Raw genomic sequence first — 104,043 nt, 5'->3', positions numbered from 1 at the left:
CCCTGTTGAAAAGAATGGTGCGTCGGGCTCATTATATTATTCTGTTTATGGGGCGCCTGGGTGGCGCAGTCGGTTGAGCGTCCGACTTCAGCCAGGTCACGATCTCGCGGTCCGTGAGTTCGAGCCCCGCGTCGGGCTCTGGGCTGATGGCTCGGAGCCTGGAGCCTGTTTCCGATTCTGTGTCTCCCTCTCTCTCTGCCCCTCCCCCGTTCATGCTCTGTCTCTCTCCGTCCCAAAAATAAATAAACGTTGAAAAAAAAAAAAAATTTATTCTGTTTGTGTGTGTTTGAAATTTCCCAGCATAAGGAAGCTTTCTAAAAGCATATAGTCAATGCATTCCAGAATTTTTAAAGAATAGTTTTCTGAACACGGTTCTCTTTATGAGAAGAGTAGATTAATGAACTAATACCCTCAGCCTTCCCCACCCCTGTCTCTCTCACTCCCCGTTCCTCTCTCTCTCTCTCTCTCTCTCTCTCTCTCGTCCAGGAGTCAGCAGCCAAGGTTAGCAGCTGCATACTGACATACTGATTCCCCTCTGTCTTTCCTCCAAAACATTTGTTAAAATACTGGCACAAAGGAAAAATAATTATTGGTCAACAAAAACGTCACAGAAACCTTCCAAATCCATCCCATCCTGCACAATTTGCTCTAAACGTTAGAAGTTTGACAACTTGGCCATTTGTCCAGTGGGCTTTGCCTGGTCCCCTCTGACCACACTGGTCATCTCCGCCCTGGTCCTCACGGTAGAGACGGGGTTAACACCCAGCTCTTCTCTGGACATCTGTGCTATCCTGATACCCGTAAAGCTGAGTTGGCATTGTTATTATTTGGGAAAGCCTCCCCTTCCCGGCTCGGTTTCCCCATCTATAAGAGAAGTGGAAAGATGAGACGCTCACTAAGGTCCTCCCAGCACCAGGACGTGAGATGCTCAGCACTGACCTTGGGGCAGGGACAGCGGCGTTACCGGGCTGGGGTCCGTTCTGGGAGGCAGAGAGGGCTCAGGTCTCCCACTCCAGCCACGACCAAACCTTCCCACCCGGCCCTCCCGTCTGGGTCTCCCCGTTCCCCCCGTCTGCAGCCAACCCCAGGAGTAGCCGAACATCCCCAAGTGGGAGCCTCCCAGTTGAGATGAGCAGCTGTCCCAGTTAGCCCGGTCTGAGGGGTTCCCACAATACCGGGCTTTTCGGTACTAAGCCTGGGATAGTCCCTGTCGACCTGATCAGGCCGGTCGCCCTGCTCCCAGGCAAGCTGGCTGCATATATTGTTAGCAGAGAGGGGTATCGGATCGGAAGCAAGTTAAAGCTGTGTCGTGATTACCCAGTTTGGGGAGATGAGGGGAGCAGAGGCTGTTTGTGAACTGCAAGCCTCGCGATTAAAAGACAGCAAAACACCAGGCCTGTGCTGATCAGGGAGACCCAACCGCAAGAACATCTGCGTTCCTGGCATCACTGAACTTGGCCTCGCTTAGGAAAGGCAGGAAAGGCAGAAGAGCCTGTTTGAAGAGTCCCGCCTTCTCCGAGTCCACCAGCCAATGAGAAACAGAGCCCGCTCTGCCTGCGGAACAAGGAAAGTGACTTAACCAGGGAGCGGCTGGGGCAAGGCCCAGGGGGGACCTGGGAGGTCAGTCGATGGTGCCTTCACCCCACCGGCCTTCCAGAGGCCATAGTCCGAGGCCACGTCCGCCCCGAGGGCACCTGCCAGGACCTGACAGGCTCGGGCCCAGCCGCGGCACGAGAAGGTGGTGGGGACCTCCCCGCTTCTGAGACGGCCTGCATCTGAGCGGGTTCTGTGACAGTGTAGACGTGCGTCACGAAGTAAAGAGCAGGTAATGCAGACAGTTCCCCTCCCCTTGCTCATCACCCCTTTGCTTCCCCTGGAAAACGGGGAAAGTGTGAGCGGCGGAACGCTCAAGCCTCTCTGATTAGGTGGTGCCCGGTCAGAATATATGACCAGCAGGGGCGTCTGGTGGCTCAGTCTGTTGAGCGTCCGACTCTTGGTTTCGGCTCAGGCCATGATCTCACGGTTCGTGGGTTCAAGCCCTCTGTTGGGCTTAGGGCTGACAGTGCGGAGCCTGCTTGGGATTCTCTCTCTCTCTCTTTGCCCCTCCCCTGCTCCATCTCAAAAATAAATAAGCTTAAATAGATAGAGAGATATATATCTTTCCAAATAATAATGACTGAAGCACCAAACTTATGAATTGCTTATCTTTATTTCACCCCTGTAGTAACACTGCCTTCTCCCCGCTGTGGTCCAAACTCGGGCCGAACTCTAACCTGGCCAAGCCTACAGGGGTGAGCCAGGCAACCGCCCGGCTGTGGGGCTGGGGAAACCTGAACCAGGATCCCGAGGGAGGGGTGGGTGTGAACTCGGGTCGTTCTGTGCCAAAACAAATCCTAAAACACAAGCACTAGAACCCGTCAGGTGTCAGTGTGCCTGTAGCCCGAGATCATGATGAAAACTGGAAAACACTTTTTTTAAATTGTTTTAACATGTATTTATTTTTGAGAGGCAGAGAGAGACAGAGCATGAACGGGGGAGGGGTAGAGAGAGAGGGAGACACAGAATCTGAAACAGGCTCCAGGTTCTGAGCTGTCAGCACAGAGCCGGACGCGGGGCTTGAACCCACGGACCGTGAGATCCTGACCTGAGCTGAAGTCACACGCTCAACCGACTGGGCCACCCAGGGGCCCCCAAACCAGAAAACATTTTGAGTGGAATCATGAACGGGGCAAACCACGTGGAGTGCACGCGCAGCCGTGCTTACCGGGAAATTGGTGGCCTTCTGTGCGGAAAGGAAGGACGGGGAAGCCATGCGCTCGTGGTGACGACGGGTGACCACGCTTGCCTGGTGTGCACTGAGAAACGGACGCGATTTCCCAATCGCTGTGTCGCACCCCTGAATCTAACATGACGTCATACATCAACTCTAGTAAAAAAAAAAAAAAAGATAAAAATTTTTTTTTTTTTTCAACGTTTATTTATTTTTGGGACAGAGAGACACAGAGCATGAACGGGGGAGGGGCAGAGAGAGAGGGAGACACAGAATTGGAAACAGGCTCCAGGCTCTGAGCCATCCGCCCAGAGCCTGACGCGGGGCTCGAACTCACGGACCGCGAGATCGTGACCTGGCTGAAGTCAGACGCTTAACTGACTGCGCCACCCAGGCGCCCCAAAAGATAAAAATTTTAAAAAAGCAGCAAACTCAGGTCCATCTCAAAGAGTTACAAAAGAAACCGTGAAATAAATCCAAAGAGCGTAGAAGGCAGGAATAAAAATAAGAACACCAATTGGTGAACTGAGAAACAAACAGAAGCAGCAAAACCTACAGTTGGTTTCTGGAAAAGACAGGTACCTTCTAGAGAGCGGGCAGAGGAGGAGTTCTGACAGCTACGGATATCCTGCGGGCAGCTCGGAGCTGAGGCTCTCACCAGCGGCGTGTCCCTGGGGGGCTTGAGCGACCTGCCTACGTCTGCTTCTTTGCCTCAAAGTCAAGAAATACAACGTTGGGGCGCCTGCGGGGCGGGGGGTGGGGGGTCAGTTGGTTAAGCGTCCGACCTCGGCTCAGGTCATGATCTCACAGTTCGTGAGTTGGAGCCCCGTGTCAGGCTCTGTGCTGACAGATTCTGTGTCTCCGTTTCTCTCTGCCCCTCCCCTGCTCATGCTCTGTCTTTTAAAAAATATAAAAAAAGAGCTGTAAAAAAATTATCTAATTAAATGGTTAAGATAGTAAATTAAAGAAAGAAAGAAAGAAAGAAAGAAAGAAAGAAAGAAAGACAATGTCTACGCCATCAGCTAATATGAGAATCTAATGTGGCAATTGTGCACGATGTGTCCAGCAGGTAATAGAAACCGAGTGCCTCATAGTGGCTATTGTCACGGTGCTGATGGGGGTTGTGAATGTTCTGTCAGAGCTTTGGAAGGCTGCGGGGGGGGGGGGGGGGGGCACGGGGGGAGGGGGGACTAATCCCCTTCTGGGAAGGGTCAGGGAGGACTGCCTTCCAGGCTAAGCACTGGAGAAGGAGGCCTGGGAAGCGGTAGACAATCCAGGCTGGGAGCCTAGTGAGCTTGGAGGCCTGAGGCTCGGCCTTTCCCCGTGAAACATGGCCGGAGGGGCGATGGGCCTCCCAGAGCCCCGCATCCCGAATCCCTTGGGCCAGCTGCCAAGCAGCGGGCTGACATTTGAGGCCAAGGTGGAGAATACAAAAGGGCCGGGCTGTGGGCTTCGGGCTCCTGCATTATGCAGCAGGGGTAAATAATGGATAACTTGGAACGGGGTTTTTTTTTGTAACCATTTCGTTCCTGATTTTTGCCCAGGGTGTGGAAGACACAATGACCTGGACTCAGCCTGTCTCTAGAGTGAAGAGAACGATTGAATGCTGATGCTCGCCCCAGGCTGACACGTTTCCTGGAGCTGGAAACAAGGGAGCAAGTCTGCAGCAGACGAAGTCAGCTTGTCTCCGAAGAAAGGAGTTCCCGCGGGGCTCTGCGCACTTTCCCAGAGGCCTCAGTCTACCCGACAGGCGACACACACGCGACATTTTCCCAGGTAAAGAGAACGGATGTGTCTGGAGCTGGATGCCTCTAGTCTGTAAGCTCGTGGGCCCTGCCTCTGGGGAGAAGGCGACGCGACCCAGAGTATCCTCTGCCCAAGTCCGTGGGCCCCACCACCCCACGGGAGGGCCTCAGTGGGGCCCCTCTCACGGGGAGGCTGAGCGGGGTGAAGTGTCGTCCTCCCCTGAGGAAATGGGTCTAGACCTAGGTTAGAAGAAGGGAAGCTCTAATCCCTAAAAACGAGGGATGGGGCCCCGAGAGGCCATAATCAAAGACTTCAGGGTCGCAGAAAGAGCTGGCATTGGAATATGTCACCGACAGAATAGCCTATGAACTCGGGCTCCTGCAAATATAGTCATGAGGCAACCGCCCCATGATCCCGCAATTGCGGGTTTATGATCACACGGAAATCGGTCCACAGATGTTCACAGCAGCTCTACGTGTAACTGGCAAAACCTGGAAACAACCGGAGCCCTTGAAAGGGTTCACGGTAAACACGCTGTGGCACGTCCATGCCAGGGAACGCCAGTCAGCGACAAAGAAACACCGTATTGATTCACCCAACGACCTGGTTCGTAAAGAACTGCGCTCGGTATGAACAGCCAATCCCCAAAGGCCTACGTGCTGTTTGAGTTCATTTACAGCACGCTTTTGTGAAGACAAGAGTATGGAGATGGAGTACAGGTGAGTGGTGTGCCGGGAGGTGACTGGGAGCAGAATGGTGGCAGGGAGGGACCTGCAGTTACAGAGAACAGCCAGAGGGACCCTGCGATGTCGGAACTGTCCACGGTCTGCTGTGATGGTGGACCCACACACCTGCGCAGGTGACAAAAGCGCATAAAACAGGGGCTCCTGGGTGGCTCAGTTGGTTGAGCGTCCGACTTTGGCTTAGGTCATGATCTCGCGGTCTGTACGTTCGGGCCCCACGTCAGGCTTTGTGCGGACAGCTCCGAGCCTGAAGCCTGCTTCGGGTTCTGTGTCTCCCTCTCTCTCCGCCCCTCCCCTGCTCACGCTCTGTCTCCCTCTCTCAAAAATAAACAAACATTTTTTTAAAAGTGCATAAAACTAAGTGAACACCCACACAAGTGGGTGCAAATAAAACTGGGGAGGTCTGAGCGAGACGGGTGGATTGTATGGGTGTCCACATACTGAGAGTCATGTTATACTAGCGTTTGCCAAGATGTGACATCGGAGAAAAGTGGATAAAAGGCACACTGGGTGTCTCTGGCTTGCTTCTTACCCCTGCCCGGGAGTCTACAATTATCTAGAAATAAAAGCTTTAGCTTAAAGAAATAGTTATGGGATATTGCTCGGTGCAAAGGACAAACCACAAAACCCAGTGTGTATTATGATCCGTACACTTTAAGCCCTCAAAATGGACACCCATCTACTAAAGCCAACCCCCCCCCATGACCATGCAATCCCCCTCCTAAAAGCATTCCCGAGAGAAATGCAGGCATGTGACCACCAGAAAATACGTACAAGGTTAATAACGGCTTTATTCACGGTAGCCAACGGTTGGAAACAATCCAGATGCCCATCAATAGTAGAACTAATCGACTGTTATGTTCACCCAACGGAATCCTTAACTAAAAAGCGCGATCCAGAGCCTTACACATGGAGGAGTGTCCCTGATAGGATGATAAACAAAAGGAGCCAGACACAAAGACCACAGACTGTGGGGTTCATTTATACGAAGTTCGAGAACAAGCAAAACCATTCTGTAGCGACAACAACCGTTACCCAAGGAAGCAGAAGGACTGCCTGCGGAGGGGGCCCCCGGGGCCTCGGGGCGCGGGCAATGTGCCGCGTCCTCATCAGGGTGTATATATGTGTGAAATGAATCAAACCACACGCTTAGGACCTGTGCACTCTGCCATGTGTGTTATACCTCGATATACTTTTTTAAACAAGAGAAGAAACACGCACGCCTAGATTAGAGCGCAGAAAGCGACGCGGAGCGGAGGGGGCACCTGGAGGGACCCGCATCTCCCCCGTCCTGGCTCTCCGTCTCTATCTGCGGCATGACAGCCGATTCCGGGTGAAGCTCCAAAGGGCACAGAGGGCCCCGGGGGTGGGTGGGAGGGGCTACTCCATTCCAGCAAGGGGGTAGCTGGGGGAGGCCTCTGCCCAAGGGAGGAGGGGATGGCGGGGGTGCTTCAGAATAGAAAGCTGCAGCCGGGCCCCTCGGGGGCCCAGCCTGCTCCCGGGACACCTGCTGACCCCAAGTGTGAGCTCTGTGGCAGCACTGGCCGCTACCATGTACATTGGGAGCGTGGTGGAGGAGAAAGGGGACCCCAGGAAGAGGGAAGAAAGAAAGAAAGGAGCTCAGAGGAGAGAAGAAAGAGGAGAAACAGACACGACCACAGCCAGCGGCCCCAGAGCACTGCCTTGTGACCCACGCCTGCCAGGCAGCTGGAGGTGGCGGGCTGTCGCCACCCATATTCTCGTTTGCAAATGAGGAAGCTGAGCACAGGGTTTGTCACTTGGCCCGGGACTTCACACGAGTAAGTGACAGCTGCGTTGGAGCCCAGGCAGCCAGAGCGCGTGCTGGAGAGCACGGGGAGGAGGAGAGAGCAAAGCAGAACGGGGCTCCAGAGGGGTGGTCAAGGGAGAGGGGGAAGGACACTCAGTCTTCTGTCCAACAGGTGTTTCCTGAGCACCTCCTACCTGCGGGCACTCCAGGACAGCGCCCCGGTGTATAATCAGGGTGGCTCCACGGGCAGTGACCCCTGCTGTCACCCAGGCCCGGTGCTTGGTTCTAAGGGTCTCCACGTTTTATTCCCCAAGTTTTCTCTCCAGTCCTGAGTACAAAAATGAAGCGGTCACCCCCAATCCCTCCTCCCCTTCCCAGGATGACGGTCCAGAGGCTGCACCGGCAGGTCAGAAGAAAGAGGGACGGGGGCCCTGGCCAAAGCAGAGAAGCCGAGCGTCTGCTGCTATCACGGGGAGGGTTGGGGAAAGGGCACGGATTGTCCTTTAAAGCTGGAGAGGCATAACTCAATTCTTTTTACAATTTCATTACTGGAAAAATCTATCGGCCCCAGGAGCATTCTGCTCACAAAATTGAACAAAAAACAAAAGGGCATTCGCTGTGTCTTCCCTGAGCTCCGAGTTGAGCTGGATACCCATAAATCACTGTCAAGGAGAGAAGTCCCCACCCGCCCAGGTTCCCCCAGCGCAGGAGGCAGCAGAAGCCACAGGAAAGCAGTGTACCCTCCCCACAATGGTGTGAGGGAGGGATCGGCGCCCCCCTTTAGAGTCGAGACACTGTAACTTGTCCGGGGTCACGCAGTGACCGTGTCCCCCTCTCAATATATTCATGCTACGACACATTTTGATCTCCCAAAGGAGCTGTGCTGCTACGTTTTTGCTCCTGGCCGACGGGGGAGCCCTGCGCCCGGAGGAGCAGCCCCCCAACCTTTAGACATCACCGAAGCAGAACCTTCTCCCACATCCTTCCAGATCCCGGCCGGGTTTGGGAAGCATTCACAGTCCCTCCCGGACGCCACAAGGCCAGAGTTTCCGTCTGTTTTGTTTGCCACAAAGACCCTGTATCCAGACAGCACCTGACACACAGCGACACTCAATAATTTTTAATGAGATAAACTATTCAGGGGATGTTAGCTCCGGAGAAGTGTCCATGACTGTTCCTGCCTCCGCCCGGCTGACCGGCTGACCTGCCCCGTTCCCCAGGCGAGGACGACGTCGTCCGGGGAGCTGGGGCATCACTGGTCCTGACCCAATACCCAGGGCAGCTCCTCTGTGGCTCCTGAATCGTGCCTCCCCCCCCAGACTCTGACAAGTTCACGGGTCCCCTCTGGAGCGCTTCAGAGCACCGCCTAACACCTTACTCAGTCCCTGTGCAGTTCCCTCACAGGCCCCTTCTCGGAATAACTGTAGGATCGCGGGGAGGCGGGGGGGACACAGAGCCTTGGGGGCTGGAGTGGGGGCGAGACTCAGGAGGCCTGAAGGCCCTCAGGAAACGCAGACAAGCAGACACATCCTGGCTTCTCCGTTCAGAGTTGCCCACACCAGCCGGTTTCCTTCTCTCCCTGTGCCGCGTCTTCCCTATAAACTGCGTGAAGATCCACAGAGGGTCTTTTTTTTCCCTCTCTTCCCAAAACTCTGTTGTGCCTTATGTAATCCCTTCAACAGCCCAGGGAGATAGGGGAGAGGGGACCAGGGTGAGGAAGCTGGGTCAAGCTGCAGGCAAGCGGCCAAGAGTTGGCCGTTGAGGCCAGGTAGAGCCCTGCTTCCGACCCGCTGCCTGAGGTCTGTGCTGACTCGCTGCCTGAGGTCTGTGGGGGCCCCGCTGCCTGAGGTCTGTGCTGACTCGCTGCCTGAGGTCTGTGCAGGCCCCGCTGCCTGAGGTCTGTGCTGACTCATTGCCTGATGTCTGTGCGGGCCCCGCTACCTGAAGTCTGTGCAGGCCCCGCTGCCTGAGGTCTATGCAGACTCACTGCCTGCGGTCTGTGCGGGCCCCGCCGCCTGAGGTCTGTGCTGACTCGCTGCCTGATGTCTGTGCAGGCCCCGCTGCCTGAGGTCTGTGCAGGCCCCGCTGCCTGAGGTCTGTGCACACTCACTGCCTGAAGTCTGTGCGGGCCCCGCTGTCTAAGGTCTGTGCAGCCCCATACCCTGTAATGAGAGGCTCCTCGTGTGCCTGCTCGGGGCAGAGGAGGCTCCAGATGACCTCTCTTCTGATGAGGCCTGGGCCCCGCACCTCAAAGCAGCCCGTAGCCCCGAGGCCCCAGCCTCTGCCCACAGGGACTCGACAGGAGGCCGCCTCTCCGGGCCTCTCATTTTGTGCTCGTTTTTCAAAACAGCCTTCTGTCTGGCATCTGATTTCTAATCAGGCGTTCGTCTCTTGTGCTCTCAAGGGGCTGTGGCTGGGAGGGAGTGGGGGCCCAGGCCTCCTGCCCTCTCTGCTGGAAGGAGGCACATGGGAGCCTCACAGTTCCTTCTGGCGGAGAGGCAGGTCGGAGGGAAAGCGCAGGGAGGGAAGAGAGAGACCCGGGCCTCAAATGACCCACCTCGCAGCCGGAGCCCGTGTGCATCCCCATCGCAGGCCCAAACTGACTGCCAGCCGCCAAGGGTAGCTGAGCTAATCAGCCAGCCAGACACCATCTCCCTCTCTCTCTGTCTCTGTCTCTGTCTCTCTCTCTCTCTCTCACACACACACACACACACACACACCCCGAACAGGAAAACAAGACTGACAGCGTGGTCCATCCACTCCCTCCACTTCAGCATCTGTGGCTCCTACTGAAATGCCCACTCGGTGCCCACGGGCTGGGCCGGGGGGGGGGGGGCGCCGGTCCCGCCACCGGTGAAATCAAAGCCGGCGAAGGGATTATGCAGCAACCTGGCCGAGAGACCCTTTCTCAGGAGGGAGGACATCTGTTTCCAAGATAACCAAGCCAACTCCCAAGGCATGATATATTTATGTTCTGTACCTCCAGCCACCTGCTCAGCCTCCAAAACAAACTCCAGGTTCCAGCCACGGAGGAAAAGTGACAGTTAAGTGGGAAAATTGCAAATGGGTCATTCTAGGAGCTGGAAAACGTGATGATGGTTCCAGCAGGGGCAGGAGCTCACGGCAGGGGAGATGGCGGGGGGGGGGGGGGGGGGGGGGGGGGGGGGGGGGTAGTTTCCTGAGCACTCCTTACAGCCTGCGGAGAAAGGCAGTCCCACCCCTTCCCTCCGGAAAGTCTGAGCCTGGGCCTCAGGGCACCCTGGGAGCCGGCCTTTGTGACAGGAGCCAGGGTAGAGCTCCCTGTGTCCTGCAGTAGAAGAACCTAGAACCAGGCAGGCAGCCTGAGGCGCGGGGGAGGGGCTGTGCCCCTGGTCCCTCTCGCCTTGGGTACCGCCCTGTCTCTACAAACTGGATGTCAGCCGAGGCCTTGGGGACTCATGGGCAAGCCAGCTCAGAGGTCAACCACCTTTACGGCTGTTTGAAAGGGGGATGGTGAGGCAGGGGGGGAGCGGCGTGGAGATCCACTTGGACCCCCCACAGCGGCTGTGAAGATTATTTGAAAGACATTTGAGATTCAACAGGTACAGACAGAAGCCTTTGCAGAGCTCTCCTCTGGGCCCGAGACTGTCATAAATCCCCTCCCCGGGGGAGGAAGAGGCCGGAGAAGATCCGCTGCATAAACAAACATCATCACCAGGGTCTTATCTCCTATTTTGTTCCCCTAAAGGCCCAATGGTCTTTCCTAAAAAAAAAAAAAAAAAAAAAAAAAAAGAGGCTCTGTCCCTCCCGTGAAGTCTAGAAACCCCTCGTTACTGAGCCCCTTCCCCTTTGCTCTTGTTGATCCGTCCGCTGTCAGTTACATTCACGGGCCCCAACCACGGAACCCGGATCCGTGGAGGAAAAGGTTTTCCTCCCCACGGTTTGATGTGCTGCTCTGAGAGCCGTCTCCAAGAAAGCCCTGGACGTAATTCCTCGGCACAAGCAGACAAGGGCTTATCAAATGCGCAGGGGCAGTGGGCCCCCGTGGCCTTTCCAGGGAAGAGAAAGCAGAACAGCCACGGTCACCTTCAATTTGGAAAATAAGCAAATAAACATTTGCCACGAAGATCTCGAGGCGGGAAGGCGCGGCCCGAGCGCACCCCGCCCGCGGGGTTAGGGGCTCCCGGCCCAGATCCCGCCGCTCGGGTCTCCGCTGGGCTTCACCTGATAGCCAGCCAACCCGCCTTCTCTCGTCCTAGCCAGTGAGGCCATTCCCCGCCACCCGCCACGTGACCCACAGCCTGGCCTGACCCGCCGTGGTCTGGGGACCTGGGCTCTGAGCCTGGGAGGACTTTGCTGCACCCGTTTCCTTTCCCCCAAGAGGATCAGCCCCCGCCCCGTCACGTTCCCTGGGCCTCCTGTCCAGGCTGTCGGCTCCGGCACCCGCTTTGCCTCCACCCCCTCCTGGCTCAGGGCGCAGAGCAGGGACGGGGGGAGCCAGGAGGCAGGAAAGCCAAGGGAAAGAGGATCTTCACTGTTGCTGTGTCTTTTGTCGCACCCTCCCGGCTCTACACAGCCCGTCGGTGTGAAAGACCAGGAGGCAGGACGCTGCCTTCCCCCACCCCCCGGCCCCGATGCACCCGGTCCCCTGACACAGGCCCACACGGACACACACCCGCCCTCCAGGGAGCTCCAGTCCCCGCCCTTCCCAGTCATACCACCAGCTGTGCAGGGCACGGTCAAGGGCACTGTGGGCATTTATGTCGTGGGCCTGTATCTGTCAGCCCCCTGCAGCCCGCAGGGCCAGAGGCGTGGAGCTGAATGGTGAGGTCCTGGAGCAGGGGCAGGGCGAGAGGAGCCTTCCCAAATCCATCCAGGGCCTCCATTCATACCCGTCATTCACTTCTCACTCACTCGCTCCTTCATTCCTTAATTTGTCCATTCGTTTGTCTCACGATCGTTTCCTGAGCGTTCACGACGCCAGACCCGGGAAAACCAGGATAAGCACCAAGCAGCGGAGGCGGTGCCACCCGGGGGCTCCCGTAACGGGGTGCCCAGCAGGGGTGGTGGTCCAGGGGAGGCCAGTGCCGGGCCGGGGTGCCCAGAGACCGCGCGGTGCGGGCGGCACCCGAGCCCTGCCTTGAAGGAGGTGGTGACGGACAGGGGTCAGTGCGAGAGCATCAAACAGAATTTTACACCCAGTCGCAAGGGCACGAGCTCTCGTTCTTGTTCTTGAGGAATCTGCCGCCCTCAGCCCCTTGCAAAGTGAGGGGTGCTCCTCGCGCAGACACTCCCAGTCCCTTACTGGGCCAGACACCGTCCCTGTCCCGTGCTCCGGCCTCACGGGTGGCGAAGCCTTCCCCCAAAGGCTGTCAGCAAATAGGCGCTCTCATAACCAAGTCCACATCGTGAGATGCCCGGACTCACCTCGGGGTTTGGCAGATGACAAACGAAAGCGGGACACCCCCCCCCCCGGCCCCCCGTCGGCCACTGCGGGGGTAGAGTGTGCAAGATCAGCCCCGGCCCCCTGTGCCTCTCAGCTGGCTCCGGTTTCGTCAGCTGGAAAGTGGGATCGCCGTCACCCCCCTCCTGGGGCAGCTTGGAGGCTTAGAGGGGACCTGGATCCTGAGTGCCTCGCCCACCTGCCATGCAGTGGGCAGTGAGAAGCTGCGGAGTCCCTCACCTGCCTGACCCCGAGAGAGGCCCCTGCTGGGACAGCCTGGCGTCTGGGGGGGGGCTGGCAGCCTGGGAGGGTCCTGTTGGCCGACAGAGGTTTGCAGGATATCAGGAGGCTGGCAGTGGTTCCGGGGGCTGGGAGGGCAGGGCCAAGGAGAAGGGCCGTTGCCCCCCACCGCGGGGCTCTGCGCAGCCCCGGCGGCCCAGCGCGTCTCCCCCGCCCCGGCAAGCTGCCCTCTCTGAGTCTCACTCACCCGCCTCTGCTCTGCAAGGCCTGGCTCATTTCGAGGAGTGATTTTAATCAATTAGATGAAGTGTAAAATAACCGCTCTGCTCTGCTCGGGAAACGGGGCCGGTCGTCTTTCCGGCTTTATTGAAAAGGCATTGAGGCTGCAACTGTGCGTCCCTGGTGGGCGGGAGCAGAGGGGAGCTGCTGGGGCCGGAGAGAGCTCCCTGAGCGGGGTTCCATCGGCTCCACGGCAGCCCCACTGTCCAGCGACCCCACTGGGGAGGAGGGACCTCCAGACCGTGACGGCCCCGCCAAGTGCTCACCGCCCTTTCTGCCCCCCCGACGCCGCCCACCGCCGGAGAGGGTCCTCTACGCAGAGCCCAGATGTGCCTCCGTCACCCCTCCAGCAAAATGGGCGCGAGAGGTCACGTACTCGTGGCAGTCAACACGGCCTCGGACCACTTACTCGAAGGAGCCCAGTGCAGCTTTTCCCAGGCCTCCTCCGGGAAGGAGTCTCCTGGTCCGGTCGTGTTTTCAGCTCCTTCACCGCCCCGATCGGTCAGCAGGGGATACTAGTCATGGTAACCGTGAGCCAACGGGGCCCCGAACTGGGAGGTCCCACATTTGGTCTCAGCCTCCTCCCAGCCACGGGGTTCCGTGAGGGCCGCACCGGGAAACGCGCGGGACCACCTCCAAAACGTCCTCCGAAGTGTTGAGATTAAGAGAAGCTAAGAGGGTAAGTGTTCTCTGAGTGGGCAGAAACACGAAGCCTTTTATTCGAGGAGCGGCCAAAGGATAAAGAGATAAATGAGGATGCTTCTCGTGGCCATGGCAGCCCGTGGCAACCTGTCCCTCCCCCCGCCCCCCGTGAGCCTAGCTGACAAGGCTGAGGCCGCCTCACATCCCAGGTGGGGACCAGGGTCTGCGCAGCGGGACTGGCTCCTCTCTGGACCGGGTTCTCTGGCCACTCCCACATCTGTCTCTTAAGTCCCCAAACTTAGAAGTAGCCCTGAGGGCTGTCTCTTCTCCCCAGGGGTGGTTTCCAAAATCTGTGACCGTTAACATCATCCAGCCCCGCCAGAACCCAGGTTCTGATCCTCTCATTTCAGCCCCGCAGGAACAGATTTATCCCCACATCACCCGCTGGCACGTGTGGATTGTATAGTGTGAGCCTAAGCCATCAGATCATGATGGTGACACTGCTAAAATTTACTGAGCACATACTAAGTGCTGGTGCCTGTTCTAAGTGTATTAACAAGCACCCTTCCCGTCACGCATGGTTGGAGTGAGAAACAATCGCTACTGAGAAATGAGGCAACTAGAGATCAGAGTGCTGACCGCACACAGTCGGTGAGGGATGGGGCCACAGGCGGACACAGACGCAGACTCTGTTGTAACACTGTTACCTCTCTCTAAGGGGGGAGAAATCCATTGGAATATGTTCTCCAGGCTCCATTTAAAAAATGCAGAAAAATGGGGCGCCTGGGTGGCGCAGTCGGTTGAGCGTCCGACTTCAGCCAGGTCACGATCTCGCGGTCTGGGAGTTCGAGCCCCGCGTCGGGCTCTGGGCTGATGGCTCGGAGCCTGGAGCCTGTTTCCGATTCTGTGTCTCCCTCTCTCTCTGCCCCTCGCCCGTTCATGCTCTGTCTCTCTCTGTCCCAAAAATAAATAAAAAACGTTGAAAAAAAATAAAATAAAATAAAAAATGCAGAAAAAGCACACACCCCGTTCAGAAAGACTTCTGTCCAAACAGCCACACACACATACACACACACTTTGGTTGTGGAGAAAATGCACTCACCGGACCCTCATTTCCTAATGCTGAGCAGCGACAGTGAGCGTTTGCCACCTCCTGGGGGTCCCGCTGTAATGTATCAGGAAACAGTGACTCAGGCCAAGGAGCATCGCTAATGTCACAGCGCTCAGAAGAGGCAAAGCTGGGACTTGAACTTCCATGGGACTTGAAGTCCAACGAGGCACTTGCCTTAGAACTAGAAATGTTCCTCTCATCCAGGCGGAACACAGGAGGGCGTGGTGGTTAGAAGCGGCCAGAGGATCAGGCTCTGCCCTTGACTGCTGGAGCTCTCTCCTCCGGCCCTTCCGGTACCATCTGCTCCGGGCCCGCGGCGCCCACCTGTCGTTCCTGTGATGAACGGGCTCCATATGCTCATTCTGCACAGGGCTCGTGCTGCAGACCTGGGGAAACTGAGACCCCAGGGGCTAAGAGACTTGCCCAAGGTCGCACGGTCGGCCCCAACAGCCCGAGGCGTGCCACACTCCTGGGCACTCCTTGTCCTGGCCCGGCCTCTGCTCCCTCCTGGTGGAGGCCACCCCAGCCCCCCCCCCCCCCCCCGCCGGAGGCAGGCCTGGCAGATGCGCCTCTTTTCTGCTATTTCTTCTCCCAACTCTGTGCCCTCTGGTTCCCCCGGGAACAGGCTGACATTCACCGTGATTAGCTCGCTTCCCCCTCTACCCGCAGCCAAGAGCTAATTGTCCTGATCTTCTTCCAAGAACGGTCTCTCTGAATAGCCTTCGCAGGCACAATTAGGCAGGTTCGGCCTGGCTTTCACACTCCAGTTCTGAAAAAAATCAAATCAGCGAGGAAGCGGAGCCTCTCGGAAGTTCTCTGAGAGCTCCTTTGTGCGGGGAACAAAGCGCACACATAATTACCTGCTTAGCTGATGAGCACCGGACCCCAGGGCCCTGCTTGCAGGAGAGCTGGTCCCACTGGCTCTCGCCCCCCGGTGGCGGCTGTTCTGGGGAGCGGCCAGCTGAGTGCACCTATCTCCCGGAATGGTGTGTGTGGGGGGGGGGGGTGGTGGTGATATCCAGAGGTCCCCTCCCTGGGCAGGCCTGGCCAGCTGAAATCACAGGACATTATCACTGGAGAGCCCAGGGGCGAAATGGTTGAGTGGTGACCCCTGCAGGCTAACAAGCCCAATCCCCTCCCTCTAAAGCTGGAGCCCTGAGGTCAAACAGCAAGTTCAGGCAGAACCCCAACCTGAACCGGGTCTCCCTGCAGGTGCACCGGCTTGCGATGACCACTCAGCTAGTTTAAGACGCACGGCCATTCTGGGCGCCTGGCTGGCTCAGTTGGTTAAGCCTCCGACTTCGGCTCAGGTCATGATCTCACGGTCCGTGAGTTTGAGCCCCGCGTCGGGCTCTGTGCTGCCGGCTCGGAGCCTCGAGCCTGCTTCAGATTCTGTATCTTCCTCTCTCTCTCTGCCCCTCCCCTGCTCACACTCTGTCAATCTCTCTCTCCAAAAATAAATAAGCATTAAAAAAAGACTTTTTTTTAAATAAAAAAAGACGCACGGCCATTTTTACCAGAAAAAAAGGAGGGGCTTCCAACCGAAGACAATGATTTTTCCCCACCAGTCTGATGCACGGAACATGAATCAAATTGTGGGCGGGCCAAGGAAGCGATTGCCAGTCGCTTCTCTGGGGACGTAGAGGGATCCTTCATCTCTAAGCAGAGACACCGAGGCCCAGAAGGAACCGGTCCAACCCACGTAGCCAATAAATGGCAGAGCTGAGACTCCTCATACATCCCCTCATTCCCGGGCCAGCACTCACGACCGACATCGCTGAGCCCCAGCCCCCCAGTCTGTATCTGCAGTCCTGGCGAGATGGCACGTGCCCGGGTGCACAGGGCTCAGGGGGAAGGAGACCGATTCCAGTGGGGCTCCCTCCCTTGGAGTGGCCTCGCTCCCAAGCTGCTAGGCCCTACGAAGTTGTTGGCTGAGCCCAGGACTCTGAAAGGGCAGCTCCACACTGCAATCTGTAATCTGGCTCCCCCTCTCTGAGCTCTGCGCCCCTGGGCGAGACCCTGCCCTCTGGGTTTCTCCGTCCCTCCTCTGTAAAATGAAGATGCTACCTACCTCCCGGGGCCGGGAAAGTGCCTGGTCCAGGCTGCCATGTGACGCGTGTGCAGTGAAGGTCATGCCCAAGTGTGTTTGGGGAATGTCCCATTCGACACCAATAAAGCAGCCAACAAAGGCTCTGAGCAGTCCCGCAGGAAGGAAGCCTATTAAACTGTTTCAACCGCTGTGATCCCTCAACCTCGATCCTCTGGAGCTGGCTCGTTTTGGCGGCACTATTAAGATCCTGCTTTTGGGGCACCTGGGTGGCGCAGTTGGTTAAGCGTCCGACTTCAGCCAGGTCACGATCTCGCGGTCCGTGAGTTCGAGCCCCGCGTCAGGCTCTGGGCTGATGGCCCGGAGCCTGGAGCCTGTTTCCGATTCTGTGTCTCCCTCTCTCTCTGCCCCTCCCCCGTTCATGCTCTGTCTCTCTCTGTCCCAAAAATAAATAAACGTTGAAAAAAAAAAAAAAAAAAGATCCTGCTTTGGACGTCACCGGTGTCCTGCCCCTCAGTGGGGTCCTCATGGAAAGACCTGAGTCTGACGTCAGCATCACCAGCCGAGAGAGGCTGGTGGCGTTGTGTGTGGAACCGAATGGGAGGAGAGGCCCAGGGGTGGGCTAGACCCAGGAGAAGACACTAAGCCAACACTGCCAGCCAAAGGGACTGGTCATTGGAAGAAACGAGGAATTCGGCGGGTACCCCCAGTGCTGAAGGGCAGGGATCAGTGGAGAGTGAGGCGTGGAAGGAGCCCTCGGGGGCCTGAGGGAGAGACGCCCAGAGCTCCCTCCTGTCTCGGCACCAGAGCACATGGGGACCACTACTCACAGCCCCTTGAACACTCGGGCTGAACCAAGGACATCTCCGCTCACGAGGGGCATGGTTCCTGTCCTATTTGGGGCCACAGACCCCTTTGAAAATGTCACCCATTGCCCACCTCACCTCTTAGGACCAGATGTAAATAAAAATGAGGGCCAGATGTGGTGCCCATTTGAAACTGACATCCATCCCTCAGCCCGGGAGGGTGATGCAAACGACGCATCGTTGGCCGCATCCACGAGGCGGTCCCATCCAAAGGGCTAACACGCCCCCACCAGGCCCCCCGGGCCACAGCTCTCCCTGGGTCACCGTTGTCGCTACCGGCTGGTTCTCCAGAGGTGCAGGCGCTGGGGAGGGGGCTCTGCCGGGCCCACCGGGGTTGGGTCAGGGTGGCTTCAGCTCGGTCACAGCTGACTGACCCGCATCCCGACCCCACGCGCCTGGTGGGGGGAGGCCACTTCTCCCAAGCACCCAGTTGGTCCACGGCTGGGAGCAGCCAGGCCTGGCTCCGGGCGGAGCCTCAGCCCTAACCCCAGAGTCAGACACCAAGCTCCTCATTATTCGAGTCTAAATTAGCATAATGAGTTCAAGAGGCCCTATTACTCCAGACACAGAAAATGGAATTAGTGAGCAAAGACCACTGCAATTGTGTGCTAATCTCATCCTCTGGCTGAGGCCGGTTAAGGGAGGGAGGGCGCCAGATCCCGGGGCTGAGTCTGAGCCCATCGCTTGCATCGCGGTCCGGGTGACCCGCAGGGAGAGGACGGTGCGGGCCTGGGGAGGAGGCCCGCACAGTCCGCCACCCAGAGAGAGGCAGATGTGGCGGCGGTCAGAAAGACACAGCTGGGACCCCTTCGCTCTCCCACATCCCCCAAAGACAGGCAGCCCAGGTGGTGGAAACCGTGCAGTTGCGACGACGTTCAGGTTCACGGGTTCAAACCCCGGCTCGGCCACTTACAAGCTATGTCACCTCGAACCAGAGAGGTGGCCGGCAAAAGTTCATGAAGCCCTTTTCGGAGACGGACGGTGCTGCCTGCCTTCTGTGCATCGCCCACTTACAGCCTCCGTAAAATGCAGACAATCCCCCCCATCTCAGGGGACTGTGGCGAGGATTAAACATGCTAACATTCACGAGAACCACCAGCCGGGTAACTGACAGAAGGCCACAGGCAACAATGTCCTTTACAGAAATGCATCCATTCTTTCATTCATGCCCTTGTCACTCACTCACTCACTCACTCACTCACGCACTCTTGTATTTAAAATAAAAAGGCGAGGGGCGCCTGGGTGGCTCCGTCGGTTGAGCGTCCGACTTCGGCTCAGGTCACGATCTCGCGGTCCGTGAGTTCAAGCCCCGCGTCGGGCTCTGGGCTGACGGCTCAGAGCCCGGAGCCTGCTTCGGATTCTGTGTCTCCCTCTCTCTCTGCCCCTCCCTCTCTCCCTCTCTCTCAAAAATACAAAAAATAAAAAATAAACTTAAAATAAAATAAAAAGGTGAGCTCCAGACCCTTAGACTCCAGCAATGAACCCTATCACACTACCTCCCCACATCAAGCCCGCATCCAGGTTTGCAGAGTCAGGAGGAAAACTGGGCCATGAGCCCCCTTTACCGGGATTACTCAGAATTCTCCAGATGGAAACAACACGAATGCCAGGGAGCAGTCGAATGAACAAACTGCGGTGCGTTCGTACAACAGAACACTCTCTACAACAGCAGAGAGGTCGGGCTGTCGCTGCACAACACCGTGGACGAGTCCACGGGCGTGACGCTGAGCCCAAGGGGCCGGATTTCCCGTGATCCCATTTATACCCGGTAGCAACCCAAGCAAGACCACCTCAGGCGACACAGCGGGGACACGGCCAGCTCCCCGGGGAGGGCCAGAGAGCCAGGAGGGGCTTCCTCGAGCTGTCACGGTTTCCTTCCTGATCTGGGAACTGAGCCCCAAGTGTGTTCACTTTGTGGAAAGGCGTCAAGCTGTGCTCTCGCAACATGTGCTTTTTCTGTTTTATGAAATCTGGTTAAAAACATGTTCGCCAGACATCCCAGGGAGGCGTCCTGTAGACAGTGGCCCGGGTCACGGGGAGGAGAGGAGGGAGGGCTGAGCCCTGGGGCGTGCCAGTGTTCCAAGGTCGGGAAGGGAAGAGGACCCAGCAGAGAAGACAGAGAAGGGCGGGGGGGGGGGGGGGGGGGTGCCCGTGATGCTGGGGGGCATCCAGAGGCCATGACGGCTTCCAGGAGCACGTGCTGCGAGGACCAGAGAAAATGGAGACAGAGGACCCACCTTTGGGTCTGACCACATGAAGGTCACTTGGTAAGAGCATCTTGGAGGCGAAGAAGGGACAAAAGCAGACTGCACCAGGCTGCCGGGAAAAGGGAGGTGAAGAGGGCAGACGATGAATCCTACCTTTCCAGACTCAGCTTAATGCTGCCTCCTCCGGGAAGCCTTCCCTCTTCCTCTCAAGGCCACTTCATGGTACAGTCACTTAAGGCTGTCCCACCCTGTGAGACGTGCACCGCCCCGAGGAGGGACTGTCCTCCGTCACCCCTGCATCCTGGCACCCGGTGGGCATTTCGGAAACCTTAGCTCCTCTCTCTCTCCCTTCTCAGATCACAGATGGACATTCTGAGACTTCCCCGAGACTTTGTTCTCCCGTAAAACGAATCCTTCCTCCCCAGCCAATTGTTGTTTTTGTGTTGCTGCGCGAAGATTATTAGTATAATGAGGAGAGTTAATATTGCATTAATCTGGTTGTTAAATTATTTGCATGATCATAGTCATTAGCTCGGTGATTGCAATGTTGTTTCCATTTCAGCTAGCTCCTCGTGCATTCCGTCAAAACCTCCAAAGATAATGGAACCCAGAACCACATTTCACAACAGACTGAATATCAGATTTATAGAATTTATGGAAATCCGGCCTGCAGTGGCCACCCTCCACAATGGGGAAAAAAAAGCAAGGGTAGCAAATACAGGCAGGTGAGCCCAGGGCAGCCCCCCGCCCCCGCCCTCCCACATGGGGTGGGGGGTGGCGGGGCGGTTCTCCAGCCCCTGACAGCGCTTTTGTTGGTACGCAGGAGACAGTTTAGCTAACCGGCTCCCATCATGACCCCCGCCATAGCCCAGGCTACAAGGCTGGCGAAAAGCCTGGGTTCATTCATCTGGCCTTTCGTCACTGGGCTTCACAATCTTTGTGCTTGAACTAAACCCGAACAGCTACGTTGCTGATGGCTGAAATCTGTCTGCCGAGAGTCTCTCGAGGCAGCTCTTACTCCTCAGCTGACCCGACTCAGAAACCTCACTGCTGTGCCAGAGCTGGAGCACAGATCAGTTTACAGGGAAGACTCCCATTAGCCAAGCTCGTTGTATAAGCTTGATGTATAAACCAGAAGCCACGTTCTTCGCTGACGATGAACACGCGAGCTGTGACAAGGACCGGACAGTTTCCTCCCAGGGATGCAGTCTCGCCTTCACCCGCTTCCCTCTCCTGCTCCCTGCAGTGGTGAGGCTGTCCCGGCCCCACAGGCCGCTGAAACCCAGGCTCCACCTCCCATCACTGCCGACAAGCCCACTGCCCATTTGCCTTTGATTTCTATTGCAACCCCTCTCCTTGGGGCTTTCGGGGGAAAATCCCAATACAGGCAGTGGATGGAGCTCACTTCAAAATGTTGCTTTTCACTGAATTCCAGAATCCAAAGCAGTCCCTTTCACATAGTCAAAGCTCGATGAGTCGTGAGGAAACAGACAGACGGATTGGCCTGGCCTTTGCACCTCCCTTCTCTCTTCGTGCAGGGAAGCACTTCCCCGGGCAGCAAACAGACCCTGGAAAGCTGACGGCCCAGCGGGCCTCATCCTGGAGGAAACACCACCGGCCCTCCCCGCCTCGGACCCCGCCGCCTAGCCTACCTCCTGTTGGCTCACAGCAGTGCCTCACTTACAAGCCTGGGAGCTATTCTCCCTCTAAGACTATGCATGTCTCTGTTCTATTATAGACGGACTTGAAATGCAGCTTTGAGAGTGGTTATATTTCCAAGGTCTAGACAGGCTCCTTGGGGTGCCTTCAGGTTCTACCCATAGACCCAGGCAGATCCTGGCCAGAACTGCCAGGTCCTTGGAGAGCACTGTGGGGTGGGGGCTTTGGAGTCTGATGACCCGGTTTAGAAGACTGCCTGTGTGACTTCGGACAGGGTGAACGACCTCTCTGCGCTGCAGCCTCCTCACCCTTAAAAGAGAATCTACGTTGCGAGACCTTTATGGCACAACTTTATACCCCTCTGGGGGCACAACAGGGTTCACGTAGTCCTGGCTCAGCGTCGCTCCCACAGCTGGGGGACTCTGGCTCCAGGAGAACCCCCTGCAACGTCCTTGAGGAAATCCTGCCTGTTGGAGAAGATGGGAAGGAAGAGGACAGGTGTCACCCAGGCCAGGCCCCACGGCTCAGGCTCAGCAGCTGCTACCGGTCAAATGAAAATCAGAGGTGTTGAGGCAGAAAGGAAACATTTTGGCCTGAAACGGGAGAGGAGGGAATCAGAAAAGGTGGAGGAACACTCCAGAACCCGACCGTATGTAGTGTGGGGTGGGAGACCCAATTCTCTGCCCCACCCTCACTCTCTAGTAAGGAAACCGCAGCCTGGAAGCAAGGGCCTGAGCTGGGGCCGCACTGGCTCAGTTTGGGCACACAAAAACACAAATTATAAAAGAAACAAACAAAGGGGAAAAAAAAAAACCCAGTACATTGGACTTCACCGAAATTAAAAAGCTTTGTTTTCAAGATCTTCTGTGGAGAAAATGAAGAGGGAAGGCACAGGCTGGAGAAAATATTTACAAATCCCATTTACAAATCTAGCAAAGGGTTTGTATCCTTGCAACATAAATAATCCTTGCAACATAAGACAAAGGATTTGAATAGACAGCCAACCACAGAAGATACATGTAGGAAAACTGAGCACATGCAAAGACGCTCAATGTCTGTCGTCAGTCATTAGTGAGATGTAAATTAAAACTCCAGGGGATACGCCGGACACCCGCTAGGATGGTTACAGTGTAAAAGACCGGCCACCCGAGGACGAGGACGTGAAGCAGGTAGAACTTTCCAGTTGCTCTCACGTGCTCGCAGGCAGGTAAAACGGGCAGTCGCTTAGAAAACAGCTTGGGAGGGCGCCTGGGTGGCGCAGTCGGTTAGGCGTCCGACTTCAGCCAGGTCACGATCTCGCGGTCCGTGAGTTCGAGCCCCGCATTGGGCTCTGGGCTGATGGCTCAGAGCCTGGAGCCTGTTTCTGATTCTGTGTCTCCCTCTCTCTCTGCCCCTCCCCCGTTCATGCTCTGTCTCTCTCTGTCCCAAAAATAAATAAACGTTGAAAAAAAAAAATTAAAATAAAAATTAAAAAAAAAAAGAAAACAGCTTGGGAATTTCTTAAGAAGTTCAACATAGGGCGCCTGGGTGGCTCAGCCATTAAGCATCTGACTTCGGCTCAGGTCATGATCTCACGTCACGGTTCATGAGTTCGAGGCCCCCGTCGGGTGAGATCAAGCCCCGCATCAGGTGAGTATGAGCCCCACTTCGGGTGAGCCCCACCTCTGTCTCTCTCTTTCTCTCCCTCTCTCCCTCTGCCCCTCGCTCGCTTACACACTCTCTCTCTGTAAAAAAAAAAAAAAAAGTTAAACGCACACCTACCCTCTCACCAGCCCTTCTGCTACTAAGTATTTACCGGAAAGGAACAAACGCGTACATCCGTGAAAGACTTCTACATGAATGTCTGTAGCAACTTTATTCATAGGAGCCAAAAAGGGGGGACAACTCAAAGGTCCATCCACAGCTGAATGGATAAAGGAGCACGGTGCCTCCACACCGGGAAATACTACACAGGGGGAAAAAGGGCTGGGCCCTGGTGGGATAAGATGAATTTCAAAATAATTGCAGGTGAAGAAGCCAGACGCAAGAGAAAATATGCTCTGAGATTCTACTCACACACAATGCTAGAAAATGCAAACTGACCGAGAGGGCAGAAGGCAGATCAGTGGTTGCCTGGGGACAGGGTGAGGCTAAGGGGGAGCCCGGGGAGCAATCACAAAGGGACAAATCACAAAGAGGAAACCAGGAGTGGTTCATGAGCTTGATCGCTGTGATGGTTTTCTGGGGGCGCACACACGTCAACACTTAATAAATAGCACACATTAAATACGCACAGCTTATTGTATGCCATTTATACTGTAATAAAGCTGGAAGAAAGGGGGGAACAAATCACTCCAAAGTAACAATAAATTCCAAAAGGCAGCAACAACATAAAACATTCTATAACCACTGTGCGATTAAGTTAAAAATACGAGACAAGGGGCGCCTGGGTGGCTCAGTTGGTTAACCGACCGACTTCGGCTCAGGTCACGATCTCGCAGTTTGTGAGTTTGAGCCCCGCGTCGGGCTCTGTGCTGGCAGCTCAGAGCCTGGAGCCTACTCTCCCCGTCTCTCTACCCCTCCCCTGCTCACGCCCTGTGTCTCTCTGTCTCTCAGCAATAAATAAATGTTTAAAAAAAAAAAAAAAAAATATATATATATATATATATATGACAAAATCTGTGGGGGAAAGGCCACCATCTTGGGGCAGGAAGAGTTTTTCACTCACGCATCAAAGAAGCGGTCCAAACCCAAACCGCAGAAGGTCTAGAAATAACAATGATGAAAACACCACACGTGAGGTCCTACGGGGAGTCAGCTAAACAAGTCCTCAGAGGAAAATCCAAAGTCTTAAAAACTTACATCTTACTTACCAAAAAAAAGTGTCCAAAGTAGGAAGTGAGAAAAAGAACCACATCAACCTAAGGGAAGTGGGACAGAAAAGTGCTGGATTAGAAAACCAGTCCCCCCCCTCCCCCCGCAGGCACCTCCTCACTCTTCCTACACCCCTCCCTCCACCCAGGCTCAGAGTGGGTGCAAAGCCCCTGAGTGCCTACCCCACCCCAGCTCTCCTGCCCTCCAAGCCTGGCTCCCCTGGGGAGGAGGGCCAAGGGGACGGGGTGTGAGCGCACACCTGGGGGCAGAGGTGGGGGATGAGCACACACAGGGGGCAGGGGTGGGGGGAGAACACACACAGGGGGCAGGGGTGGGGGGTGAGCACACACAGGGGGCAGGGGTCGGGGGTGGGCACACACATGGGGCAGGGGTGGGGGGTGAGCACGCTCATGGGGCAGGGGAGAGGGGATGCACTGGCAGCTGCAAGGTGTGGGCTACCAGCCCCCAGAAGAGGGTCCTGCTCATGCACCAGCTGAATGAGCAGAGCAGCCGGCAGAGGTTGGGACGGAAGGCAGACACAAAGGCCACCCACACCCCTTCCCAGAGCAGTGGCCCCCACTTAGGGAGCCGTCGGGATTGCCAGGGACCTTCAAACTTGCCGAGGCCCGAGCCCCTCGCCCAGACACCCAGATTTAATCTGCGCACGTCTCTCGACTTCGGGACTTCGGTCAGCTCGTTGCAAGAACCAGGAGCGACAGGGGAGAGGTGGCCCAGGAGGCAGGAGGGCTGGTCTGGAGCCCAAACGTCATCTCTGCCTCTTGCCGGCTGCGCAACCTCAGACCAAGGCGGTGACCTCCCTCAGATATAAGTGTACCTCCCAGAGGTAGCTGGGGATCGAGGATCACTGACATGAGTCTTCAGCTCGGTAAGGGTACCAAGGGGAACTGTCATCACTGCTCTCCATCCCCCACCCCCCCCCCCCCAGCAGCTTGATATCTGTGAGCCCATGGGGCTCCAGGACCACCTGCTACATCTGGGAATCCAAGTGTGAGCAGGCGGGGAGAGGCTGGCCATGTAGACAGGGCCACCTTGGATCCACAGTCCCCGGCTTCCGTGAGACTCTTCTGGATCCAATTCCGAATGCCTGGCTCCTGGCTCAATGGGCTTTGTCCCAAACATGTAATTTCTATTTTGATTCCGTGCGACATTTAATGAAATGACTTTCAGACACCACGCAGCATGTCTGAGTTATGAAAGCACAGCTTCTGGATCCCCAACACGACACAGTCACAGGCCCCTCTTGTTGCTTCGGGAACTGCCCCTTGTCTCTCGAGGGGGGTACACTGAGCCCGCGGATTCAAGGGGCTGAGCACAGCCCGAGGGGCCAATGTCGACCTGATGCAAGCCCCCCCCCCCACCTCCCGCCCATCTGCCCCAGGGCTGGCGCTCCCCACCCCTACCCCCGCGGCTTCCCCGCTGGACAATGACAAGCAGCCTCTGCCCGGCTTCCTCTCTCCAATCCAGTGCTGTTCAAATTGCAGATCAAAAGCATTCAGGGAGATGGAAAATCAATGGAGAGGACTGCAAACAGCGTTTTTAGAAAAACAAATGAAACAGAAGAGAAGAGAAAACGCTGGAATGCATCGCACACGGTTGGAGCGATCGCCGCTTCCTGGCACCTTGGAAGGGTGAGGTCTCTGTAAAACGAAAGACTGACGGAACAGAGCTCTAATCCACTGCCATCCGGCCTCTTGGAAACGTACACCTGATCTGTCACTCCTCTGCTAAATCAGTGAGGGCTTAGGGACAGAGTTCAGATCCCTCAGCCTGACACTAAAAGCCCCCAAGACCCGGTCCCTGTCCACCCGGACCCTCCTTCCCTAGCAGAGGGCAGGGCCAGCCGGGGCCCCTCAGTGCTCGGCGGATCGAGAGGACTGGACAGCCCGACTGAGCGAGCAGTGCGTGATGTCACCGGGGCCGTCTCCTAGGTGATCCCACGCCACCTGCTGACCTCCCCTGGGCTGGGAGGACTTCCTAGATTCTATAGAAGCAAAGGTATAGCTATTTCTGGAAGCCTTCTGTTCAAAAGGAAGTAGAAGCCTTACAATCTCTCAACAACCCGGCTATTAAAAATAGAAGTTCCACCTACGCACGGGAACAGTTTGTCAGGGATCACGGAAGGGCCAGAGTCGTAAGGTCGCTCATGTGTTTGGGGGCCGAGGCAGCTGCCGGGCTCAAGAGCCGGAAGAAGACAGACAGCTGCCTGCGGCAGGAGCCACAGCTCCAAGGCCCCCCAAATCTCTAGAAGCACAGGGATGCCAAGTGATACTCTGCCAACAGCTCCAGAACACACATTTCCCACACCAGGTAAACATCCGGACAAGCACAGGTCCCCAAGAAAATTGACAAAGAAAGCAATTGTGCCCTAGCAAGTCGATGCGAGACTGAGTCTCTGACCTTGGGAGCACCCGAGGAGATGCCCTGGGAGCTGGCTGCCGTCTCTGGCCGCTCCAAGTCCATGGACGACAGCACAACCCTGCCCAGGGCCAGGGGCCAGCAGGGGCTGGAAGAGCTGGTGTGCAGGAGGATTCCGCCTTCAGTCTGGGCTCCGGGCCCCGAGGGCCTGAAGCCGCGGGTGATGGGACCGTCTCCAGAACGCCCTGCGAAGGGGCAACGGCGGCAGGATGGACGGAATGGTCACTTAGCATCGGCAGCCACTCGCAGGTTAGCCAGGACAGGGGACAGGAGGAGGAGCGGGGAGTGTGCCCCATTTACCAACCACCCCCTCAGGGGCCAGAGGCTCCAGAGCATTATCTCATTTAACCCTCACTCTTGTGACCCTTCTGCTACCGTGTCAGAGACCGCAGCCTCTCCCCCAGTCACTCACTTGCTCCTGAATTCCCTCCTTCATTCATTCCCTCATTCATTCATTCTCTCGTTCATTCATTCACTCGCTTAGTCACTCGCTCATTGAATAGATGTTTATTGAGAGAATCTAGAGCACCGTGCCCGAGTCAGAGGCCGGCTGAAGATACCGTGGGGGCAGCAGACCGCGTCCTTGACCTCAGGGGACTCACAACCTGGGGGGCGGGGGGAAGGGTCAGAAAAGCGGCGGACAGGTGTAATTCTGCATGATAAACCCTCAGAGCAGATGCTGCTGCGGGCCATGGGAGCACAGAGAAGACCCCTAAGCCCACCCCTCCGGGCCTGGGGAGGTACCCAGGTAAAGTGGTCTCCGGAATGAGACGAGTTGGACAGGTAGCAAGGCGCAGCCAAGGGCAGGGAAGCGGCAGAAGCGATGTGTTTGAAGCCCTGAAGCTCGGTGAGGGTCAAGGTGAAGCCAGCGAGGCACCTGGACTGGTGCAGGATGAGGACTGTGGCTTTATCTGGAGGACTGGGGGCGCCCCGGGGGGCTTTAGCAACACGGTGGCCCCGCTTGATTTACTTTCTGAGAGATCATTCTGGAGGCTGTGCGGATAACGGACTGGAGGAAGGCAGAGCGGGAGACGGCAGGCTGACCGTGAGTGTGGCGGTAACCCAGGAGGTGGCCGTGGGACTGCGCCCAAGCGCCATCTGGGAGTGGATCCGCAGGTGGTGCTGGGGTGGGGGTGGGGGCCATGAGGGAGAAGGGAGGGTGCGAGGCGCCCCCTCCCGGCCACGTGGGGAATAGCAGAGCCCATCCAGGATTTAGGACCTGGCTCCTGGGGGCATTCACTGAGGAAACAGACGACCAGCGTATCTGGGGTGCGGTTCGGGGCAGCGTCCCCAAGTGGGGCGCCCAAGTGGAGATGTCTGTCTAGTTGAATGTTCGGTCTGGAACTCAAAACCTACGTTGAGGAGAGTTGCAATTCCATAGATGGGTGTGAAGCGGCTCCAAGAGAAAACCCTACAGGGGCAGAGAGGACAGGGGGAGCAAAGACTGGGAAGGAGATGCCTGAGCGGGAGGTAGGTGTGGGATCGCGGAGGCACGGGGATGCCACGGGGTGCGGGGGTGGGGTGGGGAAGCGGGGTTGCTTCCCAGGGCCTGCGGGAGCCGGGCCTGGAACCAGGTAGGGGCAGGGGCGCCCCGGGGAGGGGGACAGATTCGCCGCTGCCCCCTGGGAGAAGTGGGGGGTGGGGGGCACCCACAAACACCAAGAACAGGCAAAGCAGCCCAGGTGGGCAGAGTGCAGGCCTGTGACTGGTCCCAGCCTCCCCCCCCCCCCCCCCACTCCCACCCCAGCGCTGCTCCTTTGCCGGAAACTTCCCTCTCCGGTCTGTACTCACCCCTCCACAACCTCAAACACCACCTACACGTCAGGCTCCCGAGTGCCGTCTCCAGCCCCGGCCTCTTCCTCGAGCTCCGGTCCCACGTCCTCACCAGCCCGTCCAGCACGTGCCGACGCACCCGGCAGGCGTCTGGAAGGACACCTGCCCGGACGGCCTCTGGGCCCCTCCTCACTGCCCCGCTCCTCACGCTTCCCCATCTCAGTCGCCACAACTCATCCTTCCAGGACCCCTGGAGTCTCTGACCCCTCTCTCACACGCAGGCAACTCCCGAGCTAATCCCGTCAGCTGTCTCGGCCGGCGTGCCACCTGTCCCTCACCTCCTGTGCCCACAGGAGGGCCCGAACCCACCCTCGTGTCTCGCTGTGCTCTGACCCCACAAATCAAAACCGTCCCTGCCGCAGGACCTTTGCACTTGCGTTGCCAACACCTAAAACAAGCTTTCCTTGCTAACCGTGTGGTCTGTCCCCACTTCCTCCTCCCGTTCTTCAGAGCCCTTCCTCGACTACCCACATGAAAGAGCGTGAGCCCTTTACCCATCCCCCTCCTGCCTACTTCCATTTCCTTCCCGTGACTTACCGCACGGCGGTTAGTTGGCTGGGTGTCCGCGTCGCCCACCAGTGCGCGAATCTCCGCGAGGGCCTGGGCTTCCTCCGCCTTGTGCTTCGTTGTCTCCCGGCACCTGAGCAGAGCGGACACGTGTAAGGCTTTCAGCAAACGGGTGCCAGTTCCTGGTGTCCCCGACGCCACGCCTCACCCTCCTCCCGACCGTTCGGTCTTGTTTGTGCTACTGTTTCTGGCCCTGGAACAGCAGCGCTCCTACCCGCCCCTCCCCTCTTTGCTGTTCTTCCCAGCAAGAACAGGTAGGGGGCTCCTCCCCTGGGCTCTACCCTCTCCCTCCCAGACCCAAGCGGCACCCTCCTCGGTGTGACCTTGGGACACAGGACCCTTAATCGCGTGCTGTCTTCACTGCAAGACCAGGCCTCCGTCAGCAGGCCCCCTCCATTCAGACACAAGCCGGTGCCATCTACAGCCAGAGGGTCTGCTGAGGCCTCCGTGGCAGTAACCGGCAACGCAAAAGGAGAACGCGGGTCGTGCCCACAGGGGTGGAGAGCCTCCCCGGGGAGGCCACATTCGTATAAGAGACGTCAGCCCAAGACCTGCGTAACTGAGCTTGGCTGGGTGGGCACCGTCCGCCTGCAGACCTCACCCCTGGGCCCAGGGGACTGTCTCAGAAGCAGCAGAGCGGGACCCAGCTGGGTCCACTGGGCTCCAAAGCCCAAGGTTTCCTGAACTGAAAGGGGGCACCAGGACGGCGCCCCCCACTCCCCGGCCGGCCACCGCGGACAGAGACAACCGGCTCCCGGCGCCCAGTGGTCCCCCAAGCCTCCGGAGGCAACCCGGAGGAGTGGGCGCCCACGGGTCACCAGCACGGCCCCCTCAAGTGGCCATGACGTCCGCATGATGCCGCCCACATGCCCAGGGCACTTCCGGTGGTGGTGGTGACACGTGGAGGGCCGGCCCAGCCCTCCAGGCGCGGGGTGAGGAGGCAGCAGCATCGGGCCCAGGGAAGACACTGCCTTGTGGCGGCAACCGCTCTCCAATATTTATGACGGGAAAATTAAAACAGGGAAACAGAACCGAAGGAAAAACTGCTGTCACTCCCGCCTCCCTGAGACAACTGTTTTCACTTCTCCATTTGTGGTACCTCCTGTCTTGATCCATATGTACACATATTTTATGCCATTGTAACCACGGGACGCAAATAATTTACCGTTTATTTTCCTTCGCCATCGTCCATATCTACCCTTTATAACGACTGCTCAGCCCTCCCCGGGGGGGGGCCGGGGAGAGACTACATAATTCGTTCACCCGTGGCCCTTCTGCTCGGCATTCAGATTACTCCCAGCCCTAACTCTCACTGGAGATGGGAAGCTGAATCCCCTTTTAGAAATTTCAAAATGAGGGGCACGCAGGGGGCGGGGGAGGGGGGCTCAGTTGGTTGAGCGGCCGACTGCGGGCGGTTTGGGTCGCGATCTCGCGGTTTGTGAGTTCGAGCCCCGTGTCGGGCTCTGTGCTGACAGCTCAGAGCCTGGAGCCCGCTTCGGATTCTGGGTCTTCCTTTCTCTCTGCCCCTCCCCCGCTCCCACTCTGTCTCCCTCTCAAAAATAGATAAATATTTTCTGAAATTTTTCAAAATGATCCGGCCATTCAGCGAGCATTCGTGGAGGACCTCCCACCTGCAGAGGACACAGAGCCTTGCATGCACACTCCACACACGGGCACAAATACAAACCCACTGCCAGCCAGTAGCTCACGCACCACCCGCCCCTCCCCGGCCAGCTCCCAGCCCTTCCATGGCTCCCCACCGCCACCAGGTCAAGTAGAGGCTCCCCCCCCCCCCCCGCCATGGCGCCCCAGGTACCAGGTCAAGTACAGCCTCCCCAAGGCCTGGCATCCCTCTCCGTACCCCACAGGGCCCAGGCTGACCTTCTCAGCACCTAGCGCCCTGCGCCGGTGGTGTGGGTAAATGTTCAACAGCCAGCTCTCCAGAAAGGGACCCTGGATTGTAGCATTTACTAATCCCCATGGTGTCAGTACTCCCACCAATGCGGATTCTGAGCTACCACATGCTCAGCAATACACCGTTATATAGTTATTCCCACCACAGAGACACGACAGGCGAGGGGCGTCACTAGCCTCAGGAGCCCAGGGAACAGTAACAGGGTTAAGACAGAGTTTAAGTCGTTACTATATTTCTCTTTAATATATTTTACGAATGTTGAGCTTACGTCATTTATTTTGTAATAACGGCTGCTGTATCTAACCGCTAGCTCAGTGTTATGAGCTGAATTACGTCCCCCTAAAATTGTCATCCCTCTGGGCTGACAGCTCGGAGCCTGGAGCCTGCTTCGGATTCTGGGTCTCTTCCTCTCTCTGCCCCTCCCATGCTCCTGCTCTGCCTCCCTCTGTCTCTCAAAAATAAATAAATGTTAAAAAAAAAAAAAAATTTTTTTTAAATATTTTAGCTCTACCGAAATACGGTCTCTGTGGCAGCATTTCCATTCTGCCACAGCAGCATGAAAGCAGCCTTGGACAGGCAGACAGGAGTGTGGCCGTGTCCCGGCAAAACCACCTATGAGCGCTGAAATGTGGCTTCGTATCATTGAAACATGTCACGAAATACTATTTCAGTATATCTTTAAAAATTCTTAGCTCAGGGTCTGTACAAAAGCGGGCAGTGGACCAGACCTGGTTCCTGGGCCCAGTTTTCTGACCCCCGACCTTCCGTCTGTTCCCCCCCACACACACCTCACCCCCCCAGCACAGGGCCGGGGACAGAAGGAGGAGAGAGGCTAAGTTAATGTTTGATGATCGAGGGTGAAGAAAGGAAGGTCAGCCAGCCGGGGGCAGCCTCTCCGATTCAGCTGCAAAGACCATTTCCAGGCAACATCATGAATCTTTTTGAATGCAAATTTTTTTTCTAATAGGCCGAGGGAAAAAAGGGCTTTCTGAAACATAAATCAAGTTTCTCCCTGCCAAATAGACCCATCACCTCTTTGTTGCCTCTAACATTCTAAATGATCTCTCAGAAATAACGGGGTGCCTGAGTGGCTCTGTCGGTTAAGCGTCCGACTTCGGCTCAGGTCATGATCTCGCGGTTCGTGAGTTCGAGCCCCGCCTCGGGCTCTGGGCTGACAGCTTGGAGCCTGCTTTGGATTCTGTGTCTCCCTCTGTCTGCCCCTCCGCTGTTTGCACTCTGTCTCTTGCATTGTCTCAAAAATAAATAAACATTTTTAAAAAAGGTTATTTTTTTTTTTTAAGAAATAAAATCCAGCGCCTCTTCCGTTAATAACGTCTCTTCATTGAGTATCTCAAAAATGAGCCCAATCAAACCCGCGGAGATAGAACTTGCAATCAGTGTCGCCAGGGGCTGGGAGGGAGGGGGGCCGGGGAGGAACTTGCTAATGGGGGGAGGGCCTCTTTTTGAAGGCAGGAAAACGTTCTAAAGTTGATTGTGGTGATGGTGACACATCTCTGAATGTACTAAAAGCCAACGAAGTTTGGCTTTAAATGGGTGAACTGGATGGTCTGTAATTATACCTCAATAAAGCTGTTTCAAAAAATACGCTAGGCATTACTCACCTGATTCCTACAATGGCATTTTTAAAAATTAATCTCTACAACCAACGTTGGGCTTGAACCCACAACCGTGAGATCAAGAGGTGCACGCTCTTCCGACTGAACCAGCCCGTCGCCCCTCACAGTGACAATTTCTAAAGCCAGCCTTTTTGGCACCGTCCCTGCACCAATGGAAACGAACAGGCCCGCCGTGGTGTGGAAATGCAGTTCAGCAACTGAAACCCAGATCGGCCCAGGGGAGGCCACACCAGTCCCAGGCAGGCACCTATTTGCACACCTTCCAAAGCAAACCTGGCAGAGCATGTCCTGGGTCCCCGCAGGAGAGGCTGTCCGCCCCCAGGTGGAGGGGAGGCCCGGTGCAAGACCTCGCACAGGCAGCCAGTCCCCAGGATCTTTCTGGAAACAGCTGGAACCTTCCTGCGTCCCACCTGCCAGGCTCGTTATTGCTTCCCACCTCCTTACTAAGCCTGAGATTCCAATTCCCGTGGGAGAGCTGAGGAGAGGAAGGCTCTCCTCAGCCTTCCTAGGGCAGTGGAGGCTCCCCAGGTCCACCATGCCATTGGGGGGTCTTAGGCAGAAGCAAGTTGGGCATGGTTCCCTGGGTCCAAAGCCTGGGCCAGTGAGGATAGAGGAGACTCCTGCCCAGACAGGCCACCTGACCAGTGTCAGGGGCAAAGCAGAGCAGGGCACACAGGCAGAGCAGGTAGGGGAGCCAGAAGCACTTTCCTCGGGACCAGAGTAGAGGCCCGGGGTACCTGTTCTCAGAAAAGTTTGCATGCCATAGAACCGGGACACCTGAGTCCCTGACTGGCCGCTGTTTATCTACCTGCGGTCCTCAGCAAGGCCCACGGCCTCCCTGAACCTCTTGGACACATCTGTGATGTGGGGGGCCCCCACGCCCCAGGGTGGCTGTGGACCAAATGAATTCACGACTGTGGGTGCCGTCCAGGTAGATCTTCGTTGCATGTGGCACAAACATCCTGATGCTCTTAGGAATTTATTGGCTTACTTAGGTGGAACTCAGGCGCGGCTGGATTCAGAAAACGAACAAGGTCCTGAAGACCCCGTCTTCTCTGAAGCCCCCTGCGGATCAGCTCTCCTCTCCAGAGTCTGGGCTCCTCTCTCAACAGGACCTGCCTTCCTGGCAGCGAGGAGGCTGCAGCAGCCCCACACCCTTTGCACCCTCAACTCCAAAGCCAAGGGTAAAAACGGCCTCCCCCGCCCCCAAACTTAACCCAAACCCTAAGCCTCCGGCTGGGAGAACCCGCAGGGGCTGTCAGAGGGCTTTCGATAGTGAGCAAAAGAGGTCAGTCAGTGGCCTCTGAGGGAAAACGAGGCTTTCCAAGGCCCTGCCCTCTCCTGAAGCATCTTGCCACCACCAAGAGAGACAGCAGCTCCCTCCCACCACCTCCATCCAGTTCAAGAGTATAGAAAGAAAGGCTTTCTCTGGGTCACAGGCGGTCTTGGCGCGGGTCCTATAATCTCTCAGGTCAGGCCACGCCCCCAAGGCTCTGCCCTCCCCAAACTAGGAGGACCTGACATCCCCACTCAGCAAGTCTTGCCATCAGTCACCATCCAGGCCCCGACCCCTGGTTCATCCCGTTAGTGGGGCCAAATTGTGTGCATCGTGCCGTCCATTAGGTTACACCCGCCGAGCCCATGCTGGACCCAGGACCCCAGCCTGTGGCCCTGCCTGGACATGGGAGGACCAGGCACCTTCTCTCTGGTAGGAAAGTGAATTGCACCTGCTGGAGACAGTCGATAAAGGCTGTGCTCCGGGGGTGAACCTCCAACCACCTGCAGGTACACTCAGAGGACTCTGAAACAGGGACGATGCAGACAATCCTAGGTGAGGATTAAAAAAGCGGGACAGTGACTAAGGAGGATTAGGTCAGAACCACAAGACATTCCCCTTTGGCCACCACGTCCAGCCTCCATGAGGCCCTGGGAGGAAGGAGAAGTCAATGCCCAAAGGCACTGCAGACAGGGAGGCCACGCGGTCAAGTGCGGAATTACAACCGCGTCTCCCCAGATCATCCTTCAGGCATGAACTTCTATTTGCAGGAAGCCTTTTTGCCCTTTTCTCTTGCTAACAGTTCAGCCCAAGGCTTTTCCCCATCCACCCTTCTGCATTATGTAAGGTTTGGAAATGGATTCTCATGGAGTCTTGAGCTCCTATGACTTTTTAATTGGCTAGGGCGGTCTGCCTGCATTTGTTCACGGATCTCATGATGGTTTCCACTCACCACGCTTTGCTTTTCTCATCTTTTCTGCCTGTTAGACTGATCACGTGTCCCACGCCCCTACGCTGCCTCCCTGTGACTCTGGTGGGTTCTTTCAGGTTGTCCTCATCTTACTAGCAGAACTGCAGATTCTTCAGGTGTCTGGCGAACCTGTGTCACCGGCCTCTTATTTTTAGCACAAGGACCTTCCCCCAGTGTCGCCCCTACCATGTGGTCCAGTGTTCTGGGTCCCCCTGATTTTATCCGTGCTTAGACTTCCTACAGGCTGACCAATTCCTATGCTCACCATCCTTCCTTTGGGTACCATTTCCTCCCTAAAGGGCATTCTTCACTTTTCTTTTGAAGAGGGGGAGGCATGAACTCTGGCTGAAGTCTCCCTTACTTCTGAATAGGTTTTAATTATTTTCTCCGCATTGAAAAGATTTGGTTCCATAGTCTTTGGCTTCGACCATAGCACTGTTGCAAATTTCTGCTTAATGGTTACTCCTTTATAGAGCTACCGTTCCTGTAAACGTTAATGACCTTTGTCGATATGCTGCACAGACTCACTACAGGTGAGTCTAAGTATGGATTTATTTTCATTTACTGGACTTGGGATTCCTTGCACTTTCTGATCGAGTCGCTTCTAGGAAACTATCAGTCAACACCTCTTTAAACATTAGCCATCCAGCCCCTCATGAACATCTATCTCCTTTAGAAATAACATGCACCCCCTTCCACCCTCCACATCTCCCCCCCATCTACTTCTAGAGAATTCCCCCAGGTTCTTTCCTGTCGCCCATGCACCCTCAGTTGTGTTCCCTCTTACTAAGCATCTTTTTTTTTTTAAGCCCCAAGACTTTTAATTCCAGTAGTTTTGTTAGGTTATATCTAGAAATCGTAGCAAGTTTCTTTTTTTAATCTTTCTTTAGAATACTCCATTCTTTGGGCTTTCATTTTTTTCCCTCTGAACCCATTAGATCTATCATCCTGTTGACTGGAAGTTCTTGGGTTTTTACCTGTTGTTCCTACAATCATGTGGCTTCCTCCTGTTTGTTTTGTAACCTAAAAATGGTAAACACCGTCTGTGGGAATCACAGGCACCCAGGCTGGGGTTATGGATGTTCCTAGATCACAAACCCGTGAGAGGTGCAGGCCTACGATTTTGATTTGGGGGAGTCCAGAAAGATAAGCACCCTCACCCTCTCCCCCAATGCCAGTGGGATGATTTCCTAGCCCCATCTCACTGTGGTCCTGGCTTGATGGCAGTTTCTGTGCTACAGGTCAGTCCCTTCCCTCCAAATCTGGGAAGGGGGGGTGCTCTTTGGCCCCTCACCCCCCAATTTCTCTAAGGGACTAATAACCACCCCCAGCACTCTGATAAGCCCGAGCTTCCCCAGTCCATCTCTGTTCCCAGCATCTGAAAATTCCCCTTTCTTAGCAAGTCATTACCCACTTAACTCTTATGATCACTGGTGTGTTTGAAGCCCGGAGGGTGTTCAGATCACCTCCGTCTGCTCTCTTGCTGGCACGACTCCAGTCCTTAGAGCCAGGCCAAGGGACTGTGGTCCCTGAACCTTACATCCGGCAGCGGGGTCAGCCATTCTCGTCGTAAAACATCCTGGTGTCCAGAATCCCCTCCCAGGAACGACAAGGGCCGTCACTGATCGTTCTCTTTTTCAAGTGCCCTGAGTACACCGGGAGGGTACCCTCCTCCACAGAAGTGGGGTGGGGCTGGGGGGCCTATTAGCTTTCCCTGGGCCGACAAAAGCCACGCCATACAATCCTGCTCCCTCAAAACTACAGCCACACCCCCGGGAGCCAGGGACCATTATCTGGATCTCTGAACCAACACTGGCAGAGCTTTTCACCCTCAACAGCACACACAGCCAGTCAGCTCCCTGGCCACGTGGCATTAGATACCCGTCCAGTTCCACGGGGCGCCTGGGTGGCGCAGTCGGTTAAGCGTCCAACTTCAGCCAGGTCACGATCTCGCGGTCCGTGAGTTCGAGCCCCGCGTCGGGCTCTGGGCTGATGGCTCGGAGCCTGGAGCCTGTTTCCGATTCTGTGTCTCCCTCTCTCTCTGCCCCTCCCCCGTTCATGCTCTGTCTCTCTCTGTCCCAAAAATAAATAAACGTTGAAAAAAAAAAAAAAAAAAAGATACCCGTCCAGTTCCAGCTGTCAGGAGCCAGTGCTCAGGCTGGATCACAGGCCAGGGTGGGCAATTCTGACTCAGTGGCCCGACTGCACTTAACTGATGCAGACCCTCTATGGGTCTGTTCTAGAGAAGGTAGCTGACATAGGTGGGACGGCAGGTGCAGGTGTGACTGTAGGTGACCCACAGGGAAGCCATTTGGAGTTGGTCCCGAGAGCGTGGCCGCCCCAAACACCCACAGTGGGCCTGCCACCAACCTGACAAGTCAAATGACATTCCGAGTGCCCCTCGGGTGGAAAGGGCAAAGATCGCGTTCCTCCAAGACACAGAACACGCCTGCCCCCAAGACATTACCCACACCAAATACTCCGCTCAAATTATTTCTCCAGGGCCTGATCCTTGGAGGTCTCATGCTGAGACAGGGGGACGGGCAAGGACCTGGATGTGCCTTCTCCGAGGAAGTCTCCCATCCCTTCCTCCTCCAGAGAAACAAGGTCACCCCCTCCACATGCCTCTCCTAAGTGCTCATCCACCTCAAGCTCTGCTGTTCCTTCCCTGCCCTGGTTCCACGACCACAGCACTAACATTCAGATTCACTTGCGCATCGGCTTCTTGCCTGAGAATAAAGGTAAGCTGCGCGGGGCGGGCCAGACCCCCTGCCCACCTCTACCTGCTGGGTTAAAGTGGCAGACACAGGTCACGATTTCAAAGACGCTTTAAGAAGGCAGGCCCGGCAAGGCCATTTATGGACAGAGGGACCAACCCAAGACTACAAAGAAGTCCATGCAGGTCAAGTTGATGAGACGAGGAAGAACAAAGCTGGGGAGATCGTTAGCCCCTTCTGGTCCCACCGCCTGTTGTTTAGCAGATGGGAAAACTGAGGCCGAGAAGTGGTTCACTTAGGGTTGCTGGGAAATTGAACCCAGTCAGTCCTGGCTTACAAACTCCGCGTTCAGCGTAGTTAATGCTTTTGACCGTCACCTTTCAGGCAGACCCGTTTCCTAGAGACCTTGTGCCAGAACAGGCATTAGGAAAGTCCCCTCCCCAAAATGGGATGAAAAGCAAATGAACTCCTAAGCCTTCATGAAAAAAAAAATCCCGGTTTTTTTCTTCCTAAACTGAAATGCAAATCTTATCAAGGAACAGATGCGAGAACAGTCTACTTAACACCTGTGCAGCATTCAATTTTGAGACTTCTAAGTGCTTTAGACTAACACCAGTTTCCCTTTAAACAGATCAGGAAACTGAACCTGAGCTGGCAGAAATTCTTACATTGCACGCTAAAGGAGGCAGAATCCTAAAACCCGCTTCCAGCTTCCCACTGCATGCACCTGACACGCGGGGCAAAACGTTTATTCACTTCTGTGTTGCACAAGTGTAAAAACCACACGATCTGGATCGACTTTAGGTAACAATAATTTAAAAGACAGGAAGCCCCTCTTACAGAAGTGCTTAAATCAACTATTTGACAATTTATACAATAAATGAAGGAAACAGACAAGGGAACAGGGCCAGGGATCAGCCAACACAATACAACAGGGTAACAAACGTGGCCGAAGGATTGGCGCGTATCCTCCTTCACGTTCCATGTAGCATCTTGGCTGGTTTTCTTTTTTGGGGGGGCTTGGGGGACAGGGGTAACAAAGGCAGGTTGCCTCAAACTAGCCTTATTAGGTGTATTATTCTGTACTTCATTCTAAAATTAATATGTGAATAGAGCATGTATTTATAGCTCACGCAACTCTAGTTTTCTCCTGAAGGTCAGGAATCCAACAAGGCAATGCTCAGATTTAGGCAGGCACTGAAGTTAAAGTAAGTGCACTGAACAATATCCACTTCGATCATGAATCGCAGTGCCGGGCAATTATTTCAAAACATGAACCACAGATACATCGGGCATATACAGCAAAATGACATTCCCTAATTTAAAAAGCATGTAGTAAATATAAAAGGATGAAGTCAACGGTACCTACTTACACACGAAAGCAAATCCGAATAAATGCCCCAACTTTTCAGGGAGCCAATTTCAGTCCTGGTTTTGGCCACTTAACTGGAGTAAGACCTCAAGTGGGTCATTTTGTTCAAGGATCGTTTGAAGACTCAACGTACGGTGCTACCTCCGATCCTATAGCTAAGGACCTAAGGGTCTTTCACAAGAACTCAAAGTTGGGGGAAATACGGTTTGAGAAATAGACAGAAACTGCTCCTCCTGCACCCCCAAGTGACCAGCAGCCCGCTCACATCACATTCTAATCCTTGATGATTTAAGTTGGAAGCTCCTGTCCCCTCTGATCCCACCATACAGGACCTGACCTGTATTTATATAAAACGCAACCTGCCTTCTTTGGGACACCAACTGGCTACTACCCAGGGGTATGTGCAGGACTGACTTTAAAGCTGATCACAAAGCACCTCAAGTCATTAAAGAAAATAAAGAGTAGAAATAACATGCTTGACTTGCACAGGTTTGGCAGACGTGGGTCACCTAGTAAATCCCGAACTGGCTCCCATTAGTGGTCAACAGAATGCTCTGTGTTTGGTCTAGAAACCAAGTTAGGTCAAATCAGGCCTTTACCTCAACAGTACAAAATAGGTTTGTGTGTAAAGTGCCAATTTTATATACAAAGCAGTAAGTAAACTTTAAAATCTGCTTTGAAGCACCAAGGCTGACCCCCTCCCAAGGGCCTTGTAGCAACTCTTTAATCCTGCCGGGTCAGACTCAGAGAGTCCCCACACCTTGAGCCATGATTGCTAAGAGCCATGAAGTCATGGACAGCCAGGGTGCTTGCAAAAGCCCAACACGGCCAAGCTCTTTCCTAAGAACCCAAGTAGCTTTTTTCCATGCTTCTTTCTAGGGGAGACAACTAGCATCACTAATCAACAGGCTTGCGTACGAGGTAGCTACACAGTTTTAACAATACTATTCATGAACACTATTGGTGATTCATAGTGTAGCTAGTTGATTCACTTCAAGTAGCTGATTTTTTTTTTTTTTTTTTTTTTTTTTTTGATGAGAAGGGTTGGAGGGGGAGGAATCAGCAACATTAAGAGCACATCTTCGTTCACTTAGAAGTCAGCATCCAAGGTAAAAGAATTCTCTGTTGGACTTGACATCACTCCCATCCTCTGATACTCGCCTACTCTCTTCTCAAAGAAGTTAGTCTTGCCTTCCAGTGAAATATTCTCCATAAAGTCAAATGGATTTTCTACTCTGAAAACCTGAAAAGGTCCACAGCAAAATTTGAATACAGAACACCAGTTTCCGGGAGAACCAGAAGGCTATGAACAATACCGTACCTTGCCAAAACCTAGCTCCAGCATAAGTCTGTCTGCCACGAATTCAATATACTGCTTCATTAAAGTGCAATTCATCCCAATTAGTTTCACTGGCAAGGCCTCCGTGAGGAATTCCTAGGGACCAAAACAGAGCTTCTCAGTAAGACGGTAGCACAAATAAAGACATCTTCTAGCAAGCACGAAGAGACCCTGATGCAAAACGCACCTGTTCTATCCTAACGGCATTGATAATAATTTCCTTCACTCTCTGCTCTGAAGGTTTGTGGACCAGGTGTTTGAACATCAGGCAGGCAAAGTCACAGTGTAGACCCTAGGAAAAAAAGGTTTAGTATCACTGTGACGCCAGACCTTTATCATTCACATGCAACAGGAAATGGCTTTACCCTTTTCTGCATTCCCCTTGTACATCTTGCCATGCTACAAGCACTTTAACTGTCAAAAAAAGGGAAGAAGAATCCAACGGCCATCTGCTCTGCCTATGCCAAGGCGGGCCCATCTGCATGCAAGGCCCTCCACGCTGCTACCCAGGTAGCAAGAGCAGGCCAGGTCCCGGCCCTGCTGCTCCGTGAGGTAACCAAGGATGGCACAGGACTTCTGCTCCAAGCATTCTTTCTACAGCATTCTTTCTACAGCTATGAGCTCTAATTGTGCCACAGTTCCTAGCAGGAAAGGCAAAACTCAGTGACCAGGCTAGTTTTGAGATTTACGACCTAATGCTCAGGAAACCAGTGATGCAGTTTCCAGTGAATCGAGTCTGTGAGTCTTAATGCCAAGTAATCCCTATCTTCCCCTACAGGAAGGCAGAGAATCTTACAAGGCACGATCAGCTGTCTGATCTGCTCATTGGGCTCCAAGTATGGCAGGGTCCATGGCCCTTGCCTTTCAGACTGGACTTAAATCAGAACATCTGGACATACTCCACCTTCCTCTCCAGTTTAATCCAATAGCACTCAAAGATATACACTGGACCGGAATGGATTCTCACTTGATCAGGATGCTCAGCCAACTGTGAAATACACTAGGGTCATAGATAGGCTACCGGGCCAAAATAATACAACATCCCCTCACCTACAGTGCAACGGACATATAAATGTATTGAGAATACAAATACCTTCCAGTAAATGAAAAGTAGTGTTCATTCTCTGCCAAATACAGGTATCACTGAACTCACATGTTAAATGTAGATATAAGGCAGTCTGTTGTCTTGAGTTCCCTTCAGGGAACCCAAGAGTTGTAGATATTTGGGGTGCAGATTAGCCTGTTGTGTGTATTAGACTCACCTCATCTCTGCTAATAAGTTCATTGGAAAACGTGAGGCCAGGCATCAGGCCGCGTTTCTTGAGCCAGAATATCGACGCGAAAGAACCAGAAAAGAAGATTCCTTCCACTGCAGCAAAGGCCACAACCCGCTCTCCTGTGGAAGAGTTAACATCGACATAGTTCTAGTGGGCAACTGAGCACGTGCACAGGAAGGGCTCACAAGCCAGTGACCGTCACCAGAGGATGAAGCTCAGGCATAAGTGGGGCCAAAGGGGTCCTCACCGTAGGTAGACTCTTTGTCGCCAATCCAACGCAAGGCCCAATCCGCCTTCTTCTTTACACAAGGCATCGTCTCGATGGCGTTGAAGAGAAATTCCCTAGTAGGCACCCAGAGTGTCAGCAATTATAGCAAAGACCTCCTATCACAAACATCTAGGGAACAACACTGGGAACGAAGGCCAAATCAAGACTCAACCTGAAATGTTTTCTCATTACTGTTTTTGCTTTTCCCCCAGTGTTTTTTAAAATCTCAGCATTCATTTGGTTCCTGTTAATACAAACCTAAGTATTCTTTAATTCACAGGGAGCCCCGAGATCTACACACATCGAAAGCCTTAGTCCATTACACCAAGAGCATTTATCAGCTTAATTATATCAAGTCCAGGTCATGACAAGGTTCATAGGCCCTATCTTTAAACGTGAAAAGCCATAAAATCTTAACTGCTAAGACTACTTAAGCTATGCTGACCATTATCTTCCTCGACACCCCCTCCACCACCAGACTATAACATCAGGCCAATTATATGGGCCCCAAGTGCCATATGGATATAATAAAACAATTAAAGCCAATAAACTAAATAACCTGAGATTGCTTCCTACTATAATTCTATGCCTCACTGATGATCCCAGGTCAGGAAAGAAAATCGACTGGCCCTACACTTACTTGGGTCTTTATTAGCCTCTTCCGCCTCCAATGTATCCCTGTGCTCAGCTTGGGAGCCTGCAAATTCCCCAGCCCATTCCTTATCAGGTGACCTTGTTTTCTAAAGCCAAGGTCATCAGACCGTTGGGCTCCCTTCATTCTCTCTCCATGTCCACATGCTCTGTTGGAGACCTGGATCTGCCTCTCCCTGGCTTTTGAAGCTTAACCATCAGACTTTCCTGACCCTGCCCCTTCTGCTTATTCATCCCAGTTATGCCTACCTTTGTCTTTTCTCATTTACTTATTTTTTTTTTAAAAAGCACAAGTCGGGGAGGGGCAGAGAGAGGATCCGAAGCGGGCTCTTCGCTGACAGGCCGACAGCAGCAAGCCCCATGTGGGGCTCGAACTCACTAACCTCGATAGTGACCTGAGCTGGAAGTCAGACACCCAACCAACTGAGCCACCCAGGCGCCCCTGTCTTTTCTCATTTCTGTCCACAATGTTTTTACCCCCAAAGCGTTTCCCCAATCCTGCTAGCCCTACCAAGTCGTCACTCACCTTCCCTCTTCACATTCTCCCTGGTAATCTACAAGAGTCTGCTTTTCAGCTTTAAGACTTCGGCTCCACACAAGGCTCCCCTCCTGAGCTCTTAGTACCCAGAGCACTCAGGCAGCCATTGCTAACTTTCTCCTCCTCTCCAATCTTCAAAACGTAAGATGGGCCTTAAGCTCCCCCTTTGTGATCCCATAACAAACCGTCACTTTGGTCAAACAGTTCTGTGCCTAAACTCATCTAATGGTGAACTGCCTGCACATCATTATGTAACTCGTCTCCCTTCTATTTCTAGGTCTTATTTCCCGTACTGCATTACTAGCTCCTTAAGAGGAGAGTAACATTCTACTTGGGTACACTCTCTACCTCCTTCACATCGTAGGTTAACAGCTTTGCCACAGGAGTCAAAACCGTCAGACCTAGGAATTAGTTCGTTGGACACAGCCTCTACAGATGTTTTTTGTTTGGTTTTGTTCAAAGAAAGGTTTTAGACTGAATGACCAACAACAAGAAAACGGAGTAACCGCCTAACTTTGTTTTTAAGTGACCGGCTCCTAATGTCAATGTAGGCCTCTTCCTCAGAGCAGACGTGACCACGCGTGGTAGGGATTTGCCTGCTTAGCCATTCTAGAGCCATTGTCTATCCCTACGTAAGCTCAAAAACTTGCAACAGGGTAACAATAAGTGAGTCCTAAACACGTTGGCATACCACCCAAACACTCACCTCTCTCTGGGATCTTTAATGTAAGTGTCAATGAGGAGACTGTACATCTCAGAATGGATGTTTTCCATGGCAATTTGGAAGCCATAGAAACAGCGGGCTTCAGTAATCTGAACTTCTTGGCTAAACCGCTCCACCTAGTGGTAAAACATCACAGTGCAGCTTGAGGAGAAGCCACTCAGCCCCAGGACCCCAGATTCATCACACTCCCTTTGTACCATTACAAGGCGTGTTTCTACTTGAATACTTCTTCACTATGCTGTGCTAAAGCTGGACATTTCCTGCCACACGCTCATTGTACAACTCAGGAAAAGAGATAAAGCCTGCGTTACGGGGTTTCTGCGAACGCTCATCAGTTCATTCTTTCCTAACTCATTGCAGGAAGGATCCACTCACAGTGAGGCATACATGGAATCAGGTTATCGGAAGAGCAAAGCCACAGAAAAAGTAATGCCACAGCCACGAGGAGTAAACCCATGGCTAGCACTTAACATGGTCTTTGAGCTTCTCTAGAACCAGGGGGGAGAAAGATACCCATGAGGAAGAAACAACTGCAGAGCATATTATAAAACAGCAAACTCCATGTAATAGAACTATGACCTTACAAACACATATGGTATCGGGAGGGGACAACGTTAAAGGTGAGGGAAGAGGACATTCTCTCAAGTCTTGAAGTGAATGAAAGCAGACGTTGCTTGGAAACTCACCAAGTTCTCATTTACTATGCCATCACTCGCTGCAAAGAAAGCCAGAACGTGCGATATAAAATATCTCTCCTCTGCCTTCAGGGACTCCCAGTGCTGAATGTCCTTGGAAAGATCCACCTGAAGTTGAGAAGTTTCACAAGGGGTTTACACACGCGGGGCCTCACATATATACTTGGTTCTTAAACCTTGTAAGTCTACGAACACGGCTTGATCGGTAACATCCCTCCCATCCAGAACTCCCTTTGCCAGTGAGAACAGCTCACATCCTCGGTGGGCAGCCATCCCCAAGAGGAACCAGAGGAAGAGTCAAGTATATCTCCAGCCAAGGCATAACCGCTAGGGCAGGGGTCCGCCTCAAGAGTTGGGGGGCAACGCGTAAACTTCCTTTTTAAGTCTCCCGGTTCCTGATCCTCGTTACCTCTTCGGCTGTCCAGAAGGAAGCCTCCGCTTTCTTATACATCTGCCAAATATCGTGGTACTCGATAGGAAAGATGACAAAGCGACGAGGGTTTTCTCGGAGCAGTGGCTCATCCTCCACGCTGGGGACAAGCACCTTAGTTTTCTGCCGGGCGAGGGGGTAATGGAAATACGAATTGTAGGGCGTCCCACATGAAATTGCCATTTTTTCAGGCCAAGTGCGCCCAGTGGTCGGCAAGCTCATGTGGTTCAGTGTGTAAGTGTCAGCTGTCACACATGGATCTTACATAGAACACAACCGGGAGGTGCCAGAGGGACAGGAGGAAACCTACGGAAGTGTGTGGCAGGCCAGGGAGGGAATGCTTTGGCGGGAAAGGAGCGCGGGCCGGGGAGGGGCTAGGGTTTGAAACGGCAGAGGAAACAATGAGGCTTTGGCGCCAAGAGCCGGCTGGCGTCCCCTGCCGGCAGCGCCCCGCCCCCACAGGCCCCTTCCCAGCCGGCGGCCAGACCCCCACTCACCGGCTCGGCGGGCTCCTGGAAGATCCTCCGGGCGGTCTTGCTGGCCAGCACGCGGCTCCCGCTGAGGGCCGGGGGCTGCGGGGAGACGCGCGGTGAGGGGGCATGCCCACGTCCCAGGAGACCCCCGCCGCCCCGGCCCGGCCCGCGCGTCCTCACCGTGTTCTCCTTGTCCGCCAGGCTGAGCCCCTTCAAAGGCGAGAGCTGAAGCTGCTGCTGCGGCTGCTGCGGGTCCACGATGGTGGCGAGCGGGACGCGGACGGAGAGCATGGCGGCGGCGGCAGGGAGCGGACGAGGCGGGCGAGGTGGCGCGCGGGTCCTGGGAGCCCCCGCACCGCCGCGCGGGCTTTTAAAAGCCCACCGGCGGGGCTGCGCGCTCAGTGGGCGTGGCCAGACGTCGCCTTCCCATTGGATGCACCGGGCCCCACGTCAGCCGTTCGAGAGCCGCGCGGGAGCTGCAGCGCCGAGCCGCCCGGGACCCCCCGGGACCCCCGGGACCCCCGTCCCCGGGCCCACCCCGGATCCCCTGGACCCGTGGACCGGGCTAGGGGCGCCGCCGCCCGGCTCCCTGCGGGCCCCACCGGACAAAGGCTGCAGCCCCCGCGCGCCCCGGTGACTGTGGCGCGCGCGGGACTCACTCCTCCAGGAGCGGCTCGGATTGAATGCAGCAACGCGATTGGAGGCCGCCCGGAGCGGGAGAGGATTCCCCCACCCCTGAACCGTTTTCGCGGGTCCGGGAGAGTGGTTTTGCAAATGAGGTTGGTGCAAATGCCTGAAAACGCCCCTGGCTGCAAGAGAAGCTCGTGGTTGCGCCCGTTTAGATACGTGTACCTGGGTGGGGGGCTAGGGGTCCTCGAGTCCCGGTAAATTTGGGAGGGGGGGGTCGGCGACAAGCGTGCTGCCTAGCGATTAGGGCCGCTGGCGACGGGGTCCCGAGGTGCAGTTGCTGTGTCACTTGGACATGTCACCTGGCTAAAACACTCAGTGCCCTCGTCGGTAAAATGGGACTTGTCGCCGTACCGAACCTGTGGGATTATTAATAAAGTGAGATTAAATGAGATAATTGTTCTAAAATGCGCAGCCCTTTGTGAAGCTTAGTTAACTAAATGACAGCGAAGGCCTTTGGTGCATTTCCCATTGAACTTCTGTGGGTTGTCAGGCCACTGTCCCCAATGCATTTTTTAAAATCGGAAACTGAGCCCAAAGTCCTGAAAGTTCAGAGAATGAAGAACTCCAAACTCATTTACTGTTAATTGGACAGCAAGTAGCCTGAAAAGGAGATTGAAAACGTGCATTGGGTGAAGGTGGGGACGTGAAAATATTAAGTTTTTATTTTACTTTGTGTTTGGTTTTTCAGATTTGCCACAGACATTTGCCCTGAAAGTGGCAAAATGCCCGAAATGAAAAGAAAAATGTTTTCAGATCCAGGAAATAAATGATTCACTTGGGAAAGCTCCAACACCTGCAGTCTTAGAGCTGTCACAAAGAGAAACACTGGAATTTTTTACAAAGTCTTTTCTAGATATAGTATACTTTAAAGAGGTCAGAGGTAGGGAAGAGCCCCTCCTCCTGACTTAGGTCTACTTCTGCCATTTCTTAAAGTACCACATACATACTGTGTTTAGTCTCAAGCCTCAGAGAAAAATCAAGGATAATCACATCTCTTAAGACAAAGCAACGACTAAAACTTTGACCTAGCATCCTTACTTTTAATTTTTTTAAGTTTACTTATTTTTATTTTTGAGAAATAGAGCGCGCGAGCATGAGCAGGGGACAGGCAGAGAGACAGGGAGAGAGGGAATCCCAAGCAGGCTCCGCACTGTCAGCACGGAGCCCAAAGGAGCCTGAAGCGGGGCTCAAACTCACAAACCCCCGAGATCATGACCAGAGCCAAGATCAAGAGTCCGATGCTTCACTGACTGAGCGACCCAGGCACCCCTAGCATCCTTAGTTTTAAAGCAATTCCCAGACATTGTCAATTTCATCTAATTTGATCCAGCTCCCGAATGGATATTTTTAGTGATAATTTTATGGCTGATAAAGCCACTGTTGCATCTAATAAAGTTAGCAAGGATTTTTTGGTGTCCTCTAATACCCAATTCACATTCCAATTTCGCGTCATCAGTAACCCAAGTGCTCCTTTTCGGTTGCTGTCTCAGGCACCGCGTGCTTGTTTTTAGCTCCTGTTATACTCTCTGTAGGTACAGGAACCATAAAGTAGTACTGAGCTAGCCAGAAATTATGACTTCACTTTTAGCTTAACTTTGCTGGCCACCAAAATAACACGTGTGCATTGTAGAAAACTTGGGAAAGACGAGCAGTACCACGAGGCGGGAGGCAAGGTCGCCATTCTCCCCTTCACTGCCTCCCAACTCTGAGTCACTTGGGCACGTCCCGTCCTGCCTCCGGCGGGTTTTTACTGCTCTCACTTTACAAGAGGAAGCCCGCGCAGAAAGCAACGTGACTCTGCTCAGAGGTCACGCCCGAGCAGACCGCCGGGCCGGGCTTCTGGTCCGCCGTGCCCCCTCTCTTGCCCCGCGGACTGGAGGGAGAGAGAGAGAGAGAAAGAGAGGAGCGGCCAGACCAAGCGGCCCAGTCACCTGGACAGGATGCCCGGCGCCAAGCCCTAGGCAGCAGGTATCCGCCGGGATCTTTCCCGTTTCTTTTCTCCGCCCGTTTTTTGTTTTTTGGTTTTTTTTTTTTTGGCACCTATTCCGGATTGGTCAGCAAGCGAGAGGCTCCGCCCCCGGCTTCCGACGGGCAACGCTCCTTCGGGCTTTGGGCTCCCACGCCCGCCCACCTGCAAGCCCCGCCCCCACTTCCGAGGCCCGCGCTGCAGCGGTCACGCCCCGAGCGGTTGCGCGTTTACTCGTCCCGCTCGGGCGAGTGAGGGGGGCCCAAAGGGGCCGCTTCCCCATCCTCCTCCCCAGGCGGAGAGGCTGGCCCGGGGAGCCCAACTGGTTTTCCCGAAGCCGCTGCTCACTTACCAGATACCGTGCTAGGGACTGTCCTCCCAATTCTAATGTCAATACTAACGACCAATACCACCCCACAGCCGCTGGGCACCTGGGGCCGGGTGGCTTACACTGTTAACGGGGTGAGGGGTTTTTAGCCCTGTACTTTAGGTGAAGAAACTAAGGCCAGCGGGGCAAGGAGACTGCCCAAGGCCACACAGCTCCTAAAACTGCGCAGCCGGAACTTTTCTCCCCGACTTTTTATTAGGAACGTTTCAGCAGACAAAAACGGCAAGAACTCTCCAGTGTTCATCCACCACCGAGGGGTCAACAGCCGTTTCCATTTTGCCACGTTTGCTTGATCCGCCTCGATGGGTGTGTAAGGCTTGTTTTTTCTGGATCATTTGAAAGTGAGTTTCAGATGCCATGCCGCGTCACCCCCATAGATTTCAGCAGATAGCTCCCGAAAGTAAGGACATTCTCGAACAGAACCACAACTGCGTGTTCACATCTAAGAAAACTCACATGAATTCCCTAATATTACCTGATATCTACCCCATAATCAAATCCGCCCCATCGTTTCAAATATGGCTTTTAAGTTTGTCCGTTTTATTTTTTTAGAGACAGCAGGGAACGGGGGCAGAAGTAGAAAGAGAGAGAGCGAGAGAGAGAGAATCTTAAGCGGACTCCATGCTCAGCACAGAGCTGGAGGCAGGGCTCGATCTCACCAGAGTGAGATGGTGACCTGAGCCGAAATCATGAGTTGGATGCTTAAGTGACTGAGCCACCCAGGTGCCCAGTTTGTTGGTTTTAAGTACACATGTTATATTTGGTTATTGTGTCTTTTTAGTCTCTTTTAATTAGAACAACTCTATTTTTTTTTTTTTCTCGATGACATTGACTTTTTGAAGTTTAGGCCAGTTTTCTTGTAGAATGTTGTACATTCTACATTTGCCTGATTGTGTCTTCATAGTGTCCATTTGTTTTTCTAACCTCTGTAGTTACTGTAAAATGGGAGTTTGCACTAAAGGCTTTATTTAGAGGGGCACCTGGGTGGCTCAGTGGTTTAAGCATCTGACTCTTGACTTCGGCTCAGGCCATGATCTCGCTTTTTGTGACCTGTGTTGAGCCTTGTGTTGGGCTCTGTGCCGACAGCACAGAGCCTGCTTGGGATTCTCCCTGCCCCTCCTCCACTTGTGTGCGCTCACTCCCTCTCTGTCAAAATAAAGAAATAAATAGGCTTTATTAGATTTAGCTTATTTTTTCTTGTGGTAAAATATACGTAACCCAAGATTTACCATTTGAACCTTTTTCAAGGTGCAAATCAGTGCCGTTAAGTACATTACACTATTGTACTTAATCCGTCTCCAGAACCTCTTCATCATCCAAACTGAAATTCTGTCCCCATTACAAACTAGATCCCCATCCACCCGCCCATCAGTCATAACCACCACCCAACTTTCGGTCTTTCTGAACCTGACTGCTCTAAGTACCTCAGATAAGTGGAATCTTACAACATTTGTCCTCTTGTGCTCGGCTCATTTCACTTAGCATAGCATCTTCAAGCTTCATCTATGTTGTGGTATGTGTTAGGATTTCATTTAATCATTTTTTTATTATTATTAGCACCACGCTCTAACCAACTGAGCTAACTGGTCAGCTTATTTTTTTTTTAATATTTATTTATTTTTGAGAGAGAGTGAGAGGCAGGGAGGGGCAGAGAGAGAGGGAGACACAGCATCCGAAGCAGGCTCAAGGCTCCGAGCTGCTGGCACAGAGCCCAGCACTGGGCTCGAACGCGCGAACCATGAGATCATGACCTGAGCCAAAGCCAGACGCTTAACCAACTGAGCCACCCAGGCGCCCCTAGGATTTCATTTATTTTTCAGGCTGCATAATATTCCATCATATAGATAGATGATAGATAGATAGATAGATATTCTGTTCATGAGATTTCATGGGATTTATGTAATCCCATCTGCCCCTCCTGCCCATGGAGGTTTTTTTGTTTCCCAACCACTAGGAAGCAAGGTCAGCCCTTTTCAAAATCGTGTGGCTCCAGAGCATCCCCTTCCGCCCTCTGAACTTGACCTTCCCCTTCCACATCTTCAGGATGCTCAGAATCCTCTGTTGAGGAAAATGCATTGGAGGGAAGCTGGAAAACTGAATACTTCATCCCAAGTGTGACTTGTTAGCTGTGGGATTTCAAGAGTGGGGCCGTGGGCTGAGGGTGGGGTTGAGTCAGCCTCTTTCCACCCTCCAGTCCTCTGCCAACCACAGAAAACCTGCCCCTGGACCTCCCCCTCCATGTATCTCTTGTGAAAATGCCCCCCTTCCCAAGGTGACCCCAGGGCCCTATCTTTCCCTCCTTCAGAGCCTGACCACCAAGGCCTTTCCCCTCTTTCCTGGAAGCCCCTGCTCTGATCTTCCTGCTCCCAGGTCGAACCCCGCCCCCCTCTCTGAAATCCGAATTCTGCCCCTTCCAGGCTACGTCTGAAAGAGGATTTCCCGTGGGTTGACTTGAAAAAGAGAGAAAAGTAAGAATGTAAGGCCACAATTTTGCAGGCCCGGGATAAGTTTATTTCCTTGTGACCAACCTCAGCTTCCTGCTGGCTTATTACTGATAATTTCTTCTTAATAGCCTCCTTCCCCGGATAATGGGGCCACAATATTGACTTCTTTCTAAATACAGTGGGGTATGTGTGTGTGTGTTTGGAAGGAGAGGGGACAGCAGCTTTAAATGTGATTCTGAACTGGCAGACTTAGAACAACTTATGCAAATAGGCTCGCAAGGAGGAGTAAATCCTGCGTTTAGTGAGGAGGGCAGACTGGGAGGGGTGATGGGGAGGGCAGCAGCAGAGACGAAATTCTGGAAGCCACACTCACCACCCATGCATTTTCGCTAAATAATAACTTCAGGAGGGGGAAAGCAAAGCCCAGGCAAGTCAATCCTACAAAGCTCTGATGACTCACTTTCTAGAAGTTCAGCTGCTTTTAGGCTTGGTCAGTGTAGGGGGGTGAAGGGACCAATCCTGGGTTCAGGTGGGAACCCCAGCATCGCTTCTTATTTATTAGATGACCTTGGACAAGCCACTTGATACTTTTGAGCCTGTTGCTTTACTGATAAAATGGGCACGATCATTCCCCCCCCCCCCCCAGCACAGGGTTCTTCTAAGGATTAAATAGAGTTGGATATTTAAAGCGCCTTAAAGGTGTTTTATGGAAGTTCCGTCCTCTCCATTTAGCTAGCTGGCTGACCTTTCTTAGTCTCTTGAAATAGAAAACTGAAGCTATTCTAATGTGTTTTTCCCAGTTTCCTACCTGTGTTCATTTCCAGATCCCTAGTTACCCATGGCCCTGATCGTTATTCCAGCTCCTTCTGTCCCCATCTTTTTTCTGCCTCCTCCCCACTGCCATCACAGTGGTCCTTAGTGCAGATGAGCAGAACAGAAGCCTCGCCTCCCACACCTCCCAGAGGGCCCTCCTGATGCGTGCCCGGCCATTAAGAGTGGGAGCAAGGCTTCTTCCAAGGAAATGAAGGAGTGACTCACCAGGAAAAGGGGGCCAGACCAGACCCAAGTGTCTCAACTCCACAAAGCCCCCCATGCCTCCCGGCCTAATTCCTGTCCCCGTGAAGCATCGATCCCCCCGACGGGCATGTGATTTGAGGCTTTGGTAACAATGCACGCTAAAGTGGCCTCTCCTCCTGATGCCAGGCGTGCCAGCGTGTGCCTGATCTGGGCTGGCACCTCAAATGCTTTCTCCATGCCCTGGGCCATTAATATGCTGTGAGCTGCCTCCTTCCCCTCCTAGGCGTCGTTCACCCTGTTGGGACGCGCCTCCTAGGCAGTCAAGTTGGGCATGGGGGTGGGGAGGAAGGAGGCTGGCCAGGTGGCAAACTTCGTTGAATTGCACGAAGAAGGAAGACGAGGCCTCCTGGCAAAGAAGTCATGAACCTGGACCGTGAGTCCCAGCCGCCCCAGGAGGCATCTCCAGAGAACTCACACACTGTCCTTGCCAACTCGAGTTAAACACGGCCTTGCGCCAGATCCGGGCACAGCCTTGGGCCAGCAGACTGCACACATGCTGGAGGAGCTTGGGTCAAAAGCCTAGACTTTCTCTTATTTAATGAGCAGGAAGGTGTCTTTGAAATTCACTTTTTCATTGTTCTAAGGGTACTAGCATGTGCTAAAAAGAGTGTCTCTTCTTAGATTAAACGTTAGCTCTTTAGAATTTTAGTATCGACGGCTGTTACAAAGAAAAACACAAGCCCCAAACGGAATCACTCCTATTAAGATTCCCAGGTCAGCACACCAAGACTTAATACCTAACCTAACTACAATTTCAACATTTCCCCCGCCCCTCACCCCCCCCCCCCCCCCACTGTACACACCCCGGAATGTAACCTTTAACCAGTAAACCTGGAATTTACTGATCGCACTAGGAACGTTACAGATAGACCCTTTCGGTTAGTTACCCTTGGGAGGACGGCCTAGCCTGAAACAGGATTCTTTGCTAGTAATTTTTTTTTTCGTACTCCCTTTCTACCTTTAAAAATCTTCCCTTTTCTGCAGCTTGATGGTGCTCCCCTCTGCTTGCTAGATGGGATGGTGCTTGATTGATAAATCAACTAATAAGGCCAGTTAAATATTTAACATGTACTCGGCTGAATTTTTGTCATTTAACACAAGTTAACTGTTAACTGGACTCAGACATAAATCAGGGCCGTGTGCATGGCAGCATCTTAGGCCCAGGGGGTGGCTCTTTGCTTTCCTCCAGTCCCCTCAAGCTAGAACTTTGTAGTTTCTGTGTAGTTCACTCAGACCTGGACAGGAAATGGTTAAGCAGGAAGCTCTCCCCCACCCCCCCCACCCCCTTACCCCAAATAGATGGAGATTTTTGATGTGGGTGTTTACCACAAAGTGATCCTATTTCTGTTTCTGCCAAAGAGAGAGATCCTCTTAAGCCTGATCCCAATCAAGAAACTGCTTTCTGGGGCGCCTGAGTGGCTCAGTGGGTTAAGCTCCCGACTTCGGCTCAGGTCATGATCTGGTGGGTTTGTGAGTTCGAGCCCCATGTCGGGCTCTGTGCTGACAGCTGGGAGCCTGGAGCTTGCTTTGTATTCTGTGTCTTCCTCTCTCTCTGCCACCCCCCCCCCCATACTCTGTCTCCCTTCCTCTCTCTCAAAAATAAATAAACATAAAAAATAAATAAATAAATAAATAAACTTTAAAACAAAAATTGCTTTCTAGCCAGGATACAGACAGTTCTTGCCTCACAGGCTGGCAGAGCTCTGCATCCTGGACAGACGTGCAAACTCAGAGCTTCAGCAAACATCAAGAGGCCAGGATCAGGCAAGCCGGCTCGGGATCTGCGGTTTTCTTTCTGCTTCGGTAGCCCCCCAAACGATGTTGAAAAGCGGTGTGCCCCCCTTTGCACACACTCAACTGACATTCAAAGTTTTTCATCCTAAGATTAACTCGTTGCCGGGGATGTAACATCCACCGTGTTGCAAATATTAGCATTTTTGAAAGCCTGACCTGTGTGAATTTCAGGACCTTAAATCCACAGATTTCTGTATGTTTGTTGTGCGTATTTTAAATTCTTGGTCTGTCCCTTCTAATCTCCAGTTTCTGATGGTGTTTGGAATCCAGTTTGTTGTTTTTCTTTTGAAGTGGTTTTGTTCCCCTGGGGCAGTGTCAGCTGCTCAGGGAAGGGCCAGCCCTGAAGAGTGCTGGAGAGGGTGCCCCCCTACCTACCCTGAGCCAAAGACTTAACCACTTCTCCAGATTTCACCTTCACCTTCGGGGAAAAGGAGCCCCAGCCTGAGGGGCCACCCTGCCAGGGCTGCTGAGGGGATTGGGGGTTGGGAACAAGTGCCCTGAGGCTGTTGAATTCCTACCTGGTGTCTCTCTCTCTCTTAAATTTTTGATCTGTTACCTTTAAATATCCCTACAAGCTTTTCAATTATAAACATGGTACGTTTTTATTGTAAAAAAATTCAAACAATATAAAAATATATAAACAAAAGAGTACATGTTGCCCATAACAACAAGCCCCAAAGATAACGTCAGAACTTTTTTTTTATATACACACTGTTGTCTGGGATCCTATCATACATGCTGATCGTCTCACTTAAAATACCTGCACATTCCTCCGCATTAAGGCCTGGAAGTGTGGTCTTTGGTTAAGGGTGCGGGTCGAGAGCCAGGCTGCCTGGATGTGAATCCCAGCTTCCCCACTTGCTAGTGCATGTCAGTTTCCCCGGTTGTGAAACGAGCCTAACAGTATCTAGAACCTTCTTCGTAGGATTATTGTGAGGATTAAATGAATCAATAAATGTGAAACACTTACAGAAGTTCCCGGAACGTCAAAAGCACCAGATGAATATTAGTGGCCATTATTGTAATTTGTCTAACCAGTCGCCTGTAACAAACATTTCTGTCACCTCCAATTTTTCACTACGATAAACAACGCTGCAGGGGCGCCTGGGTGGCTCAGTCGGTTGAGCCTCCGACTTTGGCTCAGGTCGTGATCTCACGGGTCGTGGGTTCGTGGGTTCAAGCCCCATATCGGGCTCTGTGCTGACCGCTTGCTCAGAGCCTGGAACCTGCTTCAGATTCTGTGTCTCCCTCTCTCTCTGCCCCTCCCCCGCTCATGCTCTATCTCTCTCTGTCTCAAAAATAAATACACACTAAAAAAAAAAAATATATAAACAACACTGCAGGGGCGCCTGGGTGGCGCAGTCGGTTAAGCGTCCAACTTCAGCCAGGTCACGATCTCGCGGTCCGGGAGTTCGAGCCCCGCGTCAGGCTCTGGGCTGACGGCTGGGAGCCTGGAGCCTGTTTCCGATTCTGTGTCTCCCTCTCTCTCTGCCCCTCCCCCGTTCATGCTCTGTCTCTCTCTGTCCCAAAAATAAATAAACGTTGAAAAAAAAAAATTTTTAAACAACACTGCAATGTAGATCTTTGTATTTCCTTTGTATTTCCCGGATCTTTGTATTTCCTTTGTATTTCCTGGATCTTTGTATTTCCGAGAAGTACTCTGTCAAATGGTGAAAACTTTTAACATCTGGGTCAGTGCCATCAAGCTGCCTGTTAGAATATTGGCCAGTTTACACTCACTGACCGTGAATGAAAGTGTCCCTTTGTCCTGGCCATAAATCTTGTATGGCTGGAAACTTATATTTGCTTGTTGTCTTAATCTGAATTTATTTGATTATTAGTGAGATCGAATATGGACACATGGATACTTATCTAAGGTCCATTTATATTTCTTCTCTGAATGTCCTAGTATTTGTCAATCCGTTGGTTGAGTTATGCATCGTTTTCTTATTGTTTTTTAATTTTTTTCATGTTTATTTATTTTTGAGAGAGAGAGAGAGAGAGAGAGAGAGGCAGAGCGCGAGCGGGGGAGGGGCAGAGAGCGAAGGAGACACAGAAACTGAAGCAGGTTCCGGGCTCCGAGCTGCCAGCACAGAGCCCCACGCGGGGCTCGAACCCACAAACCGCGAGATCATGACCTGAGCCGAAGTCAGACGCTTAACCGACTGAGCCACCCAGGCGCCACCTTCATCGTTTTCTTATTGATTAATAGGAGCGCTGTTTGTTTTGGAATGTACCTCTCTTTCTATTACATATGCAGCAGTTATATTTTCCTGTATTTCATGTATATCTTATCTTAAAATTATAACTTTTTCTTTCGAAATAGTTTAAGACACACAAGAAGTTGCACAATTAGTATAGAGATCCGATGCACCCTTCACCCAGCCTCCCTCAATATCTTACATAACCGCAGTGGATTGTCAAAATCAGGAAATTGTCATTGGTGCAACACCGTTAAGTAAGCTTTGAAGCTTATTTGGATTTTACCAGTTTCTACAGGCACTTCTGTGAGTGTGTACGTGTAAATGGTCCTTGGCAATTCGGTCACATGTGTAGATGTGAGTTATCCTCACCAATCAGGATGCAGGACTGTTCCCTCACCACCAGGAAAGTCCCTGAGTTACTCCTTAATAGTCCAAACCAGCCCATCCCTAACTCCTGGCAATCACCAATCTGTCTCCATCACCATAATTTGCTACTTAGAGAATGTTTTGTTTTTTATTGGCTAGGATCTAACCTCATAGGCACTTTTGTTAAAAGAATCATTTTTTAGTATGCTTATTCTTTTTTTTAAATTCATTGAAATCCAAGTTAGTTAACATATAGTGTAATAATGATTTCAGGAGTAGAATTTAGTGATTCCCCACTTGCCTGTAACACCCAGCGCTCATCCCAGCAAGTGCCCTCCTTAATGCCCATCCCCCATTTAGCCCATCCCCCCCACCCACCTCCCCTCCAACAACCCTCAGTTCGTTCTCTGTATTTTTTTTTTAATTTTTTTTTTTAACGTTTATTTATTTTTGGGACAGAGACAGAACATGAACGGGGGAGGGGCAGAGAGAGAGAGGGAGACACAGAATCAGAAACAGGCTCCAGGCTCTGAGCCATCAGCCATCAGCCCAGAGCCTGACGCGGGGCTCGAACTCCCGGACCGCGAGATCGTGACCTGGTTGAAGTCGGACGCTTAACCGACTGCGCCACCCAGGCGCCCCGTCGTTCTCTGTATTTAAGAGTCTCTTATGATTTGCCTCCCTCTCTGTTTCCACCTTATTTTTGCTTCCCTTCCCCTATGTTCATCTATTTTGTTTCTTATATTTCACGTATGAGTGAAATGATGATACTTCTCTTTCTCTGGCTGACTTATTTCGCTTAGCCTAACACACTCTAGTTCCATCCACGTAGTTGCAAATGGCAAGATTTCATTCTTTCTGACTGCCGAGTAATATTCCATTGCACATAAACCACATCTTCTTTATCCATTCATCCGTTGATGGACATTTGGGTTCTTCCCATAATTTGGCTATTGTTGATAGCGCTGCTATAAACATTGGGGGGGGCACGTGCCCCTTCGAATCAGCATTTTTGTATCCTTTGGGTAAATACCTAGATGGAATGATTCGGGGTGTAACCTTTGGAGACTGGCTCTTTTCACTCAGCCTAGTGAGCTTGAGGTGAGGTGGATCGTGTTTGTTCCTTTTCATTTCTGAGTCGTGCCCCATGGCGTGGATGGCTTATGTCCACATGTCTAACCACTTTCCTGGTGGAGGCCATCTGGGTTTTTTGCACAGGTTTTGGCTATTACAAATAAAGCTGTTACGAATACTCAACTGTAGAGATTTTTGTGTGAATATACGCTTCTATTTCTCTAGGATAAATACTCGAGAGTGTAATTGCTGGGTCATTTGCTAAGTGTATATTTAACTTCAGAAGAAACTGCCAAACTGTTTCGTAGACTGGTTGTCCCGTTAACATTCTCACTGGCAACGAATGCCGGTTCCAGTCGCTCCCCTTCTTCGCAAGCACTTGGATGGGGCGCCTGAGTGGCTCGGCGGTTGACCATCCGACTTCAGCTCAGGTCATGATCTCGTGGTTCGTGAGTTTGAGTCCCACAGTGGGCTCACAGCTGTCAGAGCAGAGCCCGCGTCAGATCCTCTGCCCCCCTCTCTCTGCCCCTCCCTTGCTTGTGCTCTCTGTCAAAAATAAATAAACGTTAAAAAAACTATTAATAGCATTTATGGTGTCTTTTACCATTCAGAAGTTTGTAAGTGTTTATGTGGTGAAGCTGTTCAATTTTTCCTTTTCTGGTTTCTGTTTTTGCTGTCCTGCTAAACCACACAAAGATACATTTTCTTGTAGACCACTGACGACTTACTTTGTACACTTGAATCTCTGAGCGGTTGCATAAGGTTGAGCTCTACTTTTTACTTCTTTCTTAAAGATTTTGTTTTGGGGGTGCCTGAGTGGCTCAGTCGGTTGAGCGTCCGACTTCGGCTCAGGGCACGATCTCGCGGTTTATGAGTTCGAGCCCTGCGTCGAGCTCTGTGCTGACAGCTCAGAGGTTGGAGGCCGCTTCAGATTCTGTGTCTCCTTCTCTCTGCTCCTTCGCCACTTATGCTCTGTCTCTCAAAAATAAATAAACATTAAAAAAAAATTTTTTTTTAAATCCTCACTATCTTCATACCTTTGTGCTTGGTCCTTCTTTCTGTTTCCAGGCCGTTCCAAGCTGACCTCCACTTAGAGCCCTGGGGGAGGCTGTTCTCAGGGCTGAGATGCCCTTTCTCCTGGTCTCTTGCACAGCTCATCCTTCTCACTTGGATCTCAGCATAGTGTCACTTGTTTGGTCACTTGGACACGCCCCCCATTGTAATGTTTTGCATAGCGCTTATCATTCTCTTGGATTTTTTTGTTTAGAATGTAAGCTTGGGAAAGCAGGACCCAGCAAGCTCTTTACTGCTGCATCGTCAGCAAGGGGTCCCCCTATGGTCTTGATAAATATTCACTTAATGAATGGTGGGAAAGATGGAGCAGGCGCCTGGGTGGCTCAGTCGGTTGAGTGTCTGACTTCGGCTCAGGTCATGATCTTGTGTTTCATGAGTTCAAGCCCCGCATCGGGCTCCATGATGACAGCTCAGAGCCCAGATCCTGCTTCGGATTCTATGTCTCCCCACCTCTCTGCCCCTTCCCTGCTTGTGCTCTCTCTCTGTCTCTCAAAAAATGAATAAATGTTAAAAAAAATTTTTTTTAAATGAATGGTGGAAAAGAGAATCTATGATCTGGCTTCACATCACCCTCTTTATCCACAAGTAGTTATTGTCAATATTTGATACATATCCTTTATCGCATTCAATAAATGTCACTGTTTTCCTAGATCTCAGGGAGCTTTTATGAGAAGGGTATTTGAATTCAATCAGATACTCTTGGCATCTACCAATAAAACTATGCGATTCTTCTCCTTAAATCTATCCATACGATTTGCTACATTGCATCCTGGGATGATATTAATAATAAAAGCCAACTACTACACGGCCTTGACTATATAATTCTGGAATCGTTCTTGGCACTTTTTGTCTTTATGTCTTTATTTTATGTCTTTATTTTAACTCCTGACAACCCCACGAGGTAGGTATATCATCATTCCTGTTGCACATATTAAAAGTGAGACGGGGGTGGGGCGCCTGGGTGGCGCAGTCGGTTAAGCGTCCGACTTCAGCCAGGTCACGATCTCGCGGTCTGTGAGTTCGAGCCCCGCGTCGGGCTCTGGGCTGATGGCTCAGAGCCTGGAGCCTGTTTCTGATTCTGTGTCTCCCTCTCTCTCTGCCCCTCCCCCGTTCATGCTCGGTCTCTCTCTGTCCCAAAAAAATAAATAAACGTTAAAAAAAAAAAAAAAGTGAGACGGGGGTTAAGTAGCTTGCCCAAATCAAGCAGGTGAAACTAGGAATTGAGCCTTATAGTCTTTCCTGAATCTGTGCTGTTAACCACGAAGTGTGTCTGTCAAGGTCTTTTATTCTTTTACTACTAGAACCAATAGGCTTGTTTAGATTTTGCATCAGCCACACACACACATAAATATTGTTAACTTTTTAAATTTTTTAATGTTTATTTACTTTTGAGAGAGAGAGAGAGAGAGAGAGAGAGAGAGAGACAGAGCATGAGCAGGGGAGGGGCGGAGAGAGAGGGAAACACAGAATCTGAAGCAGGCCCCAGGCTCTGAGCCGTCAGCACAGAGCCTGATGTGGGGCTCAAACTCACGAACTGTGAGATCATGACCTGAGCCAAAGTCGGACGCTTAACCCACTGAGCCACCCAGGTGCCCCCAAAACATTGTTAATTTTTAAGCTATGTTCTCTATTCTCATATAGTTTGGAATCTAAATAGTTCATTGGAATAAAATTAAGAATCTTCCCATATTTTTCTTTGCTCTGATATAGTTTAAATTCTCTCTCTCTCTCTCTCTCTCTCTCTCTCTCTCTCTCGTAAGTTGGATGTAATTTGCCTGTACAAGCTATCAAGCATTAGCACCTTTTCTCCTGCAGGGGGAGGTAGATTTTTGATAACTTTTTCACTTCCTTCTATGGGGTGAATATAGTCAGTGTTTCCATCTGCATTTCAGTCAGGGGCCATCTGAGAATAGCAGAAACTACCGTGGCTTATTTAAGCAGAAAAGGGTTGACTAGGGGGAGTTAATGCTTACAAAATGAGTGGAAGTGTTGGAGGGGGTCGGCTGTGGGTGGAGCTTCGAGCAGCATCTCCCAGAACACTGTAGAACTGGCCCCCAAGCGGCTGCTCCCAGTGGCATGGCCAGAGGACTGGGATCAGGAGGCCAGTGCGCCAGCTCAGGGTTCAAGTCCACACTGCTTCGCCAGGATCCTCGCTGCCAAGCAGATGCTCCATGCTTTTCCTCTTGACGCCCGTGTAGCTATAAACTGCCATCTTGTTCTTTGAGCTTTTTATTCCGAAATAATTTTAGATTTGCAGAAAAATTGCCAAGATGTTACAGAAAGTTTCCACGGACCCTCCATTTACCTCCCCCTAATTATGACATCTTCTATTTGTTAAAAGTAAAAAAAAATTAACTTTGGTACCAAATTATGAACTACAGACTGTATTCCCTTTCACTACATTCCTCACTAACGTCCTCTCTGTTCCAGGATCCAGTCCAGGATCCCACATTGCATTTAAGCATCTTTTTTTAGAAGAAATTATTAATGCCCTTATATGTTCTTTCGAGGATATTTTAACCAAATTCCACAGGTTTAAACGGGTGTGGTCTCATTTTTGCATTTTTTCCTAAGTATTCCGAATTTTTGGTTTTGATTTCCACCTGATCTGAGCGATTTAGAAGGTCGAAAATGTTAATTATCCATACAATCTGATTTCCATTTCAGATATCTTTTCATTTCCATTCTTCGTTTTTACTGCACTGTGATCAGAACATGTGGCGTGTACTTTTTCCTTTCTTCACCTTTTAAAAAATTTAAAAAGTACACGGGGCGCCTGGCTGGCTCAGTCGGTTAAGCATCCGACTCTTGGTTTCAGCTCAGGCCACCGTCTCAGGATTCGTGAGATCGAGCCCCGTGTCGGGCTCTGTGCTGACAGCGTGAGCCTGCTTGGGATTCTGTCTCTTCCTCTCTCTGCCCCTCCCCTGCTCATGCTTTGTCTGTCTCTTCCACACACACTCTCAAAATACATAAATAAACTTAAAAAAAATAAAAATAAAAATACAGAGAACAATGTGATTTTTAATTTTTTGAGGACTGCTGTATTGTTTTCCGTAGTGAGCACACCATTACACATCCCAAGAGTGCACAACCGTTCCAGTTTCTCTGCATCCTCACCAATACTTGTTATTCTATGTTCTTTTAAATAATAACCATTGTAGCTTTGATATTGCCGGCATTAACTTGGATAGGAGCATTTTAATGGATTGACAATGCAGCGTTTGGAACCAAATGGATACTGTTCTCCGTTGCCTATCGTATAACCCTATCTGATGAAAAAGGTCAAAAATGGGGTTTTTTTAAATTTTTTTTTAACGCTTATTCATTTTTTGAGAGACAGAGAGAGACAGGGCTTGAGTGGGGGAGGGGCAGAGAGAGAGGGAAACACAGAATCTGAAGCAGGCTCCAGGCTCCGAGCTGTCGGCACAGAGCCCGACGCGGGGCTCGAACTCACGGACCGCGAGATGGTGACCCGAGCCGAAGTCGGATGCTTCACCGACTGAGCCACCCAGGCGCCCCAAAAAAGGTCACAAACGTTTGACAAGAGACCAGAGATGCATTTGAAGTGGGACCTGGGAGCAGAGGGGCCGTGACTTGAGAGCATGGCCTCTGGAGTCAGACAGACTAGTCCGCTGCCCTCTGCCACATCCTGGCCGTGTGACTGAGCAAGCTGCTTCCTCGTGGAGCTTCCCCTCCCTCCTCTGTAAAATGGGCTGTTAATACTTCAGCAGGATGTGTGAGGCTTCCGTGGAAGAACTTAGCACAGTACCTGGCATTTGGTAATCCTCAGTAATTGGTAGCTATAATGAGGATTAGGAGTTTTGTTCCAGGGTTTTCCAAGCCCTCCCCCCACCCTCCACCATAGGAAAGCCCTATATATTGCCCAGTGAGACCCAGGGGAGGTGACACTGTGCTTTCTCTGCTGGCGCCTGATGGGCAGGCCCCAGGAGGCTTATCTAGGCTTGGTCCCAAGGCTGAGGACAGCACTATGGGGAGATTACAGAGGCTAGAGACTGGGCCTGGCAGATGCGCATTTTCAAAACCTGCAGAATCACACTTTGGGCGGGTCAACATAACGCAAAGTGCCAAGACGGTGTTCCAGGAAGTAGAGGGCCCGGATGCCTGGCTTCCACACCCAGTGCTGGTCCCGATGACTTTGACCTTCACTGGTCTCATCTCATTTTTTTTTTTTTTAATGTTTACTTATTTATTTGGGGAGAGAAAGAGAGACAGACCATGAGTGGGGGATGGGGCAGAGAGAGAGAGAGGGAGAGAGAGAATCCCAAGCAGCCTCCATACTCAGCATGGAGCCTGATGCCAGGCTCGATCTCACAACTGGTCTCATCACAATGCGAGCAGATGTCCAGGTCCTTGTGAGGCCCTCAAGGCCCATGGGTCAGCTCCCCACCTGTCCTCCTTGCCCCTGAAGGTGTAGGGAAAAGGACATGACCCTGGCAATTCCTAAGCTCTTAACCCGTTAGGAATGGGCAACCGACTCAAGCCTTCCTAAGGAAGCCCAGTTTCAGGCCATTTGCTGGCCTTGGCGGGGAGAGAGGCTCTGACTTCCTGCTGCATTTGGAGCTTCGAGACTTAAGTCTGAGACTCAGAAGCACAGAGTGGAAAGTGGACTCGATGCAGAGCAAAGCAGAACCGAGAGGAATATTCTAAGAGCTCTTCTGGTTGCAAGTGATAGACACGGGAGCAAAAAGGATGTTTATGTGCCTGAAAAGCCCAGAGTGGCTGTCCCACCCTGCCCCCCGTCCCTCAGCCGGCACCCTCTACCTCTGCCCCACCTCTGCTCACACACCCACCCCTGTGCCTGTTAACGCCTAAGCACCTTCTTCCATGCGACCCCCCCTTTCTCGCCCTCCTGCCCCTTCTAAGACTAGAGGGGGTGTGTATGAGACCCTCCAGTTATCTGTTAACAATTCGGGGAGAACTCAAGAGACAGCACAGAAAAGGTCTAAACATTACTTAATGTTAGCTTGAGTTAAAAAAAAAAAAATCCTACTGATATTTAGTTTTTTAAAGTCTGAGCTTTGGGGGCCCCTGGGTGGCTCAGTCGGTTAAGCGGCTGACTTCGGCTCAGGTCATGATCTCACGGTTTGTGAGTTCGAGTCGCGCATAGGGCCTTGTGCTGAGATCTCAGAGCCTGAAGCCTGCATCCGACTCTGTGTCTCCCTCTCTCTCTACCCCTCCTCAGTTCGCACTCTGTCTCACTCTCTCTCTCAAAAATAAATAAACATTAAAAAAATTAAAAAAACATTTTTTTGACATTTATTTATTATTGAGAGACAGAGACAGACAGAGCATGAGCATGGGAGGGGCAGAGAGTGGGGGGAGACAGAATCCAAAGCAGGTTCCAGGCTCTGAGCTGTCAGCACAGAGCCCGACGCCGGGCTCAAACTCACGAACCGTGAGATCATGACCTGCGTGGAAGTCGGACGCTTTACCCACTGAGCCACCCAGGCGCGCCGCCCCCCCCAAAATTTTTTTTAATCTGAACTTTTTACTTACTTCCTCATAGAGACTGGCGATTCATTTAGGGCCTGACAATAAAACACATAGATCTGTTATTTAGCAATATTCCCTTAAAAATACGCACACACACACACACACACGCACATACTCTCCTACCCGGTCTGGAGCGCACAGCTCAGGCATCATCGCTAGGAAACCACCTGGCTTTCTCTTCCCCGGCAGTGGGCTCCGTCCAGCTTGGCTCTCCAGGCGGCTCCGCATGGCCGGGGCTGATTTTCAGAAGCACCAAGGACAGCTGCCATCTTGGTTGGCCGTACAGGGTCCCCACAAGGCCATGGGGACTCTATCTCCAACTCCGAAAACTTATCCCTCAGAGGTACTCCTTGACAGAGGGTTCAGGGAAATGTCACCTCTTCATCTCCTTCCCAGAGGCCACATTAGCAGATTTGAAGACCCAAGACGTCCTGCCGAGAAGACCCCGTCAGCCTCAGTGACTGGAACGGGTGGCCCGTATACCCCTCCCTCCTGGACACTGGACCCACCACCTCGCCGTCAGCCCCTGGAACTTCCTCAGCCACAGGAGGAGGTGTGGGAAATAGACCCCACTCCGCTCTCACCAGCCTTTCCAGGAAGAGAGGGAAGTCATTCAAGCCCAAGTTCTTTTTTTCCAGCGCCATAGGTGCGCTAAGAGAGAAGAAGCATTTGAGCCGAAGCAGATACAGACACCTTTATCTCACCCTTTATCTCCCACTCGGGGACCTTCAGTGAGTCCGTCTATCCTGGCCGGTGGTAAAGATGATGACCCCTGACATTTATGGAGGACGCACCGTGAGCCGTGTTGTGCACCTGTCTCACGGTCAAGGCTGCTGACCGTTACTGCCTTTACACAATGCAGGGCACGCTCCTCCCCACGTGTTAGGGGCTCCACAGGTTGAACCCAACAGCACGCGGTACTTTCGTCTTTGTGAATAGACAGAAAGATCTTGTTAATCTCCACATTTCCTCCGGCTCTGAGCACGATGCCTGCACACGGCAGGGCATGATAAATACTACATTTAGCTAAGTGACATTGAAGGAACGGGTCGGTGATGGTGTGGAGTGCTGGGGGAGGGGGGCGATGGGGCATGTCGCCCAAGCCCTCCTCAAATGAATATAGGACCCAAATCAAAAAGCGCGCGTTGCAGAGGCTACAGGTCAAGTCCCATGGCCACTCTCACACCCTCAAGGGCAGACAGCTGGCCCTCAGCCCTGCCCATCTAGAGGCTCTGCAAGACCCGGGTTCAGCCTGAGCCCGGATCGGAATTCTGGAAGATGGATCCCACTAATGGTCGGCAGGGGGCGCGCTGGGCGCGACGTCAGTAACCGGTTCTTTTCCTTCCAGGCTGGAAGCAAAACAGAAGGCCTCTCCCGGCCGCCTAGGAGCTGATATAAAACTTGACCTAAAGGAGACGCTGGAGAAGGGAGCTCAGGACTGACGTTCGCCTGAGAGCAGTGACACAGTTGTTCATTGTATAGAAGACATTGGGACATTTTTATTGCAAAGGAGACATTTTTATTCCATCTCCTACTTACGGATACGGTCATGTTGAACATCAAAAGGAGCACGATTTTGGACGGAAGCAGCCGCGTGACCCTGGGCACGTTATTTACACCCTCTCCAGGCCTCAGCTTGCCCACCCAGGAAGATGGCATTTAAGTGTCCTTTGAGCTCTGACAACTGATTTCTACTCCCCTTGATGAGTCCAGAGCCAGAAGGTAAATAAAGGTGGCCGGCGCTTAGGAAGCCAGTCCTTGCTGTCACCGGGACAGTGGCGGGCACGTGGTGGGTCCTCAGTAAATGTTCACTGAACCGGTACCAGCCTTGGGCTGATGATACGTTCTCAGTTCTGTTACCAAACTTTCTTGGGAACTCTAGGGAGTAACTAAATCCCTGGGGGGGAAGTGTATTTTGAATTTTAAACAGTTACCTTTTCAAATGCATTTTTCGCTCACATTCTTCGAGTGCTTCTTACCTGCTAAACACTTACACGTTCTGACGGCTTGACATGCGCGACCACATTTAACTGTATTCACTTCTCAGGACAACACGATGATGCAGGAAGTATTTTTTGTTTGTTTTTAGATGCAAGAATTATGAATGCCCATTTGACGGATGAGAAAACCGAGGCACAGTGAGATTAAATAATCCATTGGGGGCACCTGGGTGGCTCAGTCGGTTAAGCGTCCGACTTTGGCTCAGGTCATGATCTCCCAGCCCGTGGGTTCGAGCCCCGCGACGGACTCTGTGCCGACAGCTCGGAGCCTGGAGCCTGCTTCGGATTCTGTGTCTCCCTTTCTCTCTGTCCCTCCCCCGCTTGCACTCTGTCTCTCTCTCTCAAAAATAAACACTAAAAAAAAAATAATAATAATCTGTCTGAGACTACACAGATGGTGGGGAGCAAACAGACCCTATTTCGGTTTTGGCCCTGGCCGGAAAAACCTACAAAAGAACAGTTCTGTGAACAGTTTGCCCACGCTGGTCCCTGGAGAGGAAAAAGTGGCTGTCATCCGCCCTTCTCTCACACTAATCATCGACTCAACAAATAGTTACAGAGGGCCAGGTACCATTCTAGGTGCTGGGAGCATAGCAGGGAACAATACAGAAAAAAAATCCCTGCCCCTGGGAGTTTATATTCTAGCAGAAGGGAAACAGAAAGCAAACAATAAACACAATCAGTAAGTATATTAAATTGTATGTTAGAAGGAGAAAGAGCTAAGGAAAGAAAATAGAGCAGAATATAGAGGGTCTGAAGTATAGGGTGGGGGTTGACTTAAAATAGGCCTCCCTGCAATGATGAAACGGGACTCAGCAGGATTCATCCATGTGGATGGACGTGAGCTGTGCCCCTTTCTGACAGAGTGACACAGATGCGGTCAGTGCAAAGGCCCTGGGGTGGGCGTGTGTCTGGCATGACCGGGGATGGGCAAGGAGACCAGGGAGGCTGTCGAGGAACGGGAGAGGGCAATGGAGGTGGCCAGGATGGTCCGGATACGTAACCGGAAGGCGGAACTGACGGAACTGCCGATGTGTGAAGGTGGGATGTGAGTGGGAGGAGCCACGGATGACCCCAAGTTTTTTGGCCTGAGCAACAATGAAGAATTAACAATCAACAATAAAGGAATAATAGAGAATTTAGGAAAATGTCGAAGCATGAAGAAGAGGCCGGCCGCTCTCTCTTCTGTTTCCCCACCGCCTCCTTGGACCTTTGCCCCGTGGCCGCGGTGTGTGTCACGGTGGGAAGGGCAAAGAAATAAGGCAGCCTGACAAAATTGTTTGCTGATGTCCCCCGTTAGGAAAGGCAGTAGTGCCTCCTTTAATTCTCATGCAGAAAAATACACAAGCTTTGAGCATTTTATTTGGAAATCATTTTAGACCTACGGAAGAGTTGTCGCGATAGTACAGGGTGTTTCCGGAGGGCACCCAGCTTCCCCCACTGTTACCACGTGGCACGGCCATAGTATGATTACACAACCAAGACGCTGACCGTGGTACCACACTATTAACGTTCCTGCGGGCTTGATTCCAATTTCCTGAATCTTCCCTGCTGTCATTTTTGCGATGCGGGACCCCTCCCTGTGTGTTGTTACCACATCTCCTTAGTCTCCAACCTGAGACACTTTCTTTTTATTTTTTTTAATGTTCATTTATCTTTGAAGGAAAGAGAGACGGAGCGTGAGCAGGGGAGGGGCGGAGAGAGAGGGAGACACAGAATACGAAGCCGGCCCCGGGCTCCGAGGCATCAGCACAGAGCCCGACGCGGGGCTCGAACTCACGCACTGCGAGGTCATGACCTGAGCCGAGGTCGGACGCTCAACCGACTGAGCCACCCAGGCGCCCCTGAGACACTTTCTCCATCTCCTTGTTAACTGCCTGGCATCTCTCTTCTTTCCTCTTGGGCTCCAGGTCTGGACAAGGGTCTGGGGTGGGGGTGTGGGATACAGGTGGAGCTCTGGCCGCCCACCCAGGCAGCCAGCACCAAGAGAGGAGCAGCCAAAGCAGGACTCTCTCCCTGGCCTGGCCCGCCGCCCTCGTCCCCTGCTCACGGCAGAGCTCTTGGCCTCGGGAACTGCCAATCCCTGGACACCAAGGCCACTTCTATCAACAGAGCTGGCGGGGCGGGGGGCAGGGGGGTCTCCCGTCAGTGCAGCAGGTGACTCTTGATCTTGGAGTTGCGGGTTCGGGCCCCATGTTGGGTGCAGAGATTACTGAAACAAATAAAATCTTACAACAAGACAAAAACAAAAAAACCCCACCAGAGATGGGTCTGGGGGGGGCGGCAAAACGTCCCCATGTGGTGCCCCAACAAAACCCAGAAGGCTAAGGCTTCTGGGAAAGGCTCTCCTGAGCTCGGCCAGGACCAAAGTACTGACTCGGCGATTTGCTCCTGAGGCTGAAAAACACTGCGACCGTCAGGCAGGGAGAGCCTCTCTGCCCCTCCTCACCCCACCTCGCCCCCTCCCCCCCAGGCCCCCTGCCCCCCCCCAGAGTTCTGCAGCCTGTAGCCAGAGGCACGTGAGCGGCTCGCTGAGTGCTGGGTTTGGGTACTACCACCACGGTGGTGTAGCTGGCCCTGTTCCAATCGGGCAGAGTCTGATGGCCCGGTGACCATGGCACGGGCACGTAACTCTCTTCTGCACTTGGCCGCTCGAGGTGGGCACGAGGGTGCCGGGTCGTGCGCACCGAAGATGGGCTGGGGTCTTTCCAGGGGCTGGAAGATGCCGACCCAGCCTGGGTCGCGGAGAGAGGCACCTCAGAGGACAAGGGCACGTGCTTTATACGTGTCACCAAAGCTGTGCTACTGTCTACTGGTCTGCTAGTTGGGGTGGCCCGCTGGTGGTGGAGGGCACAGCCAGGGACCACGACACCTGGCCTTAGCATTAGGACGGGTGTTAGGGGAGCAGGGGCTTTGCACGGAGACTGCCGGAGGCTCTGGTCCTGATGAGCTGTGCGACTGTGGGTAAGCGTCTTGGGCTCTCTGAGCCTCAGTGCCCTGCCTGTCAAGTGGGGGGAACTACAGGATCTACCCCATAATGCCGCCAAGGGTCAAACCATCAGAACCTTGCAGGATGTGGGGGCACCGGAGCCCTCAATAAATGATACATCTGAAATCCTTACCGCGGGACCTTGGGTGAGTCACGTTTCCTTCTTCAGGACTCTGTTCGGAGCGTGTGCTTCCCAGGATCCTTCCGGGGCCGACTCTACAGCTGTGTGCCCATCCTCCCCGCGCCCGTCTAGAACACAGCGCCGGCATGGGACCGTGAGGGCCACGCTCCAAGTGGCAGAATGACGTGGGCACTGGGAGGAGTCGATGAGCTGGGGTGGAGAGAAGCCTTTCTGTACTTGAGGATTTCATTTTGTCCACATGCAGGATTTAAAAAAAATTTTTGCTTTCTTTAGTTAGTTAGTTAGTTATGAGAAAGAGAGTGTGTGTGAGCAGGGGAGGAGTAGAGAGAAAGAGGGAGAGAGAGAATCTCAAGCAGGTTCCACTCTCAGCGCAGAGCCCCATGTGGGGCTTGATCCCATGACCTGAGCCGAAATCAAGAGCTGGACACTTAACCGACTGAGCCATCCCGGCGCCCCCAAACACAGGATTCTACTTAAAAATCAGGTTGCGGTTTTCTCCACCAGAGAAGAAGGCTAAGTGTCCATGAGGGCATTTGGAAGAGGGCACCGGCTCTCATTTCTCGGCCCTCACCCCCCAAGCTTCCAAATGTTCCATGCTTTCCACATCTCCAGGCCTTCACCCCTGCTTCTGGACACTCACCTTCTGCTCCTCTTTTAACACCCCACTCCGGGAGCACCTGGGGGGCTCAGTTGGTTAAGCATCCGATTTCGGCTCAGGTCGTGATCTCACAGTTGGTGGGTTCGAGCCCCACATCGGGCTCTGTGCTGACAGCTCGGAGCCTGGAGCCTGTTTTGGATTCTGCGTCTCCCTCTCTCTCTCTGCCCCTCCTCCTCCTCTCTCTCTCTCTCAAAAATAAAAATAAACATTAAAAAACAAAATTTAGGGGCGCCTGGGTGGCGCAGTCGGTTAAGCGTCCAACTTCAGCCAGGTCACGATCTCGCGGTCCGGGAGTTCGAGCCCCGCGTCGGGCTCTGGGCTGATGGCTCAGAGCCTGGAGCCTGTTTCCGATTCTGTGTCTCCCTCTCTCTCTCTGCCCCTCCCCCGTTCATGCTCTGTCTCTCTCGGTCCCAAAAATAAATAAACGTTGAAAAAAAAAATTAAAAAAAAAACAAAAAAAACCCAAAATTTAAAACCCCACTCTGGTGTTTTCTCTGTGACGCTCTCCTGAGCTCTCTCAGACTTATTATTCGCTTCTGTTACCTCTCCTTCCTCTCTGTTTTGTACCTGTTCTTTCCCGTGCCTCCCTTTACCTTGATTATTTATTTAACACAGCTGTCTCTTCCCGAGTTCTGGGGGGTAGGGATTATGGATCACTTATTTGTTTAGTCCCCAAGTTTATCGCGATGTGTTTTACAAATACTTGTAGAGTTAATCACATTGAATGCACGTGGGGCGGACACTTGTTCGAGCAGATTGAGTTTCTTCTCTGATGATTTCCTTTTGGTATAACGAGTTTGTTTTCAGTTCAAGGAATCGAAGCGTAATTGGATATGTATTCCTATATGGGTTAAAATAACTTTGATAGGGGCGCCTGGGTGGCGCAGTCGGTTAAGCGTCCGACTTCAGCCAGGTCACGATCTCGCGGTCCGTGAGTTCGAGCCCCGCGTCGGGCTCTGGGCTGATGGCTCGGAGCCTGGAGCCTGTTTCCGATTCTGTGTCTCCCTCTCTCTCTGCCCCTCGCCCGTTCATGCTCTGTCTCTCTCTGTCCCAAAAATAAATAAACGTTGAAAAAAAAAAAAAAATTTAAAAAAAAAAAAAATAAAATAACTTTGATACATTCCCAGTGTTGAGGTTTGCAGAACTGGAAAGCAAAAAAAAAAAAAAAAGATTTTTTTCCCCTTATTTGTGTCGGAATGAGAGAAAGAATGAGGGGAGGGGAATGCCTTCAACATTTCATCTGTGACGGAAAAAACCAGTACAAGTAGAAAAATAATGACTTGCAGATCTAACTTCTGGTTCCTACAAAAGAAGGAATGTGAAAACTGGGAAGGCTGGTTGGTCCACAAGAACCTTTTACTTTGGATTGCATAGCTCAACGCGCCCACCCAAGGCCTCTGGTGAGAACGCAGTTCGGTATGAAGGCAGAAATAAGTTAAATAAAGATCGCAGGTGGTTAATATTAACTGTTTCTTTCATGAATAAACTGTCATCCGGAACAAACGGGTGACAACTCACATGTCTTTCAACTAAACCAGGAATTGGCAAACTTTCTGGGACAGGCCAGGTGGTAAATATACTTTATTATTATTTAAAAAAAATTATTTTATGTTTATTCATTTTTGAAAGACAGAGAGAGACAGAGCACAAGCAGGGATGGGGCGGAGAGAGGGAGACACAGAATCCGAAGCAGGCTCCAGGCTCCGAGCTGTCGGCACAGAGCCCAACGCGGGGCTCAACTGTGAGATCATGACCTGAGCCGAAGTCGGATGCTTAACCGACTGAACCACACAGGCATCCCGGGTGTTGCCATTTTAACACAGAATCAAATGAGTGGAAACAAGCAAACCTCTGAATGGCAGCTTTTTTTTTTTTTTTTTGAGTCTGCCTTAAGCGTTTATTTTTTTTTCAATATATGAAAATTATTGTCAAATTGGTTTCCATACAACACCCAGTGCTCATCCCAACAGGTGCCCTTCTCAATACCCATCACCCACCCTCCCCTCCCTCCCACCCCCCGTCAACCCTCAGTTTGTTCTCAGTTTTTTTTTTTTCAACGTTTTTTTTTTTTTTTTTTTTTTTTTTATTTTTGGGACAGAGAGAGACAGAGCATGAACGGGCGAGGGGCAGAGAGAGAGGGAGACACAGAATCGGAAACAGGCTCCAGGCTCTGAGCCATCAGCCCAGAGCCCGACGCGGGGCTCGAACTCACGGACCGTGAGATCGTGACCTGGCTGAAGTCGGACGCTTAACTGACTGCGCCACCCAGGCGCCCTGTTCTCAGTTTTTAAGAGTCTCTTATGCTTTGGCTCTCTCCCACTCTAACCTCTTTTTTTTTTTCCTTCCCCTCCCCCATGGGTTTCTGTTAAGTTTCTCAGGATCCACACAAGAGTGAAACCATATGGTATCTGTCTTTCTCTGTATGGCTTATTTCACTTAGCATCACACTCTCCAGTTCCATCCACGTTGCTACAAACGGCCAGATTTCATTCTTTCTCATTGCCACGTAGTACTCCATTGTGTATATAAACCACAATTTCTTTATCCATTCATCAGTTGATGGAGATTTAGGCTCTTTCCATAATTTGGCTATTGTTGAGAGTGCTGCTCTAAACATTGGGGTACAAGTGCCCCTCTGCATCAGCACTCCTGGATCCCTTGGGTCAATTCCTAGCAGTGCTATTGCTGGGTCCTAGGGTAAGTCTATTTTTAATTTTCTGAGGAACCTCCACACTGCTTTCCAGAGCGGCTGCACCAATTTGCATTCCCACCAACAGTGCAAGAGGGTTCCCGTTTCTCCACATCCTCTCCAGCATCTATAGTCTCCCGATTTGTTCATTTTGGCCACTCTGATCGGCGTGAGGTGATATCTGAGTGTGGTTTTGATTTGTATTTCCCTGATGAGGAGCGACGTTGAGCATCTTCTCATGTGCCTGTGGGCCATCCGGAGGTCTTCTTTAGAGAAGTGTCTTGAATGGTGGCTTCTGATCCAGAAGGACTGCTGGCCTCTAGCCAGGGCAGAGCTCACTTCCTGCTGTCGCTGACCCCTTCCTTGCCCAGCCCCCCACTATCTTCCAGGTCTGTTTGCCCAGAAGGGAGCCTGCGGGCTGTGTTGATCTACTACTGCAGGGTTGGGAGGGCACAAAACTATGCAGAACCTTGGGGCCGGCAGCGTGGCTGAGAAAGCCCCATACGGCCCGACTGGAAGTGTTGACTTTTAATCAACGTAGGACAATAAATTTGTTTTTTGTATCACTCAGGAGATTTTTCGCGGCTTCCTGTATTAGCCAGGGTTCTCCGGAGAAACAGAACCCATAGGATATACAGAGTGACATATATGTAAGAGGAGGCTTAGTACAGGAGTTGCTTACATGATGGTAGAGGTTGAGAAGGCCCACCCTCTCTCGTCTGCAAGCTGGATAACCCAGAAAGCTGGTGGCACAATTCAGTCCGAGTCCGAAAGGCTTGAGAGCGGAGAGCGCCAATGTCCAAGGGCAGGAGAAGATGGGGTCCCCAAGCTGAGAGTGAGAACTCACCCTTCCTCCTTTCTGTTCTGATCAGAACCTTCGGCCACACAGGTGAAGACATCTCTTTACCCGATCTGCCGATTCAAATGCTAATGTCTTCTGGAAACACTCTCCCAGACGCTCCCACAAATGATGTTTCACCAGCTGTTTGGGCATCCCTTAGCTCCGTGAAGTTGACACATAGAACCAACCATCACAACTACCATTAAAGTAACGTTTACCAAAAAAAAAAGATCAAAGTTAAAAAAAAAAATCGTAGTTTCTAAGAATATATTGAGGAATATACATAAGAATATATTTAAGCCCTGTTATTAAACTTATTTATGTTTAACAACCCCAGTGAGATAGAGTAGAGTGGTCTTTGGAAACTGCAAGCCTGACCACACTCCCCTCCAGAGCCCCACATGTAGTTCACAGAATCAAGTGTAAGCTTCTTCGCCATGGAGCGCAGCGAGGCTGGGTTATGCCACAGTGAGAAACGCCCCCCAAGGACAACTGGCTTTTAACAGTAAATATTTAGTTCTTACCTAGGCTCCATGTCGATCGCACGTTAGCCAGGGGATCTGTTCAGTGACAGGACCCCTGGGACAGAGCTGCCGCCATCTTGAACGTTGCCCTCACTGTGGCACAGAGGAAGACCATTTGAGAACTTTCAGCAGAACTGATGGCCGTAGCCCAGAAGCGACGCATTCAGTTTTGCTCACGAGTCATTGGCTGGAGATTCCAAGATGGAAAGTGCATTCCTACCATATACCCAGGAGGACAGGCTTGCTATCAGACGGAGCATTCTAGATCTACCATAGCCCTCCAGTTTCACTTCCCATCTGTGACAGGTCTAGTTTGTAAGAACACGGTTAGGAATTTGTGTTTGATAGTGTGTGTATGTGGGGGGGTGGGGGGGGGGGACTAGGAGAAATTCTCTGGCCAAAGAGGGTCGAAAGTTTAGTTTAAAATGAGAACATTACCCGGGCGCCTGGGTGGCTCAGTCGGTTAAGCATCTGACTCAGGGCATGAGCTCACAGTTTGTGAGTTCGAGTCCCACTTTGGGTGAGCTCCACTTCTCTCTCTCTGCCCCTTGTAGGATTCTCTCTCTTTTTCTCTGTGCCCCTCGATCACTTTTCTCTCTCTGTCTCAAAAAAAAAAAAAAAAAAACCAAATGAAGACATTACCTTGATTACTCATCTGCTTAAACTTCTGGGTTAGTAATGTCAGAGGAGTTGGTGGGACCGTAGCCAGCATCAGGAAGCAAGAATTCCTGTCCCCTTCAAGGGTCATTCTAGCTGGACTAAGAATCAGGAGGAGAGGAGGAAAGCAGATTTAATAGCATACGTACAGGGAATCCACACAGACGTGGAAATTCCAAAGACAGGCAAAATGAGGTACGTATGCCATTCTGAACTAAGGAGAAGGGGGTAGGGGTCTCAGACTCCAAAGGGAAAGAATGTAATTCACAGGAAGCTGAAAAGGAGTACATGTTTGGAAAACCAACATTTGCCCTGCCATACAGATGGGTCACTCAAGATAAAACTTATCTCTGGTAATAACCCTTATTTCTGGAAAGATCCTCTGATTTAGATTCTTTTATGTAGTTGAAAGAGGGGCAAACGTTTCTCTTGAGCCTGTAGGGTCTCAGTTGCCTTCAGCTCAAAATAATCCCCATGCCAATGTGGCTCATCTTGAGACAGGCTGCCCTTGGGCCTCTGCTAGTCCACACTGCACCTTCCTTGGCGGGGAGGGGACACAGCCCTGATGCACAGGGGACAGCTGGGTGCGTGGAGCATGGCTGAACGGCAGCCTCTTCCTGCTCCTGGGACAAGCGCTTTTGTTCAGTAAATAATCTGTACAACCCTACGTGTGGGGTGACCAACTCATGGGTCGAAAGTCCCACAACCCAGGAATACGCTCGGTCCTGGGCAAACAGAGACGGTTGGTCACCCGTACCTACATGGTAACTCTGGGTACCAGGGTGGTCATTCCTTACACGGAGGTCAGTTTGTCTATTCTGCTGATTTTCTCGATATCTGGGTGGAGCCAGCATAACAAAAAGACCATGGGGACTCGACGGACTTGGGTTCGAGTCCCACCGTTGCGACTTCCTAGCTTCAAGACCTTAGGCAAGTCCACTGCTCCTCTGAGCCTCGGCTTTGCCGTCCATAAAACGGAGGAAGGAGGTTGTGGAGAGGCTCCTTTAAGGAACCAAGGTCTGTAAAGGGACCAGGAAGTGCCAGCTGTGCCCCCTGGGTGATGGTTGATTGAATTCCACAGGACGGGAGGTCCTTCCCAGCAGGAGGACCTGTGCAAATAATTCACAGGCCAGGACTTCAGTACCACGTAAAGTTAAAACACTGTGAATGAAAGGGCTGAGCAAACTTAATATTTAACTCGAGCTTTAACTGGAGACTTCTGTTCCTTTCACTGCTGAGTTCACTGGAAAATTCTCAGGCCTCCCAGGAGAAGCAGGAATGGACGCATCCTCCCAGCTCTCTGGGGCCACGGGCTGGTTCTGTGCAGAGGGGACCAGCCTAACAGCAGTTTCCACACTGCAGAGTCGCCGTTCCTCGTGGGGATGTTTGAACTTAAAGTTGGACATTTCATGGTTTGGTTTGTGGGTTTTTTTTTTTTTAATATTTTAATGTTCATTTTTGAGAGAGACAGAGTGCGAGCTGGGGAGGGGCAGAGAGAGAGAGAGGGAGACACAGAATGTGAAGCAGGCTCCAGGCTCTGAGCTGTCAGCACAGAGCCCGACGCGGGGCTCGAACTCACGAACTGGGAGATCATGACCTGAGCCGAAGTCGGACGCTTAGCCGACTGAGCCACCCGGGCGCCCCGAAAGCCTGCATCTTAAACCCTGCTTTTCCACCTTTTAAGAGGGGTAGGAGTCACCCAAGTTTTACCGCACATGATCACAACTTTTTACAATGTTATAGAATCTATCGTGATGTATGCATGCCAACTCTGAGGACTTAAGATTTCTTTTTAAAAAAAATGTTTTACGTGTTTTTGGAAGAGAGAAAGGCAGAATGTAAGCGGGGGGAGGGACAGAGAGAGAGGGAGACACAGAACCCCACGCAGGCTCCAGGCTCCGAGCTGTCAGCACAGAGCCCGACCAGGGGCTCGAACCCACGAACCATGAGATCACGACCTGAGCCAAAGTCAGACGCCTGACTGAGCCACTCAGGTGCCCCAAGATTTCTGAGTAGGCACTGCCAGAGAGTTCTGTAACTCATTAATTAGCCTTAATGAATAGCGTTGCCTCTTCCTTTCTCCCCACCCCTCTCACTGGTGAAACCATGAGACCAAATGCAAAAGCTTGGACGCTTTGCAAGAAGACAATAGCAATTATGAGATACTGCCCTCCAAACGAATCAGCAATAATTGATAGCATTGTGGCTCTCTCAAGTTACTAAGCATTGAAAATAGAAACATGGCTGGCCTGTGTTTCAAATGCTGCATCATTTTTTGTCTGACCATAAATACTTCCTGTATATTCCTAATAACCAGACCCTACACGGTGTATCTTTCCTACCTAACCGCTGGTGATGCATCGGGAATGGTGGACGATTGTGGAGGCCCCTGCTCCCTCCCGAGCAGGGAGAGGAGATCTGGAGAGTCCTTGAAGCAGGGCGCTTGATTTGGGCTTTAAATGGGGGGTGGTCCTTGGGCTGTGGTGAGAAGAGGACCGGCTTCATCTCCAGATGCCCGGTTAGTTCTGTGGCCAAGGAAAACATCAGTCGGGCCACGTCTCCTGCTGCAGGTATCAGCAACTACAGTTCTCTCCCAAAGTTTCATTTGCTCGCTGCAAGGGAGTTATTGTTCCCCAAGAGTTAAGCAGAGACTCCCAAGCGGGGCCTCATCTTCCACCCCCCTCACCAGCCACCACCACTGCATAAAGAAGTCCTTTAGGTGAAGAGGTGTGGCCGCCATGCTTCCTAAGGAAGGATTAGACCCCATTCCCAATGTCCCAACATTCCCGGGATTTTGCCAATCCCTTGGGACAAAGAGATTCTTGTTTCTTTCTAGAGATGATCTTAGTAGGTGTTAGTCATGTGGGAAAGCTGAGGTTGTTTGCTTATTACGGGACACTTCTAAAAAAAATCGATCTGGGTTTTTAGCATATTTGATAGAAGCCAGCTCTCCAAATGTAGCTGATTTTAAGTGGATTCTCAAGTGGAAAGAACACAGGCTTTGGCGTGACTGTTACCGAAGCCAAGCGAGCTAGACAAGTCTGGGGAAACAAGATTGGAATCAAGAGAAGTCAGAGAGACATCAGTTGCCCTGGGAGGTGAACATAGCAGCTCTGGATGTATTTAAACTATGAGTCACATGACTAGACTCTACTTGGGCCGAAGTAAAACATGTTTTCCTTTAGATGATTAATCTTAGTTGAACTTAGTTCAAGAGAATGTCCTTTTCCCTCTGAATGTCTTTTTTTTTTTCTCCAGGCTTAAAGAGTTTCAAGATGAGATTTGTTTTCTTAAAGAGAAAACTTAAATCAATAGCTTCCAAATTAGACACATCTGTGGACTTAGAACACCCAGATGAGTTTAAATAATGATATATTGGGCCCATCTCCCACATCTGGATGGTTAAGACTGCACGTCAAAAAAAAGGGGGGGGTCGGTAGTTAGAAAGCTTTCTTTGGTCTGTTGAGAATAAGACAAATGTATATGGACTTGAATCCCATGTTTATTCCATTTTCTCCGGCATGAAGTTTTAATCCCTACTCCTGGAGTGATAAAACAGTCACATTTCAAGTCCGTGGTTGGGAAAGGTTAGCCTAAATTTCATCTTACCAATCGTTCTGCAACTCAAGTCAGGATTCTGGTTGACTCCAAGTCAAGATGGGTAAGCAAGGCTCACGATGTTGGCATTCTCTTACTTTGGAAAAATTGGGTTTTTAAGTAAGTGGGAAAGAGAGAAAGAAATCAAGAGTAAATCCAACACAGGCACGACCAACAATAACATCCCTGGGGTTGAAGGAGACAGCTCTGAGGAGTCTCCTGCCCTTATTTGGGGGGTTAGTTCCCTCGGAATAAGCGTTTTATTAGCCAATGACCAAAAGCTAGAATTAACAGTCAGTACCTATTGGTATTTCCTTTGCTTCTTTTTTTTTTTTTTTTCCTGGGAGGGGAGAGGATGCTTTCTCTGTTCCCCCTTTTTGTAATTTTTCTTTCCTAACAGTGATTACTCTTTATGACGAGGGTTTTGTAAGAGGGGCAGCGTTCGGGCGCAGGCATGGGGCAGGAGGGGAGGGGCGGGAAGCCGAGGCCCGCCCCTGCCTGCCGCTGAGCTCGCTCGCTGGCTCAAAGAAAGGCTGGATGGGGATCTTCCCTTCTTCGCTCCTTCAGTCTCCGCTTAGGTCCCTCCGTGCGCGGGAGGGAGAGGGGCGGAGATTTGAGGCTGGGGGGCCACTGAGGTGCGAGGCCCTGCTCATCATCTTACACAACCTTCAGGTGTCTGTACCCCTTCCCCCGGGTGAACCACTGAGGGATGGTGGGGCTCTGGTGGGGCAAGGCTGTGATGTCACCTCCCTACACTCATCACGTCCTCTCGCGGGCCTGTCTGAGCGTTTGCCTGGGGAGTGTTTCCCATAAACGAAAAGCCCAGTCAAGTTCTCCCCAAGGCCTGTCCGCGCCCTGGTGGTTTCAGTGCCCCGAGGGCGGCGGAGCGAGAGTCCGGCAGGCGGACCTGCTAGGGGGTCCCGACCCCAGGCGGGAGGAGGAGCCGAAGAAGACGACTGAGGAGGAGGGGATGCTCCGTTCCGATGTCCTCCACCCCTACCCCAGTGCTCCCCACTCAGCTCTGGCTCCGCACCACCTCGCACGGGCTAGGGCCGCACCCCCGCCTCCTTCCCGGCCGCCCCTGGCTCTGGCCCTCCTCTCGGGGTCTGGACCCCTCACCACCGGCCCGGATCCGCGCCAGCCGAAGTCTGCCCCCCACCTCCGCGTCCCCCAGGCCCGGGTCTGCATCTCCGCATCTCATCCACGTCCCTCAAGCCCGGATCTGCACCCTGGTCCTCCGGCCGCCCCTCTAGTCCCCCCAACCCCAGGCCCGCATCCGCACCTCCAATCCCCGGCCGCACCCCCTCCCGAGTCCCCGCCCCCAACCCTGACCTCGTCCTCACCCCGCCGCGGGGTCCGCGACCCCATCCCCCGGCCGCACCCCCCCCCCCCCGATTCGCCGCCCCCATTCCCGGATCGCGTCCCCCCTCCCCTCTATTCCGGGCCCGCACCCCCGCCCCGGCCGCGCCCCCTCCCGCGTCCCCGCCCCGGCCGCGCTCCCGCCCCGGGGCCGCGCTCCTGCGGGGAGACGGGCCTGCTCGGCGGGCGGCGGGGGCGCCATGGGCAGCGGCAGCAGCCGGAGCGGCCGGGCCCTGAGGCGGCTGCGCGGCCCCGACAGCCGGCCTGCGGGACCCGGCGGGGCAGCCTCGGAGGGAGGGACGCGGCCTGTGGTCTCGGCGACGGCGGCGGCCGCCCCGGAGGAGGCCCGGGAGGCGGAGGCGGCCGAGCGGGCGGCCGACCCCGGCCCCGACCCGGGCCCCGCGGCGCCCCCCGACGGCGGGGACGAGACCCTGCGCCTGCTGGACCAGCTGCTGGCCGAGTCGGCGGCCTGGGGCCCGGGCGAGCCGGCCCCGCGGGGCCCGACGCGGCCCCGACCCGCAGCCGGCGCCCGGAGCCCGGTGAGTGTCGGCGGGGCCCGCGGAGCCGTTGGGGCCGCGCCCTGTCCCCCCGGCGCCCCAGCCGCGTGCTCGCCCCCACCCGCCTCCGCGCCCGCGGTGCCCTGCCCCCCTCCGCCTCGAGGGTCACCCACCGTCTCCGTGTCTCCGAATGCCTCCGAGGTCTCTACCGATCACGGGGCCTCTCCTTCCCTGACCCCCCTCTCCCCCCCCCCCCCCCCCCGATCGTCTCCCTCTCTGCCTCTTCCGGGTGCTGGTCTCACTGCCTGGAGTTTGGGGTGACCGTGCCGGGAGCAGCCTCGAAGAGCTGGCGGGGGGCGGGGGGTGAGTACACACCCTTTGGCAGATAAGCGTCTCCCGGGCTGTCTTCCGGCCAGAGCTCGCCTTCCTTGGCTTTTAGAGCCGTGTGAGCACCCTCACGGCCCGGCATCCCAGACTCCTTCCAGCCCCGGTGGGAGCCGGCCAGGGCTCCCGTCTCAAGAGGAGGCTGTTAACGTGGTGGGACCGGTAGCCAACGGTGGCTCCCCAACGCCCCGCGCGTCAGACACATCAAGGTCCTTGCCTTGCTAGTCAAGTAATTCCCAAGCTACCGGCTATGTTTACGATGCTGTGGGATCTGTTTTTGGCTTCCCCACCCTGTCTTCCAGCACACTTGTAATAACAGCCCCGTTGTTCTAGAAAAACAATAAAAACGAGCACTCCGGTTTGGCAGCAGTCTCCGCTCCAGCAGAGCAGAATGCACAAGACCTTTGCTATCAGTTCCTGGGCTTGGGGAGGACGCCAAAGGCAGCACCCCCTTCCCTGGAGCCCCCACAAGGCTTTGCTTAATGCTGGGGACCGTGGGGCAGGGGACAGGGGGGGACACGAGGAAGGCATCTTCCCGGGCAGCCACCAAACAGTAGAACCCTGAAAAAGCTCCCGTGAGGGCTGGGGAAGAGCAACGGTTCAAGGCAGACAGTGCCGGACGACTTCCTCCGGGTCCCCTGACCCGTCCCCTGCATCCTCCCAAAGTGAGCGGTAGTAGGTGGGACTTGATTAGTTCACGAGATTCCTTCAGGACTACGTCACCATTCAGTTATATAACCCTGAAGGTGGCTACGCAGTTGAGAAATTGGGGGGAAATTCTGAGACAGCATGGAGGCAATCACTTAGCGCTCTGTCTTCCGGTGCCGTGGAAACTTCCCAAGTGAAAAGGGGAAAGAAACAAAAAGAATGGATTTCCCCTGATTTGCTGAGCATCACGGTGAGTCTCGGGGTGCAGGGCCGCCTCACTCACCCTTGCAGACGTTTCTGTGTGCCCGGCACCGCTCCAGGTGCTAAAGCAGGCACGGATGGCACTCGGTCCTTGCCTGAAAGGGGGGGGGGGGGGAGACCCGACAAAAAGCAGAGACAGACCTGCATAAAGAGTCCACAGGAGGAGCCCCCTGGAGAAGCCAGGGTCGCCCTCCAGAAGGACAGCAGTGGACCCGACTCTGGAAGGATCTGTGGCATGAGCCGGGCAAATGAGCCAAGGAGAGGAAGGCATCTGTGCAGAGAGAACCCCAGTGCATGTGCAAAGGCGAGGGGGTGGGGTCGGCGGTGCACAGTCTGTGGGTGGCGGGGACATGGGTTGAAGAGGCCCCAAAGGGTGCGTGCCATGCTGTCATAGGTCATGCTAGGACTTTCCCATGGGAGGGAGTTCAGACTTTGCCATGAAAGCTCTGGGTGTCTTTGAAGGGGGAGGCAGAGTGATCTTCTGTGTTTTGGGAAGATTACACAAGCAGCTGTGGGAGGGGCTGGGCCAAGCAAGCCTGGAGCCCAAATGGCCAGCTGGGGGCTGCCTCAGTGGTCTGGTGAGCAGGTCCTGGGTGAAGCAGGACAGCCAGGGGGCTGAAGGGGAGATCCAGTCCAGAGGCACCTAAAGGTAAAATCAGCCAGCAGTGGTTGTTCTTATGGATGTGGATTATATGTATCCTCTGTGCCATAAATCTTTCTTGAGTGGATCCTAGAATCACAGATTATTCGATCTGTAAGAAAGCTCCTTGGGGCGCCTGGGTGGCTCAGTCGGTTAAGCGGCCGACTTCGGCTCAGGTCATGATTTCGCGGTCTGTGAGTTCGAGCCCCGCGTCGGGCTCTGTGCTGACAGCTCAGAGCCTGGAGCCTATTTCGGATTCTGTGTCTCCCTCTCTCTCTGCCCCTCCCCTGCTCATGCTCTATCTCTCTGTGTCTCAAAAATAAATAAAAACACTAAAAACATAAATAAATAAAAATAAAAATTTTACCCACTGTTGATGAGAATTTCTTGGAGGCTAATTATGTACACTATCTCTGAACCATTATCCTGAATATTATGTATTACATTTGACTATGTTCAAGAATAGTTAAAGCCAATATTTTAATGTGCACTGGGGTCCCAAACATGCATGAACTCTTTTAATCTTTAACATTATCATCATCCATTTTTACGGATGGGAAAGAGGAAACGGGCACAGAGAGGCCAAGCAACTTAACTAAAGCCACACAGCTACGGCAGAGCAGAGATCAGACTCTTGACAGCTCCTGTACCCTTACTATCAAGGTGTCCCCACCAGCTGTGATACCTGTGATGCGTCTCTGCCTTGGTCCACAGTCAGTTGGCAACTGTCACAGCCTCTCTGTAGCCCCTGACCTGGTGGAGCCCTCTCTGGGCGCTGCCCTTCGGGGGTGGAATCACATAAGCACGGGCCTTGGTGTTTGGGGCAATTACTTCAGTTGATCAAGTTCTCTTTTTTTGTCTTCTTTCTCAATTCTTGGCTGTTTTCCTGATACAGTTAAGGTTATTGGATAGGCATGAAGTATTGTCATATTCTAAAACTGGAATTTTTAAAATGAAGTGTGTGAAGTGTTTCAGTCAATCATATATATCTGTATAGATGACATATATCTCTTTTTCTATAGAGGCATAGAAGGATATATATCTACATAGAGGGGCTACTGCGGTGGTCCTGGTAGCATTGTGTTGACATCATTGAAATGACAATATTCTATTTTGAATTTTTATACTTAATCTCATCACCAGCTTTTCATACTGCTGCATAATATTCTTTTTTTTTAATTTTTTAAAATTTTCTTTAAGTTTCTTTATTTTTGAAGGAGAGAGTGAGACAGGGGAGGGGCAGAGAGAGAGGGGGGCAGAGGATCCAAAGTGGGCTCTGTGTTGACAGCCGACAGCCCTGGGCGGGGCTCGAACTCAGGAACCGTGAGATCATGACCTGAGCAGCTGGACGCTTAACCAACTGAGCCACCCAGGCGCCCTTGCTGCATGATATCCTTAATTATTATTTTATTTTATTTATTTATGTATTTATTTATTTATTTTTTAACGTTTATTTACTTTTGAGACAGAAAGAGACAGAGCATGAACGGGGGAGGGTCAGAGAGAGAGAGGGAGACACAGAATCTGAAACAGGCTCCAGGCTCTGAGCAGTCAGCACAGAGCCCGACGCGGGGCTCGAACTCACGAGCCGTGAGATCATGACCTGAGCCGAAGTCGGACGCTTAACCGACTGAGCCACCCAGGTGCCCCAATTATTATTTTAATAAATGCAAAATATTCACCAAATTCATGTACTTTAATTCACTAAACCATCGTCTATTATGTCCTGGATTAATTTCCAACTTCCTGCCTATGCAGTGTTAGGGGTGCAAGGCAGAATTCCTTTCACCGAGTCCATGGAACTTTAAAATTAACAGTATTTAGTGGGATGTTGCGGCTGAAAACTATTTAGGTTGGGAAAAGTATGTGAGAAAAGCTGATGATTTTGGATTTGTGTTTTATTAAGTTATGTAATCAAATTATAATTAAAAAAAATTTTTAACGTTTATTTTTGAGACAGAGAGAGACAGAGCATGAACGGGGGAGGGTCAGAGAGAGGGAGACACAGAATCCGAAACAGGCTCCAGGCTCTGAGCTGTCAGCACAGAGCCCGATGTGGGGCTCGAACTCATAGACCGCTAGATCATGACCTGAGGTGAAGTCGGACGCTTAACCGACTGAGCCACCCAGGTGCCCCTGGAGGGTTTTGAACTAGGACGACCTGATTCGTTTGAAGGCCCACGCTGGCTGCCACATTGGAGACAGAGTGGGAGCGGTGACAGGGCCCCAGCTGGGAGTCCAGTTAGGAGGCTTTTTTTCCCACAGGGATCCCTGAGACCAGAGGGCCGTAGCGTGGGACGTGAGGACTGGCTGGCTACGGACGTGGACTAAAGATAGAGACGACCAGTTTACCAGTGGATTGGCTGTGGGGTGTGTGAGAAAGAAAGGGGTCCAAGATGACCCCAAAGTTTTTGGTTTGAGCAGCTAGAAGGATGTAGCTGCTGTCAGCTGACGTGGACATATGGAAGGGACAGGTCTGGGGTCCCTCTCCTTGTAAGAGCCTGGCGCTCAGGGGAGAGGTGCGGTTTGGAGCCAAGAGTGTGGGACTTGGCAGAAGAGAGGAGCTCGGAACTTCGACCAGGGCACCGCTTACAACGATGCCGGCTGGCACCTGCCTGCGTCCCGGGCGCTGGTGTTTGAGCGGGTGAACTCGTTCCCTGGGGAAGAGCAGTGGGGGAAGCCTGATGGGCTGTGGTTCGTGGGGAATGGGAGGCGAGCAGCCAGAGTGTAGTCACCGCTTTCAGGAGGCTTCTTTTTACAGAGCAGCAGTCGTGGATAGCCAAGGATGGCTCTGGCAGGATATTGAATTGGCCATAAAATCTCAGTCCCAGAATGGGCTAGATAAGTGCAGTGTTTGAGATTCAGTGCGCTAATAAAATTCAAGGGCACCCTCCAAGAGGAAATTTTGCTTCCCATCCAGTGAACATAAATTCAGCACCTTTGCTATCAGATTATGGTTCAGACTTTGTCCTCCCCTGCCTAATAAATCTGGGTCGCTCAAGGTCTAGGGAGGTTTGCTTTCTGGGAACTTTATTGTTGCTGCAAATGTAGCACTTTTTTTTTTTTTTTTTTTTTTTTTTTTACAAGAAGGTCTAGGCCAATAACGTCTTCTGGTTAGGGTGAATGAATCCAACTTCCACCATTTTTGCAAAGGCTCCATTTTGCTCTAGCAAAGGAAGACCAGGGTCAATCTTGTCTATTACCATCAGCCAGGACTTCAGAGTAATTCTGGTTCACAGCTGCTATGGGATGTGATGGTGAGAACGAGCGATCAAACTAATTTCATGGCTGGAAGGTAGCTCACAGAGAGACTTAAAAAGTGACAGGTAATGGGATGCCTGGGTGGCTCAGTCAGTTGAGCATCTGACTCTTGATTTGGGCTCAGGTCATGATCCCAGGGTCGTGGGATCGAATCCCATGTCGGGCTGAGCTTGAGCCTGCTTAAAATTCTCTCTCTTTCTTTCTCTCTCTCCCCCTCTGCCCCTGTCCCCCCCCCCAAAAAAAAAACCCCAAAAGTGATGGGTAATATGATAGACTTTTGGCAAAAAAGCCACTATTTTGAAGACACTTACCCTCTGTCTGCTTTCAGACCTAACCTATAGCAAAGAACACAATTTTTTTTTTTTTTTTGGCAGCAGCCTTATATAGTTTTTTATTATTTATTTATGGCATTTATTTATTTATTTACCTATTTATTTACTTATTATAATTTATTGTCAAGTTAACTAACATACAGTGTCTACAATGTGCTCTTGGCTTTGGCGGTAGATTCCCGTGATTCATCGCTTACATACAGCACCCAGTGCTCAGCCCAACAGGTGCCCTCCTCAATGCCCATCTCCCATTTTCCCTTCTCCCCCATCCCCTCATCAACCCTCAGTTTGTTTTCTGTATTTAAGAGCCTCTTATAGTTTGCCTCTCTCTCTGACACTATTTTTTCCTCTTCCCTTGCCCCATAGTCTTCTGTTAAGTTTCTCAAGTTCCATATATGAATGAAAATACATATCTTTCTCTAACTGACTTATTTCACTTAGCATAATAGCCTCCAGTTCCAGCCACATTGTTGCAAATGGCAGGATTTCATTCTTTCTCGTTGCCAAGTAGTATTCCATTGCATATACAAACCACATCTTCTTTATCCATTCATCAGTTGGTGGACTAGTTTTTTTTTTTTTTAATGTTTATTTATTTTTGAGAGACAATGCAAGTGGGGAGGCTCAGAGAGAGAGGGGGACAGAAGATCTGAAGTGGGCTCTGTACTGACAGTAGAGAGCCTGATGTGGGGCTCAAACTCACGAACCATGAGATCATGACCTGAGCCAAAGTCAGACACTTAACCAACTGAGCCACCCAGGCGTCCCAGCAAAGAACACAAATTTAAGTGGTAGTAAGTGGTATTTGATCAATGTAGGATTAATTAAAGAGTAAAACATAGTGCTGACCCCAAAAATGTCGTAACTCTGTTGTGGAGGGTTGTGTAAACGCACAAGCGTCTTTCAGCATGGAAGCCGTGCAGCGGGAGCACGGAGGGGGTGTTATATACACACAAGGAGTCAGATAATCCCATCTAAGGGAGGGGTCTTCCCAGTGGACCTGATGCCCGAGTTGGTTCTAAAGGATCCGTTGAGTTTTCCAGCAGTGGGAAAAGGATGGAACATTCCATCCAGAGGGAACAGCGTGTAGAAAAACCCGGAGGGATGTGGGTGCTGTAGGAGAATGGCCTGTGACCCAACGTGGCTGGACAGCAAGGTGAGGCCAGATGCAGCATAAAAGGCAACCGTATCGCTTTGGGTCATGATTTCATGACCTTCTAGGCTGAGGGATGGAACTTCAGCCTGTAGGCAGTGGGAAGCTGGTAGAAGTTTCCTGTTGTTTATTATATTTAAATGTCAGGGCACCTGGGTGGCTCAGTCCGTTAAGTGTCCGACTTCCGCCCGGGTCATGATCTCACGGTTCGTGGGTTCGAGCCCCCGCATCGGGCTCTGTGCTGACAGCTCAGAGCCTGGAGCCTGCCTCCGATTCTGTGTCTTCCTCTCTCTCTGCCCCTCCTCCGTGCCCTCTCTCTCAAAAATAAATAAACATTTTTTTAAAAATGTTGATTTAAAAACCAGAATAGGTCATATACATGCACAGGAGAAAAAAATGTAAAAGGTGCCTTGAAAATAGGGTTTCCCTTCTACCGTCCCCACCTTTTCCTGGGTTCCCTTCCCTGGAGACACCACTGTCTTCTCGAGCCTCCTTGCCAGCCTCCCTTCAGAAAAGTCAGAGGCGGCAGGAGGGAGGGGAGGAGAGGAGACTGCAGGAAGCAGGACAGCTCAGGTAGGAGGGTACTGTGCTAATCGAGGTCAGAGAAGGTGGGAGAAGACAAAGTGACACGTGGCGTGACAAGCAAAGGTAGAGGAGGTTTTAGACAGGCTCCAAGGCTTCTGGCTTGTGTAGTTGAGTGGATAATGATGCTCAGTGTTGTGCAAATTAGGTTTTGTTGTGCAAATTATGTGCGAGTCAGACCGGTTCCCTCGGGCTGTCAGAAATTCACAACCAGTGTAGACAGCCCAGTGGACAGGCCGCTGCCGCCGCCCGCCGAGGCAGTCGGGGGGGGGGGGGGGGGGTGGGGGGTGGGGGGCGGGGGGAGGGAGGAGAGGGAGGGAGCGGAGAAGCATGTGGATTGGAGGAGAAGGGTGCTAAGCCTGGAGAACATCAAACACTGAAAGAAGAATCTGTCCCTCAGGGGATCTACAAAAACAGATCTCAAACCGTGAGAGGGACAGTGCCTGGAGCTGCTGGTAGGACAGATGACCCCAGAGGGCTCCCTCCCTCCAGGTCGCAGGTTGTTGGCTGCTGTGCTGGGCGGCGGGGCGGGGGTGGGGGTGGGGAGGCTAGCTGTGTTAAGGGCTGAGATCACGGTCCCGCCGCGCCTGGCCCGCCGCCAGGCCTCAGCAATTGCTACTGAGCGCTGGGCGTAGAGGTGAAGGAATGCAGTGGGCAGGGTGTCGCGCAGCGTGCATGACCTCCGGGGGGCGCTGGCGAAGACTTTCTGGGACAGGTGATTCAGATTCGGGCGTGGGACAAGCCCTACCTGCGCTCCGGTGAAGGAGGGCCAGCAGTGGCTGGGGCAGAACGGGGGGTTCTTGCGTTTCTCAATGCCAGGGGCCCGTGACCGGCAAGGAAGGTAGCTCCCAGCCCAAGGCCACCAGCTAAGGTGGCCTCTGGACTCTTTTTCCGACGGCCAACGTCGGTAGTCTCTTTAGTTTGAAGATCAGATTGCTAGCACTGAAGGGTCCTGAGAGACCATGAGGCCCACATCTCATTTACATCGGAGGCCTCGGGGGCTCAGCAGGGGGAGTTGCCCAAGGGTCCGGCAGGCCCAGGATCCTCGCCAGGTCATTTCCCTGCCGGTGCAAGGACACACCGGCTGGGTGGGGGAGGACCCTAGGGTGGGCAACAGGCCCAACTGTAGCCCATCTGTGAGTCTAGCCAAGCCCTCGGTGTTTATAATTATGTGATCAACGTACGTGAGTGTGATTTATAAGGTGATAAAAGGCTATATAAATGCAATTTATTGTCATTTTCCTCCAATTCCGCCCCTTTTAGCTTCTCCGGCGCCGCCTGGCCTTCCTTCTCTCCCGCAACCCTTTCCGGAAGGCGTGGCCTCGTGGAGGAGGTGGGGGCTCCGGAAGGCGTGGCCTCGTGGAGGGAGGTGGGGGCTCCGGAAGGCGTGGCCTCGTGGAGGGAGGTAGGGGCTCCGGAAGGCGTGGCCTCGTGGAGGGAGGTGGGGGCTCCGGAAGGCGTGGCCTCGTGGAGGGAGGTGGGGGCTCCGGAAGGCGTGGCCTCGTGGAGGGAGGTGGGGGCTCCGGAAGGCGGGGCCTCGTGGAGGGAGGTGGGGGCTCCGGAAGGCGTGGCCTCGTGGAGGGAGGTGGGGGCTCCGGAAGGCGTGGCCTCGTGGAGGGAGGTGGGGGCTCCGGAAGGCGTGGCCTCGTGGAGGGAGGTGGGGGCTCCGGAAGGCGGGGCCTCGTGGAGGCGGGGGGGTGGGGGGCTCCAGGACTGGTGGTCTCGAACTCAGAACCTGTTTTTGAAAAAGTCTGGTTGTCATTTTAACAATGCAGAACAGGTCTACTGCAGAACCCACCGTGGCCCGCAGCGTTTGCTCCCTGGGAAGCGGCGGACAGGGGCTGTGTGGGGACAGGAGCGCCCGCTGGCGGTGGGAGGGCTGGGTCCGAGGGCAAAACCCTGGAAATGGCTGAGGCCGGGAGGTCGGGTACCAGGAATTCCCTTACACTGTTCTCTCTACTGCCTGTGTTCCAATGTCCGTAATGAAACATAAAATACCCAATCAACCAAACAAACGTGAGCTTCAAAGAAGGATAATTCTTCACCAACGAAGAAGGGGAAAGTCTATCCGTGCTGTGGAATATTACCCAGCAGCAAAAGGGAGCAAACTACTGGGGCGCCTGTCTGGCTCAGTCTGTAGAGCACGACTCTTGATCCCAGGGTCATGAGTTCAAGCCCAGCGTTGGGTGTAGAGTTTACCTAAAAAAAAAAAAAAGTTATTTTTTTTTTTAAGGGAGTGAGTTATTGTTACAACATGGATGGATCTCAGAATCATTATACTGAATGAAAGAAGCCAGAAAATGGGTGCGCGTTCTGTGGTTCCATGCGTCTTGGCTTCCAAAGAAAGTACACGAATCTGCAGTGACAGGAAGCAGATCGATGGTTGCCTGGAGACAGCAGGGCAGCGGAGGGAAGGAGGGACCACAGAGGGCATGACTGCGATGATGGTCGGCATACACTTGTCGAAGCCAACCAAATTGAATTCTTTCAGCATCTGTGGCTTGTTCTATGTCAATTACCGCGTCTTGATATGTGTATGTATATATACATACAAATCTGTTAACCATGAAGACTTAGTGGGGAGGAATCTCTAAACAAAAGAAGCAGAATGTGTACATTTTGGCAAATAAAAGCTGCAGTGGATTTTCTAAAAATCCACCATTGATACCTCACCTTTCTCGAAAACCCTTAGTTGTAAGAGTCTGAGGAGACTGCAAGAGACCGTCTTATTCACTTCCTCCTCCTCTTTTCTGCTTCTCCGTCAGCTCTGGCTTCTTCAAAGCCTCGGTAAGATCTCGAGTGATGACACATCCCCCGCCCGCCCATACGCACTCACGCGCTCCCCTGAGCTCAGCCCAGTTCCCACGGCCGGCCCCAGCCCAGGCGCCACGGCCCCCCACCGGCCCCCGACCGGCCCGGTGTCTGTCTGGCCCAGGGGTGGCAGGCCGCCAGCTGGCAGGCGGCCGGAACTCGTGGCTGCACTAGGTCCGGAGCGGCCGGCAGGGGCCGCTGTGTCTTTGCTTTTCATCCAAGCTCCCGGGCGGCTTCTGCAAGCCGTGTCTCTGGGAGGGCGTCTAACACAGTCCGCCTGTGAGACAGTCAAGTTAAAGGCTTAAACAAACTGGCAAGGAAAGGACCCCGCGTTCGAACCGCAGGCACAGAACGAAGCCTCAGCAAACGTTAAGCAGACGGAACAGGGCTGAGCCATCAGGGAAATTACAAAAGCAAGAGTATGACCTTCCTTCCGAACCCCGCCGTAGGGTGTGCGGTTCACGTGGGGGATGGTGTTCACGTGGCGGATGCGGTTCCGCGTCGTCGCTGCCCTGCGTGGCCGGCAGTGCGTCCCCGTCAGGCTGATCCTGCGAAGGTTTGACCCTCGGTTGCCCTCCCGATGGGAGAAACTACATTTGTAACAACCCTATGACACCGTCTGGGGGGTATAGGGGAAAGCCAAAGCAGGTGACGACAGAAGCTGGTTCCAGAAGCTGACAAGAGGGAACAAGCGTCCAAACAGGATGACACCATAAAAAGTAGCTCCAGGGTCGTTGGGTAAAAGGACTACTTTTCTTCTCTGGCGTCTCTCAGCGTGCACGCGGGCCCAGTGACTGAAAGCTGTAGGGAGGCAGGTTGGTACCGATATGAACGAGAACTTTCCGACGTGCCCAAGAGAATCCAAAGCAGGCATCAACAAGATACGGTGCGTGTGTCCTGCGGGGTATTATTGAGCCTTGAAAAGGAAGGAAATTCCGGCACATGCTACAGCAGGGATGCAACTCAAAGACATGCCAACTGAAATAAGCGAGACAGAAAAGGACAAATATTGTACGGCTCCTCTTAAATGAGGCGGCCACTCCGATTCATAGACAATAGAAGGGTGGTTACCAGGGATGTGCACAGGGACCGGGAGTTGTTTAACGAGCCCGAGTTTCTGTTTTGTAGGATGGAAAGAGCTCTTGAGATTGGTCGCACAACCCTATGAATGTATGTGATACCGAAATGTACTCTTAAAAATGGTTACGATGGTAAATTTTAGGCTATGTGTATTTTACGCCAATAAGGCATTTTTTTTTTTTTCAACCAAAAAGAGCATTTGGATAGTCTGCACTGCTCTGAGAGGGGATGGGTGGCTTCGGGAGGCAGCGGAGGTAAGTGTGTGTGTGAGTTGTGTATGTGTGTATCACTTCCTGTCCTCTGTCTTTGCTCCACCCCCCACTCTCTGTCCCTCTTCCTATTGTGAATTCCCTGCTGACGTGGGAGTCGTCTCCTCTTCATCTTTATACCCCCCAGAGGCAACAATGAGTGTTCAAAGAAACGTGCCATGATATTGGCTCCCCCATAGCACGATCACCAGTCACCAGCGGCCGCAGCGGTACCCCTTGGGGTACCCCTGAGACGGGGCTGTGCACCTCTGCCATGCGGCCGGCCCCCACTTGCAGACAGCGTTGGGCGGGCAAGAACAATGCGGACAATGCATTGAAGCTGGCTGGCCGTCCACTGCCCACCCCCACAGGGCCTGGGTTGGCAGGACATACCCAGTGCGTGCTTCCTTCCATTTCCCACCACGGACGTTTCCCAAGGAACATGTCAGAACGTATTTCTCCGGGAACAACATGTCGTACCGGACCCTCTCCTTACGCGTTGAAGACCAAGATGTTCCCTGGGCCAACCTCTTCATGTGCTCCAATTACCTTCCAGGGGAGCTTTGTCAGACGTCACTCTAGATCGGACGTTGGTTCGGATACTTATTGGTCGTCGATAGGATGGGTGTTACACTAAGGATGAGCTGGATGGATAATGGGTAAGTCCCCATTATGCAGACGGGTAGACTGAGGCCCAGAGAGCCTCACAATCCACCCGGAGGCATATCATAATTAAATGGCAGAACTGAGATTTGAACCCTTTTCCGTATTAATGCTATTTTTACTCAACTATGCCGACTGCTGTACAGATTTTAAACTCAACATTATAACAACCCAGCAACTTGACATACAACTTAATTTGGGAAATATTTCGTGTTTATTGTGTGCTCAGCTTGGAGAGCTGTAAACTTGGGAGAACTGATACTCTTGCTGGGGAGGACTAAGTAACGTTAACAGGTTAATAACTAGACGACAGTATAGAATACAGCATCGGTCCGATGATAGAAACAATAACAGCTGATAGTTACTGAGAACTTACTAAGTGCCAGGCACTTTGGAATCACCCTAAAATATCTCACAGAAAACTTGCGTTTCACATGGGAAGCCAGGGGTGCCCAGGTGGCTCAGTCAATTAAGCGTCTGACTCTTGGTTTCGGCTCAGGTCACGATCTCACAGTTTGCGAGTTCAAGCCCCACGTTGGGCTCCGTGCTGACAGTATGGAGCCTGCTTGGGATTCTCTATCTCCCTCTCTCTCTCTGCCTCTTCCCCACTAGCTCTCTATCTATCTCTCTCAAAATAAATAAACATTAAAAGAAAGAAAAAGAAAGAAAGAAGAAAGAAAGAAAGAGGAAGGAAGGAAGGAAGGAAGGAAGGAAGGAAGGAAGGAAGGGAAAGAAAGAAAGGAAGGAGGGAAGAAAGAAAGAAAAGCAAAGGTCAGGAAAACCACCCACAACCTCATAGCTGGTAGGGCAGGGTTTGGTCTATCACTCTTTCAAAATTCATGCCCTTGACTACCACATGCCCACACTATTCAACTGCACACCCCCACAGTCTCTGTGCTCTTACACATATTGCCAGCTGTTTAATGTGTCTAAGACTTACTTCTCCAGTGACGTCGCCAGCACCTCAAGAACGTGGAGCGCATGTCTCCATGGCAGCTGGTAGAGCGCTGAGGGCGCTGGGTGAATGGCTGCTGAATGATTGATCTGTGTGATTACATCTCCGACTCAGAGGAGGGAGGGGGGCTTTGAAAGAGAATGTGGAGAGAATATAAACAGCATCCTATGGAGGCAAAGTCCTCTCTTTTCACAGTGTAGGATCATGGAATGAGGAACACAATTGCTGTACTATTACAATGAAAACACAAAACCTTTAAACCTTCCCAATGTCTGCAGAATAAGTAAGGTCCCTATACCAGGCCTGAATGCATAGGTTTAATCTCAAGTGGTCCCAGACTGGAAACGCCCCTGAGGTGCCTGGCAAAAGTCATCTTACTCTTAGGCCTCAGAGGATACTCACAAAGAAGTTTCCAGGGACAATGAGCAGCAAACCATAAAAAAAATAACCGACTGTGGGGCACCTGGGTGGCTCAGTCAGTTGAGTGTCCAGCTTCTACCCAGGTCATGATCTCACTGTTGGTGAGTTTGAGCCCCACGTCAGGCTCTCCACTGTTGGCACAGAGCCTGCTTTGGATACTCTGTCCCTCTCTCTCTCTCTCTCTCTGCCCCTCCTTGCTTGTGCTCTCTCCCTCTCTCTCTCAAAAATAAATAAAACGTTAAAAAAAAACCCAACTATGCAAGGGACCCAGTGGAAACTAGAAGAAATAATAGTCAGAAGGGCACCTGGCTGGTTCAGTTGGTGGAGAGAGTAATTCTTGATCTCAGTGTTGTGAGTTTGAGCCCCACATTGGGTGTAGAGATTACTTAAAAATAAAATTAAAAAAATGTTTGCATTTCATTTATTTGGGAGAGAAAGAGAGAGAGCTTGTGTGAGCATGGGAGAGGGGCAGAGGGAAAGAAAGAAAATATTAAGCAGGCTCCACGCTTAGCACGGAGCCCAGTGTGGGGCTCAATCTCACGACCCTGGACTGATGACTGGAACCAAATCAAGAGTCGAACGGATGCTCAACCAACTGAGCCACTCGGGTGCTCCCAAAATAAAATCTTGAAAAAATAGATCAGTGAAGACCTCAGTTATTTGGATTACCAGGCACAGGTTATAATCAATTTATGTTTATTCTGTTTAAAGAAAATACCTGCAAAGGACAAGGGCCTAGAGAAAGTGACCTAGTATATTTGAAAAAGAACCAAACAGAACTTGTAGAAATGGAAGCTAGAATAAACAAAGTTAAAGGTCCTGAGAGGTACAGGTTAGCGGGAGATTAGACAGGCACAAAGAGAAGATTGGCGAGCTGGAAGACAGAACTGGAGAAATGACCCCGAGCATAGCAGCCAGATGAGGGTCGGATCAAGAATGCTCGAGAAAAAAACTACAGCAGATGTTATGCTGTGGAACAATAGAAACTTTCCCTTTCAATAAGGGAGCAAGACAAAGATGGCTGTTATCATCACCTCTTTCCATGTGGTGCCAGAAGTACAGAAAGGTTAGGGGGAAATCAAATGGCCATTATTCCCAGAGAATGTGAATGGGAACAAAAACAATACAAAGAGAATCTATAAGTAGATTATTAAAATTAACAAGTGAATTGGTAAGTTCACTGACCACCCCCCTCACCAATATATACATTTCTGTTATATTTTTGCAACAACAAGAGATATAAAATAAAATTTTATTTTAAAAAGATGACGTAGGGGCTCCTGGGTGGCTCAGTTGGTTAAGCATTCGACTTCGGCTCAGGTCATGATCCCACAGTTTGGTTCATGAGTTCGAGTCCCATGTCGGGCTCTGTGCCGACAGCTCAGAGCTGGGACCCTGCTTCAGATTTTGTGTCTCTCTCTCTCAAAAATAAATAAACATTAAAAAAAAAAAAAGATGATGTTGATGGAGCGACTGGATGGTTCAGTTGGGTAAGCATCAGAATCTTGGTTTCAGCTCAGGTCATGATCTCACGGTCGTGAGATCAAGCCCTACATCAGGCTCTATGCTGATCATAGAGCCTGCTTAAGATTCTCTCCCTCTGCCCCTCCCCTCTTGTGTGCAGTCGTGTTCTTTCCCTCAGAAAACAATTAATTTAAAAAAATAAAAATAAAAATAAAAAGATGTTGTTGATAATAGCATTGCAAACACCAACCATCTAGGAACTGGTCCAATGGTCCCCACAGGGAAAATGAAAAAATTCCTTCAAAGACTAAACTAAGGGTGTTGGGTGGCTCAGTCAGTCAAGCTCTTGGTTTTGCCTCAGATCATGATCTCACAGTTTGTGGGATCGAGCCCCAAGTGTGGAACCTGCTTGGGATTCTCTCTCCCCCTCTCTCTCTGTCCCTCCACCGTTCTCTCTTGCTCTCTCTCTTTCTCAAAAAGAAAAAAATAATAAATCCACTTAAAAAAATCGTTGCGGGGCACCTGGGTGGCGCAGTCGGTTAAGCGTCCGACTTCAGCCAGGTCACGATCTCACGGTCCGTGAGTTCGAGCCCCGCGTCGGGCTCTGGGCTGATGGCTCAGAGCCTGGAGCCTGTTTCTGATTCTGTGTCTCCCTCTCTCTCTGCCCCTCCCCCGTTCATGCTCTGTCTCTCTCTGTCCCAAAAATAAATAAACGTCGAAAAAAAATTAAAAAAAAAAAATCGTTGCTAAAAAAAAAAAAAAAAAGACTCAATTAAAGAAGCCCTGAATGAATGGAGAAGATATCAGTTCCCTCCAAATGATCCATAGTTTAATATAAACCCAACAAAATCCCCAAGATTTTTTCTTCCCATAAAGTGTGACAAGTTGGTCTCCATACGTATATAGGGAAATGCAAAGAACCAAGGGTGGTCAAGACTCTTTTTAAAAAAAAAGGGGGGCGGGGGAAGACTTGCATGAGCAGGTGTTCAGGCTCGTTCTAAAGTTGTGTGCGACCTATGGGGCGAGGCACTGACTCCCGGAAAAGCCCACACACAGCTGTGCACCGTGTCCGTGCACCCTTGTCTGGGGACAGAGACAGCTTGGCCGAGCAGAGAGGACGGCGGACGGTGACCCCTGGAGACGAGAGATGGGGGGTAGCAGGGGTACCTGGCTGGGAGGCAGGGAGTTGCCTTGTGTGAGCTTTGCAAAGTCGCCCCCTCCCCCAGCCTCAGCCCTCCCACCTGTGAAATAAGCGGACGAACTAGAAAGCGGGAGGGCAACTTTTCGGCGCTGGCTTGCCTAGTCCCGGGTTGAACGGGGTGGTGGCCGTCATCGGCCCGGCAGAAGGCCGTTAGGCGGGGCGCATTTTGATGCTCCTTCCTTTTGTCCTTTTCCAGGTGTCCTCAAAGCAGAGCGCTGACGACCACCCAGGGAGCAGCAGTGTCTACGGGTAAGTGATAGGTTGGGGCCAGCACGTTGCCTCTGCCATTTACTTTGAGGGAGGGGGAGAGAGAGTCCCAAGCAGGCTCCACACCATCATCGCAGAGCCCCATGCGGGTCTCGATCCCGTGAACTGAGAGATCATGACCTGACACTTAAGAGTCAGACACTTAGGGGCGCCTGGGTGGCGCAGTCGGTTAAGCGTCCGACTTCAGCCAGGTCACGATCTCGCGGTCCGTGAGTTCGAGCCCCGCGTCGGGCTCTGGGCTGATGGCTCGGAGCCTGGAGCCTGTTTCCGATTCTGTGTCTCCCTCTCTCTCTGCCCCTCCCCCGTTCATGCTCTGTCTCTCTCTCTGTCCCAAAAATAAATAAACGTTTAAAAAAAAAAAAAAAAAAAAAAAGAGTCAGACACTTAACCGACTGAGCCCCCCCCCCCCGACCCGATGTCCCCGAAGCCACAGGTTCTTGTGTTGGCTCCAGCTGCCCGCAGAGCCCTTGTGGCTCACAGGTCGCCGTCCAGATGCGGCCCTGTCCTTACAGGGAGGGCCCCAGCCACAGGAGCTCAGAAGCCCTACACCTCCCAGCCACGTTGATCTTCCTCCTGAGAAAGGCCAGCCTGACCCAGGTCATCCAGGGCGTTCGTTCACTCCGAAACTGTGTGCAGGGGCGCATTTGTGGAGGAGACGTGGGCCTCAGCCTTCAGGAGTTTATACCCTGAAGGGATGACAGATGGGTCTCCTGTGATGGCATTACAATTTTCTCGGGAAAGTGCTTTTAAAACCCCTGTAGGGTTAGCTGAGGACCCCAGGCCCGGAGACGAGGCCTTCTCTGTCTGTTCCAGGCCATCCCGCCTGGCTCTGGGCCGAGTGACCAGCAGCCCAGCAGGAGGCAATGACTTTGGGCCCCTGTTCTGTTCCCCCCCGGACCCTGCCCTCCTGGCTTCCTCACCTCCAGTCTGATGACCGTGATCCGCCCTGTCACTGGCATGTGGGTGACTGTGGTATCCAGGACCATGGGTGGGGACAGGTGTCAAACTTTGGGCTTAACAGCTATTTTTCTTACTGATTCCAAATGGTTTCAGGGCAAGAACCCTGCTGGTTTCCCTTATTTAACACACATTAAAAAAAAAAAATTTTTTTTTCACGTTTATTTATTTTTGAGAGACAGAGACTGAGCAGGGGAGGAGGAGAGAGAGAGGGAGACACGGGATCCGAAGCAGGCTCCAGGCTCCGAGCTGTCAGCACGGAGCCCGACGTGGGGCTCAGACTCACAGACCGTGAGATCATGACCTGAGCTGAAGTCAGCTGCTTAACGGACTGAGCCACCCAGGGGCCCCTTATCTGACACACGTTTGCAGGGGTCCTTCCCGGAGGAGCTTGGTCTCTTCAGAAGTGCAGGCAGTGGTCAGAGAGGGGACAGGAGCAGCCTGAGGGCTCACGGAGGAGTTGGGGACGATGACAATGGTTTGAAGGCACGTGGGAGTTCACCGAGGGGAGGGGGCGGTCAGAGTAGCCTCTCTAGCCGAGGACGCCGTGTGCAGGCAGGTGGTATCTGGGCACAGGGCGGTGAGGGCACGGAGGGCGGGAAGGTCTGGGTTGTAGAGAGGGCACTAAGTGCCTGCTGGGACCCCAACTTGGCGTAGAGGGTGAAGCGGTGAGAGCACATACCCCCACCCCCACCCCTGCACCAGCAGTCAAGGCCCAGAGCCTTATCAGCATCACGGAGAGCCCCGGGCCTCCTTCAAACCCTTCTCACGGCTCTGCCTGCCTGGAGGAAGTGGGCTTCGCCCTTGGCAGCCGGGTGTGGTCTCGTGAGCTGGGGCGGGACAGCATGTCCCACTGTAACACCTGCCCCGGGGGGCGCCCGAGCATGTGGCTCTTTCCTGGGGACCTGGGGACATGGGGACAGGCCTGCCTATGGGTCCCCAGGAACAAACCGCCCGCAGCTCAGTCCTGGATGAATATTTCCACTGATTTTAAAGAGAATTAGCGTGACTTTCTCCAGTTTCCACCAACCCAAGGAATTTAGAAGGGTTAAATTCTGCCACAAATGAATTTCTTCTTTTCGAGAGAAGAGGCCACACTCCAGGACGCCCCTCAGGTGTCCCCACCTTCCCCAGGAGTCTACTTACTTGCTGGCCCTGTCAGGCTCTGTCGGCCTGCCCCGGTGCCTTGGGAAGGAGGACAGGGTCACAGAGGCAAGCTCTGTGGGGGCGCTGACCCTCCCCAAGGTCAGGACAGGTGGCAGCCTGCCTCTGGTCCCCAAACTTGGGCTCCGCGGCCTTTCAGGAGAACCCCCTCGGGGAGTGAGCAGCAGGTCTCCTGCCCCACACCTGCTGTGGCTCCTCCGTGGCCCTTCTCCCCACTCCCCCCCCCCCCCCCATGCAGCTCTCTGGGGCGGCGGCGGCGGCGGCGGCGGCCACACTTCCTTCCCTGCCTCCTCCCCCACCCCCAGCTCTGCTGTCAGAACCTGTCAGAGCGGCATTTCTGGGAGAAATATCCTAACATCTGCAGTTTGCTATGAAATACCTGCAGAAATCAGATGAAGTGGATGTTGTGATAAATACAGCAAAAAAAAAAAAAAATAATGTATTTACTTAATCGTTGGATCTACAATTTCAACCTTTCTCTATGCTTGGAAGTCTTTGTAATAAAATGTTGATGAGCAAAATCCTTCAAAGCCCGGTTAAAATATATCCCCCCCCCCAAACTCTCTCCCTCCCCTCTGTCCTCATCAAGCTGGCGTCTCTCCCTCCTTGATTGCCACCCAGCCTCCACACTTGTGACCTGTAACGTAGCAGCTACACAGGACAGGCGGGCTTATACCCTCGCCCAGCCTCAGGAAGGCAGGATGGGTCTCTGACTCATCCCTGGTCCCTCACAGCACTGGGCACATAGTAGGCATCTCACAGATGCTTCTTGGAAAGGCCTGTTTGATGTAAACCTGGGCCACGGGGGCCTTGACCAAACGTGAAAACCTTTGACCCCCGAGACCTGATCATCCTTGATGACATCTGCGTCCTTCTGAGGGACGAGGGCGGAGACATGTAGAAGCATCAGGGCTGGGCCGGTCAGGCTGGCTTTGCGGACACGGCTGGCCTCCCCTGAGGTCTCTGGGGATTGGGCCACAGAAACTGAGGCCCCAGGAGGGGAAGCCTGGCGATCGCGGTGGCTCCGGTCTGCACCTGCCGCTGAAGATCCCCCAGCCCGGCCACCTGTGTTCATAGGTGGGGAAACGGACCTGGAAGGGGGGAGCCGGCCCAGCCCTCCGACCGGCAGGGCAGTGCGGGCTCCCTCTCCAGCACAGCAGCGAGCCTCCGGCAGGCAGGTGGGAGGTCCCTGCGACACGACCGGGGAGCGGCCGGAAGGAAAGGGAAGTTTGGGGTACAGCGAACACCACCCAAAAGTCCCTACAAAGTCCAGAAAGTCAGGGGGTGAACCATCAGGTGTAGGCTGGAGGGAAGCACTTTCTGAAGGCTGGGTAGCAGGAACAGGGGTCTGACTGTAGTCGCTTCTCCCGCGTCCAGTCCTGTCCGAATGCCGCACCTCCTGTGTGACCCCCGAGGGCGCAGGCCCAGCGCGTCAGTCAGGCAAACGGATGTCTGCAGTCAGTCACATTTGCGAGGGGCTGTGCAGCGTGTAAGATTTCAGTGTCACACGCTGTCTGCACACGATATTATTTATGCCCTAGAATGAATTTATGGACCCAGCTCCGTTTTATTTTGTTGTATGGTATCATATTGTATTTTTTATTTATTTTTTGAGAGAGAGAGAGAGACAGAGAGCCAGCTGGGGAGGGGCAGAGAGAGAGGGAGACACAGAATCCGAAGCAGGCTCCAGGCTCCGAGCTGTCGGCACAGAGCCCCCACGTGGGGCTCGAACTCATGGACTGTGACATGATGACCCGAGCCGAAGTCTGACGCTGAACCAACGGAGCCACCCAGGCGCCCCTGAACACAGCTCCGTTTTAGAGGGAAAACATTTGATGCTCAGAGCTGCAAATGCCTCGGCCAGGGTCGCAGAGCTAGTAAGTGACAGAGCTGGGATTTGACCCCTGGCCCTTCTACCCTGAGGGCCCTGACCCTTAAACTTCCCAGCCGCTGGCTTCCTCACCTGGGTAAGTAGGGGGAAGTGAGGTCTTAGCGGATAATGTCATGGGCAACGAAGCCAGAGAAGTAGGCAGAGGCCTGCTCATGGAAAAGATTACGAAGGTATCCCACAAAGGTTTTCAGTTTGGGTCTTAGGACGGATCAGGAGTCCACGAAGGGGCCATTGTAGAGATGACGAGTTTGAAGGTGACATCTTACCTCCTGACACCCTGTCCGTGTCTCCGGCCCGCAGAGCCCCAGACGGCAGCCACGGCAGGCCAGACGGGCAGTCGGACATCCCCGCCGTCTCGTATGACTACTCAGAGGAGGCGCTGATGGCCAGCATCGAGCAGGAATACTGTCGCTGAGGCCGCTGAGGCCGCTGAGGCCGCTGCCGCCGCCTGGCAGGCCCCCCTGCTCCCGCCCCCGCCCCCGCCCGCCTCCGCCACCGGTCCCACCTGACCGGACTGGGGTGGCGCCTCACCTCCCCCTGTCCAGGCTCTGGCTGGAGCTGAGCCCCCTCCAACACGCAGTTACTCCCGGCTCTTTCAAAAGACCCGGCTTCCAGCAAGCTGGCTCCAGGGGTCCGTCGTGCCGACAATGGCCTGAAGAGAGACCCCGGGGCTGCCCCACAGGTGCGTGGGCAGGGGATCTCCCAGAGGCTCCTCTCAGTCCCCGGGGAGGGCTTGTCTACAAGGTCCTTCCCCTCTCCGATGGCCCTCTCTCTGTCTGGGCTGGGCACAGCTCACCGGCTCACCGGCTCCAGCTGCCCTCTGTGGGTCCCGGGGCAGGGCCTAGACTCTGCATTTCTAACCAGCTCCCAGGTGAGACCCAGGCCCCCGGGGCCCCAGCCTCCCTTGGGGTAGGAGGGATTGAGTCTAAGCTTCAGACCTCATGTGATGCTTCCTTCCTGGTGCTGGGCCTGGGTGACAGAGGGGAGCACAGGGCCGGGAGCTGGAGCCCCGAGTTCTGATCCTCCCTCTCGCAGTCCCTTGCAGCCACTTTCCCCTGTGGGCCTCAGTTTCCCTCTCCAGAAAGTGGGTCCTGGAAGCTCTTCCGGGCATTCTGGCCCTGACAGTCTGGAATTAGACAATTCCGGGCTTCCTTGATCCCTGCTGTTCCGCCACCCGCTGGGGCACAGGGCTGCCCCCCGCCTGCTGAGGGTGGGCGCCCCTGTGCACCTGTAGGAGGTCTTGAGGGACACCCGCTCTCGGCAGACCACGGCCTGACGGGACTGTTTTACTCTCTTCCCACCGGGTAGAAGGTAGAAGGGCGTCAGAACAAAGGAGCACGTGGGGGCGACGTCAGCTGTGGCCGAAACCAGGATGGGTCTCAGCTTGTTGCATTTACCACCTCCCCGGCGTCGCCCGCAAGGTGCGAGAGCATCTCGGGAGCTGACGAAGGGCCCGTTGGCACCGTCCCCAGACCCACGGGCCTGCTGCCGTCATCGGCAGGCGGATGTTGCCATGAACTTTTATTACTCGACAAGAGAGCCTTTGATGGGCTGTTCCATGGCTGGGAGGTTCTTCCCGCTGAGCCAGAGGACGGGCCCGACGGAGCCTTCCCACAGCCGCCCCTGAGGGATGGACCAGGACCTTGACAGTGACAGCTATGCCCCATCCAAGCCCCAATCCTCTCTTTTGATCAGAGATGACAGCCATTACTGTTTTAATAATATGAAACATTCCTTTTAAGAGAAGTTAAAATGTTATTCAAGGACAAGGCCTTGAATTCAATGATGTAAAGTGTTCACAAGTTTAAGTCGTTATTTTGTTAAAGCAGAAAACGTTCAGCCGGTTTCCGAGAGAAAGATGATACCCATGCCTCGTCCAGGGGAAACCTCACACAACCCTTAAGGACACGAAAGTGTTAAGAAAATAAAATTCCTCATGTCGTGGCTGCAGTCTGTGTGGAAGTCACGGTGAATGCCTGTAACCAAAGCAAAGCAGTTGTTCCCAGGTCTTTTTTTTTTTTTTTTTTTAATTTCTTGGATTCAGAAAAGTGTCTTCTTTTTTTTTTTTTTTAAGTTTTTAATGTTGACTTAAAAAAAATTTTTTTTTAACGCTTATTTATTTTTGAGACAGAGAGAGACAGAGCATGAACGGGGAGGGTCAGAGAGAGAGGGAGACACAGAATCCGAAACGGGCTCCAGGCTCCGCGCTGTCAGCACAGAGCCCGACGCGGGGCTCGAACTCACGGACCGGGAGATCATCCTGAGTTGTCCTGAGCCGAAGTCGGACGCTGAACCGAAGTCGGACACTGAACCGACCAACTGAGCCACCCAGGTGCCCCTTGTGGTCCAGAGGCTCAAGCCATTTCACACCGGGCTGCCTTTCGTGGGCTGTGCCCCCCTGGAGGCCCTGCTCAATGCTGCCCAGGGCTGCGTCTTCCGAGCCCCTGCCACTTGGAGACTGGCCCTCCACTGGATGCCAGGTTCGTGCGTGAGTCAGCTCTGGTCTCCGTTCGGCACGACGTGCTGTCTCCAGGGGCCGGCACACCCAGAAACACGTATTCACCCTGGAGAAGGTAAAGGCCGTGGGAGAAGTGTAGCCGACGCCCCACTGAAGGTCTAATCCACGTGGGTGGAGGTTCTTCTGGCGATAATTAGGCAGAAGAAAGGCCTTCTTGGGTGTCATCGGGAGGATAAAACACGTCTGAGGCTCAGGAAAGAGGCAACACGAAATCAGACCTTTGGTGTGGTGACATCTGGACCCCCTGGGGACAAATCCCACCTTGACAGGTGGCCAGGGCTCTATGTTCTGGCGTGCTGAAATCTTCAGTTTCCAGAGCTGGAAAGGAAAAGCTGCTTTTTCTGTGGGGTGTGGACACGGGGAAGGAAAGGCGACACTCGGTGTAAGTCCTGACGGACGCCCCGTGTAGCCGGTGTCTGGGGGGGTGTGGCTACACAGGAGACCGAAGGAGCGCGTGGTTTCGTGTAGTGCTAAGGGCACGGGACTGCCCTGCCCAGACCCCGACTTCCACCAGTGTCAGGGGCCTGTGGCCAGCTGTCAGCGGTGACACCACTTGGCAGCGAGAATCACCCGTGGCAGCGTCGCTTTGGCTTTCTTGGCTCGATCCCTGGGGAGCTGCAGCTGGAACGATCCCAACGTGGGCTGGCTGAGCCCCAAGAGGCTTCGGACAGTTTGTAGGGAAAGCGGAGAAAGTACAGAGGGAAGGGCTGAGGTTCCTACTAATCTGGCAGGAGAGAATCTGAGTGGAAAATAAAAATAATACGACCTTGGTGGCACCTTACGCGAGTGAAGCACAGGTCACAGAACCATGGCGTGTGTGTGTGTGTGTGTGTGTGTGTGTGTAATTTGTACAAGTACCTGAAGAGGGTTTGCTCCCCGCCAGGGTCTGTGCTAGGTGGGCCCTGGAGGTATAAAATGCACATGTGATAGGAGCGAGCCGAGTGCCGGGCGAGCAGGTGCAGGGAGCCATTGGGGTCTGGACCCTGCAGGCCCCGCTGCTCACGCGTCCTCGGAAAACGTGGGGTTGGAAGTAGCCAAGCTCAGTCTGGAGGCCGATCGGCTTCTCTCTGCAGCGAGAGCTGGGAGAGCGCCTCGTGGAGGGAGGAGGCCCGGACTCTGGTCTTGGCC

General features: G+C 52.7%; 2 protein-coding genes and 3 long non-coding RNA genes across 10 annotated transcripts; 2 read left to right on the top strand and 3 right to left on the bottom strand.

Moving 5' to 3' along the window:
• Nucleotides 1-1,070: 1,070 nt before the first annotated feature.
• LOC147582224 (uncharacterized) lies at nucleotides 1,071-3,514 on the bottom strand. Its single transcript, XR_015248862.1, has 3 exons — nucleotides 3,353-3,514; nucleotides 2,765-2,926; nucleotides 1,071-1,554 (listed from the first exon to the last, which is right to left on the bottom strand). It is a non-coding gene; the product is annotated as an uncharacterized LOC147582224 (long non-coding RNA).
• A 20,870-nt stretch (nucleotides 3,515-24,384) lies between these two features.
• RRM2 (ribonucleotide reductase regulatory subunit M2) lies at nucleotides 24,385-45,902 on the bottom strand. Of its 4 annotated transcripts, none has more exons than XM_086700007.1 (11): nucleotides 45,652-45,902; nucleotides 45,496-45,570; nucleotides 44,978-45,121; nucleotides 44,560-44,676; nucleotides 43,856-43,989; nucleotides 41,940-42,034; nucleotides 41,678-41,811; nucleotides 40,603-40,707; nucleotides 40,398-40,511; nucleotides 29,160-29,262; nucleotides 24,385-24,400 (listed from the first exon to the last, which is right to left on the bottom strand). In XM_086700007.1, the coding sequence occupies exons 1-10, from the start codon at nucleotides 45,760-45,762 to the stop codon at nucleotides 29,170-29,172; spliced, it is 1,122 nt and encodes a 373-aa protein (XP_086556133.1). In that variant the 5' UTR covers nucleotides 45,763-45,902; the 3' UTR covers nucleotides 24,385-24,400; nucleotides 29,160-29,169. The 4 variants fall into 4 exon arrangements, 3 of the variants coding, with proteins under 3 accessions (XP_086556133.1, XP_086556132.1, XP_025783067.1); XR_015248860.1 differs by lacking the exon at nucleotides 24,385-24,400 and adding an exon at nucleotides 27,280-27,394 and having other exon boundaries at nucleotides 27,534-29,262; XM_086700006.1 differs by lacking the exon at nucleotides 24,385-24,400 and having other exon boundaries at nucleotides 27,280-29,262.
• On the top strand, nucleotides 45,807-47,566 carry LOC147582223 (uncharacterized). The gene is made up of 2 exons (XR_015248861.1): nucleotides 45,807-46,250; nucleotides 46,850-47,566. It is a non-coding gene; the product is annotated as an uncharacterized LOC147582223 (long non-coding RNA).
• A 20,508-nt stretch (nucleotides 47,567-68,074) lies between these two features.
• Nucleotides 68,075-79,465, bottom strand: LOC147582222 (uncharacterized). 2 transcript variants are annotated; one of them, XR_015248859.1, is made up of 4 exons: nucleotides 74,548-79,465; nucleotides 73,906-73,998; nucleotides 69,185-69,382; nucleotides 68,075-68,274 (listed from the first exon to the last, which is right to left on the bottom strand). It is a non-coding gene; the product is annotated as an uncharacterized LOC147582222 (long non-coding RNA). The 2 variants fall into 2 exon arrangements; XR_015248858.1 differs by lacking the exons at nucleotides 68,075-68,274; nucleotides 69,185-69,382 and adding an exon at nucleotides 72,583-73,577 and having other exon boundaries at nucleotides 74,548-79,464.
• A 153-nt stretch (nucleotides 79,466-79,618) lies between these two features.
• On the top strand, nucleotides 79,619-102,347 carry CYS1 (cystin 1). Of its 2 annotated transcripts, none has more exons than XM_086700005.1 (3): nucleotides 79,619-80,057; nucleotides 96,315-96,367; nucleotides 97,199-98,696. In XM_086700005.1, exons 1-3 carry the CDS (start codon nucleotides 79,719-79,721, stop codon nucleotides 97,314-97,316), a joined length of 510 nt encoding a protein of 169 aa, XP_086556131.1. In that variant the 5' UTR covers nucleotides 79,619-79,718; the 3' UTR covers nucleotides 97,317-98,696. The 2 variants fall into 2 exon arrangements, with proteins under 2 accessions (XP_086556131.1, XP_086556130.1); XM_086700004.1 differs by lacking the exon at nucleotides 97,199-98,696 and adding an exon at nucleotides 100,698-102,347 and having other exon boundaries at nucleotides 79,641-80,057.
• Nucleotides 102,348-104,043: the final 1,696 nt, after the last annotated feature.

Source organism: Puma concolor, chromosome A3 (genome assembly GCF_028749965.1).
Source record: "Puma concolor isolate L17-30 chromosome A3, mPumCon1.1.hap2, whole genome shotgun sequence".
Lineage (NCBI taxonomy): Eukaryota > Metazoa > Chordata > Mammalia > Carnivora > Felidae > Puma > Puma concolor.
Note: the sequence above shows the minus strand (reverse complement) of the source record. Positions and strands in the feature narration are given on the sequence as shown.

Excerpts from the sequence above, each read along its gene's own strand:
- CYS1 (XM_086700005.1), top strand. The coding sequence starts at position 79,719 with ATGGGCAGCGGCAGCAGCCGGAGCGGCCGGGCCCTGAGGCGGCTGCGC. Across the intron at positions 80,058-96,314 it reads CAGCCGGCGCCCGGAGCCCG|GTGTCCTCAAAGCAGAGCGC; the intron begins GTGAGTGTCGGC and ends GTCCTTTTCCAG. Across the intron at positions 96,368-97,198 it reads GGGAGCAGCAGTGTCTACGG|GCCATCCCGCCTGGCTCTGG; the intron begins GTAAGTGATAGG and ends TGTCTGTTCCAG.
- RRM2 (XM_025927282.2), bottom strand. The coding sequence starts at position 45,762 with ATGCTCTCCGTCCGCGTCCCGCTCGCCACCATCGTGGACCCGCAGCAG. Across the intron at positions 41,812-41,939 it reads CGACAAAGAGTCTACCTACG|GAGAGCGGGTTGTGGCCTTT; the intron begins GTGAGGACCCCT and ends ACTCTTCCACAG. Across the intron at positions 40,512-40,602 it reads ATGCCGTTAGGATAGAACAG|GAATTCCTCACGGAGGCCTT; the intron begins GTGCGTTTTGCA and ends TTTGGTCCCTAG.